Source organism: Leptosomus discolor, chromosome 6 (genome assembly GCF_034619465.1).
Source record: "Leptosomus discolor isolate bLepDis1 chromosome 6, bLepDis1.hap2, whole genome shotgun sequence".
Classification (NCBI taxonomy): Eukaryota; Metazoa; Chordata; class Aves; order Leptosomiformes; family Leptosomidae; genus Leptosomus; species Leptosomus discolor.
The window spans coordinates 4,681,451-4,825,629 of record NC_141396.1 but is presented as its reverse complement, the minus strand read 5'-3'; the positions used below and the strand labels follow the sequence as shown (position 1 = coordinate 4,825,629).

Genomic DNA, 144,179 nt, shown 5'->3' with positions numbered 1-144,179 from the left:
TTACACAAGTCATTACTCATGTTATCTGTGCTACACATATATGGTGAAATCCTGATGGCTGGAGTCCATGAGACTTTACCATCGATCCAGCAGAATGATGATTTCATGAGTCGTTATCTTACTCACACAGACGAGGATAACACTTTGGTTTTTCCAGTGTGACACTTGACTTTCAAATAATCAGGCTAAAGATGCTGCTGTTACTAAAATTTCGTTTAATTGACAATAAAGCCAAAGAACTCAGTTCTATAGTTCGTGGAGGTATTACAAACTCTCCAAAGAGCCATGAAGTAAAAAGTAAAGGTTGATGGAGGCAAGAGGAAACACCCATTGGCTGTCTGCAGGCACACTGACTTCCAAGGGGAAATTGGTTGTCTTTGAACTGGCTAAGACACAGATAAAGGAGAAACAATCTCTTCCATGTGTCAATAGTCCCATTATTAAAGCCCTGTAAAGCTTGTACACTGCTGATCAAAGGAGGAAGGTGAGACAATAGGAGAAGAAAAGTGCAGTGAAAGCATGAAACTGAGATTCCCCAATTCTGACAGAGAAAAATCGGAGAGCTACACACTTCAGTACAAAGGAAATGCATCAGATCTCAAATGCATTTTCAAGTTAGATTTTCAAGTAGTTTTTTCAGTGGTGTAAAGCCCTATACATCAGTTTCTTATGAAATGAGTGGCTTAGGTGTTAGGTCATCAGAATAGCCTCCTATCTGAGAATATTTAGGACACAACTTTGAAAATTTCATTAATCCCAAGCAGCTATTTCATTGTCTTTAGTGGGACATCATGCCAAGAAAGAGAAATCTTCCGTCCACGTCATTTTTGAAATTGAAATGTCAACATGAAGATTTAATCAGCTTCATGCCTTTGTCCATTGCCAAACATAGACAAAAACGTAATAAAAATTACTGCATGGAGAGTAATAAATTGATCTTTTATCTAAAGGAGTTTCATGTTGTTGCAATATCCCTCCTGTTTGGTACGATACTAGTACAGGTCATAGCTTTGTCAGAGTAAACTGATACGCATGTGGTGTGTAGGACACAAATCCATTAGCTACAGGCTGTTGTAAAAGAATGGCAAGAGATTTCTTCTAAAACTGGTTGTTTGTCGATAAAATTAATCATTTGATTAAGACAAGGCCTTTAGGCTCAGGATCAGGTGTACAAACACCCTGCCCTTGTCCCCCTGAGTTTATGGGACAAAGCAAAGGAGAGATTTGGTGAACCGATGTCCCTGTGGTCACATAGGCCTCAGGCCTCTTGGTTACCTCAGGTCTACCCGCTGGGCCATGCTGCTTCAGTCACCTCTGTGTTTAATATACATAAAATACAGCAGATTTTCTGTGGTTTTCTGTGCTTGATAATGGAGGAAGTGTCAAAGGCCTAATGATCTTCTAAACCTAGACCTAGTACTGTCAGAGTTCACTGGTTGAATTTCTATTTATTAGTAGTGCTTATTACCAATTCATAATGTAATGTCATTGAAATACGACAAACCAAACTTGCAGTCCCTGCTATTAGGGACTGACAGACAATGTATTCATTTCCTCTACAGTGATAAAGTATGCACAGCATATTCTTTCCTCTTGACTTGTATAAGATGAAGCTATTTGATGGGTCCATCATGCTCTCTCAGGTATGCATGATAAATAAACCCAGAAGCATTCAGTAAATATCCTCAGTCCTGAAATCTAGAAAGCTTTTTCACTTGATTGTAGATTTAAGGCCTTTTTAGCTGCTACATTTTTCCCGTAAACACTGGGAGTTTAGCCTTACTGATAACAATGTTTTCTTTACCCGAGAAACTTGTACAACACAGAGTGGCTTAATAGCAGGAGAGGAGAGGAGAGGAGAGGAGAGGAGAGGAGAGGAGAGGAGAGGAGAGGAGAGGAGAGGAGAGGAGAGGAGAGGAGAGGAGAGGAGAGGAGAGGAGAGGAGAGGAGAGGAGAGGAGAGGAGAGGAGAGGAGAGGAGAGGAGAGGAGAGGAGAGGAGAGGAGAGGAGAGGAGAGGAGAGGGAGGAGAGGAGAGGAGAGGAGAGAGAGGAGAGGAGAGAGAGGAGAGGAGAGGAGAGGAGAGGAGAGGAGAGGAGAGGAGAGGAGAGGAGAGGAGAGGAGAGGAGAGGAGAGGAGAGGAGAGGAGAGGAGAGGAGAGGAGAGGAGAGAAGAGAAGAGAAGAGAAGAGAAGAGAAGAGAAGAGAAGAGAAGAGAAGAGAAGAGAAGAGAAGAGAAGAGAAGAGAAGAGAAGAGAAGAGAAGAGAAGAGAAGAGAAGAGAAGAGAACGAGAAGAGAAGAGAAGAGAAGAGAAGAGAAGAGAAGAGAAGAGAAGAGAAGAGAAGAGAAGAGAAGAGAAGAGAAGAGAAGAGAAGAGAAGAGAAGAGAAGAGAAGAGAAGAGAAGAGAAGAGAAGAGAAGGCAAAGCAATCAGTAAACTAGCATAGGACTAGGAATGCTTCATTCATTTAGGCCAACAATTACTGAAGTACATGCCAAACTTGCTGTTTAATTTAGCTTTCTTACACTGATATGAATGATAGTAGCTCCCTACCAAACCCTGGGAGAGAAAGGGCTAGATGGAGGAAGGGGAGATTTTGAATCTTGGAAGAAGGAGCTCAGACACCATGCACAGGATACAGTGGGTATCCTCTTGACCATCCTGCAGTTATCCACTCCTTTATGCTTCTCCACTCCACAGTAAAGAGATCCAGTAGGGTCAGTCCATAGTCCTGCTGGCCTCTCCTGCCCTTCAAGATATTTCCTGCACAAGATCAGCTCCACATTGCCCCCCCTCACTACATGCCCACTGCAGTGTCTATCTCACGCCACCTCCAAATATGACCTTTCAAATTCCATCACTGCTTCACTGAACCATCTCCTTCTGCATCCCATTATCTCACACCAATCCATTACTTTGGGAGAATACTCCTTTCTCGACTGTAATCCCAATCCTTTATCTCCAGATGCAGATTTCCTCCTTCCCTGTCACCCAGGCTTGACACTGATGCCGGACCCACTGTCACAACGGGGAATTACTCATGAGCAGAACTTTTGAATCCAGGAGGCACTGCAGCTCTCTAAGGGGAAAACAGCATGCTGCCTCAGGAAACCGTCCTGACAAACCCATAGCCTCGTGTGTTGCAACGCAAGATAAATAACTCAATTACTCAGTGCCTGTGCTGCTGGGCCTTGAACGATTTGTGTAGCTGGAGGCCTTGCACGATTGATTTGAGCCAAGGAAGAGGCTGAGCATTGGAAGGAGGAGTCAGGTATCACCTTGATGTGAAGTGTGCATGAGATTCCACTCTACCACTGTCCCAGAATACCTGCCTCCCATGTATTACCAGATTTTCCCCTCCTTTTTCCCTGTCCTTCCTAGTCTACCAGCAAGTCTTGCCACTTTTTTTCTTCTCCATGCTTCCCAACTCTCACATGGCTTCTCCCTGGGGTCCTGTGGCTGTCTTTGCTTGCTGAGCTTTAAGCTGGCGTCATGGTAGGTGCTGTAACATGGACACCCTGCTCAGGCCATTGGTGCTAGGACAGCTTTCTCAGCCAGGGCTGTTGCTTCCTATCCAACAGGGAAACTTGCTGAGGTTCTGGTGCCACGCGGTAGCAGCAAGATCTGCATCTTCTCTCTCACCTTCTTAGCCTACCTCTCCTAAGAGGGTAAAGACCCCTCTTACTCAGAGAAGGTGTTGCCTTTAGGCTTTTCTCATGTGGCTTTGGATCACTGCCACTCAGGAGAGACCAGACACTGAAGTCCTGCTCCTCATCCACCCAGCGTGAGGACATGTACTTGTGTTCTGGAGAGAGGGAGCTTGCAGAGTTCACAGCTAGACCTGGGCTCTGCACCCTGAGCCGCTCCTCCTCTGCTGGTGCATGTGTGAAGGACCTGCGCACACAGCTAAACCGTCCCGGAGATGTCTTTGACGACAGTCTTCTGTCTCTATTAGCCCTTTAAAACTTGGTTTAAAAAAACCAAAATGAAATAAAAGCGGAAGAGAAGGGGTCTTCCTATAACATGCAAAGCCCTGACACTGTGCAAGGCGGCAGCTCTGCCACTGAGCAGATGAGCCTGAGTGTCTGCGATGAATAGCTGCTGTAAATCGAGCATGCACGGCTCTGGCAAGGGGAAAAATCCGCCTGAGCATCTAGCTCTCGCACACGTGCAGAGGCACTTACTAAGCCACGATAACTGTGCTGCAGGATATCTTTTACCTTCTTACTGTGCAGGGATTAAGGCTTGGCTTCCTTGATGAGAGAGTTGTCCTGATTGCTCTCAAACTCTCAGCATTCCCAATTAAAACTGTTTTAAAGAGACAGCAAAGGCATTCAGAAAACAGTTCCTGCTCCGTCCTTTAAAACAAACTTAATTTTAACACTTAATTGTGAGCGATACACACTCATTCCTATCTCCTTTGCCAAGCTGCTCCTTGGTTTTGATCTCACAGGGTGCTCACCCTCACAGGGAGGGAGGCTTTGATTAGGAAGAAGCAAAGGCTGTTGAGGGTAGAAAGCATGACTAAATAGCGAGACGGGCAGCACGTTGCTGTCTCTGCTGCTCACCTGCTCTATGACCTTGGGCATGTGACAGTGGCATTTGGGGCTTTGGTTTCCCTGCTTTTAGAGGAAGAGGGGAGGCAATCTTTTTCCTCCTAGGCATTGTGCTCGGAGACACAGGACTGCAAAGTGCTAAACTAGAGCAGTAAGACCATTCCAGTAGCCTAACGACAGCTCCAGAGAAGTAGCAGAATGCATCCATTTTTCCCCATCTTTTTAAGCACAGTTAATGAAGAGAAAAGAAAGCCCCTGCCCTGGCTGAGAGCAAGCAGCAACTGTGAAAGTGATGCACCGAAATGTAGGAAACACACCGGAGTGCAGGAATTCGGTTACATGGCTGTTTGCAAATTAATGGCTAAATCAATTAAATGAAAGCACGGGATTTCTCTTGAGGAAAGTCTAGTCACAATCGCAAGGAGAAGGGGAGGGGTTGTGGAGTGGGGATGACATAATCACGTTTGCGAATCACCAGCAGTGTGCATGCTTTAATCCATTAATGGGGTTTTTATCTGTGATCATAAAAAGCAGGTTACATTCAGCCTGGAAGGGAGTGAGGGTTGGAGGAGAGGGGAGGGGAGAGAAAGAGAAAAAGAGAGAGAGAGAGAGAGACAGAAAGCAAGAGAGAAAGGGAACAGAATTCACTCGGTAAATTGCTTGCAAGCTTGGGGCTGATAATTAGGGATCTCAGGAGAGCAGTTTCTCAGAATAACCTGCTCTCCTTCGAATGGACCGAATGGAGATAGTGGTTCAGTCCTGCTGATATTTTTTAAGCCCTCCTCGCAGTTTGATGGGCATTCCCAGTGCTTTTGTGCACGTCTCGGAAAGCGTTGACGTGGAAAGGAGCAGCGAGGAGGGGGAGGTTGGAGAAAAAAACTGCAGCTCTTCTAAAAATACGGAGGGCATGCAAGAGTGCGAGCAGGCTGGGGAGGAGGGCGAGGTGAGCGCGGCTCGCACCATGTTCCCCGGGTGCCGGCGCAGCGCAGTTTCGGAGATGTCCCTCCTGTGACTGGACGCACCATGAGCATCTGGGAGGTGATCCTGGCTTTCGTGGTGGTGGTGCTGATGCTCGTGGCCCTGCTGGCCAACGTGCTGGTGCTGATGTGCTTCCTGTACAGCGCTGACATCCGCAAGCAGGTCCCGGGATTGTTCATCCTCAACCTCACCTTCTGCAACCTGTTGATGACTGTTTCGAACATGCCCCTGACCTTGGCTGGGATCATTTACAAGAGTCAACCAGGAGGAGATCAGATCTGCCACATTGTGGGCTTCCTGGAGACTTTTCTCACCACGAACTCCATGTTGAGCATGGCAGCTTTGAGCATTGACAGGTGGATTGCTGTGGTCTTCCCTCTAAGTTATCACTCCAAAATGAGGTACAGAGATGCCGCGCTCATACTGAGCTACACGTGGTTACACTCGGTGTCGTTCCCGATAGTGGCAGCTTCTCTCTCCTGGGTGGGTTTCCATCACCTCTATGCCTCCTGCACCCTGTACAACAAGAGACCAGAGGATAGGACACAATTTGTGATTTTCACTGGTGTCTTTCACACCCTCAGCTTCCTCCTCTCCCTTATAGTCCTGTGTTTCACATACCTAAAAGTGCTGAAGGTGGCACGGTTTCACTGTAAGCGGATTGATGTGATCACTATGCAGACCCTGGTGCTCCTGGTGGACATCCATCCCAGGTAAGGTGCCTGTGTGTTCAGCAAGGGAAACTATTCACCGCAGAGGAAGCAAGGATTGGGTTCAGTGTTATGTTAAATACAGTCTGATCCGTATCACAGCAGGGGATGGGGAGGGGGAGGAAAAGAGCATCCTTCTTGCCATTTTTTATTCTGCATGTTTCTTTTTACCTGTGTTTATTTTTCCGGTTGCAGAAGCAACACTTTCTATGCTTAAGGGCTTGTTTTGGGAGGGAGAGCAAAGAAACAGGCAGTTTTGGCTGAGCATGTGCTTCCCTTTGAAACAGTGATCAGATCACTGCCCTTTGTCTCCGAAGGTGGATTTAGTGGTGGATAAATCTGCATTTTTGGCACTGTCAGCCCAAAACATAGCTGGCTCCCTGAGAGGGAGCAGGCAGAGGCTGCACATGTCCCTTCGGTTGGAGTTCAGAAGGGAAGCTGGGTGCTGAGTGCTGCTCCTTCACCCGGCAGTTTCCCGATTGCTGTGCTCTCTCTGTAACTTCTTTATCTTTCCTGCAGGCAAAATTGTAAGGGAATAACATCTGCAAAATGCATACGCTTGAATGCCTATACTTAAATCCAAGTGAGAGAGACTTCAGTAGCAATGTTAATATGACAAGCAAGGAATGTATAAAGTTAATTTCAAATGAGAGTGTTTAAGAAAGCCCCTTGTGTCTAGACACAGGAGGACAAAAGTCTCCGGGGGCTGGGAGGATAATGGGCTTGAAGGCAAGCACCAAATGGGTATGAATGCGTGCTGGGGTGCTGTGCAAGAGAGTCACATCAGGGATTACTCACAAAGTATACATTTTATGCAGATAGGCTATATCTGCATCTGGAAGGGATGCAGATTTGGCTGGAGGAGGAGGGAGGGTGGGAAAGACAGCTTTCACTGGATCAGTGGTAAAGCTGAAGGAGAGAAAGCCTTGCTGGATGGAAGTCCAAGGGTGGTGCTGGGCAGGCAGAGACCCTGGAGAGGACCTGGGGATGGTGCCCGGTGCGCAGAGGAGGAGGAAGTCAGTGTGTGCTGTGAGTCCGCAATGGCTCTGCCCCTGAGAAGCAGAGAGGATGAAACAGAGCAGACCAAAGCAGGCATAGCTGGAAGGTTGTGGGACCAGGCTGGTGAAAAGGGAACAGCAGGACAAACCAGAGTGATCTGCCCGGGAAATGGGGATTTGAAAAATGAACCTGCACAGCTGGGACAGGATGGAGCGGGACAGGATGGGTGATGGATCAGCATGTCCTGGCTGAGAGCTGAGAGGCTCTGATGAGCTGGGGTGGATGGGGCTAAATCCCAGCTGTGACTGGGATGGGGTGGCAGAATCCACGACTGAGCCCTGCAAAGGGGAAACCAGGGGCGCCAGTCGCAGTGTGGAAAGAAATCAGCCTGGTTTGCTCAGAGGAACTAGTTTGTCTCAGGGCTTAGCATGGCTGGAGTGGGTGACTGGAAAGGGAATGGTCTGATGTACTTGCCTGGAAAAAAGGCTGAAAATGGTTTGGCGAGGTAGGGTGAGGGAGCAGCTGTGAGGGATGTGTGTGCTGCTTGGGAGACAGTCAGAGATGGGATCTTAAGGTTCAGAATGTCTCTGTCAGAGACTGAAGGGAAGGGAAATGTCTTTCAGAAAAATGCTGGCAGCTGGCAGTGCGGGGATGTGTCTGATACAGGGGAAGAAGTCTGCCTGGAAGAGTGGAAAGCCAAGAGCAGCCAAGGAGGGCAGTGCCACGCCAGACGTCCCACCTGACCCCCCCCCGCCCCCAACTGTCGTTTGCTCTGCAAGCTGGAGGGGAACATCAGCTCTCTCCATTTGCAGCCAGCCAGGAGCAGAGCTGCAGGGCTGAAAGCACATGTGGCTGTCCTCAAAAAAAAAGGTCATATTTTGGGGATTCCTAAGCCTAAGGCAAATAATTCTGAAAGAATCAGGGCAGGACAGCACGCTGTTAGAGGAACAGAAACATTTGCTCAAAATTCTCCAGTTAAGCTGTTTGATCTGTCTCTTGACCAAGAATGCAGAGCAGAACTTCGGGCAAGTCTGTTACTGTTCTCGAGATGCACGTGTTTAAATCTTCCCTTATCCCTGAAGTCACACAGAGTGAAAACCACCCTTCTGCCCTACATGCTGTCTGGTTGCTAAACCGTGCCTCGACTGGTCTTAGTTCCTGCACACACTATGAGATGCTGTGGTTACTCCCACTGTCCTAGTGCCATAAACCCACTGCTATTTGAAATAGCAGTCATTATGCCTAATATCTAAGGTATGCCTGGACTGCACAGCAAAGTTTAGAAAATGGGCAGAAATCTCAATGGTATTTCTCCTCCTCTGCATTTTTTCTGGTCTAGGTTAGTTTGAGGGTGTTCCTGCATTTTGTAATCATCTCACTGAAGGATGGATTCAATGGGGCCATGGGAATGATACCTCCTTTCTTCAGAGGAGACAGAGTTGTACAGGCACTTTTCTGCAAGTAACCTTTATTACTAACTCTTATTTATCTCTCTCATCAGGATATTCTAATGCCTCTCTCTAAGGAAGGAGAGTTTTAGCTTCTTTTCTAGACTACAGAAATGGTGGCAAATTTGACCTATGGTGGTGCTGTCGCAAATGGTGACAGCTACCACTGCTGAAAGGGTTAGACCTTGGATTGCCTTCCCTACCGGGAGAGCTACGCAAAGGCTGCAGGTCTCCTGGAGCAGTCAGTAACACTCATAAAGCTCTGACATAACAAAGGCATCGTTTGAATTATGTAAGTGGTCTATGTACAGGCAATTTCAGTGTTTACTGTAGTACCTAACAGCATAGACATGGATGCTGGGAGAAGGCACATGACAGAACAAAGTTTGTAATCCCACCTTAGACTACCCTGACTTCTCTGGCTCTTTGCACAATGTAGTTTCAATTCTGAGAAATGTGTACGGACAATTTTCTGCTTCCTATGACTCAGAATCCACCCGCAAGGGGATCTAGCGACAGGCGTTATGACAGATGGCTTTATTACCTGTGACTTGGGAAGACACGAGTGATCTTCTGAGGATCATTCAAGATGAGTACAAAGGAAACCTCTAAATACCACACAAAATCGTGTGAACGTTTAGGGCACATGTCCTTTCAAGTTAGCTTAGGCATTTTTACCGGATACTGCTCTTTCTTGACTTTGTTCTTAAGACCAAGGTATCTTAGATATTGTGAGAGGTTTGGGCAAGACACTTAAGTGCTTAACCCATCTAAACCCATCTATTTCTTCACTCAAATTATCTATACTATCTATTTGGTGTATCCAGCTCTACACATCTTAAGGTCCAGTATCTCATAAACTTTGTTTAAAATACCAAACCTTCAAAGGGATATACCTCAGATTTTCCAGGATGTTAAAATCTTTAAATGAAAGCTTAGTCAATAATCCGGTTCTGTTACTAGTGTCACTACTGGAACTTGCACATATGTTCTTATCTTAGTGCATAAAAGTATGTGCAAAAGCAAAATACTCATCTGTGTACATTGTCTGTATGAAGGAAGGAGATAAAATACCTTCTTCTGTGATATGGTATTTATTAGCTACATCTGGAAAGGCTGAAAAAGAAGAAATTGGTTGAAGTCTATCAGGACTTCCCAAGTCATCTGTGAGCTCCAGGAGTCAAAGACAGCTTTGTATGTGCCAATAAGGAAAAGATGTAACTGGGGAAATTGTTAGAGACAAAAAATGCACCACTCTCTACATCCTAATTGGACCTACTTTGGAAATTTCTTTTCCTATATCACCATGTGCCTGGGATACTATGAATTTAATAAAGCAGGTCTTAAGTGAGGCTATCAAACTTCTGAGGTCATCTGTCTGCACCTAAAAATACTCCAAGTTCTGCAGCTCTTGCAGAACTGAAAGCACATAGGTTTCCTCAAAAAGGTGGATATTTTTTTTCCTTCTCAGCTGTCACGTCTCACTGCAAGTAACTCAAACACAGACCATGTAATACTTTTAGATGTGTTCTCATTCTACTCAAGCATATTCCTTAAGAGTGAGACGATTTGTTTTTTCAAGCAGAAAAACCTTTTGCTCCAGTATTTTGTTAATTTTGTAACTGCTCTGGGGACTGGCAGTGTAAGACCATATATATATAAAGCGGATCAAAGGAACCATGTTTTCTTTAACACAACCAAAATATAACATGAGAACTCACTGCCACAGGGATCATCGAAGCACACTGAGATCCTCAGGACATAACACGTGTTTAGATGATGATCAAACATTTGCAAGTACAGCAAACAACGTAAGAGTATGGCCATAAACCTCGTGGCTATTAACATAGGTGAGTGTGGCACCTAACAGTGAGTCATTAATTACAAACTTACAGTGTAAACAGAGACACCAATGCCAAGCAGTTTCAAAATGCAACACATGGGCCAGAGCATTCAGTTTGCCCAAGACTTGTGATGGTGTTACCACGAGACCCGTGTAATGAGTCAAAATGTAGGAGCGCTGCTATGCCGAGAGGGATTTCAGGAGTGCAGTCTGGCTTTGGTTTGCTCCTTCCCAAAGCGACTAGTTCAGGTACAGATGGCTCTGGGAGATACAAACGGTGCTGCCCACCCAACCTACCTGCCTGGAGAAGACAGTAGCTCATCCACTTCCCTCAAAGTGAACAGCGAGTGCAGGAGTTAGACAAGCAAGTAGAGGAGGAGGATGGGTTTTCACGTTATTACTCTTTTGGCATGCAAATGTGCTGATTTCAAAGGAGATATCCTGAAGTGGAAGCCTGGTCTCAGCCCTGTGCTCCCATCGTCTTTCTGGCACACCAAAGGTCTTAGTAGCTTTCTGGTGGCCTGCTGAGACCACCACTGGGAAACTCAGAAGAGAAACTCTTGTCCTAAAATGCCACATGCAGGAAAAAAACACGGGGTGTGACTAATTCGTATCTGTTTAGTCGGGAACAAGGCTGGTTTGAGGCGTGGAGTCAGAACACCACAGCGCTGTGGGTTTGCTGTGTAATTCCTGGCTTTGCAAAACGTTCAGCATGGCTGCTGTGCAGAGCTGCACAAGCTGCTCTCGGATTTATGGCCACACTGTTCACAGCTTTGGGATACAGTGATTGCTCCAACGTTGGGCTGAATTTCAGAGCGTGTTTTTTCTTGTTGTGATTTTATTGTGTTTTATTGCTTATCTTGCTGGGAAGTTTCTCCTATCTAAGGTAGTCGTGTTGGAATAGCTGTTTCTAGGGAAGTAGCCTGATGCCTTCCCCACTCTGGATATTTTCCACATCTCTGAGTATCATGAGGCAAACTCTGTCCTGCAAATATAGCTTACAGTGATTCAAAAAGGATCTGCAAGGCTGAATTCCACCAATTTGACTGTTTATAAATGGATATAATGGGGATGTGTGCAAATAAATATATAATCATGTATTTCTCAGTCACTGTTTTTGGAGGGAAAGATGATTGTACAATGCATTAATACTTGGTATTGTCCCATATAAGCCAATACCAGGTGCACTGCATTTATGTGAATACAACACTTGCTGGAATGATTGATTTCCATCATTCCATAAGTAAAGCCATTAAAATCTGCTACCTGATATTATGATTCATGTTCTTGTTTGTGTTGAATGTCACACAGTGTAAGAGAGCGTTGTCTAGAAGAACAAAAGAGACGGAGGCAGCGAGCAACAAAGAAAATAAGTACCTTTATTGGTACTTTTATACTTTGTTTTGCACCTTATGTAATTACAAGGTAAGTGTGAATCTACATACTGGAAAAGACTACTGAGATGCACTCTTAAGTCAGAGAAGTAGGGCACTCTGAACCAGAAAATGATTCATGTTTCGTGTGAAAATTCTGTGCAACCTTTCCACTCTTATGACAGAGATTGCATTTACTGAGCTGACAAAACTATATAAAATGTCACAGCATTGTGTCTCCGATACAACCCTGATGCAGTCTGTGGGTCAAACTCTGTTCACTCAGCCCAGTCGAGATGTCGGTCTCATGGGAGTGATTTCGGAAGTCAGTCCACAGGAATTTGCAGCCCTTTTTCAGGTCTAGTAGTCACCTACTCCTCAGATTGCCTTGCCGGTTCTGGGGATGATCTGCAGGGGAAGACACTTGTCTGAATAGGTCAGGCTGTAAAAATCCGGTTAACAAGATCCAAGTGAGGTGAGAACATTGTCCACAGACTTGAACAATAGTTTTGTCTGTCTGGGTAGAGTTTATTAGTCATAAACATCAAATATCAAAGCTGTTCTGGCTCATAGCTAAAAAAAATTCTTGTGATTTATGGTCAGATATCTATCTGCTAGCTTATCTTTCAAAATTGTTCCTGTGGGAAATACAAAATTACTCCTGTGAAACAAAAAAAATATCAAAAAGTGAGTATATCCAGAAAAGTGTTATCTAGTTGTTGAAGGAAATTTACAGCTTGCATCCCGTATTAAAATACTCTGGAAAAACTAAAATACTGCTATGCAGAACAAAGAAAGAAAGAAAGAAAAAAAATTAAGTATCTTCTATGTCAATACTATCAAATAGAAATTATTGGTGCTGACTTCAGTCAAACTCAGATCCATTATAAAAAATCATTGAAAAATCTGAGTTAAGCTCAGTTTGGGCATGTCACCAACCCCACGTTTTTCCAATTCAGTATGACATCCTAAATTTCTATTTCTGACAAAACAATTCACAAGGTCTTATATTCTCTTAGCAAAACCAGAAACCTGCATGTCACATTGATTTTATGTTCATGATAATAATAGCCAATTGATTCATGCTATAAGATATTGGAGTATTTGCCTCATTGCAAATGGTTAAATTTAATTTCATGTTGGGTCTCTGACCTTAACGAAAATCGTCGCAGTCACAGAATAGCTTATGGCTCCGTCCCAAGCGACGCCGAGTGCTCTAACCAGGACTGTCAGAAGTATTTTTATGCTTCTCCATAGACATCTCAGCCCAGCATTCAGACACCACCTCCCCACCTCTCTTAACTCTGTGGTGTCCTATAAGCCCTAAGATACAGAAGAGGGCTTTAAGAAGTCCTGATCCTCCTCTCTCTAGTCCATACAAGGATCACGTAAATGTTTTCTTGAGTTTTCAGTCTGTTAAGGACTAGTAGCTTTGCCACAGAGAGTGACTATAAGAAGAGTCAAGACGTGGGGCCTTGAATGCATGAAGAATGCATGAAGGGTTGGGCGTTGGCCAGGCGTGCCGGGGGGGTAAAGGCTATCACTTGCCTGGCTGTTTCGGTTCTGACAGGTCTAGGGGGACTGCAGGGAATTCTCTGTCTAGCTACTTGAGAGACCTTGCTGGAGACCACACCTCATGGATGGGTGTTTGAGGACGTGCATTACTGTGCTTCCCTATGCCTCACACACATGGCTGAGGGTGTTGAAGTCAAGGGGATTAGGATGCTTTTGAGGTTACTCATGCAAGCAGGTATTATTTTCTGGACTATGTCCTGTGCTTTGCAGTCATAAGATAGAGACAACCAATCACTTTTCAAGGCAGTGAACAGAAGACAGCCCATGAGGTGTATTGCTCAGCCTCTCATGTGGACAGCCAGCTCTAATCAGCAATATGCTTAAATTAAAAATGCTTTTAAGTACTTCATGAATTGAGGCCTGAAAGCAGCAGATCACAAGGTTTTACTACAAGATATTTCTGCTTCCGCACTAAAAACAAGTAGCTGTCTCTAGCAGTTCCATGAACCACTGAAGGATTTGTGTCTATAACCCCAGCCAGATAAATTCTTCTCTGTGTAAACCAGAGTTTTTCAGATTACATTAACTTAAAAACGAGATTAGGCACCTCTTTTATCAAGTAAACACCCTTCTAATTAGTTCAGTGGCTGACCTTAAGTAGCATATCAGCAGAATCTGATTCTTTTTGATTCAGTGTTTCCACTGTGCCAGTATGACAGATGTACTACCCCATATTATATATCATTAGGCATAGCTTATTTCTTGGTTTGTAAAAATTCTATTAGTACACATCTTTTCTTTTGCTATATTTATCATTATGCGATTAAGTAACATTGTTCAAAATCTATTTCTCCTAGGCGCTTTTTCATAAGAAAAATTAAAATAAGTCATACCAATTTCTAGTATTAATTTCCAACTCCAGGCATTTCATACTGAAATACAGGACTTTTCTCATGTAAGTTAATAAGTGCTGTCCATGTGTGAGGAAATCGGCTTTAAATTAAAAATCCTGAAGTAATATCAGAGAGAAGTTCACAGCCCCAAGCCCTCAGGTTACAGAAGGGGATGGTGGAACAAGCAGGAGAAGATTAAAGTTCCCTTGTATCATCTCTGGGGGACAAGGGGTAGGCAAACTGTGTTTTTAAACTGGGTACTGACCTCTGCATGCAGATCCTGCTTGGGTAGACAAGCAAGTTCGGAATTCCTATGCAAGTTATGTTCTTGCCTGTCTGTGAGTATAAGTGCATGGTTTCCCTATGCAATTTTAGGTTGACATATTAGAAGAAAGTGGCCTTCTAGTCTTTGTCAAAGCCTCAGCTGATGAGAAGTAGAGATATTTTCCTCCTGGATAGAAAAACCTTTTGGTACAAGCTGGACGGTGCTCCTTGCTATCACCATATCTCTGTGCTGACAGGTGGTTCCTGCAGCTCTGGGGAACTGCAACGGCTAGAAGTAATGATTTGGAAGATTTGGTACAAGAGATTTGCAAGATTAGCTACAAGAGTCCAAAAGTTTCTTTCCTTGCAGATGCTGGCCAGTTGTAATTACATGCACCACTTAAGAGGCAAAACTGGCTAAGGGTAAATCATCTAACGGTCTCTGCAATATCATTTTTGTTCCAGGAAAAAATCATTAAAAAAGGGCTTTTCCACTAGCAAGACAGCATACAAAAGATTGAGTCTACCAAGCAAGCAAGTGAAAACAAAGTAAAATCGACGTCAACAGAAAACTGATGGTCAGCTTAGGTTTAATTCTGATACTACGGGAATTGTGTGGGGAAAAAAAAAGACGGAATTAGGCACAAATAGAAATGTTAGGAGTGTAACCTTAAAAAGCTCATCCAAATTCTTGGGGAAAGGACTGAACTTATTCTTGTGAGAACTTCATCACCTACCAGCTCCAAAATGCAGTGCCAGTTTTGTTTCACTCCTGAAATAGCAAGAGGTTTTAGCTTCAGAGCCTGGTCTCTTCAGCATTTTATCCATAACTCAGTTAAGTTCTCAGGTTTAAGCAATGCACAACAGATATGTTGCCATTGTAGTAGCCTCCAGCTGGACATACACACGTTCAGTAAAATATTTTACTAAAGTGGTAAGCTGCACATGGATATAAAGGGTTTTCAGAGTGTATTATCTACATAAAAGATCAAGGTCTTGATCTTCAACATAGCGTTCTCATTTGTTCACTGAAAGCGAAATAAAATAATTGGAGAGTCTTTTGACATGACACACACTGCAGAATTATACATTTCTAAAATACTAACAAAGTATCATTGCAAAACAGCTTATAGCTTTGAAATAAAAAGGTATTGAATACTAGAGAGTAGAAGAGTGGCTTATGAAAGCAAGGTAGAGAATTATGTAGTTGATAATGTAGAATTTAATTTACATGTAGTGCTGAAATATTAGTGCTCCTTCACTCAAAATGTCGTCTTTTTGGCCGAAAATTTTCATGCAAATTGAAGCTATGCATATCATTTCCCTCATAAATGAGAAACAAAACCCTCTTTCAAAGACCATAGAAGTGTGTGGTACGCCTTGAAAGACTGACATTTAATTGTTTGTGCATGAAATTAAATGGCATAGCTTAGGGTTTATCTGCATTTCTGTTTTTGCTGCTTGATATCTGCAAGTGTAATTTACTATAAAAAATAATACACAAGAATAGCGATCTGTGTAAGTATCAAGGACACTTAGGGAACATAATCAAAGGAAATATTTTAAATTCTGTCAATAAAAGTGGAGGCTTTTAGATGATCAGTCAATGAAGGTAAAATTAGCAAGTCTAGACTTGTAACCCTAAAGTGTCTGTTTCATATGCTTTAAATGGAGATTGCTAACATCTCATAGAACTAACTGACAGAGACTCAGTCACAGATCTGTCATATTTTGGTCAGTCAAGGCATCCACTGAATTCAAGTAAACTTAATCAAATTCACATCTGTAAAGCATTTGGTAAATCAGCCAAATGAAATTCAACATGATAAAATACAAAATGCAAAGAAGGCATCAAATATGTGAAGTACAGAATAACAAGGATGGCTCATGGTAGATTACAAAGTAAACAGGACTCAACGGGTGATTACTTTCCAAATACTCAATTCTCATTTTTGAGCATATTAACATAGGTGTCGTAAGCTACATTTTATTAAACAAGAGAGATTTACAATTTATTCAACAAACACCAAATGAGACCTCCCAACAGCTTGAGTAGATGATAACGTCAGGTTATGTTTGAGTTTGGATCATACTTTGTAAGAAAGACATCAACAATAAGTTACAAGGAAAGGTTGAAAGAACAGCATTTGTTGAGTTGAAATGAAAGGAGAGAGAAATGGGACAGATAGTGATTTTTCAGTATCTCAGAGTTGCTTACAGTGATCAGCCAAGTGGCACCAGTGGAGCAATTCCTAAGTATTTTATGTAACACAGCCTGGTCGCCTCAAATGTCTCACACGTCTGTGAGCCCAAAGAGTATTCTGGCTGCTGTCACCACCCCTAAAAACGTCATTGCACACAATGGAAGCAATACACAAAGTCGTCAAATTGCTAGCGCAAAGCACTCAAAACTAGTCTCAGTATTGCAATCACCAACATCATGACAGCGGCTGAAGGCCCAGCACTGGCTGCAGAGCCGAGGTGCAGCCCAGCACACACACTCAGGAAGAAACAGAGTTTTTGCCATGGAGTTTGCAGTCTAGGCAAACCAGTATGGAGAGAGAAGACAGAAGCTCATAGTCAGCGGTGTAACAAATTAGGGCTCCTTAGTCCCACTTTTGTGCTCAAATGACTGGACCATGCCTTCTCCCAGCACTATTTTCAACAACACAATGTCGTGTAAGTTTATGGAATGAGAATAAAATGACGGAGGAAAAAATTCTTCATCTCTAAACTGCTTGAAGTACCAATACTCTTGTCACTGCTGCTGCAGGAACCATACTTTGTAGTGCTCCTTGGAAATGGTGCATTGTCTGATGAAACATCAGCAGTTGAAGTATTTCCCAGTCAGGTTTAGGAGCACATTCTGCTGAAGGCTGTTTCAGCAAAGATCTTATTTGCTGTCACGTAGTGAAGCTCTCTAGCAGCACATACAGCTGTTTCTCCTCTAGAAAGATCAATAGTTTCTCAAGAGCTTGACAGAACTGTCCTTTGGTGTTGTTTAAAGACATGTGGAAAGAAAACTTTATGGAGTTATCAATATTTCAGTGTTGAAAACACACTGTCTCAGTACAAATGAACTATCTGCTAGCATAGGTGTGAGAAATATATAAAGCTTTTCCCTTTCCCTATCGAGTTAAAAGCTTTGCCTTGCTAAATTTGTTGCAAATGGATATGTTTGGCCTCTAAACTGACCAGTTCTTAAATTCAAGATATACCATGCCATCTCTTAATGATGAATTTTCCTTCCTTATGTGCTTCTCCTATGACCCAGACAAACTGTTTAAAGGCATAGAACTCTCCCCCTAGGAGCTGGATGGGCTAAGAAAGCTTGATAGCACCAGCGAAGTGGTTTCTCAGATCCTCCAGAGGGGGCCTAGACCCCTGAGTCCAGACTAGATGTTGTATTTTTAGGTAGCTAATGGTAGGGGAATGTGATTCCCAGGAGATAAAGCAATAACACTTTGTGTCCCGATCTCAAACTTTAGTGCTCAAAGTATGGGTTTGCATCAATATTTCAAAAATTATGTTGGGCTATGCAGAAATAATAATTGTGGCTAAATTTGCTGCACATGATGGATTCAATGTTGACAGTAAATGTGAAAGTCATCAGGAAACATACCTGGGGAGATTATACCCCTTTCATTCCCTCTAGAGCTATTCTACTTGTGTGATAAACTTCAGCTGCCAGAAACATGATCTTACGACACGTACTACTAGAGAAATGCACAAACCAAAAGCACTAAATGAAGAAAAATTTGAAGTGAGATGTTACTGTCTAACAAGAGAACTCATTAGGACTGAAAACCCTAGAGTCCTCAGAGAAAGTAACAAACATTGTCCAGGTGTGTAAGTTTTGGCACAGAGACTAAGAGCGTAATGGTTGAGGATGGGGTATGTGGGGAAATTATTCTGTGAGTGGAATGCTGTATGGTAGTTTTTATCAGCAGCAAAATTTCTGTGAAGTGTTGATCTGCTTACTGTGGAGTATTTATGATCCCAAACACAGTAAAAATAGGGCTAGGTTACAATACTCTAGAGAGAGAGGTGCCCCTTTATCAGGTATCTTGATGGCCTGGGTGAGCCAGATAAGTTGAAAATCCAGCTCTATATCAAGAGATTTGGACTCAGTTTTTAGTCTCCAAAAGGTATATTCCAATAACAAATATAAAGGCTCTTTTGAACATTGCCTCATATCCTGCTGGAGCTATTCCATTTTGCACTAAATTCTTCAGCATTTATTGATGTGAATGATCAAGAGAGCCTTTTAGGAGACAACACATCCAGGGTCCACTTTCAGCCTCAGTAACTGTACAGCTAAATGTACAGAGTCAAGAATGTCTTGAAGTTTGGGGGTCAAGACACTCAGATAGGAGCTGTGTAGTCCCATCCTTGGGAAACAGACCTCGAGTTTACCTTTGCAGTCCCAGAAATGTATAAGGGGAGCACTACCTTCACATTTTCATGAGTATGGCTTTCTTTTCTTTTGTTTTCTTGCAACTGCCCAAGAATAAATTGGGGGTTTGGGGGGGTCATGGGCTTACAGTTGTGCTGTTCTCCATGTTTTTATTATGAATATTCACTCTTTCAACCTTCCTCTTCCCACAGACTCGTTGAGTTATCCTCTGTGGTCCACATCAGTTCCCACTGGGGAATCATTTCCAAGTGCTTAGCTTACAGCAAAGTTGTTTCAGACCCTTTTGTGTACTCTTTGTTACGGCATCAGTACAAGAAGACATGGAAAGACATCATAAACAAGATCCTCAAAAGAAGCTCCATCAATTCCTCTGCCCTCACAAGCGAATCACATAATCGGAATATATTGCAGCTGAACGAATGAGGAGCCTGGTATGGGACTTACAAGACACATAAAATGATATATGGGAAACAAAAGTAACTGGCCTCTCCCTATCTTCAGCTGTCAAGGTTTCGGGAGGCAGTCACGGACAGGTTGAAGCCCAGCCTGTGTCCCTCCAGTAGCCCACATAACACCTAAGGGAGACAGGCTGCTTTGTACCTCCTGCCTCCGACTGAAAGCGTGCTGTCGATCTGTGGTCCTGCAGGCTTCCCAAATACAAATCTCCCATTGATTTCCATCAGCAGTTACACACACATATAGGGTAAAAAGCTAGTCGTCAGCAGAAGGACTCATGACAGTAATGGGAGCAAACCAGTGCCATCATAAGATTATTCTAAAAAGCTGCACAGGGATTTTTGTGCTGTATTTTTCACTGGCTACAGGTGACGCTCCCTCTGATGGAGCTGCCAACCTGGCTTTACAAAAGCCACCCCAACCTAGTTGCTTGAGTAGGTCCTAAATAGAAAAACTCTTAATAGGAAAAGCTTAATAGAAAAATCTTTACCTAAATACTCATACAGTGCCCAACAGAGCTTTCAGCCTCTTCTGATATATATCTTTTGAACAATCCTGTAGAACTGAAGGAAGAGAAAGATCATTTTTGCAGTATGCAAAAGATTCTGCCATGTTTTCTCTGAGTTTTTAAAGTAACTTCCACAGAATCCCATTAGTTTTCTCCCCATTAAATTTTAAAAAATAAAAATGGTAGACAGGGTGGAAAGGTTAGGATACCTCCTGCCTACCTTCCAGTATATCTGAGCTATAAAGATGTGGATTTTGGCCAAAGCTGAAGAATTGAGCCCTGTGCCCAGGGGAAAAAAAACCCAACTCTTTTTCTGAGCTGTTATTAATCATGCTTTTTTCCTACAGATATGTTACTTAAAGGGAAGATTGGACTAAAGCTGAGTTTAAAAGTATAATTTCCAAAGCAAGTGTAGCAAAAATAACAGACCTCCTCCCCACCATGAAAGTGCAGCATATAATCTGAGCATGCAAATCTCAGGAGGTTTCAGTACAGACATTTATAGCTCTAGATTGCAGCTACGTATAGTAACATTATTAACATTTACCATGCATTCTGTTCAGGATGCAGCTAATTTAGGCCTAAATACCAGTAAAATTTTCAAAACCAGGACAATCCTACATGTCACACTCCCTCAGACACCACCACAGCATCTTAGTTTTTGTAAACATTATTTAGTTCATTGTAAGTATAACTACACTGGTAGAGGGCTTCACAAGTGTCACGTAGACTCGTGATGCTGAAGCCATCCTCCAGACTCATGAAGAAATATTTTCCTGGGTAATTTTCAGTGACATCTCTCTCAATTCAGTGAAAACACTACGAAATGAGACAGTTTTTCAAGTGTTTTCTTATTAATTAATCTGTAGAATATCATGAGCAATAATTAATCAGTTGTCATTTCTGTTATGATTTTTTAGGAATAATCCATTTCTAAAACAACTTGCATCAAGAAAATGTATCGTCCTCACAATATCTTAAAGTTATTTCCAGGTAAAGAACTATTGGTTTCACATGCTTCACACTTACACTTTGATTGGCAAAACACTTACTACTGGTTCTGACCTTAATTCTGCACACATTTTTCTCCAGAAGCTGACTTAAGATTCACAAGACAATAGCAAATTAACATCAGAAATTAAATTAATTTTTGCTGGGTAGGTCAAGAAAGCTTTTGTCCAGTGGCCGTAGAGTACACAGTTTCTTTTAGGGGGTGGTAAATGGCAAATACATGCCCAGATTTTGAATAGTCCTCGTTAATTAGGCTTCATGCATGCCACACCAGCTTAAATAACAGCTGACATAGCTGGCTATATTACCACCTACCCTCGCTCATATTCTATCAATGCCATCTTGAGAAAATATGTTCAGGATCATATTGAGAAAATAAGGCCCTGAGTGCTAAAAATGTGGGATTACTTTTTAGTTGCCACCTCCTGTGTCCCCTTTATAGCACTGCAGAATCCCTGACAGCAACGATTAACGAGCTAAATTAGTGTATTCCCTGTCACTTATGTTAAATGATCAATTCCGTCCATTTTGCAAACTTTAGCATGCTCCATTTCTCAAGCTCTACCACGAGTATTATTAGTCTTTGGCAGAACAGAAATTACGGCAATTATAATTTCCTTCACACCTTGCAAAAAGCACCCACTGCTGGGGTTTCTGTCCAGTGCTTCAAAGCCCAGACAGGTGACCCAGTGAGGGCCTTCACCCCAAAGTCAGGGAACGTGGGATAATAAATACCTCAGGTGTCGGTCTGGAAAGCCTTGCCTTAGCCCTTGCTCTGGCATGGTGCTACAGCTTCAAGGAACCATGTTAATCTACAAATTTACATTGTTGCCTGCTTTATAAATGGAATATTTAGTATAATGAAGATCAACTACCATGTAAATAAAAATTTTCAGCTTAAATATATTAGTTTTAGTTATTAAAACCCCCATAATTACAATAAAATAGACATACAAATACAGTCACAGAATTTAAGTAAGTTTTTAAAACAGTGTCCGCAAAATTAGCCCTTAGCCAGATTAAATAGTCTACCTCATCTTAATTATTTTGCTCCTTAGGCTTAACATAGTTTTCTCAGGTGCAACAGATAAAACCACCCAGTTCAATACTTGTTTCATAAGAAATTTAAGTTATTTTGATGACTTGATTGTACCAGAATACAGGATATTAGAAAGTTGATTATTAGTGATTTTAAAAAGATAAAAAGCTCTATATCAGATTGTTATATGTTTTACTAAGACCACTTTTACTTAAGTAAATTGCAACAGGATGGTTGTTAAAGTCCACACCTGTTGTCAACTTATATGTGGGGCTGCTGCCAAAGACAATGGGAGGTTTGTATGTCGATAAACCTAGCCCCAGAAGGATTTCAAATTTTAAATCAATTATTTAAATAGTGCAAGATGATTTTTTTTTTTAAAAAAAAGTACATTTAGGATGGCTAGTAAAAGACGAAGAAGAATACAGCATTGGACTTGTCTCATTATATTTGTGTATCACAGTCAGTCACTGGTTGATTTACATGTCACCATGAGCAATAAATCTTTCCCCTTGTATGTGTTTAAAAATTTGTCTTTCTTTCATGGTGCCTTTCTTCTAGAATTAATCTTATAACTGAGAATAAATATAATTTCCCCTTACTTACATCAGCTCTCCGACACTTTGTCATATCTCTACCATCTGAAGCAAGCGAGAGTTGTAAATGCTGGTGCTTGACGAACTGACTCTGTACACAAAATAAAAGTAATACCCTAACATTTCCTGATGACATGTTATAAGATACTAGAAATACAATACTGTGGCTCGTTAAGTGCTAGATATTCAGCTGAATTCTTATAGGCAACTGGCAAAATTTTCTAAAATGTATGTCTAAGTGATGAATGTAGATACAACTATCTGTCTGCTGCGTATTATATGTACTATACAACACTGACTCGAGTGAGTTAGAATAATGATGGTAAATGTAATGCACGTTATCTCTGATCGTGAAGCGGAACTGTTCTCTTGTCTAACACAAATGCTCGTGTGTGAGTGGGGGGATTTTCCATTTGTTATTTAAATATTTTTGAAAAAGTTTGTGAAGTATGGCTACAACATGTGCCCAAAATATGGAACTGCATGTGCAAAAATTGTGCAGCTGCTTAGGCAATGTGCAGTTTTCTGTTTGTTGGTATCTGCAATCCATATGCAAGATCTAGTTCTCACATGCATGTTCAGTTAATGTTTTCTTCACATCTTGTAAGTTTGGCAGGCAGAACATTGGCAGACGATTAAGAGAATTTAGTCCCCTATGTCACTTTGCGGATTCTGAGCTTTTTCCTCCGTTCATTTTAGTTATTTGTATAATCTCAGAGCCCTGTGAACTAGGATCCTGTTTTATGTTGTGGTTTCAAGCCAGTTTGAATGTGAAGGTCTGGGTAATTGTATTTGGCAAAAACTATGAGACCGATAAGGGTTTCTTGAATAAATAACGAGTACCAGGTCCTCTCCCGACATAAATCAACATAATAGTTTGTTGTTTCATCTGAGGATTGGGTCCCATTAGATAACCACAACCAGATTTTATAGATCTGTCTTCTAAATGTGTAGGGCCCTGTTTTCATAGTATTTACAAATGGAAAGATGTAAAGAGGTTTCAGGGAGTTCCTCACGTGCATAAATGCCCGCTTGCAGTGTCAGGCAACAGCATGCGTCTTATCTAAATAAGTTCTATCCCTGTTTTCACTCTTTGAGTGAAGACCCCAACAACCTCTTTTCAGTGGTCCTTAATCAGACTTTTTATAACCTCCCTTACTTCTGAAAAAAATCAAAATTAGATATTAAAAATGTTCCAAACAAATCTTTATGAAACCTGATGACTGAAACCACGCACATCACAGCATCGCAGACCAGCTGAGGTTGGAAGGGACATCTTGTCCAGCCCCCAAAAGGCACATCTCTGCCTCTTGCTGTAGTTTACCGTCTCGATTTTGCCAATGCATCTGTTCACTCTGCAGCAGCGCTGGGAAATGATCTTAGTCTGCTTCAGGTCAACAATGAAATCTTCCTGGAATTAATTTTTTTTTTTAAGTGATTTTGGGAAAACATCTTAGACTTAACTTCAAAAGAAGCTACATCAGAACAGCTTTAGAGGTTACAAAACTGGGGCAAATACAGATGTGAATGGGAGGCTGAGGGTCTGGAAGGCTGGGAACTATAAACTGACTTCGTTGCCGTTGCAATGATATGAGCTACCCTGTCTGCAGTGGGCCTTTCCTGGTGGCCTATTTTCACACTGAGAGCTCTCCAGGTCTCTCAGCCATCCACTTACCCCAAAGAGGAATGTAAGATCTTTGTCAAAGCCCAGTAGCTGCTGTAGAGTGGGCTGAGGCTACAAGAGCAGCACAGCCTCCATAGGAGGATCCTTGTTGTGTTGTGAAGACTAATGGTTTTCAGATGGGCTACGTGGAAAGTACTCACGTTGTTTGAATGACCAGAAACCACCTACACCTGGATGAAACTTACCTTAGGAACAAGCCTAATTCCTAAAGCCCAGGAAGTTTAGGTAGTTTGCAGAAAGTAATATTTTTCTGGACCTATATGCCTAAGGTTTCATAGATCCCTTACCCTCTTACACCTACATGAAGAAGGCTCTGAGTATCTTGTCCTATACATTTTTACATGTGCAGTGAAGACCTTTGAAACAACCCCTTGGAAATTGCTTTTCTCTGCTATTAGAGCTGTCTTCTTCCCACGTTAAACGAAGCCTAAAAGCAAAGCCAGAGACTTCACACCTATGTCAGCTCATCATTACTTGACCCCCAAAATCAATAAATTTCAGGACCTCACATTCATCGCAGAAAGCTCCATTAGATCCTGATCCTCTGGTCACTGTGTGTTTGTTTCAGCAGGTAGCTCTGGGTAGTTAGGGCTAAGCATAGGCTTATGTGTCTGCAGAATCAGGGATTACATCTTTGTAACCTACCCCATCCTGAATAAGTGAGAACAATAACATTTTAGCCTTAAATCTAATTATTTTAATTAGCTTTTTATGCTTTCAGCGTTCAGTACATCAAAAATCTCTGATGGGTGAAGGTTCTTTATGAAAACCACCCTGCTTGAGAAGGCAACTGTCCCTGTTGGGGGGGTATAAAAGTTTACATGGAGAAAAGAGCTGCTGCAGTCTATGTAAAATGTCTACTTCTTACCTGTAGTCCTGGTGTGTATCATGTAAATACGTATTTAGGATTGTTGGTTTTTAAGAAAATAATGCTGGTCTAATGAACTAGAGAGCTTGCTATAGTTTATCATATATGTCTATATTTATAAGAAAGATGGTTAGTCCTATAGACTGAAGTGCACTTCTGGAAAGTGAGTGTCGAGAAGCAAATGCATCAGGTGTATGACAGCATGTATGTGCGGTGATTGTGTAGGAAGAAGGAAGATGTAAAAATCTACAAAGATGTATTAGGAAAAGGATCTCCATTTGGAGTTATTACTGAATACCAAGAAACTGTTTTCTAGTCACTGTAGTTAAACAATTAGAGCTTTAAAGCAAACCTTTTCTAAAAATCATACAAATTGCAAAAAAAATTGAAAGCCTCCATCCTCCAGGGTTTTGGATCCAGCAAGAGTTCCTAAGGAAAAAGCAGTGCTTTTGAATGAAATGCCAGTGCATCCTGGTGAGATAGTAGTGGGAATGCGACATGGCCCAGGGTGCAAAGCTGGCTGTAGCCTTCCTCTTGCTGACCATCACAGGCAGTCCTATTTAGTCATATTGCACTTACCCTACCTTGAGCTCTTGAACAAAAATTTTTAAAAGCCCTCTTGGATATCAGTGTTTTACACTACCTTCTGACTATGAAATCCTTATGCAAGGACAGGTAATTTCCACTCCTCCCGCTTTGCTAATGTGATCAATGAACTAAGGAGAAAAAAATAAAATAAAAAAAGAAATCTCATTAATTGATTGAGTTTTGCTGGGAAAAAAAATGTCAGTAAAATAATCAGTGCCCTTAGTGTCGCATAGCAAACGTGACAAGGCTGGGGACAAGTTCTCCATGCTCTGCCATCCAGCCCAGCCTCGTTCAAATAAAATAAAGCTACCTGCATCAGCTGGAGTACAGAATGGGTCTTTCTAGAAAAGAAACCACAGGGCTCCCCTGATAAGATCTTTGAAATACCATTATCACAGATTGCCTTTGAAAATAAAAATAGATAACTAAAAGGTGCCTTGATTTACCTTTATTTATACACAGGGCATTTTTCTAAAGCTTAGATTTTTTTCACAGTGTTTTTATTTTCTTAAGATCATTTGAGGATAAAAAATGCCATATATTTGGCAATCACCAATTCCATTCTGAATTCTTGCAGGAATGTAATATATTACCAGTCTTCCCAGATACAGTTGGGTATAAACATTTTCCCCTAGATTCGATTATTAGATGATTATTATTTGCTTTAAAAAAAATGTTAGGGGCTGGTTTTACAAATCCTTGCTGTAAGGACGGTGGGGTTGCTTGGATGAGTAAAGACCATTCATATAATGAGAGCTATAAAAAGTCTGACCTGTGTATTTAAACTTTTTTGTTTTGCAAATAACGAAAATAGATGGTTTCCTATTTTTAAAAGCACCTAGCCAGTCTGAAGAAAGATAGTTCTGAAATAACATTAATAATATCTGCTGTAGATAGGGCATGTTTTGATTATATTATTATAAACATAGCATTATAATTTATTGCATTTTTCTTTTTTGTATAAGGGGATGTAATTGCAAAGGCTATTTATTTAGGAAAAACCAGCAATACAAATAAAACCTTTCTAAATTGCACGGATAAAGAGATGCAAAGACCAATTTGTATTGACAACGTGCTCAAGAGCGCCATGGGTTAACGTGAACTTTAGGGTCCCAGGTATGCTAAACTGAAATAGCCTCCCAACAGATTTCAGAAAAACAGATTCATTCATGTGAAGGCTGATACATAAAATTCAACTCTATTAGCACCTGCAGTTTAAAGGAATACAATACAATAAATTTCAGTCCTGACTTCAAATTGTTGAGTAATGGGGCCTGTGCTGTCTATTCTGTTTACAACGGCTTGTGCTTTGTGAATACATATCAGATGTTGTAATATATTTTTATTACATAGTTAACTGTTAATACAAAGTGACATATATAAATAAATACTATATATGTATATTGTGATTTTGTTACATTTACTGTTAATGAAATGTGATTATGATAAATGGCTTGGTGTGAGCTATTTTTTCATATAAAAGTTAACGTTTCAAAAAGTCTGTGTCAATTCATTGTTGCAAAAGTCAAGCCTAGAATGTCATTGCAACGATGTGGCAGGATCAGTCCTGTTCATTTTTGGGAAACACCTACAAAGCAATAGACTATCACTTCACTGCAATACGAGCAATACAAGTGAAATAATTGGAGAATCTCAATACATAATGTCTATGTCTAGTCTTCGCACATATATCTAGTCTTAATACAAGTGGTCCTACTTAAATTTAGCTGTTCTTTGACATCATGAGCAGGTTTCACAGTTGGTGTGAAACCAAGGTTGGGAGGGAGGTGATAGCACGGGGCTGCTCCCTCTTCCTGAGCATCCTTGCCCACCTGGAGCTCCCACAGAAAGGTCTCCAGAGGTTTCAGACTCACCCTGAACACCACCCAAGAGGTACACGCTGCAGAGGGAATAGCTGGTAGTCCTCACAGAGCAGAAGTCTTTTATTGTCTTTGTAAAGTCCAATTTTTTTGTCCCCAAATGTGTTCTTCTACTTACTCACAGGGTTTAATCATTAACCGTGCATTAATAACAACATCTTAATATCAATACTCAGATGTGGGTAAGCACTTATTGCAATCAACAGTATCTCCAGTCTTCTCCCTGTGATCTTTGGACAGAGATTTGAGTTGAAGATTAAATTCCACTCCAGTGCACAGATTAGGCCTCTTAAGAGCTCTTTTGCTTCCCTTACAGGTGTTAAATCTCTGCTGTAGAAAAGCAGAAGAGCTCAGAATTCTCAGACATCGAATAATTTCTGATTTAACCAACATGATTACTTTGTGCTATGTCTTTGGTTCCCATTATTTCCCCCCTCTATTTTGAACTGCTGAGCAAATAAGTTTGTTCTCTATAATGCTCTGTGCTTGCTCTCCCTTCTTGTCACACACACACAGAGATAGTCTCCACAAATTAACACCATGCTCTCAGAAAGGCTGGCAGGGCTGGACAAGGCAAATAATTTATTCACGTTCAGCTCGTAGCTGCTTTTAATTAGTGCTGAGGGCAACACACAGATCAGACTCTAAATGCAAAGCTCTCACTGTTGTCTTTGGAAGAAGAAGCTGGAGACGTATTGGCTCTGCAAACCCTCAATGCCATGATAGTGTCCTCTCTCAAAGGGGAAGGCGTTTCCCATCATCACAGATCTGTCCTGGGCTCCAGGCTCAAAGAAGCACTCAAAGGAAACCTGCTAACACAATGTGCAAGATCCTGGGAGGCTGTTTCCTCTGAATCTGTGGGAGGTTTTATTTTGCTCTGGTCTCCATTACAATTGTTTCTTTTCATCCCTTAGGAAGGACCTAAATATTGCCTTTCACATTACAAAGGCTGATGCAAAGGAATATTAATTCCTGGAATGCTTTTCCTGGAGATTCAGCAAAGACAGAGTAATTATCCTGGAAAATGCAAGGAAATGTAATTTCAAAGTAGTTCTCATCCCCGCAGTTATAAAACTTTCTTTTGCCAACATCATGCTAGAACCCAGACAGAAGCTTCATGCCAAGTTTCTGCTACCCAGACTTCTCAAAGGAAACAAGCTGTAATGCCAGCAGCACAGTGGACATGTGTCCAGCCTGACAAGACACCTCAAACGATAAAACTATTTATAAATTCTTTTGTATTTAGTAGCACATACAAGTAGAAAAGGGGCCCAGCCAAAGCTGTAGGAATCCCAACACAAAATAAGGAGATTTATGTTGGTTCCTCAAGCTATAGTCCATCCCTTGAGTCAGTCTGGTGGACACACACCAGAGCAATAGGTGAGAAGGCAAATCTCAGCACATCACCAGGTGGCGAAAAGGCCTCTGAAGGGGAAAGTCTGCGAGCTATTTGGTCGTTTATGGTCCATTAGATAACTACAAGCTGACCTAAATTGACATTATATCCCTGTGTGTGAATGTGCGGACCATTTTCCAATGGCTGAGCACTGACACGCCACACAAACAATGCAGAAATACCCATATCAGTGCTATTTACTCAAATTATTTGTGTTGGTGTCCCTCCCAGAGTGTTCCCAATGCATTGGACAGAAAGACTCTAACAAAAGGTAAAATTAAAGAAAGCAAACCAACACGATTAGCTGGCAGTAAATAAGCAGCTATTCATGTTTAGTGTTGTATCAACAGGAAGAAAAAGCATTACCAAGGCAGAGAAGATTAAACAGCTACTCTTCAACATAGGAAAAGTGCTTTTGAAAGGAGGTGTAGCTCAGGAGATGCTTTTCTAATTAAGCAAGAGAAAAGAGCAAGCAGCAACTCCCGCTATTCCTGCCTTGCCTGTACTCAGGCTAGCACAGGTATAGCACTGGAGACTCTTGCTCTGAGCTCAGCTCTCAGCTCACCACTGAAATAAGGAAGCACTTGGGGATTTTTTTTTTTTTTTTCCAAATTAAACTCTCTAAATTCAGATCATTGCAGCACAGCATTTTCCAGGTAATTACTTTATTAATCTTTAAGCCCCGTAGTTGTATATGCATATAGCAAATCATTATATTTGATAATTAGGACCAATTAACTTCAATGTTAGTTTTGAACATGCACAGAGGCTCCAGCTGAAGGAAAGACTAGGAACAAACACTGCACATCGTCCTAAGTTTAAGCAGTCGAAAAGATTCAGCTTTCCAGTTGAGGCTGGACATAGCTAATGCCATTTGCCTTTGGGTTTCGGTAAGGAGTTTTACCACTTTAAATTGCAAATATTTATTTTCAGATTTCTTTTTAGCATTTCCTGAAAGCACTTTAGAGGACCTGTTTCCCAGATGACAAGTGGTGCTCTGACGTCTTTCCTGATGGTTCCATCATTCCATCTGACGATAATTAATACTGCACTTCTGCTGTCCAGGTATCACTTTTAATTCCCATTTTAATAACTGTAGCTACATAATATTTTCCTATATCTGCCTGTATGTGATGTCACTTTTCCTTTCATTAGTTCTGTAAGCTTCATAAACTGTAAAATAAAATTATTTTATATCTTTTTTACAGAGCAGTAATTCCTGTTGCTATGTATTAAATATTCTGACTTTCATGACATATGGGAAGAAATAATGTCAGCTCTACATATTCTGTTCTAACTCTGTTTCTAAAGTTGTGTCCTTGAACCTAACACTCCCAAAATCTTAAATTTACCATTTATCCAAATTGACAATCACAAGATTTCACTAACGTCTTGGGGTAAACCTCCGACTCTGCTAGTGTTTGAGGAAAAGACCAACTGGGGCAGGATCCTGCCAAAAATATTTGTCTTATCATTCCTACTTCTTCCTATTGTAAACCCTCCACTCCCCACAGGCAAACTGTCAAAATCAAACTGTTTCATTCAAAAGCAGGTTTCTCTGGGATCCTTCCAACTTCATGTTGCTCATGAAAAGAAACATGATGTGAAAAGCCAGCCCATCAAAGCAATAGCCTCCGAACTTGATCACGTTGCATTAGTTACCACCTTTTAGACAAACCATACTTAAAGTCTAGCATTTCAGAAAGTGAACCTGCATTTTCTCCTTCAAGGGCTGTCAGGCACCCTCAATGTTCCCATACTCACCGCTCACACTGGGTCCCAGGGCCTGTACAGGACAGAGTGCCCAGGTAAGAACCTTGCATTCGGGATGCCCACGCACATCTGGGCTCCAGGTCAGGCTTCCCTTGGCACCTCTGTTTTGCACGGAACCTTTCTCCACATTATTGCCTATGTCACCAAGTCCTCGAGCCACCACTCCAAAGTCTTCATTGTTCAAATGAACACAAGAAAGGCCGAAGTACGTTAAATGCGTTTTCATTTTCTTATTCAGTGTAAGAGTTTCCAATAAACATAAACATTTCAGATACCTTTAGGAAGTCCAACGTCTTGATAATTTAGGGGTTCAATTTTCCTTCTACCTTTAGGAAACACTATTTCTCAATAAATTAATGTAATCTGGTCTGCTGACCATGCATTTGCATGAGAGCCTTCACTGCTATTTAGGCAAGTCTAAATTATAGGCTGGTTTTCAGCAGCGAGCTTTGCTTCTCTGGCTTTGCCTCTGCCAGGGAGATTTTCATGCCAGCTGATATGGTGATCTGTCTTGCCTGGTGCCTAGGACTGCTTTTCCAGTCAGTGGAGATAAGCATTTCCAGAGGGTAATTCAGAAACCTCGTGTTGGACACAGTAAGATACCAAATTAAGCTGACATGGCCTGATGTTGAAATATCTAGTCTTTTTTCCAAAAAATTTGCTGAAAATTTTTAATCTGAAATTTGTTTATAATCACTAAAATCCTACCATACAAGCCCTGTACACTTTTTTTTTTAACTTCTATTATAACTATTACTAATATCAATCAGCTAAAATTCTTACAGATCTATAAAGTAGTATTTAAAATAAAACATTACAGCAAATGATAACAGAAAATTCTTAAGGGACAGCCTGAAGGGACATGATTAACAGGGTATTGTAGAGACTTTCTACCAAGTCCAGGGGGTCTTGGAGTAAAGTTCCAGGTCTGAGACTGAAAGAGTTTGACTTTCAAATTCCCTATTTAGAATCAAGAAAGCATAAACGCTAGATTTACCACCATGGCTAATCTGTCATGTGTACACTAACAGAATCACTTCCAGCTGCAATGCTTTGAACAGGAGCATAATAAAATTGTTAAAGAAAATGTTATAATGAATCAGACATCTGGGGATCCCTGTCCCCAGGTAGGCTGTTATCATAGAATCATTCAGGTTGGAAAAGACCTTTGAATCATCAAGTCCAACCATCAACCCTACTCTACCAAGCACACCCCTAAACCCTATCTCCAAGCACCACATCTAAACGACCTTTAAACACATTAAGGGATGGTGACTCAACCACCTCCCTGGGCAGCCTATTCCAATGTCTGACAACCCCCTGAAATTGGGATTTCAGTGAAAAAATTATCACTTATTCAGCTCCAGCATAGGATAGCCTCACCTGTTTTTTAAAACCCACAGTGACAGTTCCACAAATCCTTTGTTCTCTCCAGATTATTTCAAAGTTTTATTGTTCATATAGTTAGGTACGTAACTCTCTAATATCTAACTTACTGCTGCAAACCTTGATGCAAACTGTATAGCTCTTAATCTCTTTCATTCAGATGCAGTTACAGGACAAAGCTCTCTTTACAAGAAACTAAAATTATAAAAGACACTTTCAGAAAAAAATTGTTCCCCAGCCTTTTCCTCCTACAAATCCCCTTTGAAGTGCATAAACACTTGCACAATAAGACTCTCCATGCAGATGGATGGGATACCAGCACAGTTCACCTGCATTATTTCCAAACTCCTGAGTCAACATTAACAGTGTCAAACAATATTTTTTAAAAGACTTCAGGACATTAAGAAATTGAAAAAACACCCCAGCAACCAAATCCCCACATTTTCAAAACTTTGATTACTAAAAATTTAATAAAAATCTTAGCTATTCCCCACTCAATGCCCTATAAATGAAAGTTTTTGATGGTATTTTATATATAAATTATACGTAACCTACCACATTGTCTACGCTTAGCCTGTACTTGGGGCTAAACTGTAACAGTCACTCTATCACCTGACGACCCCTCACCAGCCAAGAAGGGGAAGCAGGAAAAAAGGAGAGCAGACCCATGGGTAGAAGGGAAATAGATTTAATGGAAGCACCACCAATACCAAGAGGGAGATACAGAGTTGTACTCAGCCAAATGAATATCTAGTCATTATAATCAACTGGAGAGCAACCCCAGGAGAAGACATAGAAGAAGTAAGAAAAACCTCAGCAGAAACTGCCTCTCCTCAGCAAACCTTCCCCCTTTATAACACCCATGACATTACGGGATGGGCTACCCCTGCAGCTCACTCAGGTCAGCTGCCCTGGCTGACTGGAACTGCTAACGGCCTGCCAACATGGCTGGGCTGGGATTCTGTCCCAGCCAAACCAGGACAAACATTTATATCTAAACCTTGATGGGATACTAACAGGGACAGCACTGGCAGGTTCCTCCTTGCCTCTCTCCATGCTGGAATGCTTCCAGCACATCCCACCACAAAGTACCCACTGCCAAAATGAGGTAGACAGGGAACATAGAAGCTAAATATCCCACTTGATACCAGCTGAGATCTCCTCTGCCATTCGAGGCAGCTAGGACCAGCATTCACATCCTTTAAACTGTGCCAGCTACCAGGGCTGGCAGGCAGGTCCTGAAACACTGCGGTATATTTTTAAAATCAATATCCTTTTCAATTCTCTGAACACCGTGTTGCTCTTAGGTGAATACTCTTGTCTCAGTAAAATGAACATATCCTAAAGGGATATCTCCACCTACCCTCCATGTGTTTTTAGAACATCTACATCCCCCTTCATTTTATAAGATATATGAGTAACATCTCCAAGCCTTCAACTGAAAACCATCTCCAAGATTTCATAGAATCACAGAAGGATTTGGGTTGGAACGGACTTTAAAGACCATCCAGTCCCAACCCCCCTGCTATGGGCAGGGACACCTTCCACCAGACCAGGTTGCTCCAAGCCCCATCCAGCCTGGCCTTGAGCACCGCCAGGGAAGGGGCAGCCACAGCTTCTCTGGGCAACCTGTCCCAATGTCTCACATCTTCACAGTGAAGAATTTCTCCCTTACATCTGATTTAAATCTGCCCTGTTTCAGTTTGAAACCGTTACCGCTCATCCTACCACTGTGCTCCCTGACCAAGAGTCCCTCCCCACCTCTCCTGCAGCCCCCTTTCAGCACTGGAAGGTTGCTAGAAGGTCTCCTCAGAGGCTTCTCTTCTCCAGGATGAACAAGCCCAACTCTCTCAGCCTGTCCTCACAGGGTAGCCACTCCAGCCCCAAATCATCTTTATGGCCCTCCTCTGGACTAGCTCCAACAGGTCCATGTCCTTCTTATGTTGGGGGCCCCAGAGCTGAATGCAGTACTCCAGTTTCACCAGAGCAGAGTAAAGGGGGAGAATCCCCTCCCTCGACCTGCTGGCCACGCTGCTCTGGATGCAGCCCAGGATGCCACTGGCTTTGTGAGCTGCGAGTGCGCATTGTTGGGTCATGGTGAGCTTCTCATCCACCAGCACCAAGTCCTTCTCCCCAGGGCTGCTCTCAATCTGCTCATCGCCCAGGCTGTGTCTGTGCTTGGGATTGCCCCGACCCAGGTACAGGACCTTGCACTTGGCCTTGTTGAACTTCACGAGGTTTGCAGGGTTCACCTCTGCAGCCTGTCCAGGTCCCTCTAGACAGCATCCCTTCCCTCCAGCTTGTCAACTGCATCACATAGCTTGGTGTCATCAGCAAACTTCCTGAGGGTGCACTCGATCCCACTGTCCATGTCACCAACAAAGATTTAAAACAGCACCAGTCCCAATACCGACCCCTGAGGAATGCCACTCATCACTGGTCTCCACTCGGACTTCAAGCTGCTAACCACAACTCTTCCATCCCAAAGTCCTACAGGAGCCATTTGCCTGCCAGGCTCTACTTCTACAACCCTTTAGGGGGAATGTTGACAAGGCTCCTTCTCCCCCAGGCCAGCCCTGCATGCTATTGTGCCCAGGACAGAGCTTTTCTTGAATCACCCTCTAAGGAGCCATTTCTCTACATTTAATTGAAATCCAGCCAATTCCTGATCTTAGGGAAGCACAGCTCTCATGCTGGTTTTGCTTGTCAGATCAGCCTCTCAGCAGTTTCAGATGCTAAAAATTCCAGGGTATTCTAAAGATCAAAATATAAACACAAAAAGCAGGTACTTTTTAAAAATATTTAAATGCTGACAGTTACTCCAATCAGTATCATGAGGTGTTTTGCTAGAAAGGGATCCACCTGATTCAGAGAGAGAGGATGCCACAAAAGTCAACATTCAACCTTATGAAAATGCCAACAGCAAAGTAAGCCAGCAGCTAACAGCAAACCTGGCGGTACTCTGAGGCTCAGCCTTGACCCGAGCTGAGTCTTTTCTGAACTTGGACAGAAGAGCAGGAGCTGAGGTGGCACTTTACTGCGCAGATTGTTTACAACGGTTTATACTTTCTCAGGGTTGCAAATTCTTGTTTTACCACTATATAAAAAAAATAGTTCATTTAAAGTTTTTAATGCATACAAAGGCACAGTATGTTAATTTTTACAAGGTTGCTCTTTCCTTCCATTTTTTCTGATATAAAGATTGCTTTCAGCGCTTTGTCACCTGTCCTCATTTAATCTATTTCAAAAATATCTGTGGAGCACGAAACATTGCCATTGATCTCATTAAGTGTCTTCTAATAATTGCAGGTTTTTAGAAAGCTAATGACAAAAACTGACTGAAATTAAGCTCATAATGAAAAAGAACAAGAAAAAAAAAAGAGTAGGAGTATGGTAATTACATGCTTACGACCGTGACAGTAGGCAAAAGAAAACAGAGCAGCAGATGGTATCTAAATCTAAAGGAAAATGTAAATGGTGGTGAACTCAGACGGTTCCCTAAATACTGGTGTATGTAGCAGCAGGTAGATGTTTCACCTAAAGAAGTGTTGCCTGACAATTCACGGACATATATCCTACAGAGGAGGGACATACCAACCTTCTTAGATGAGAAATCACTTTATCAGTTTCTATATATTGCAGGGCCTTTGCTTCACTTTCCTGGCCATGTCTACAATTTTGTGGTATGTGAATAAGTGCAACGGAAAAAATCAGGTCTCCTGATTTCCCACGTCTGTGCCTGCAATAGAATATGAAAGGCCAAGAGGGCCCGGGCAGGAGGTCCAGCCAGCAAAGTGCTGACTTACGAAAGAGGTTTTTTAAGGCAGGGTAGAAAGCAGGGCATGTGTGCAGTCCGAATGTTCCATCAGCGAAAGCTTGTGTGTCAGGTCTGATAAACTGCTGGCTGAAGCACCGGGCAGCTGCCTAAAAGCCTCTTTCCAGCTATGAATTATTGGGTGTGTATAAACACAGTTAATAAGTTCCTTGGGCCTTGGTTTGCTCGTGTTGTTATAATTCTGGAACCAGCAATGTATGACCACTCTGTGGAGCCAGGCAGTGTTTGTCTAAATATATTTTTACTCATGGTTTGTTCCTTCTTTGCAATTCAAAAGAAAGAAGAGGAAGATATCTCTGTGCATTTTTCATATTTATATACACATATATTCGTATCACATATAAATATGTAAGTATTTTACAGCTGTGTTGCTCGAAAGGAATACTATGAAGGCAATAAAATCTATTATCTGTTAAGTCAATTATTTTTATAAAAAATATTAGTATTTTGAAATTATAATTATTTCCACTTGTCCGATGTCAAGAGGACCCAAAGAATATTGCTGCCTACCAACAAACAATGAATATACATAGGCAGTGAGATCATCATCGCAGAAGAACCTCTGAATACTCTTGTTTTGAAACTTCTGAAACTGATTGTTCCCTCCTCTATGTTTCGGCCATTGCACAGGCTTCTTCCAGGGACTGAGGCATATTCTTGCCTATGGTAAGACTGAGTAGATTAGATTTGAGTTGATTAGGTGGCAAAGATACTACCTGTGCCTAAGTCTATTTTTTCTTCCTCCGTAACCCAAATTCCATGCGTGTTCCAAATCTCCACCAATTTTAAAGAGTTTCCTGAGGGAGGCAAGCGTCCAGTGTGGCCCACGTGGCTTCCCAGTCTCGTGCTCCTTGCTTGACTCACCCTCACCCACCCATGAGCTTCCACACCACAGCCTGAACCGGTTCCATCCTTTTATGTTTTGTATTATGCTCAAGATCTTCCTTACATTGTCCCAGGCTGCTTTAAAACATTTTTTCTCTTTCCCCTTTCTATCTCAGTTCCTACCGGCCCGTGCCATGACCCACAGATGGGCTGATGAGTTATTGCTTGTTATTCTGTATATTTTGCTTCTTTTAATAGATGCAGGTGCACATGCTGCTGAAATGTTTTTCCCCCGGAGCCCACAGTTCTTAATCATCCCATTAAAGTGATTGTGTATTTGCCATAATTTTCACATTCAAATTATCTGCTTTAACTGCACATGCAGAGCTGTTCAAATTATTTGTTGTGAGCAGCTGATTGAATTTAGCTCTGCTTGTTGTTTACAAATTGTCCCTCGCCTGTTCACAGTTTTAGGGAGCTGCTGAGTCACTAAAGTTGTTAGAGAGATTTCAGATATTTTGGGCTGGGGAGCTACAAGCGCTGTTGCTGACAGCGAGCTGATCTGAGCATACGGTTTCTGAAGTGCCATGGGGCACCTTGCAGACCAGCACCACTTTGGTGGCACACCTGGTCTTCGGAGTTTGTCTCATCATTAATGCATGAGTGCACAGAGTCTTCCTACAGCAGCAGCATAACAAAAATAGCCTCAGTGCTAACTTGGCAGCAGCAGCCTCTATGGATAGAGAACCGAAGCATTAAGCCATCAAAAGAGATACATGTCCTGACTTCTCTTTATGTAGAACTGTACATTTGTGTCCTTCCATGCTACATTCTTCAGTCTTCTGGTCCAACTGGCTGATGTGCATAAAATAGAGGAGCTTCCAGGCAACCATTTAGCGTCACTTAATGTGGTGTAACTGCTTGCTTTAAATAACTTGCTTGCCTGGACAGAGTGTGTATATGTGTTCCTTGCTCCTGCCTGGATGACAACCTCATATATCTTCTGGTATTTCTTAAAAAACAGTAATAAGAAAAACTTATTAGCTACCACACTGACCACAAAGTCCTCTCCTGCTCTCTTGTCTGTTTTTTAAATTGTTTAACATGTTTTTATGTCAGGAGTTTCAAGAAATCTGGGGGGTTTTGCCTTGCAGAAAGAAATGTGTTTGCACATGGAGTATTTGAAGGCCTCTATAAATTTCAGAAGACTTCTATTTAAGAATGCTTCTCGTGAACTTCTACTCAAGCAACACAGTACAGTTCTAGAATTAGTCTCTTAGCTTTTCCAACACGCATTTATTTACAACATGCAGATATGTGCATTGTCACAGGCAATTTATCTTTCAGCAATTTGAAAATTGTGCCTTTGCCTTTGGAACAACACATCACTGAACTGAACACTACCGAACGCTGCTGTGAATACTGCTGCCACCATCCCCTCCCCTCCCACTTTGCGTTCACAAGAAAAAACTATTATAGAGACAAGCACTGGCAATGCTCCTTGGTATATTTGTACATGAAGCACTGTTTGTCTGAACACAGGAGGAATGAAATACACAAACATCATTGCCTTGCTGCCAAGTCTCTTCTCTCTCACCTCCTCTCCCTCTGGGATGTTTTACGTGATCGTACTGTCAGTGAGTTTCTTTCAGGTTTTCTGTTATTTTCTTGCCCCTTACAGTCTCTCAGAGCCATCTATACTGCCACAAACAAGTTATCAGCTTCTGAGAGAGGGCTAGTTGATAAAGGGAGGCAATTACAGCCGAATTTCAGGGAGTTTTCTGTGCAATCCATGATAAATGTACAACGCTGGATGGACCAGTTAACCACATCAGTTCCTACGTCTCCTCACTGTGACACCTATCTCTGTCGGGACTGTCGCTGTTCTCCACTTCTCACTTTTGTCAGCAGAACAAAATTACAAGATCTTTTTTTCACCAAAACAGGGTGATTTTCAGCAGTGACTGGGACTATGGGTCTGTCTCTGGGAGGCTAATGTTTATTGATTAAGATATTGTGCATAGAACTTAGAGAGGGAAGAAGGGGCAAAGGCAATAGGGTACCGTGTGTACCATGATTAAAGTACAGAAATTTTTCTTACAAGGCCGATGTTATTGTTAAACACAAGATTCTTATAAGAAAAGCAATCCTAGGAAGCAACAAGTGAAAACCAGAATATCTTCATCATAGTACTATGTCTTTCAAGGTCTTAAAATTTCCAGTCTGGCTTACGCAGTCATGCGTGCAGTTTAGAAATAATGAAATTAACAGAAAAAAATAATTTGGGGCATTGGTATTTGGCCGTAGTTTCTCCAGATGCTAGCAAAATTCTCATCTTGGGCTTCCTTCAACCCTGCAGGCTTTCAAAAAAGCAAATGCTGAGATTCATCTGTGGAGATCTGTATAAACACAAGTGTTGGCGGCATTTTACCAGAACTCAAATGACATATTTTTATTAGTATTTTGTTTCCAGCAACATCCACAATGTGCTGGACCTTTTGTAAATATTCAAGTGGCGATGGGTCACAAATTTTGATGTAGAAATTCATCATACTTTCACAGCAGGAATCAGATAAAATTTAACTCTTGGCAAATCACGACCACTGTCTGAGTTACTGATAAGGAACTCTATCAAATGCAGTGACAAAGTGGCTGGGGAATTTTATCTTGATGTCAGTAGGTTTGGTACGGCTTTCACAGATGAGCATTTGTTCTTATTTCCTCTCTAAAGCCTCTTTATAACCTGACTCATATAAAAACATACCCAAGTTTCTAAATATTTCAAGGTAGCATTTGCAGATACATAAGGCACAGGAGACTGGGGTTTTCATCAGCAGGGTGTTTTGGTGTGGGTTTTTTTATTTTCTTTTTCCCCTCCTTTCATCTTTTTTGGAGGGTGGGAGGGATGTTAAAACCACTGGTTTACATCTTGAGTTCTTAGGCTGCAGCTTCGTCACTGCAACAAATTCAAAGAGATATAATGAGGAAAGCTGATAAATACTACAGACTCCTACACTCTGCTCTGATCGTTACTTTAATAAGGCTACATTCGTACAGTTTGGTTTTTCTAATGTCAAACAATTGGCAGCTCTGCAGTGCTGATGCTCCCTGAGGGCTGCCTGTCCTTGTAATTGCTTCTGTCTACTGAAAGTAAACATATGAAGTGTATACAACATGCCCACACAAGGCACATAAACACACACATCGCTATTGTTGTGGGTCACAGAGACTCATTTCTACTCTATCATTTTTAACATCCTTATTTGCTTCTTCCTTCCCCTCCAGAGTCTATTTTTTTTACTTCTAATAGCAGACATTTATTTTATTTTAAATTGGGAATGGATAATTTCAACATCCTCAGCAGTTCATGATACTTCTGTAATATCTTTTTAGAAACTCAACACCTCTCTCCAGACTCTCTGTTGTGAGACAGTGATAATTAGGAGCTGTGCCTGGTATGGGCCAAATACTCTGGACAACAGGAGGCGAACAGAGCCCTGGCTTGGCTTATTTCACACATGCCTCAGTGACTGTCCATCCTCCTGCCATGAAAAGGGTATAACACCATTTCCTCCTTTACATCAAACATTAAATTTGTGTCAAATCACAAACTCATGGAAGGAATGCCACTTGGATCATCCCGTTTCCTACCCTGAGTTCTAACCAGCTCTCTTCCAGTTCCCTTGGTGCGAAAAACAGCCAGTCTTCTCCTTAGTGCCAGATCCCAAAATTGAGAATAACTGTCTGTTATTTGAAAAACTAGTTATCAACATCTGGGGAAAAATAATATACCAGCATCTGTTTCTGGACTTTCTGGCTTGGACTGTAAATCTTGAAATGTCACCACTTAGGCTGTTCTTTGTTAGTCATCTCACTGACTCCTTCAAAAACAAGGACTATTTGAAAATTCAGGAAAAGGCAAGTTTGGGGAAGATCATTCAGGACAAATACAGGAGTAGAAGATTTCAACCTGAATCCTTTTCCATGCTTCAGTTTTTCTCTGAAAAAGTGGTTTTCACCCATCCCAATCTCAAGTTTTTTGTTTTCACTTCACAAACACTAGACCAAAGAAGTTAAAAAGTTCCCTGCAAATGGATTTTGTGCAGATCTAGCCCATAGTATTTCTTCTCAACCAGCACTAATGGTACATTTTCAAACATGGGGAAAGTTTGCTTTTTGTTGTGGTCCTCAGAGTAAGTACCAGTAAACCCCCAACCAAGTGGCCAGGTGAAGCCCTGTCATTCTCAAGCACTTATTACATTTGATTTTCAGTCTGCTAACAGCAAATCAAGGAATTAATAATACATCTAAAGAATGTGATAATCTGAAAAGTACTCTCTGGAGACTCATACTGCTTTAAGAATGATAGATTGCTTCTGAAGCCGAGATGGAAGCTCATCAGTTAATTTGTAGGAACGCTTTCATTAGCAAGAAACTGCTTCTATAATGGTGGACTTTCTCCAAATCATATATGTTCTGCACACCACTTAAGGCTGAAGGTGACATGGTTATTGACAATATAGCACCATCAGTACTGAAATTTACAGTGACTCAGTCATTAAACTGATCCTTGATGACCTTCTTAGGGCAAAAGTAGTATAAATGTGTTTCTGGTGGAGCTGTTGAGTTGATGATCTTGGTCCTTCTGTGCAACCATAGGAGGGTGAATTGTTACCAGAAACCATTATGTTCATTACAGTGACTCTAGACGCTGTTCATTAGCCAAATATAGGAAAACAAACTTTTGCGTTTAGGCAGGTAGAGGGTAGATCATAGAAACAGAGTCTGTTTTTCCATTCACTTTCCACTCCTTTCCAGATTATACTGTAAAGCTACCAGTTCTGCTTGTAAGAGTCTGACCCAGCCTTGGAGTCACGAGGAGCTGATTAGTGGGCTGGGTTAGAGCTGTGGCATGCCACTGGGAGACAACCAAATGGAGGATTCCATTCACCTGTGAGTTGGAGGGCTCACAAAACTGTAATAAATAGGACTGCGATTTTAACACCCTTTACATTGGACCCATGTAATGTGATCCAGATCCTTGTGGGAGGAAATAGATCTCAAATTTAAATCCCCCTGGTCTATTCAAGTGAGATTGTGCGGCCATTGATCCTTATTAACCCAGGTATTGAATTTCTGTCACATCTAAACCACAAAAAGTAATTCTATTTTTCATATTTTTACTTGCTGACAATAAGGCTGGCTGAATTTCATTAGATCTTTAAATGATGGTTTACTCTGAACGCTCTTTTTTGTTGCTCTTGGGATAGCACAGAGTTAATGAGAATGATTGTGCTGTTGACATAAGTGGTGTATTGAATTCTGGAAAGCAGCTGCTGCAAATTAAGTGAGAGTTAATGGCTAGAATAGTTAAAATATCGTGTGGCTGATATTACTTCATATAATAACAGGTGGGAATTGCTACTGACTGATTTCTTTAAACAAGATCAGTATTTCAGAGGATACAGTACAGATCTGGAGCAGAAAAGAATTCAAAAGAAACGAGAAAGCTTTCTGTTCATAATTGTCATTTGGTATTACTATTCATAAATATTATTTCAAACATGCAGAGGAGGTGTTTTGCTTGCTCATTTTGCTTGCAAAAAGTGTTGTTTTGGGATTTTTTTATTGCATCTTATTCCCATGGAACAGTCATTCTGTATATATATTTTTTATCACAAGCCTGGTTGAGCGCCCTCCATATGGGCACTTACAAAGCTGCCATGCTTGAAGATACATCCTGGGTCTCTCTATATCTCTTTAGAGCTGTATATGTCCTATTCCATATACCTTTTTCTGGCCTTGAAGCCCACTATGCACACTGATGCTTTACCCTCTGTGACAGTATCTCTCAGCTGCTTTCATCGCCAGTCTACACTGGACATTGCAATTCCTCAGTATGGAGTGAAGGGGAGGATGATTTATTATTTAAGCTGCTGGGGACAAATACTTATTTTCACACGGAATTCACAGGTGTTGCAAGACAGCTTTAAATACATCAATAAATTCTTTGTAAAATCTTGCAGAAATTATAAAATCTGAATACAAAGGATTCCTTAGAGAGCTATCATTTCATCTTATTTTTTTCAACATTTGCTGTTCATCAGTCTTCAGCTTTTTCTTTACCTATTATTAGGAAAATACAGCTTTCTAAACTTCCCATACCTTCTCTTTGAGTAGCATTAAGCTAAACCAGTACACATTTGCAGAGCAGTGCAATGTTCCTTTGTAGTATTTTTCTGAAAAAACCCTACTTTCAGAAGTGCTGATGTACCTCTAGAGCCCAAGTGTTACCTCCAGGTGCGATGCTGGCACTCCAGCCATGCTCCGCTGACCTTCACGGATGAAGGTTGGACCTTCATCTGGGAGTCTGACTAACAGGGAGAGGTAAGTGCTTGAAAGGTCTCTGAAGATCAGTTTAGTAAAGAGTCAAGCAAAGCTGCCTGAGCAGAAAAATGTGTGGGATATTGTTTAATCCAGCCTGTACAAACTGCCAGACACAGGGGAGGGGAAGATGGATTTAACCTCTCTGAGCCTGGCACTGTAGCAGATGACTAAAAGCACTCATATAACTGAAAAGGCAGACTAAGTACGTAAACATGCAGCTATACAGTACCTTTATATTCACTGCCTAAACTTTTCTCATAGGCTTTCCAAACATCCCATTCTTGACATTTTGTACTGATAAATGTATTCATTTCAGGTAGTTATGAGTTGAAATATTGTACCAAAAACTGTCCAGTCAACACAGCCCCTCTGAAAATTATGAAAGGTGCAAAAAATGCCCTTTTTCTACCTAATGAGCAAGGAACGGACAATGAGCATCAGAGCACTGTTTAAAATTTTCCTGCGAAGCAGTAATCCAAATCTCCATAAAAATAAAATTGAGTAACTTGTCAGGTCTTATAAGAGGACAGAGTAGCCACCACAACAACTGATCAATAAAGTGTCCTGAAAATCTGAATGTGAGCTTGGTGGGTTTGTAAGTCTCACCTAGATATGAACTGGCTGTGCACGCTGTAAAATGGCGATTATATCAGTGGAAGATGGCAGAAATGGTTCTTTAGTGACTTACTGTTCCAGGCACAAGAGTGCATACACCCTGATGGCTTCATTGAACATAAACTTTGCTGCTAAAAATTCGTATTATAGTGTGACAGTGAAATACAAAAATGTCATCTCAAACTAAATGACCTTCAAAAAGAAATTAAAGACTAGTAAGCACATTAGACTAATTGTATAGGTGTGATTTAAACATGGAAAATTAAGGAAATACCAGAATAAAGACCTACAACTTCAATAATGTGATCACCTGAAGCCCAAAAGCATTCATAGCCATTTATTAAGGCCTGGAAAGGCCTGAGAAAACTGCTTGCCACTACGATAGCACAAAGAAGCACAGGCAAAAGCGGTGCTAAAATTACCCATGAAATCAAGTATAAAAATCACTGACCCTCTCTCCATGTGTGCAACTGCTCCAGTAAGAAAGGAAAAAGACGGTTGGAAAGTTGCATCCTCTTAGTGAGTATGAAATAGAGCTTTGGGCTCCTGCTGGAGAGCTGGTAGGTGCACGCAGAGCTGTTTGTCCTGCCGTGTCTCCACGCCGGCGTAGCAGCGTACTGTAGCAGGAGGTGAGGATGGTACCACAATTTATATATGACTTGTATGTGCTTTTACGCTTCCTCCCTCAGGCTTGTGGCTGCAATCTAACTAAATTCACACAGAGAGCGATTGCAAAGATAGATGGTAAAGAGGCGGTTTTCCTCCAAACTCAGGCATTTTCAGACCTATCATAGCAAATACATTATATGCCAATTAAAGGTTAACTAGTGAAAGTTGTTGGTGTGAAACCACTTGTACTCTATTTCAGGTTAACTCATCTCCATTCCAGTGTTTCTCAAAAAGGTCAAACACCTACCACAGCATGATAAAAGAGGCAAGTAAATCTGGCTGCATAACTCCACGACTGACTGCCGAAATCCACACTTTGGGAAGATGTCCCAAATTCACTGAAAATAATGAGCTGAAGTTAGAGGAAAAAACCCACGACTATATATGGATAAAAGAAGGGAAAGTAGCTGGTGACAGAAGCTGAAAATATGTGACAGGCTTAAAATATCTGACGAAATATTGCATTTCTTCACCAGCATAGTCAATATCTTCATTTACATTCATTTTTATCAGTGTGTTTTACCCACGCAAAGCTCAATCTCCTGGTAAAAGTGATACTCAGGTACTCGTAACAGTCTCCTCGTGCCAGCAGATTGAATTTGGGTTAGAGATTACCAAGATTCACTACACTTATACGAACATGTGTAAGCAGATGCAGTTTTAGTAGGTACAATTTTACTGGCTTCAGCATTCCCAGAATGATTTGAGGATACTGAGATTTGTCTTTGAGAGGCTAGCGTAGCTGTAGTTGTTAAGATGGATGAGAAAAACTGAGATATGGGGTGATAAAAATTATGATAATTAAACAGATAAGCTGGATATCTTGCCATGGATAGTCAGGGAGAAGCCAACCAGCTCCCACTATATTTTATGACTGTCACGGCTCTGCATGGAAGCAGATGACTGATGGCTGGTATTATCAAGGAGAGTGGACTATGTGCTGTTTTAACCTTTTATTTGTTTAACCTTTACAGTGTGAGTGAGATTGTGCAGCTGCATTTCTTATTACTTGGAAGGAACTGTATTTTTTTCTTTTATATCAGGGATGATCAAAGTTTAGCAAAGTCCTCATGTAAGTAGCTGTTAAAATGGATCTTGTAAAAGGATTGTATCCATCCTCAAGTTTTATTTCCTGTCGTTTCTGCAGGGTTGCCTATTTTCCTGCAACAGTAAAAGGAAAAGAGAATAAAAGCACAGAATCTAGAAAAAATTACCTGTTCTAAAGACATGGTATCTGGATTTATTGGTTTGTGATTTGGATCTATCTAAAGGTTAAATACAGTGTTATGTATTTCAAAGCAAATGAACATTTCAACTCCTGAGTACATAACTATAGCAGTAAATGGGGCACACATCAGTTCAGTATTATCATATTCAGGGCAGGCATAAGCATCTTACCTCAGCCCAAGTATTCACACATCCGAAGTTCTTAGTAAAATTCCTTTGAACTTGAGTGTTTTCTGGTGTAAAGGTGCTGGACAATCAAAAAATAATTGCACAGACAAGCACACTTGACAACTATTAGGCCATTTATTTAGCAATGGACTGAAATGGAATATGGTCACCTGCATTAGTCACAGTTCTGCTGTGCCCAAGTATGTGTAAGCACTAGTCACGGCCAGTAAAGAGCACCAAGGCCACTGTCTTCAGCATCTAATGCTACTGAGGTCTTCAGCAATCAGTGTCCATCTAATTTTAGCTTACAGACATTGAAGAATTTCCCATCAAATCCACTTCTTGCTACCACATAAAAAACAACTTCTCGTTGAGATAACCTCATACCTGAGAACAAAGCATAGGGACCTCTAGGCTTGTAAAATAAGTCTCAAACCAGCCTGAGACTTTATTTCAAGGCAGAAAGAACGGACCTGCCAGGACTAAGATAGTGGTTTCCACCTTCAATCTGATTACCAGAGTGATTTAAATTTGGCTGGTTAGTTCCTCGTTTGCCTGTGCATGCCAGCCACCCTCAGCGAGATGACTGGGTAGCCTTTGCGGGACTCCAGAGAGAAGCCACCTAAGAAACTCCATTAGTTGACAACACAAAAAATCATGTATGGCCCTGATCTATTGTGATGGTAACAAAACCTACATATGCCAATGCAATGAACAAGCCAAATTAAACTGCTAACAAATTGTCTGCTGTCATTATTCCATATTCCAAAACGATTTCACATTGCTACCTGCACAGAGACAGCATTAATCCCTTCTCAGCTGCCAAAAAAATCCTTCTTTAAAAGCTGCTGTTATATTTGCTGTACAAAATCAGATGGCATGTAGAATGTTGTAAGGGTGGTGAATACAGCGAAATAAGTAAAATATAATTCCAAATGTTAATGTAATTGTTGGTTTATTTGTTTACCTCTATTACTTAAGACGATACCGACTGGGAGCTGGAGTTCCGTAATTTCAGTTATAGAATATTATGTGTGCACTCTTCTACTTTCTTTGAGTCCTTGCTCCCAAATACATTGCTGTTACTTAATGGTATCTGCAGAACAAGCATGGACTGGAATTGTCCAAGAAATTTAAGAATATAACTATTTATTATGCAAGGGTTGATGATTATATTATTCATTCAGCACTCTTTTGCCTTGTATAGTTTTCCAAGATTCATTGACAAGAAAAAAAGAGATTAAATACAGATGGTACATGGTATTTTTACAGTATGTTTTCTACTTGCACTTTATTTTTCCTCAATTTTGAATGATACTTTGGTAAAAGTCTTTTCCAAGAACCATATCAAATAGGCAAAAACTGTAATAGCAATTAAAATGTTTTAAACAAAGTTGTATTTGGAAGTGCATGCCGCGGTCTTTCTACCAAGCATAGTAGATGTTTATTTAGCCACAAACTTTTGACTGGCTAAAATCATACAGCTGGCCCTTCATTTGATATAGTTAAGGTCGTAACACTGAAGTGAATGGAACAAAGTTGATTTTCACCAGCTGATACTTTGTCCAGTGTTTATTTAGCTCATTCTTTCCTAGATCTGATCTGCATCTTTCCTGAATCTCAATCCTATCCTGCTGTACAATTTTGCTACTTAAAAGACAATAATAAAGCAAAAATTCTGCTCCCATAGAGTCGTAAGGCCAGAAAAGCAGCAGCAGCTGCAGTGGCAAGATGAGCAGACCATGTAGAGGAATATAAAATCCCTTGCATGGTATAGAAGATAGTGGCACAAGGTGTGCATGAGCACAAAAGGCACTTAGAGGCAGGCCAAAAATCAAGGAAAACGATGATGGTGGTTTTGTGAACTAAGCACATATCAGTGAACAAGCCTCTCCTCTCAAACACAGGATACGACTGGCTGTATCCACAAGAAAAGCATGGTTTCAAGTCGTTCTCCCAAGTTAGAGAAGGAGTGCCATGCCACAGTGCTGAAGTGGTCCTTATCCCATGCTCTTTTCGTTAGGTTTAGTTCATGGAGTCAAAACACAGCCTTAAAAAGCTGGAGGAGAAAACACTCCTGGCATTAAATTCTGGAATCACAAAACATTCTTAAATATAAACAACCCAAGCAGGAAAGCTAAGGTGGGTTATTTGCTTCAGGGTTTTTCCCCAAATATTGTGGTGCTCCTCAAAAGGTGGACTTTCAGGGAAAGGAGGACTGAAATTTCGACAAAAAATTTAATGGTATTTGACAGAAGTTGTCCCCTCTCAGCTTTCCTCCCATAGAGAATAAAGCGTAAAGAGTGTCAAAACCTTTTTGAATTGCAAAAATATACCAATCTTATACTTTAGAAACAACATTTTTCAGCTTTCCATTCAAAAAACACTTCTTTATAAATTTATTTGGTTTTTTTTTTCTATTTTTAAAGAAAACAGATTTACAAAGGATTAAACAACCCAAGAAGCAAAAAATTTCATTCCAGGTTAACATCTTTCCACATTCTTCCTGCCTCTCCCCACTACCCGGGGCTTATTTTAGTTCAACTTGAATCTTGTTTCTGGTTTTTCGCCAAACTGAAAAAAAAAACACCCACTATTCATCCAGCTCCACTAACGGAAAGGCCTCGTGCAGAGAAATAGGTATGAAGAGATGGGCTACGTAACTCTCACTACGACTACAGCCAGGCTGATAGAAGCAGAGCTCGTGGACGCCGCGGGCTGCCGGGCTGAGGTCTATCGCTGCTGCGGCCACTGCCGAGCCCTCTGCCTGAGCCGCCGGACGGACAGGCTGATCGGCTGCTTCCCGAACTTCTTCATGATCTCCTTGATTCTCGCCAGGTTGGTTTTGGAGATGGTGAAGTCGCACTGGGTAGCTCCCATGTCGTAGCCGACTTCGCAGGTCTTGGTGGCGGTGGTGTAGCCCTCCGCTTTCACGCCCACCATGTATTCCCCCGGGTTGAGAAGACGCCAGTAATCACCATCAGCTCCTGGTAGGAAAAGAGATGTTTTTTCAGGCCAGTGGCCATTTTTCCTTGAGGAAGGTGTTTATGAGAATACAGAAGTGCCTGCACACGGATAAGACGACACCACAGGCAGCAACCCTGCATCCTCACACCAGGACGGTGTCAGTGAGGCTGCTCCCCATCACACATACCCCTCCCTGTCCTGCCAACCCTATGGGAAAACACACATAAAACATATTTTCCAAATGATGAAAAAAGGACAACGGGCTTTAATCTGGCTTAAGATTTTTTGTCAGTCAAAGCCAGGAAGATCCTGAGGCAAAGGGTCCCCTTGTAACAGTTGGTGATTTCTGAAGGGCATGAAAGACCTTCCCCAAATTAATTCTAACTAATGAATGAAGAGGAGCCCCGGTGGGGTAACCACATCTCACTCATGATCCTGGGCAGACAGCCTGGACACACATGTTTTGGTGCCATTTAGTATGCAGAGCGAGTGAACGCATAATGTTGGCTCACTTAGAGATCTAAGTAAATAACCTCTTCTATAAAATCTTACGCTGAGTTTTATTACGTTAATTTTCCTACAAAGTATAATTCATCAGGGTATTTAACCACCTGCTTACCTGCAAATGCATGAAGAGAGCTCCTGTAATCAACCACACTACTCACGCACAAAGCAGGATGTATTTTAACACCTCGTTGAATCAGGACTTTCTGTTTTCTTCTTTTTTCCCAATAAATGACCTCAGACTACACGTACATACATACAGATGGTTTTAGACTTCTTTTAAAGAACTATTTAACTAACAAGTATGCTGAGCTATGGACCGGAAAAGGTGAAACACTAATATCTAAAATTAGTTTTGCACTCTGTCCCAGGAAAACTCACTGTGGAATGGAAGTGCATACTCAAATATGCAGTTCTATATATAAATAGAAACGCAACATCTCTTGTATGAGGAGGGGTTGGGGTTTTTTTGCACTGATGGGAACTGACAGCCTTACTATCACTAGCCTTGGGTTGCTTGCAATGCAGCATGTTGCAAAAACTAAAGATGATTTGTATAAGAATATTATATTTAGGAAAAGATCAGGTTAGCTAGGCTCTGTTTAAAGAAATAGAATTTTAATATAGTTATTGGTAAGGTAAAAAACATATTTGCAAACAGCAAGTGTTAGCAAAACACCTGATAGTGCCATCTCTGAGTGCGAGTGTGAAATCGGGTGCAAGAAGTGCACCCCATCAGGTTAGTTCTTGCAAAGCAGCATGCTTGGGTTTTTCTTTCAGCCACTTTGACCCTGCTTGGATCAAGGTCCAGATTTTCTGTTTCTCGGGACTCAGGCATTATTAGGAAGGGCTCTCTGAGAAGCTCTTTATTCAGTTCTCCCTTACTATTGGGTCCGTTGGCACCTTAACCAAAAGACAAAACATAAAGCTGTCCGAGGGTCTTGAATTTATCCCTAAGGGCTCAGTTTTAGCTGTAAATGCTCTGGCGATACTACAGGGCTGGCAAAAGGCTACAGATCACCCCATGTGTGGCTGTGAACGCATCCCTGCTCAGCCCCTGGAGTTCAAAGCTGACCCACATTTTTCTGACACATTTAACAGGCAGGTCACCACAACCCCATGCAAGGCCAGAAAAAAAATCTACACATTCACACAGCACCAGGAAATTATTACAAAGCTGGATATTAAGCTGTTAGCAGGATGCACTTTACCTCCTTTCCATTTACAAGTAAGTAGACATTAGTATTTCTGTCAGCTGTCATTGCCCAGAATTTAATACCAGACTAAAAGGTTTTTTTTTTTCGAAAATCAGATTAAATTCAGTAGGTAAAAAATTTCAGAGCAGATGGCAAGAAAAACACAATTAAAAATACAGATAAATGTAGTAAATAATAGGTTTGCTGAAAGAATAGTCTCCAGTGGGAGCAGGCTGAAGGCAGACTACATCTATCTCCACCTATTGGGTCTGGAAAAGAATTGCCATGTCTACTTAGATAAAATAACAATGCATGAAATTATGAAGATGATATTATTATAAATTAAATGTGTCAGATGACTCCATAAACACTTCAATTAAGACAGACACATTTTGAGCCTGGTAGGACAGATCTTTGTTACAACTAAGTGTCATATTTATACAAAAGTACCAAATTTTACTAATTTAAGTACGTTATAAAAATCAATCCTAATTCTGTTACCTACAAAAGACTCTCCAGGAGAGCTAGCCATAGTGCTACACACCAAAACTCAGCTTTTCTTCACTGAACAGGAAGCCAGGAATGAGTCTGGAGAGTTATAATACCAGAATTATGCTTAGCTTAGACTAGTGTTATTAAATGTTCCTAAATGCTACTTCAAAATCTTTGGGTTTCGTTACATAATGTATACTGAAACAATATGCAACTTACTAAAATATTTATAAAAGTTTCACTGAACATTGTATGAAATCAGTTATGCTTTATTTCAAAAATCTCACAGAAATGTGCATCTGTCTTCGAATTTTGGGCGTGATACAGAAGTCTTTCAACAGAAACTGAATATTTCTTTATCAAGATTTGCTTTGAGATTCCCAAAACGTGCAACTAGAGGAAGCGACCCACAAAAGTGCCTTTGCACCATGGGGAAAACCAGTGTGCAGTTCATGCAGTTGATGAACTCTTTTCCAAAGGCTATCTCACATAGAGCACAGTCCACATCTAACCGTAACGACATGTAATCACTCAGGCTTAATCAATAGCTACATCTGCATCTAAAGAAAATGGAATCATTTTCCACAAAGCCTTTACTCTCAGAATCAATGACTTCAATTAGCCTATTAATATTATTAGCTTAGTGTCAGCAGCCCTCTCTTCCCAAAAGATGTATTATACGTTCAAGAGAAAGTAAAACAAAAAAAATGGTTTCCATGCACTTTTTTTTTTTTGTCCACAGGAAGCAGAAGAGAATTTTTTTCAAAACAAGTAAATGTTATTAGAGGGCCTTTACAGACAACTTTTATCTGGCTCTGCAGGGTTGTCGACCACATTATTGAATCAAAGAAACAGTGGATACCTTACAGCTTAGCTCACTTAGAACAAAACTTACATGAATAGAGATAGCGGCCATAATTCTTCTCCTGCTTGGCCTATTTTTATATCAAGGCAACTCAGAGGTTTAATGGATACATTTTTCTTTTTAAAAGGTATAACTGAAAGAGGACTGATGGCAATTTGCCTTCTTTCTCTGGAGTTATACATGTCATTTTAGCTTTTTGGCTCCAACATAAATTCTCTAGTTTCAAAGACTAATGAGACGTACATTGTTATCTGTACAATATCAAACAAAATAGAACTTTTATGATCCCATCTACAAAGTGATTCCCAAACAGACTGTCAGCTTAAACGTCTCATTAAAAAGAAGAATGAAAAAGAATTAAATAAGTACTTCTATTTTTACTAACAAGTGCAGATGGCCTTGAGCCATGGAAGCTCAGCTCTAAGTCTAGATGTAAATAGCTGCAAGATTTCCCAAGTGTTATAAGGTGGATTCTGGGATCTTGCGCATTTATTACACATGCCATTGGGACTCCTTTCCATATGCATGTTTGCTGCCTTTAAACTGTTGATTTTTCTTTCATGTGGCAATCCCGTGTACCGAGAGCTGGAGATTAATCACCTGTTGCATTTACTCAGCCTTGACCGGAGCAATATATTAATTCTGTTAACAGAGTAATACCACCTACAGTTTATGACAGTCTTTCAAGACTGCCAAGACTCCCAAGACAAGAAAAAACAACTGATTACTTTAACTCCTGCTATCATTTCCCAGCGGTCGCATTTGAAATATTTAAGGCGGAATCATTATTGCCTAATTAAATATCTGTCATTCAATGTTTACTTTTACAGCGCAGACACAGTAGCACTGAAATAAAATTGATCGTATACTAAGTTAGATATTCCAAGATTTATTATGGGCTCAGATAATCTACTGTAACAAACATTAAAGATTTGGAAGTCTCTTACATAAAGCTCTATGGTATTACATAGCCTGAAATCAGTTTATGCGTTAAAGCGTGCCATACTGTACGTGAAAGCGGCAGCAAATGAAAGACCCAGACTGCCAGTCAGGACGTAAAAAACCCATAAAATTAGTGTTCCTGTTTCTAATGTTAAACCAGATCTAGAGTACGCAACAATTTGATTTGTCTGATTATGCACCATGATGCTACTTTGCCGTGAACATTCAACAGAAACCTTGTTAGTCTCTTGCCAGCAGCACTTTGAGTTCAGTCACTAAAGACTCCTGCTGACATATTGTTTTGCTATTTCTTTCTGCATGCTCCTCTCCTTAACTGTATCCCCTCTGTAGTTTGTGTGTCTTAAATCATGATACAATACCTACACAAACACAATGGATGATATGCTGCCTGCTACCTGTGAAGAATAATTTTCAGGTATTACTATTAATCTTGTAACTGCCTAGCGCCTATTTAAAGCACTTCTTTATTTAGTGCCATAACTACTTTCCAGGCCATTAAATAGGCTTAGAGTTTACTCTGAGTATGCACATACCCATGCCTGGGTACAGATCAAGACTGTGCTAACAAGGCAAATAGCCATTTATGTGTTTTTTTTGAAACTATACCTGTTGAAAAGTAATTCTCTGGGCTGAGATTCACCTGTGCAAAGCAGAATTTCTACTGGGCCCCATAAAACGATCTTTTATAAAGCTGTGGTGTTTTGCAGGAGACTCTTCAGGTTTGGAAACTCCCCTTTTCCTGCAACAGCTGTTTCTCCTCTGGTCACAGTTCTAAATCACATCTCCAATACGTTCACAATCCTATAACTGTTAACAGCCAAACACTCTGCCAAACAAGGCATTACCTACACCCTTGTTTTCCAGTGCTATAATTATTCTGGGTTAGATTTACACTACCTTTGCATGAGAAAAGGAGCAGCAAGAGTTCTTTAGACACAGCCTTACTCAGCCTATTGATTTGGGGCAAATAAAAGGCTCTTTGCTGAACACCTTAAAAGAGGTGGAAAGAGGAAGAGAGGTGGAAAGAGGAAGAGAGGTAGAGAGGAAAGCCATAGCTCTGTACTTGTCTACGCAGCCGCACCATGGAAAGAAGTGACTCCCTCCTCATGTGCCACTCCTGCAACACTCTCCTTGGACCGTGTACTATCTCTTGGCTTTTCCCAGAAAAGTGTTCAAAGTTGCAATGAGGTTCTGTATTTTGTTTTTAAACCACAGATCTGTCCATCTGCGCTCGTGTTTTTGGCTTTTTACCTGTGCGAATGTCATGGTTAACACCTTCCACTGAAATAACAGCATTTGGGATTCCCTTTCCATGCACGTCTCTCACTATGCCTTTGATGCCCCGATGGACCTATCAAGAGAATAAACAAACAAATAAATATTGCACAGCGATGAGCAGCACTATCACAAGGAAGACACAACAAATAATTAATTCCATACGTGAATTATATGTATTATGTTCCTGCTTTATTATTCACACAATTTTGAAATATCATTATTAACCCAGTATCAGCCTTCCAGGCCTTAGCTACTTGTGAGTCAGCTTAGAAATTCTGTTCGGATTCCTGAGGCCTCAAATTCAAGAGACAGATAAAACAAGCAGATAAAGCACCAGACGTAAGGGTTTTTTTCCTGGCAGTCCTTTCTAGCAAGCTCTGCGCTCACATCAGATTTTAACAAGATTCATTATTTTATTCAACTAAGTCAAAACAGTCTGGCTGAAGTGATACGCCAGCATTGCTTGTAGGTAAGGTTTCTATCACAAATACCAATAATCACATTATTAGTCATGCAAGAAAAATATCAGAAACCTCGAACTGCCTTTCAATCTGACTCATCACGTTACTCAGAAGTTACGCTTCTGTCAAATACCTGTTCCATAAAAACAATCAGGGACTCGCGGTTGTTTTCCCATTCTTCGGGCAACTCACTCTCATGAGGATACTTGTCACAGCCAACATAGATGGATAGCTCAAAGCAGTTTGTGTGCAGATAACTGAAGTCATTTATGCCTGTCAATAGGGAATAAAAACGAAATTATTTTATATCCTCTTTTAATCTATTGATCCGATCTGATTATTTTATGCAAAGTAATACATTTAAACACAAGCTGGGTGTTTATCCAGCTGGCTTAGTCTGCAGACCTGGCAGGGCAAAAGTTTTTCAGAAATCTTCTGTAGCAAAGCACCAGAGTAACCTCAGAGCTATACACCTAACAAAACAAGATTTTCTGAAGACAGTGTCCCAACAACATGTTCAAAATGGAGGATACGAGATTGCACAGTGATATTACGGGCCATTGTGTCAGCCCAGCACCACGCCCCCAAACCCTTTGCTGCTTTTTGCATCTTCCACTATCACTAAACTTAAAGGAAACAGAGATTGGGCAGAAAAAAACCCCAACCAAACAGATTAAAGTCATTCTTAAAGTCATTCAATTAAATTTTCTATGTTACTAATGGAGAAGATGGGGACACAACCAGGAAGATGTCAGGAAAGGTCTTTTTCTCTCCTCACAAGCATAAAGCTTGTGCTTTGTTTTTAAGAAAGCATTAAGCTTCACTAATCCTGGACACTTTCCCATGGACTAGCTCTCAGTTATGATTGCCCTGGCTAGAAATGGGATGGTCTGCGTTAGCTTGCATGGATGTGCAGCCATTAACTGAATTTATACAACCCTAAATGTCAGGACACAGTGATTGTGAAGTAGAAGTGATTTATCAGAGGAGTTGATGAAACAATTTCTCAAACTAAATGTTTTCCCACGTGAATAATCTAAATGATCAGAAAGCCTGAAAAATCAAGGTAGTAGTAGTTCTTCAAAGTTACATGTGGTGTCTGTTAGCACATAAGGAATGAGTTGAACTGTTCTTTTTTCTCCCTATTATGGCTTTGCAGAGGTCTGGAATCTGCACCGTTGCTCTGCAATAGGGATTTCCATTAGAAATATGTCCTAATGAAAACGCAGGAACCTCAGTACCTCTGACCTTGGTGGAGCTGCAGTTTAAGCCTACATTACAGAGAGCACTGTGACCTTTGCAGAGGTCCTGAGCACTAAGGAAGTCTGTATTTAGGTACAGATCTCAAACCTCTACATCCTGAAGGTTTCTCTCCCATTTCTCACAATTAATTTTCCTTTGGGAAATCTCATTTATCAGTTCTCACAATCACGGAGGTAACATGATACAGCACATGAACACTAGAGGAAGAAATGATGTGAGCTTCATTTCTTATTCCACCTGCATTTCTAATAAAAATTATTAAAAAAAATGTTTATTAATGATCATTAATCGTCGTATTTTAAATAGCAAAGATTAGCAGGAAATGCATTCACAAAGTGCTTCTGATTGAAAAGAGTTTAAAAAAACCCCCTTAATCGTACCCAATTACCATAGAGCAGTAGTCAAGTATTTAACGAGCCCTTAGTGCCTTCTGGATGCAGAGCGGGAGGATTATATGATACAGATGTTAAGCTTTTCACTTTTGTTGATGGAGAAAGCCTAAATATCAGACAGTGGCATATGCTACTCTGCATAAATGTGCTTCCCATCCTTTTGAGAAACAGCCACAATTATTTCCCCCTCACATACTGTATCGCGTCCTGATTAATCTGTTGTGAAATGTTTTGCAATACACAGTAATTGCTCAGTTTTAATACGTGTATTTAAGAAAATGGCTTAACGTTGCCAAGAGCAACTCGCTGTGTAGTGTCTGAACACGCAAATCCAGCCTTGGAAACACTGGAAATAAAATGAAATTCATCTGTTCTTCGTCTTTGTGGTGTTCACCCAATGCAGAAACTTTGTATGTAAATTGCTGAAGAAGTTGCATTCATTGCAGTCCAAAATACGTGCAGGAAAGAACATGGCTGGGTTTCAAGGGCATACAGAGGTGTTTGATATCTGTGCAAGGTATCTGCGGTACACACACTTCTCTAGAGACTCTATGGTGCCAAAAAAGAATTAGAAAAGTCCTTTATAACTTTCCCAAGGCATGAGCAGTGAAAAGTTTGTATGCATGACCACTGCAAGGCCAGGCAGCAGGTGGATGAGGAGAGAGCTTCAAGTTGTACAGCAAAGAGATGCCACCCACACCAAAGGACAGCTGGGGCAGCTTTCTGCAAGTGATACATCAGTGTGTCACCTTCAGGTCAGACGTTAAGCAAGCTGGGGTTTAGGAGAAGAAAGTGCTACATGTTGATCTAAAAGGTAAAGAAATAGAAGAAGTGCAGTGAGCTATGCAACTCGATCTGTACAGTCATGGAATTACAGAGTGAAAAAATATAGGAGAAATTTGTCTGCAAATCTGGAATCATATCTGGACAACCCTTTACAAAGGTGCCATTGCTAACTATCAGCTGCAATACATATATATGTATGCATATATATACACCTGCAACAGAAAACATTCTCTTCCATTTGTCTAAATAGAGGAGAAATCTAAAACCACCCTGCAGGATGGAGGCTGAGCTCAAATGGAAACCACATCTTTTGAGGTTTAATCTGGAGTCCAAGGCGTAAAGAATTGAAAGTAAAAGCAATATTCCAGCATTTTTTGCAAAGACAATCTTGGAAGTCTTACTTAATGTAAGAGAACAAGATGTAAAGTGTAATGAGAAACATCATAAAGCAATAAAACAAAACAGATGAACGAAATCCAATATGCAATTGTTACTAGAAATCAAGATACTATTCAGCATCTATATTGTACACCATTACTTAATATAACTTAGTGTGACAGCTGTTAGTGACATGGCCAGTGTCATCTTTTCTGGGTCGATTCATAATCATGTTTCTTATTGCACTTAGGAAAATTAAACTCATAAATTAGAAAATTAAGCAGTCAAGCTAGCATTTAGAGGGTTTTTTTTTAGAATTTGCAGAAATGGATAGAAATGTATTGTCAGGCATTTGCCTTGTGATCTGAGAGTTCAATCTTTCCCCCTGAATTCACCCAGCACTTTTCAAGCTCCTGAAAAAATATTTGAAAAGAAAAGGTAATTCTTGGCTCTAGCCTCTGAAGCCTGGCCAGCATTAACTTTACATGGGCCAATGTAAAAACCATAAAGGTCACGTCCAAAATTTACAAATGTTTATGCAGTGAAACTACCTGCAAGTTACGAACACGAGCCAGCTCCAATAAAACATGGTCTGCACAGCCGCTCGCTTGCATCTGTTTGCCATTACTTCTGCAGTGGCTCCTATTGTCATTCAAGTGATGGCAGATGCACAGCTCAGTTCTTAATTTCATAGAATATGTTATTTAACTGATGTGCTTATAAAAAAGATTTTGAGCAGAATTTTGATGAATCAGTCTGATTCCGAGTCTGCTTGAAGCGTACACCCATAGAGATAACCGTGCCTACTGCTGTTAAAAATGTGCTTCTAATTAGGCTTTCCTGGAAATCAATACTCTGTCTGCACTAAAGCACAGGGCTTCCCCTTCGTGCTCCTTAACAGGGCGACAGGCTTGGGCATATGGTGAGCAATGCAGTCTGTAATCCTTTCTGGCAGCAGAAATGCCTATGGAGCCCATGCAAAATTTAAGTGCAAGGATGTCCAGGTCTTTTAAAGATAGGACGGTAGCAGGCAAGCAGCAGCTTTTGTGGCATGTTTTTACAGCTCAAAGTGAACGTGAGAGGGGGCTGATCTACGATGGAGTTCAGCAAGCAGGAGGCTGAAATCACGATTTTCTTAACAAGGCCCACTGGAATCTCTCCCTGGAGTCGCTGCTTCAGCTCTGACACTGGTTACCTGTGATGTTCGGCAGCAGTTTCCTGCTGACACCCAGTGAGATGGCAAAGGCTTACAAGTTCCCCCCTGCTAGCAGGTTTGGACGGGGTTGGTTTTCTCCTGAGAAACCATCTTGAATGTACCAAATCCATAAAACTAATATATTTCACAGGCACTTTTCGAAACCTCAGTAGTAAATGAAAATATTCACCAGGTAATAGAATCGCAGGATGGTTTGGGTTGGAAGGGACCTTAAAGACCATCTAGTCCCAACCCCCTTGCCATGGGCAGCGACATCTCCCACCAGACCAGGTTATTCCAAGCCCCATCCAGCCTGGCCTTGAACACTGCCAGGGAGGGGGCAGCCACAGCTTCTCTGGGAGACCTGTGCCAGTGTCTCACCGCCCTCACAGTGAAGAATTTCTTCCCAATATCTAATCTAAATCTCTCCTCTTTCAGTTTGCAACTGTTACCCCTCATCCTGTTGCTGCCCTCCCTGATCAGAGTCCCTCCCCACCTCTCCTGCAGCCCCCTTTCAGCACTGGAAGGCCGCTAGAAGGTCTCCCCGGAGCCTTCTTGTCTCCAGGCTGAACAAGCCCAACTCTCTCAGCCTGTCCTCACAGGGGAGCTGCTCCAGCCCCCTGAGCATCTTCGTGTCCCTCCTCTGGACCTGCTAGAGCAGGTCCATGTCTTTCTTACACTGAGGGGCCCAGAGCTGGAGGCAGCCCTGCAGGGAGGGTCTCACCAGGGCAGAGCAGAGGGGCAGAATCCCCTCCCTCGACCTGCTCTGGATGCAGCCCAGGATGCAACTGGCTTTCTGGGCTGTGAGCGGACATTCCTGGGTCATGGTGAGCTCCTCACCAATGAACACCCCCAAGTCCTTCTCCGCCCAGCCGGTATTTGTTCTTGGGATTGCCTTGACCCAGGTACAGGACCTTGCACTTGGCCTTGTTGAACCCCATGAGGTTTGCAGGGGCCCACCTCTGCAGCCTGTCAAGGTCCCTCTGGGTGGCCTCCCTTCCCTCCAGCACGTCCACTGCACCTCACAGCTTGGTGTCGTTGACAAACCGGCTGAGGGTGCACTCAATCCCACCGTCCATGTCTCCATTAGTGACACACTCACCTTCAGTCCTCTGATACTTGATGAAATGCAGTGAATAGACTTTCAGAAGGGGAAATGTTCCTCTTAGGGCACAACGTACAGCAGCCAGTGATGGCATCATAGCTAGCAAGGTAAAGCTAATCGCAGTTTCTACAGACACTTACTTCCAGCCACGGTATGCCAGGAGGCTCCATTAACCGTGCCATCCTCCTTTTGGAAATCCTCTGTGTGGCATGCTCTCCTTCTCGCATCTGTCATCAGCCGGTGCGTGGACGCGTAGGAATATGCCAGCCAGCGAAAGACGTGGTCATCTGGGGTAGGTGTGTAATCCTGGGTTTTCCACATAGATCGCACCATATCATAGGGGTACGCCACCACCAGCTCTCCTCCCTGCAGATTGCCCCCCAGCACAAAAGGGATTTTTTCCATCCATGCTATTATCGCCCGTGTCTCAACGGCCACCTGGGGAAAAAAAATAAGAAACAGCAGCTTTGATGCAACCTGTGAAATTCAATAATCTTGTTTCAAAGGTAGAGCAGATGCAGGAGTCCTGCTGTGAGTTTCTTAACGTGGTGTGAGTAGCCAGCACAAGAAATGTGGCCAAGGAGAAGGGCTTCTTTAAATTTCAGTGCTTGCCAGCTGTCCTCAGGAGGTTACTGGCAACCCATAAACCCTAACAAAACCTTAATGTCAATAATTGATGCAGCAGGATCGTCTATGGAGAGTCAAGCCAAGAGCAGCAACCATCAGAGATGCCAGACCATGACAATGCTCCGTGTGCCATCAGCTGAAACGAGTTTTTGAAACTGTTTTAAACACAAAAGTATCTAAAGCCCACGGAACTGCCACCGTTATGTGCCTTCCCTTCAAACTGGGAGAATCTCAACCACTATAAATAGTTGCCATTATGTTTAAAAGGCCATGCAAAAATAAGTTAAATTTTTGGCACTACAATCCAATAAATGACTTTAGCATAAGCTGCTGCGTTGGTTTTGCATATGCCTCAGCATTTGCTGTGTTGTTTCAGATAAGAATATATTTCAAATAGGAACAAATAACGAAACCCCAGGAGAAATCTGTATGGTGACTGAGTTTGCAAAGTGTTCATCTGCATTGCGGAACTAGGGAGAAGTCTGATTCACAGGGCTGAGCCCTGCAGTGCCTTTCTGTTTTTCTACCTGTTGCTGCCCATCGAGTCCTTTGGATTCTTACAATACCTGAGGGAAAAGAGGATCCTCCAGGAAGCAGTTCCCTTCCCAAGGGCTGCCTCTAAAATACAGGGGTGAACGGCACTTTTGTGGTGTGTTTTTACTCCCATTGACTAACAAGGAAGCCTGGACAAGTAGCTTACATCAGGTATGCAACTTCACCCACAAATTACTAATTTCTTAAGAAATATAAAGCTCGCTCTTTCAGCATGCCCCAGCCTTTGGGTTCCCCCCTCTCTGGCCTTACTCACGGTGGCATTTTCGGACAGGTACCAGTCGGGGATTGGGATGTGATGGTTTGGAACTTTTCTTTTACTTTTCTTCTGATCTTCTGACTCCCAAAGCAAAGAGTTTAAATCAGGAAAATTATTGTTGATGTCAATGCCGTCCTGAGTCCATCGTCCTAAAGACCAGCCCCCTAATTCTGAACCCTTAAATTTAAAAAAAAAAAAAAAGAAAAAAAAGGAAGAAGAAAGATAAATGTTCATTCAGGCTATGACAACCTGTGACCGCCTCAGCAAAGTGTTTGGGGACATGTCAGAGCTAATTCTATACAGACAAATGGAAGGATGAATTTTTTAATTAACTGAAACAAATAATTGGCTTTTTTTTTTGTTCTTTTTGTATGAAACCTTGAATGAGGCGAAGTAAAACCCATGAAAAATTACTTGGGGTTACCCAAAATATTCTGGTTTGTTTTCAAGGTTTCTATTTAAGATTGATTTTTCAATAGGGATGGCATATATTCCCTTCCATGGCTGTAAGTGTGATTTTGTACTCCAGACTTCTACAGACTGCCCTGGAAGATTTTCCAGTGCATTTGACCAGTCCCTACGATTTTTCCTCCTGTTGTCTGTCTTCTTCCAGACTGAATTATTACGATGCCCAACACATTGAGCTCTCCTTAAAGACGCACTATTAAATTTCAGCTGCAGAGGAACACAAATTTTCATGTCTTTAGCTTGGTTTCTCATGAGAAACAGACTGCATGAATTTTCCATTTTCCATAATGGTGTTCCCATTGATCTACACACTTCAGTATGGTTTGTTCTGGCAGACTTTGTGACCCTCCCTCCTTTCCATACACATCTTCCTGTTAGCCAATGTCACACAGAATACAGTTTCTTTCTTTCAGCTTTTTTTTTTCTGAGCAAAATGGTTTGGTGGTTTATGTTTGCTTTCATGTGGGTTTTTTTTTTTTTTTTGATTGTTTGGAAAATAGGATCATTGAAAAAAAATAATGACAACAGCAGCCTGTTTCACTCATCTAATAGAAACAAAATAATTCCTTGATATGTTCTTAATCATATTACCGCTTTATATGCCTTGTCATATCCATCCGGGTTGACTGAAGGCAGGAGGTGGATTCTGGTATCCTCAATGAGATGTACAATGCGTGGGTTCCCAGCCAGGTACTCCTGGCACATAAACTGCATTAACAAAAGGATTAGCTCACGTCCAAGGACTTCATTCCCATGTGCTCCTGCAATGTACCGAAATTCTGGTTCACCTGTTGAAAAGACATGGAACAGAAGTGTAGTCAGAGCAGCAAATCAAGCATCTAACCAAATTGCACTGATGTCAATCAGCAACATTTCACTTAAGGACAATTGGAGAAATACCTTAACTGAACAAATGATAGATGAAAATGAACTTTAGAGAAACAAGTACTTTCTGTTCCTATTTTAGAACAGGCTTATGTACCAGTGATACCTAAAGCCACTGTATAAAACCTCCAAACCCATTTTCCATTAAACAGATCTTTAATTATACCCACAATTTCAGCGTGTTACGGGTAGATTTTAAAAGTTCTGATAGTCTAAAAATAACATGAAGAACACATTGCTAGCTGTTCTTTGGGGCAGATGTTAAGGCTCTTAAAAGATAACCGTCAGCAACTGTACATAACTGATCTCTGACTTCACGCACTCCTTTTCCTTCGCTAATCAAAAAACAGGTTCACATATTTTTCAAGGTTATACTGAATGCCACAATACTTGCACTCAATTACAAAATGCTGGATGAATAGGAATAGTGCCAGCTATTAAAAAAAGCCCCATAATTTAGTCGTCTTTTGTACAAATAACACCTACAAACATCAATAGGCCAGCCCCTAAAGGGCCAAGCTAGGGCTTGTGTCTGGATCCACCCTCCCAGTTTGTCTGGACCATGATACACTCCTTGCATGTTTTCTGCAAGACTCTCAAATGTAGAGAAGTGGACAGGCAGATTAGATTAATTATTCTGGTGTTAATACCCGAGATTCAGACCGCAGTCTAAGATCAGCCACAAGTCCACTGAGAGATTACACCTATTGTGCTCCATTCCTTATGGCAAGGTGGAGAGATGTCTTAGGAGCACATCACAGCACTCTTCCTTGGGTAGGATGGACACATATCAGGGTGTTTATGGACATGGCAAAGCACAAGATACCTTTATGCCAACAACTGCTCCAGGCGCTCTTACAGTGAGATCTTTATTTTTCTCCACAGAAGGACAAAAGACTGAATGAGTTTCTGTTCTGAAGAATTATATCACTGTAGGAAATTGTACCCCAACACTCACCAGTGAAAGATGATTTGACCTGACCTTGCCTGCAATGCATTCACCCCACATAAAAAAGGTAAATTTCTATCCAAATCTACATGAATTCCCACAACTAAGATCCATTCCCCTGTACTAAAATTAATTTTGTTATTGTAAAGAATAAAACTTATTATCATTAAAGAATTTAATCCCACATTCAAAATGCCTTCTATTTGTGCTTTCCCTCCTCGTCCAAATTTAGAAATACAGCGCTGAAGTTCCTCCCACATACATTTGAAATCTTTGCTGCTGTGAATACAACGCCATCAGTGATAATTACTGCAGATACAGAGAAAGAGGAGGGAAAAAAAAAGGCAAATCCCAACACCCTTCAACAGAATTAGTTAGACTAAATCCTAACCAACTTCGTGTTCTCCTGGGTTGTCAGAAATCTCGACAGCGTACAGCTTTAGTCCTTGGTTGCTTTTTCCGATATTGTAAATTCTTGTGATATTGGGGCACATTTTATTCACAGTTTTCATCAACTGCCAACAAAAAAAAAGACATATATTTAGACAATGCAGCATCAAAATAGATCCATTTTTAATTATTTCATTCCAAATTGGTAATGACAAAACCTCTTCATTTTCTTTTCTGATTATTTCTTAGTTGTAAAAGCTTTATGTTTAGTTCATGAATTTATGGCTCTGCTATCACACAGCAAGCTGGAACAAGCTGAATAATGTCTGCTGAAACAGTACAGCACAGGTGAGGTTCAAAATCTTTCTTAGCATGGCATGTATTTGTAGTATTATCGGAAAATTAAGGAATCAAGGGGGAAGTCCAATAGGAATAAAACCAGCAAAAAATACTAGAATACTATCAAGAGGTAGTAAACCACATTTTTAATACATTATGCAAGGGAGAGTGATTAGTCACCTTAACACTTCTTTCTACACACTTTGTGATTTACTCCAGCTAAGTGACTTGAGGTGACCCAGGGCATTAGTGGCACTGCAATGCATATACCTTACAGATTGCCACAGACACACTCTGCCCAGCAAAGCAGACTTCTCTCTCCTTTGCCCTATGCAGCAGCAACTTAATTCAGAACAAACAGAGAGAGAAGGATATAATCCATTTAAACACGATTTTCCCAGTGAATTCTGATTACACCTGCCTCTGCCGAGGTTGAAACCAAGCCCGCCCTTCTTGTATTACAATGGGAAATCTCATATGGGAAAATCATTAGTTAAGGCAGCATTGGTGTGGGCAAAACAGTGAATATATATCATATGGATGACTCCATAAACAAAGCAGGATATACTCCTTCAGTAAATAAGAGATTCCTCAGAATTAGCTTACTAAGTTTCGGCAGAAAGTAGATCTAATCACGGAAATGCCAAGAGCCCATCTGCAGACATTGTTCCCATCAAAATCTACTCTGTTCACTGTTTCTGCAGATACTGAATGACATAGCCAAAATATAATGAAATAGCCTTAGTGCTTACTAAGGTCCATACGAAAGGTATAGTTCTGTTGAAACCAACGGAGTTACAGAGATGTCATCCAGTTAAGTATACCTGCACTCTAAACTGTCCCACAAACAAATACTTTACTTCAGATGAATGTTAAAATTTACAAACAAGACTGTAAATCTACATGTTAATAACAAGAAGTTATCAGAAATTATTTTAAATGACACAATGGCAGGGGGTTGGAACTAGGTGATCTTTAAGGTCCCTTCCAACCCAAACCATTCTATGATTCATTCTATGATTCTAATTTGTCTGTCTCAATTTTTTTTCGACTGGAAGACATTAAAGAAAGAATAAGGTCTTTACTGTAAATTGGAACCCTAGTGACTATTAATTAGACAATCTTTTCATAAACAAGGGTGCATACATTATTGAAGAAATATTGTAACATAACAAAACTCTTTCCTCACGTAGTGTTAATTTAGAAACAATATTGGATGTTCACGAGGCTGATGATTTAAAAAATGCAATAATTAGATGTGTCCGATTCCCATGCCACCATTTAGCAAATCTAAGTAGAAACACAATTCACATTGGGAAGAACATCATTAAAATTCCTCTCATAAAAGGCTTCACTTCTATTTATAATCATGTTGCAAAGAGACTGAAAAGATGCTATTTTTGTACGTTTGTTCATCTCACACATTGGTTTTATACATATGAGAAACAATTGCTTCTGCAAATCAGCACTTGCCTGAAAAATACAGTCAGTTATGCTCTTTCAGTGTATTGTCTAGCTTCATATCTACTTTTTTTCACCACTTTCATCATCATCATCGGTGTGCTGGTATTATGGGTACCCAGCTATTCCCATGGAACTCTTTTAATGTTCTGTTCATACCTCCCAAGTGGGTATGTCACCGTTTGTTGTCCCAGTTGAAACACAGAGGTGAGGCCAGAGGGCACTTTTACATCTGTGTTTGATTTAAATGAGTCAGTTACTGACTTTTTGAGACAGACTGCCCTAAATCTTCACGGTCAACCTGCTCATTATGAACCAAAGTACTATCAACGGATATGGAGCTATGCACCTCTTGCTAGAGCCTCACAGACCAAAAGTTATCCAAGGTCTGCTCTGTGGGGATAATTAGTTTATGTCCTACTGACAAGAGGATGAAACGGATTATTATTGGATCAGATACCACATTTTTCTCCAACAGAGATAAATATTATTTTTTTTCACTCTGCCAGTGGGTACAGATATTGCATTAAAAGGTCTATTTTACCAGGATAATAACAGCTTTCTGTAATGTATAAATAACATTACTGTCTCAGACCTGTGTTTACTAATTCCTCTCCTTACACCCTCTTCAAACTGCAGGAAACTCCCCCCTGGCTGATATCTCGCCGCACCCATGCAGCTCTGCAAGATGTGAAATAGGGAAGATGAGCCTGTCCTCTCAGAGCTGTCTCTGAGATCCAGCTGCAGAGCAGAAGCTTTCCCAACGTGCCTGGCACTTCAGTCCACACAGGATACCCAGAACATCGATTTAGGAAAGTGGTTAAAAGGATGTTAAATGTTCATTAGTACTGAGAAACATGCCTAGAACCAAGTTCAAAGTATATTATAATCAGTGAAAATATTTGTATTAGCCTCAGTAAACTCCTCATCATCTCTTTAATTGCAAGCATGTGATTACTTTCTGAGGCGAACAAAGAACCTTTCCTGAATTAGGGCCTCTGTAGTAGACTTCACTGTGGCTCTTTTGATAACAGTATGGATATAGTAATGTATTTAAATGTTTATATGTAAATACAATACTGAAAATGAATGTATTCCATATTTGCTTTTCTCATACCCATTTCCTACAAACAGCACAATAGGTCACCTGAAATGTCACAGTGTTTTCTCTGCGCTTTGTACAAACTGTCAAAGACAATTGATGATAACAGTCAGGCAGGGCTTTATTAACAGCCAGCAGGACTGTAAAACACTTTCACAATCACGCTCACTAACAGTTCGTATTTGACAGTTCCTATTTGTTTGTCACTACCAATTATTTACCCTATTAGCACCCTGGAAAAAGACTGCATGCAGTCTTTGAAGAAGCCCCACAAAACTGGTCTTTGAAGGTCCAGTTCCTCCATTTTGCAGAAAAGGTGTATTAAATGTAGGTCTAAGTGCCATCTACATGTAGAGGAGGCAAAAGCACTCCCAGGCAATGCCTTTCAGGTTAGGACTGTTCTTTATCCTCTGTGGAGATCATAGAAACATTTAGGTTGGAAAAGACCCTTGAGATCATAGAGTCCAATATTAAGCTAACACTACCAAGATCTCTGTATTTCTTGTCCCACTGTGAACCAAACCAGAAACTCCTTCCTTCTTGAGCTTGGTGGCTATCAGATAGAGGCTGTCATCCTGCATTGCATGCAACCTAGGATGTTTGCTGTGTATCACTCTAGGCTTCTACGTTTGGTTGTTTCACCCTCAAATAAACCTCTTCAATTGGTAATGTATACAGTGCTCTTCAATGTTCTGTATTATCGTGACATCACATCCATAAACACAGCTGACCACAAAGAGCAACAAGACTTCAGGGGTGCTTGGAATCTTGCTTGTCACATCCAGTTAAATGGATTTCAAGATTAACAGTCCTGTTTCCTAAGAAAGATATGATCTGGGTTTGTTATTTCAAAGACAAGGTTGTACTGAAATGTCCATCCCGAACTATGTCTGGGGATAGTTATCAACCATTTTTACAAGTTCCTATACAGCATGAATACTTCATGTAAATATTTTGGACTGTAAGACAATCCTGAGTTCTGCATACAACATACCAAGTGTTACCATCGACTGAAAGAAGAATCTTGAATGCTCTTTGAAAAGGAAAAAAATGGTACTATGAATTTCGTCTTCCTAAACAGAGAGGTTTATTAAAATAATCTGACACAATGAGAAAATCCTTCCCTCTCACAAATACTCGACATATTGCTATGTAATGTAATGCATCAAAACCTAGCCCAGGGCTTACCCTCTCCTCCTCCTTCAGTGTTTATGAAAAATAACTTCAAAGAACAGCGTTTTTCTAACATGGTTGGGAGAGAAGTAGCTAACAAAGCTGACAATAATGCACAATATTTAAAAAAAAACCCTTAATTTGGCTCTGGATATTGAAGTTGTTGTTCCATTTCACACTCAGGAAAAAAAATAGTTTTGGGGATCTAAGACTTACTGTAACTCAACCTGCAATCTTCTGCCTACCAGCTGCAGAATCCACTTAGAATCCAATGAGGTCTAAATAAATTAATTATTTTGATAAAGAGAAAACCAGAAATTAGGAGAGCACGGTCAAAGACAGTTCACAACTGGCCAGCTCTCAGCCACAGTAAAAAATTTTCTACTTGTATGACAAGTGGAAAAACATTCTGTTTTAAAGCTGCAGGTTTTTTTTTTTTTCCCCAAGATATTTCTAAGCTGACCAACCTGCCTTTCTGCAATGAGAATATAAAATACACTTTATTTTATTGTTTTTGACAGTAATTATGCCAATTGAGTTTCTACTTGTCTAATCTTTGTGCTAAGAAATATAGGCCGCGAAATCTCTACCGAAATAAATGTGTGACTCAGTACACAATTGCTCAATAAAAATGAATGGTGATTCATGCAGTATAAATACACTGAAAATTCAGCACACAGCAAATGATTCACGCACTTCAAGTCCAAACATATTATCTTTATAGCTGAAGAGGAAGCAGGCAGAAATATTTCTTTAGGACAACCCACACCTATGCCTGTGGTGATATGAAGCAAGATTAAAAACAATAACAAAAACAACTACAAGGTTGCCTATTTGAAGTTAAAGCAAGAAGATTAATAAGGCTGGTAGACTGAAAATTATACTAACGGGATTTTTGTAATAGTGGCTTTTTGGTGAGTTTTTGCTAATACTCACAACTGTGAATACAGAATTGGACTCTTTATAGTTTATTTTGATCATCCCAAACAACTGAAATCTAGGAGAATTCTGATGGCTAAATGTGAAAGGAGAAACCACTGTAACATTCACCGCTCAAATACACACGGAAGGAAAATGATGGCACATTATGTGTAAATACTCCCTCTGTCATGTAGTGTCACCTGTTTAAGGTTAGATGATGTACAGAGTAAGACTTTGGGATTTTAATAGATGGCTGTTTTTAATAGATTAAAAAAAAATGAAATAGATTGCAGACATCATTTAGTAATATTTTTAATAGGTAGAATTTGGATTCCGTAAGAGCTCAAAAGCCTGCACCCATCAACCTTCCATTCAGAAGGTCACACACCAGCCTCTTCTCCTACCTGCCTCATTTCCTTGTAGTTGTGATGCTTAAAGTCCAGATTATCTGTGGTTGTCATTTCATTTCTTCTGTGATAATAATTATTTGGGTCTGAGAAAAGAAATAAAATAATTTTCATTAATTTTTACGAATTTCAAACATAAACATGCTTAGCATATAATGCATGCAAGGAACGTGGAAATCTGAATTCCACTGTCCTATATGTATTTAAAACAGGTTTTCAAAAGCATAACTCAAAGAAACAACAAATCTGAAATATTTCTAATTACTGTACAAACAACTCATATAGATCCAAACAGAAGCAAGGAGGCAGCAGGCATCGGCTTGCTTGGCAGCTACTCTGCATGAAAAACCAAACTTCAACAGAAAAGCAGAAAGACATCCTTAGGTTACAGAGGAGGGCAAAGACCCTGGAAAAGGATGAGTCAGTTGCAAGATAAAGGAGTGAAAAAAACTTATATCAGAGGAAAAAGCCCCAGCAATTGTTTCATTAATTTACTATCTTTTAGTTTTCTTGATGAGTATTTTCAGAGTCTATGCACTGCTTGCAAAATACAGAAAGGATCTACTGTGCATATTAAACATTCCTGATTATTTTGCTAAACGTTTTTTTGTGGAAGTCGGAGGTCTTTGTTACTTTAAAATTAGCATATTCATTTCTATATGGGTATAACTTACAGTTCGTGTGGTTTGAGGGAAAATACGTGGAGAGAACAAAAATCTTTGTTTCCTTGACTTTCCAGGCCATTCACCTGGAAAAAACCTCAGCTTTATATTTCTTGATATATATGCTCCTTACCTAATCTATTATGATTTATTTTTGGAGACAAACAAGTCTATTTGGAAAACATCGGATACATTCCTTAATTTGCCATAACTGAGAAGTTTGGAATTTTGAGTAATTGTTTGTCAAACCAGTGGTTTGTCGGGCTTTTATGAAAAAATTTTTCCCTTCGTACAAAATTATCTTCATTTCGTTTAAAATTATTGGAAAAGAAAGCCAAATATGAAAGCATAAATATCACCCTGTCTTACTGTGACACAGCCAAAAGACAATGTACCTAGAGAAGAAAAATTATTTTTTTAAACAATATCACCTATCAGTTGTGGTTTGGGGGTTGGAGGGAGACCGTAATTATTAGTTGGAATAATACGTAGGTACTATCCTGCAACAACAGACACTTAATGAAATTATAGAAAATTCATAACACTTGACAGGACCTTATAACTTAACATTTGTAAGCTTCATAATTTTGATATTAAAACCTTAAAATTCTCAAATTTGTTCTTCCCATAAAATTCTATTTTTTCTTTTCTTATGTGGAAGGAAAGAAAAATTTCAACTATTGAATTTATTTATGAAATAAAACCTGCAAGTTCCATTAAGCTTCACTGTAACATCGCCCATGTTCTGTAGCACTTATTTACTCTTCATTTACATGTTTCTCTCCACTTCCATTCCCTAATCTACAGCAGAAACACTGGAAGGTCAGTTGAACACTGCCTTACAAATATGACTGAAAACCGTCAAAAAACCATCTTGCCTCAACGAAATCTGGTTGTTCAATGCAGTCTGTGCTTTCCAGTGAGAACTTACTCTATAATAAGATCACCTGGAAATGGATTCGACTTAGAGCCTCATCACATAAGGAAAGATTTCTTTGCTTGTTGGAAAAAAATATTTTGAAGAATCAAGAGGGTTAAGTTTCACATAATTCAGCTGCATTTTTAGGTCTTCTTTCCAACGTAACTGCAGGTTAAACTGATGCAAGTCCACTGACAAAAATGATGCTGCACTAACCCTGCAGATGACTCTGGAATGCCAGACCCTTAAAAGGCAACTCATGTTAATTCATAGAAATTATTCATTAATATATTGACGGCTGAGAAATGGAAATCATAAAAAACCTACTTCTCGAAAAAGACAAAGTATTTAATGCCACACAGAATATCCTCAGCATTGTAAAAATATCCCTCTGCTGTAAAAATATAAAACTAAATGTCATAAAACTACCAGGATGTTGAAGGCTTTCTCTATCACCACAAGCCAAAATATACAGCAACAGATATTTTTTCCTAATACTTTAATCCCATTCCTTTCAACGTCTGGCGCTTTTTCCATACATCAAACATCAATATCATGGGAATGACTGTGAATGCTGTAGAGGTGGTGGAAACTTAAAAAAAATTGTATAGCGAGAATGATCGTATCTCTGGTCCTTCCTCAAAAGCAGTGCACAATTCGACAGCTGCCTAGAGAATTAACACTCCTATTTCGCCAGGGTCTACTGTGAGTCTGCTTGGAAAATCAAAAGCTAAAATACAGAAAGGCATACAAGTCTTGTGCACATCTGGTTAGATCCACTTTGGCAAAAATTACTTTCTTTAATAAAACAGAGTGTAAGAGACTAAGAAACTCAAACCACAGAAGAATTAGAGTTGAAATGCGCTCGTTTATTCATGGCACTACCTCAGACAGTCTTTCTTTCTTCCAAGGAGAAAAGATCCTGCAGAAGTATGACACTCCCATTTATACAGAGGAATATATTAGTTTATTCTGCCAGTAATCTATCTTTATATTACCAGTAGATTTCATTAAGTTTGCAGGTGAAAGTAGCTTGTTAACTTCATACTTCTCCTCTTTGTAAAGACAGACAAATGACTAGGAAGCTCTAAAATGTCCAACCACTTTCCAGCATGAGAGCTCTGAGGACTGCCCATAAAAAGTACCGGAGAGGACAGATTGCTCAGCCGTTTGACAGATAAGTGGGATTTTCTGTTATATTACAGCTCTACACAGCTCCTTAAGCAGTAGAGCCCTGATGCATTTCCAGTTACTATGCTGACAATAATGTGTGTTGGTCTTGTTTTCCTCCTTTAGATTTCAGTGTTCTTTACTGGAAAGGTATGAAGTGAGCTTTGCAATGACCCGAAGATGGAATCAACACAAAAAAAAAATGTAATCAAAATACTCCAAATCGACAAGAACATGAAGTCATTCCAAGTGATTTAGAGAAGTTTTCAATAAAAAGAATAGTCTGGTCTAAATCCTTTAGACTGTCTTAAAAACCTCAACGTGCCATTTTGAAAATGACTGAGTTTTTTCATTTCGGTGTAATATAAGTGAATTTGACTTGTCTTCACAAAATTGAACATGTCACAGACAGCGCACATGTAATCTTGAAAAAAATCCACTGGCAGACATATCAGGTGATTGCAAGTTTTTTTCCACATGGTCTGTTTCATGACAGTCATGAGCATTAACATCACACATTAAATCAACGGTGAAATAATGTTCTGCAACTACATATGGATTCTTTTCTAACTTCAACTAATTTCCAGTAAAGTGTAATAAACTATAATAACGTGTGAAAAAAACAACCTGCAGTAGTTGCTTTTAAAGGTTTTCTACCCACATTTGATGTTTCTAATTATTTCCTCCAGTGTGATCTTATTAATAACAGTGATTCTGACGATCGGTAATACTTCTCTGGAATAGTATACACTTCATTGTACAAATAAAATATGAAAGAAAAACTTTTAATGACACCCACTGCAATGCTGGCAGATGTTACACATCTGTCTTCATGAGTATGGAGAAACATAGTAAATTGGCCTTTCCCAGGAGGGTTATTGAATTTGGTGTCATTTTTATTCCGTCTTTGCTCAAGCAAACTTCAAAAAAGTTTTAAATTGGCCAAGATTAAGTTTAGCTTTGCAATGTTAAAAGCAGAACGCAAGGACAGACTGTCTAAGCCAAAAATTTACTCTCACAAGTAGTTCGCTGAATTTAGTACTGCTGTATACACGATCACCTATAATGGAAGATTCTTGTAGAAAGTCACAGTTCTGTACAAAATGAGCACATTTCTAGACTTAACCAGGTAGCCTGGCAGTAAGAGACAAGCAATGAAAATCAGACTGAATGATGCATCCACTGCAAAACACAGTACTCCATTACAGAGTAGTTAAAGCTCATTTTCTATCTTGGGTTGAAAGTGATGGCATAATCACGACACCAATGATAGTTTTCTATATAAGAATTATTAAAAATTAAATTTCATCACAAATTTATTCCATTAAAATAATTGCCTATTGCCTTGAATACTCTACAGTATAAATAAATGCATGAAGAGCTCAGCTAATTTTCTCTCTCCTGTCTCTGGGTACTTTTGATCATATGCAGTTTCTTTTTGCTTTTCCTTAGGTTTGAGAAAGAACAGGCAAGGAAAGTACATCCATCCCTCTGAGGCAATTGCGAAAGATTGTGCTTGTCAGTCGACAGCTATGTAAATACCAACATTTTTGGAAACTGGAGAAGGAATTAAGTGCTGGTGCTTTTGTCCTCTTTTTCCCCAGTGAGAAATGGCAGCACTGATCCTCTGCTATAGGTAGGATTTTCTGGCATCTTTCCTCCACAGCGGAATGTTTTTCCCTTGGTGAAACAGCAAATCACTCCTGTTGCCTGGAAGACGGTACTGACACAGCTGGATAAAACAGCTTTCTTTGTACAGCTACTGTAACAGTTTAGAAAAAGTTGTTTGTCAAAACTAGCCTACAATACAACAAAAGTGTATGTTATGAATAACAAACAAGCATTTCACTGATAATAATTACAATCATCTTATATAATACTGATTAGATAATCAGTAACTTCTCTGTTGTAATTATCTAAATAGGGTTTTCTCACAATTTGTCCAACTTTTAGTGCACCTAGCGTATGCAGCAGTTTTGATTAACACAGTCCTACCCACAGCAATGGGTCCTAGCTGTCTTTAGCCATTGCCATCACATTCTGCCGGTGCTAACAGGCTTTCTTAGAATATTAACATCTTATTCAGGTTTCTTCTTCATCTGGTATTCCTTTCTTACCCTCCCTTGTGAGCCTACGTGATGGAAAGCTGATACAGAGTACAGACTGAATGCAAATCGCTTAATTTATTCAAGGATTAATAAAGACATAAAACCTAACACTACAAGTTTAAAAGACATGAAAAGAAATTCAGTCATGAAAAATGACTCCTTCTCTTTCAGACCCACTTTTTTCTTGGGATATTTTGCAGTGCCCCATCTGCCCGTGCTTTGCCATTGCCTTAGGAGGACACGGTGCAGGGGAGCTCTAAAACATGACAGAGCTGCTCCTCCTGACATCTTGATTTCCTGCATATTCACTCTCAAGGTGCAAATACAATAAAAATACTCCAGGTATTCAAGGAAACTGAGCATCACATAACGTTTTTCATGGGTCTTTGGAAAGGATAGAGGTGCGTGAACTGGCAGAGCTCCACCTCCTGATTTTGATGACTTTAGGACACTCAGTTTTATGGAGGAATCCTCTGTCAGAAAAGAACCCTTGATTTCCAGTTGCACAGTCAATGCAGTGTTTGGCAGTGCTATCAAAGAGGCTGGACCCATGGCCAAGCCAGTCAGTTGCCTGACTTGGAACAAATAAGATGACACCGATGAAGGGTGAAGAAGTCCAGCTACAGGGAACTGCAAAAAATAACTTATGCCCTACAGGAAGAAAACGTGCATGGAAAGGCCTCTGCAACCTGGGGAACAGCTTTGTTTTGAGTGCCTTGCGTGCGATGAACAAAATGAGCTAGAAGAAAGAAATGTCAGTTCTTTCTGAGCCAAAAAGACGGGTCAGCAGCTTATCAAAACCTATTAGTTCTTTCAGTCCAATTACATTTTGAATAAACACACCCCATTCCCATTGTGTTTCTCAATGAATGATTCTGGTATTTTCTTTCAGGAATAAACTGAATCAGCCACCGCAGGCAATTAACTCAATAAATGACTACCAGGAAGAAGCACTGGTGCTGTTTCCATGCTAATCCAAGACCTGCAACAAGCTGTAAAAACATTTATTGCAACAGTGGTGGAAGCGTGGCTGTGTTCTTAGCTCGATAGCACCTTCACCCACTGATACAGCCCCGTGAAGCTGAAGGGTGACAAATGCTGACACTGCAAAGCAGAATTGGGCCCCATTTGGGTGTATACCCAATAAGAGTCTAGTGTAAAGACCTGCTGCACTTAATAAAAAACCACCTTTCCAAATATTGACATTTTTGCACTTTCCTCTTTAAGTACAGTTTTACAGACTAGAAAAGGATTGTGAGAATTTCCCTAGAAATTGGTCTCCAAAATGGCTTGATTGTCATCTCTGTTATTCCCTGGAGACCGCCATGTGTGTCCTGTATGCCAGTAAAGTCATAGTTATGAAGAAAGCTACAGCCTCACACCCAGTGTTGTAGAGAATGGATCCTCTGCAAAACCATGCAGGAATCTGGGAGCGATCACTGCTCTCTGACAGCCCGCTTGTTCATTCAAGACCTGAGGGCAAATACTGGCTCTGGAATTGCCGCTCCCAGGTAAAAGGTACAATGGGAAACAAGCAACCCACAGAGATGGAGTTTTCAAAATCTATGGTTGAAATAAATAAAAATCCTACTGAAAACATGAATATTCATGTCATCATGGTCACTGCCATGAATCTATTTGTTACCCCCAGAAAAGCAGTTGTCTGAGCACAGCAAACTTTCACTGCTTCATGGTAATACACCTACACTCTATGTTTTATGGCATTGCTTGCCCCATACTTCTCTTTATCATTGAATTACCCCTTCCATGCCCCAGATTGTTTTTTTTTTCCATGAGTATTTATACATCTAAACGACAAAAATCAGGCTACCTCTGCTTGGCATGTGAAGACCCTACATCAACAGTGGAATTGGAGGCCGCAATTCTCTGTACAGCAGCAGGAACAGTTAAAGCAGTAATGATAGGCTCTGGAAAGGCAGTTCTCTTTCTGGCTCTAGTATTCCTGAAAATACTATTCATAGCCCCCTGCAAAAAAAAGACAGAGCTATCCCCAAGGTGCCAGAATTTAAGATCAAAGGAAAAAAAAAACCCAAACAGATGAATGATGTGGAATGAGTAGTAGGCAACTTAGAAAAGGTTTGAACAAATATTTTTTCAAATATTTATATATATACATACATATGTAGACACAAATCCACCATAAGACTATTTACAATATGCTTAATAGAAGCATGGCTTTGCCATAAATTGCAGTATTGAATGTCCTTTTTTTTTTTTAAGTGGCCTTGTATAAGGTTTCCCTTTGTATAGACTGTTTAGCAAAGATCTACTTGTATTTTGCACTTGTGTGATAAGAGAAACAGCTAACACCTGAAGCTCATGCCAAACATCAGGTTGTGTCTTTTCCAGTCTTTACCAAGGACAGGACCATTTACCTTCATCTGAGAATTTCCAGTCATCGTGCTGGATTCAATAACATTTGAAATTTGCTAAAAATTCTTTACATCCCCAGCTCTCCTCCCTCCCCCTACAAGATAAGCACCAGTTCAGTCACAGCATTTGCCTTCACATTAATTCAGAGAAATCCTGCGGCCTGTAAAATGAAATAAAAATTCTAAAAAAATATTTAAAACTCAGACTACATAATTATAATGGTTCTTTCTTGTCTTAGAAGCTTAAGACTTCTGCAAGCACCTGTTCTGATACATAATTCTATTGACTCCCCAGTACACGTGCACTCAGTAAGATTAATTGCACTGCACTTCATCCCAAACAACAGAGAAAATCTTGTTAGACCATCCATGCAATTTTGTTTTATTAATAAAGCCACTTATAGATACTACACAGTTGCATTTGAAGAGTTATCCTGATACTGTCCATGTATGTGGACAGGTATTTTTGTTTCTTTTTGCGTAACTCTGCTCATTAAAGACAGGTAGTGTATCAAAAGCAAAGGTATCCAAAGCAAATAGAATTTCTGAGTCTTGGCTCAGGCAGACACGTCAACATCAACTGAGAAAGACTCTTACCTGGCAAAGGACACCCTAAGATTTCCAGTCTCATACAGATGCTACCTTCTTCGAACCAGGACCGGGGGTTTATACGGATATAGCGTGCAACCAGTGGCACCGGCAACATATTGAGAACTGGGATCTCTTTCTCACTGTTTCCTTCAAAAATCTATGTAGGCCAAACATACGGATATGGCAAGATCAGTTCTTCAAAAAGTCTTTTAGCACTTTCGGTAATAGAAACAAATAAAGTCACCTGGTTGATGGTGGCTCAGGCCAAAACTGGTCTTCAAAGAGCACAATCCCCCCACGCGCCTCACAGAGGGACAAAGGAGCCAGAGCTCCACACCCTCTCTCCAATAAAAAACGCATCTTATGGGCGTGAGATGTCCCCAGGAACCAGCAGACTGATGCTAATAGCCCTTGTGCAGGCCATGCAACAAGAAACATATCTTACGATGGGCAAGACCTCTGCCATGGTGGCATTCACATCCATAGGCAGACACAGGCAGACTTGTCGCATAGGGTATTCTGGGTTCCGCTCTATATGATGTGATTTGCTCTTAAATTTAGTAGGACCACTGAGAGATGTTGCCCTGTAGTCTTATACTGACTAATCTGGCAAATGAAAGCCCTGTGTGGACAGCCCCCACTTTCCCACCTCTGCTTTTCTTCATAAAACGTCTGTTTTGTGATACTCACCACATCTCCAGATTCATTTCTGACAGCAGTCCATGCATGACTGTCATTGCTCACCAGTACTCTGTAAGAGGTCACCCAGTTACTCCTTGAAAAAGACAAAGAGTATCTAAGTTATTTTTTCGTAACTTAGAATGACTGCAGATTGTGTTTAATGTAATAAAGCTTGTAAGACTGCTAGCAATGGAAATCCCAGTTGGCAAAGTCATGTCAACACTTGGCTGAAAAAGTGACATGCAAAACTAGATTGAACAGATAATTATAAAAGCCTAGCACATGGAAGCGAAAAACCAAGATAATATTTGGGGATTCCAGGAAGTGAGGGATTACTGCTCTGCTTCCTTTTTATATGCAGATTTTGGGATGTATGGCTTATGTAGAACAGATGCATCCAGTGTCTGAAAATCTTATATTTTCAGCTACAGAACATGTATTATTCCTGCTGTTATTATCAGACAGGATGGAAAAGAGTAATAAATCCTCTAGGATGAAAAGTCCATGAATTTCAACCAGCAAAATTTCCATTTCTTCCAAGAGCGACTGGAGCCTGCAGTCATTGTTGTATTTGTTAGCAATAGATAGGAACAAAGAGACAATTCGGTTTCTGCACAGCAGAGTCCAATTGATCACATCATTAGTGCACTGCTACAACATCTAGATCAATCTTCAGTAGGCTGATCTTTCTGGTGGCCTGTTATTGGATTTGCAGCAAAACCCCCTTTAATAGAAAAAAGCAAAATCTTCATTCGTACTTAAGTTGTGCCTTGTCTGTATTCAGCTAGAGTAGTATGAGGAGAAATAAAATGCTCCTTCCCATATTCTGAGAGGAGTTAAAACTACGTGGCTTTTACACAGTGTCTGGGCATTCCCCGTGGTAATATGTATACGGCCATGGAGAAGGTAATGCCCTGACTTTCCTCTGACTTTTCTCTCATATTTCTTGGTCTGAAAGGGCAGCAGTAATTTTTTTTTTTCCTAACACCTTCCTGGTTTCAACAGGCAGTGACTTGGAGGAGAGTTGTGGCTTGGAGGTATCTTTGTACTGCAAAGTCAGTCCAGGATGATTAAAGTCTATTTTCATGTATATAAACTGATCGTGCGTAACCAGCAATCCTCTAGAGCAGTCATTCTTGAACACAGGTTCTTAGCTTCTGCACAGTCAGATCGCTGGGAGTGAAACCAGGGTAAGGAAAGTTCTTGGGACTAGAAAGAAGGGGGCAATTTAGGCAGTTACGGGAGAAACAGCAGAGTATATGGATTGGAGATAAGGGAGTACCTGGAAGCACAGACACACCTAAGAAAATCTTCCCCTGGTACTGCACCCACACCAATCCAACTCAGTTTGCTTTTCTTTTAAAATCAACAAATAATATTAGCGAACTGCCTACGAACACACACACACTGACTCCATCGTGCTTATGTTTAAAGGGACAAACTAGCTGTTATGTGCTCACTAAGTCAGGCTTCTAGTGAAGACCAAAAAAGGGGCAGGGGTGGAACAAAAGCAAATTCATCAGCCACAGATCAGCACAAGTTCACCCAGCTTTGCCTCGTACAAAACAGTGACCTTCAAACAATTCCTGAGTCAATGCATGGCAGCAGAAAGTTTATAACTTTAGATTTCCATCTGCTATTTCATTTTCTGAGTAACACTGGTTCCACTTACACAAAAGGTTCAAACTGATGTCCAGACTTACAATGACATCTAAACCCAAAGATTAGGCAACTGTTTAGCAGGACTTCGAAGAGCACTTCTGTGTGTAGTATACTAATACCACGTAAATTTGAGAAAATGACTGAACAATCCCAGCTGTTTTTACATGCTAAACCAGCCCTTTGCAAATCTTTCACCAGCCTTCTTCAATGAATAGATTTTGCCATTCATGTTATTTTAGACAGAAAAATCTTGACTGTTGCCAAGCAGACTGAACTACTGTTGTATTGAAAACTTTAATACATCTATGACTTGTAGCGCACACACTACTTCAACATTTGCTAAACAACTTTAACAAGTTAGCAGCACTCTGAAAATACTAATTGTCTGCCTGTCAGTGGAAGATCTGGGGCAGGGGATTTTCTAGAGATCGTGAAGTGCCATGCTGGCATCTCAAGTCTTTGTAGCTGTAAAGTGATGTACAAGATAAGACAGTGACTTCAGTGTGCTATAAAAGTTTCCACTAACTCTTGTAAAGAACTTTACTTTCTTCCCTCAGCTTCTTTGTGATCATAAGTTGAAGGAAGTAGATTTCCTTCTAGCAAAGATGGAAATTAGGAATTTTGGAAATAGCCAACATCAAAAATCCAGGAGGAGGAAAAATAGCTTTTTCTGATTGAAAAAAAAAAAAAAAAAAAAAGCCAAAACCGAAACCAAAACCAAGCTTGAGAGCAAAACTCATGGTTTCGAAAGTGGGATGTGATGGTGGTAGTGCAAATACTCAGTGCACATAAAATGGTGTTGGGGATTTTTTTGTTTTGTTGGGGGTTTTTTTTGTTTGTTTTTAACATTCTTGGCCATTTTTCAAAATCAGGGTAAATGACCAAATGAGGCAATGTCACAAACCAAATAACGTTGCTTCTGCAGTATTACAGAACATTTTTCACTTCAACTGTACAAATGAGATTACAAGGGCAAATGCAATACTTCTATATTCATTACTCTATACTTGGAAAAGAAATTCAAACAGAATATCACAGTCACATAAAACAAGACAAGAGTAAACATTCTTTATAATTGAGAATTTCGTAAGAAAATTATGGCACTTATAGAAAGTTTTTAAAAGAATCAGCTCATTTTACTGGCATGAGAAAGTATTGCTCTTACACTAATATTTCCAAGCTAGGACATTTATTTAGATACTTTAATTTTCTCACTCCTTACAGTTACTAAAGTTCAAACTTCTCCCAAAGGAAAATATATACTAATCAGTCATACTTTTCCATCATGAGTGGCAACAAGTAACACGCTTTTCAGAGGCAGTCTGCCAATTAAAACACAAATGGGGCTACATCCAGTCTTGTGCACTTGCAGTAGGGAAGGACTACAGAGGGTCACAGGACAAGATAATATATTAGATCACACACCACACCCTGCTAACTGCGTGTGCTTGTAAGGAATAAGCATCCACTTTGCGTTTGTTGAGATGCTAAATAAAACCATCACGGGTGACCAGATCCTTCTCCCACTGGCCCTAAATGCAAAACCATCTTTAGGGGCTTAAATTCTTCACCCTTTCTTCCAACGCCATAAGAAAAACAGCTTCTGTCAGCATTAAGAAAGCTGATGTAAATTCAGATTCCCCTCAGAAATGGCATCTATTGCCTTAAAGTCACATTCTCTGTGCTGGGGAAGGGGAACTCTGCTTGTATTCATGTGTTCAGAGTATCTGGAGAACTAGCAGAAGCCAATGCATAGGGCTTCTTACCAGGCAGACAAATATCTTTAAATTCTATATGTTTCTACAGATACAGACCAGCAGAAGAGCATTCACATACTAAAGCTTCTCAAAACTTGCAGATTTTCTACGCAGGCGCAGCATAGAAGGCTTGATGGAAGCAGATGGGTGTCTGCACATGCTCGAATCAACAGCCAGTCTGTTTACAGTAAGCACAGCGCTTCCTAGAATTGAAGAGTTTAATACATACATGGTGCTCAGTTTGTTCATGTAGACACAGAAATCTAAAGATTTTGGGAAAATTCACCACAGAAACAGGACAGCTAAAGCAAAGTCTTGGCCTAGAAGTAGTACTGGGAAATGTCGTCTGTGCCGTTACCTGATGATGAGAAGATCCATCTCATTGGGTTTGAGATATGCAGACATTAATTTCTGCAGCACATCACATCAAATCTTTTCAGGGCCCTCAACATTGAACAATAAAGCTATCTAAGGAAAGCTGAAAGAAAGCTTGAAAGCTTTCCCTTATTCAGGATGTCCCTACTACTCTTTTAGAGAAGCTCTTCTGAATTCACTGTATAAAATCTCCCTGGCTGCACTATTATATTCCTCAGAAAAAATACAGATATTTGTTGGGTTTAGAGAGTCATGGAGACATCATTCAGGGACAGTCCTATGCCAGCATTCAGAAAAGAGTGTGTTAATTATCGTGCTCTTTCTTGGCAGGAAGCTAGGCAATACAGAAGTTATTGCGTGACAGTGCCTTCAGAAGCATTTGAGGTTACCTCTAGTTCATCACGCGCTAGCACAAAGCACTGCTTACATGACTGCCTCACAGATTTCGTCAATGCTAGAAAAGGATCCCAAGATACAGATTTGACAGGAATCATTTCGATTCAGGCACTTCCCATTAATAATCCTTTTTAAAATTTGTGCCAGCCTTATCTCTTCAGGAGAAACCTATCTGAAAAATCTCAGTATCTATTGCCAACATTAATCAATTCATTTCACAGAAAGTGAATGCAAAGATCAAAATATCATTCAAATTCACTTAACGTGATGGATTTTTTAATTATTATTACTGAGGGTTTTTTTGTCTGTAATGCATTAGCTTTAGACAAGCCTTATTTGAACATCTTCAATGTCAAATTCAGTTTCTTGTGATGCATGGAAATGTCCAGCTTGCTCATTTCCATCTAAAAAAAAGATAAGGTGAGGGATTAAGTGACTTGCCCAAGGACAAAGAAGAAACCTGAATCAAAGTGGAGAATTAAAAGCAGATCTCCTACAGCCTTGGCAGGTTCTTCTCCAGAGAATCAGCTTTTCCTTATCCAACGACATCATCAGGCTACTGAGCATAGGGAAAGACATCAAAACAGCACCAGAACAACAGAATGTCTTTCTGCCTTGCCTTCCCCAATATAATTCGTTTACTTTTCTTTACGTGTATCACGCACACAGATGAACCCCAACTCAGCACCACTCACAGCGAGTGCTAAACGAGAAGCAGTGAAGGGCTGCCAGGCTGTTGGCTGCCCAGCCTCCAGCAGGCGAGCACATCAGCTGAGACTTCTGACTATTTGGGAATGGTTTTATTGTGTTTGTAAGATTTTATGTAAGATTTTAAGGCCAATCTTCTCAATAATGAAAAACTGAAGCAACAAGTGAAATAAATCTGATACTCTTATCCTAGTCTCTAAGGATGCTTTTCCATAGCACTTAAATACCATGATTTGAGATAGATTGGCAAACAAGAGGAAGGCTGGCAGGTGCTGGCCAGCAGAAGCTCAAGCCCACAGTAGCAGAGTTGCTGGGGATGAGACTAGCAAACATTGGCAGAGTTCTCATTAGCATTATCTGCAACAGACCCGGCTCCAGCTAACTATATTATTTTTCTGCTGTCACGATAATCTGATTTATCTGCATTACAAAACCCTAAAATTAATAGAAAATAGAATCAGACAGACACATAGATGTGTATTCTCCAGTAAGATATAAATTGACAAGCCAAAATACTTGAAATAGCAGCATCTCTATACCAAAGAAACACTAGGCAAACCATAGATTAAACTGTACTCATGCAATAAAGTCAGCATGCTGGCAATTAAATGGCTTTCTCCTTGTGAAAGTAATTTGTAGTCTCACACAATTAAATGTAAAACAATTACTATTAATATTCTATAACAACATTTATGTTGATAAAATTTTAAATCACCCACTGCCTAACAGTTTCAAGAGCAAACCAAGTCAAAAAATGCTCAGGCTAACCACAGGTAGCCCAGCAAGTTTTACAAACTAATTAAAATGAATATGATTTAAGAGATGGAGCTTGAGTAGCAAGCAAGGGTATTTTTTTTAATAATTGAAATCTTTGAATGTTTAATTTTTAACATTGCTTCTAGCTGACTTAAATGAATATACTGCTGTGAAATCTGGCTCTTTGGAGGCCCTGTGAAGAAAAGCTCAGGGCCAGAATTTCACTTGCTCAGAATGAATTAGTCAGATTTTTTCAAAGCTCTCTTCTCAGCGGGGAGGAGTTGGGGTTGCAAATGCATTTCTCCCCTAATAGCTGCCACTCACACCCAAGTTTTGACAAGATTTTAATCCCTGACCTTCTGACCTTTCTAGAAAATTCAGTGCCAGCTGTGGGTGCTTCCTTTTGCTGTTGTATATTCACATAGTAACACCTGACGGTGTCAGGCCTCCTGTGTGAGGTCAAAGATTTGATGGTCTTTACACCTGCCATTTCAGGCACTGTGCAAAGGGCACTGCATGTGTTTGAAATTCTTCCTGGACCTGACTTCGCTCTTTTGTATCTTCTATATCTGTTAAACTCAGTCAAGCTGTGATTCCTTTTCTTCTAAACCTCCTTTTGAGATGTTTTTAATTTTCCATTCTTGTTTGTGCCTATCGCACCTTTGCAAATCAGTCACGTATTTGAAGAGAAAAATCTGGACTATATAGGCACTGCCTCACTGTGTCTTTTCATCACCTTCCCGTGAATGTTAAAGTAATGGAAAATGAAAAGCTCTGACAGTAACCAGGAAAATACTGCCATTTGTGTGCAGAGCTGTGAGCACATTCAAAGTAATGCTGAAGGGGCTCACATCTACCAAATGCTCGCAAAGATGTGGCCAAGTGCCGCTCGGTGCGTGCAGGAGGGATGCTGGCTTGGGAAGGCTGCGCAGGGCATGGGTGGAGGTGAAAGGAGCAGCTGCCTGATGTCCCCTAGGTAACCCCTCACACAATCATTCTCGTTGCAACGAGTCATAATGCACATGAAAAATATACAAATCAAGGCTGTGATTAATAAGCATGAGTAATCTCTTGCAGCAGATGCCTGTATTCGTTTGATGTGTCCTTTTCCTAAAGGCTTCAGCTCATATGATGAAAAACTGCCCGTTGCAGTCCCTTCCATGGAGGTTAAAATGCTTTCCTTCCTCTTCTGAGCATCCCCAGTGAGCCTCACTGTGCAAAGCAGGTTGTCTCCACACAACACCCCCCTTTCACAGTTCAGACGAGGCAGGAGCCCTCCTCATGGGGACAGCAGTGACCTGCTCCCTCCCAGCGCTGCACAGTGAGTCACCAAGTCTTCAGCAAAAGTGCCATAACTGGAGCAAGAGCACAGACACATCATACCCGCCACAGAACATCATCAGTTTTGACGTTTTTGTCCAACAAACTTGTGAAAATATAAATACATTTCTCTGTGTGCTGTCAGAACTCCACCTACACAGGATCATCTGAGCTGGTCACACACACCCAGCTCCCCAACACCAGGAGCGGATGGTGAGTGCTCATCGGCAGTGACGAATGCGGTACCAAAATCCTGTGTAGGGCACAAGAATCGAGGTGAAAGATTAACATGGCGCAGGGATGGAAGGAATCAGATGGAGAGCACTCAAGGCTGAAGCTGCCAAAGGCTGACTCTCAGTGCTGCCACAACTGAACACCTGTGAGATGGCTCCACCGAGCCAGAGCTAACAGAAAATATAACTTATTAAGAAAACCAATCATAAATACTAGTATAATATGTAACTAGTGACATTAATATATCAAGGGAGCTTTTTCTACACTGAATTCAAGTTGTTTTATAAATCCTATCACTATACTTGATGCGTGTTCAGTGGATTTGGAACAATTCACCCTACGAGAGTCTGACTTCAGGGAAGTTGTCATAGTCTCTGCAGTCCTGTCACCCAGTCAGGGCAAATAATAGTTTACACTGACTTAATGCACTGTAACAATTCAAGTCAGTACACAGCAGCTGCTTATTTTATGACATGATCTGGATAAAACTTCAAGACATATTCATTGAATTTGCTGAAGTTTCATCAGGGTGTGTTTTCACAGCCTCTGCATGGGGACAGGAGGTACCGTTTTAAAAGTCAGTGCCAAGTATGTCTGTTGTCCTTGTGAGCTGGACAGGATTTAGTTTATTGTACTATGCCTTCAAAAGCAGCATTGGGCTGTTGTATTTTCCCTCTTCTTCACGTGCACAGTGCAAAATTCTGTTTTCACAAATATCTGTAGAAACAACTCAAATACTTATGAGTAACCGCTACTCTGTCCCCAGTGCTAATGCAGTTACACTGAAAGGATTAACACTGTTCTTTATAATCTTATTATTGGAATACCAAAGATGCTGATGTGATTACTCTCTTCATGAAGCCAATCTGACTGCTGAGATCACTGTCTTAATACCATGAATGGCTGACAAATGGGAAGGAAACAAAGATTTTTACCCTCTTGCAAGCTAGGAAGTTTACCACCTTGCAATCCTCACATAGTGGCTGTCCATAAAAGCAAATCTCAGCTCCTGAGATCCACCAGCAAGTATAGCAATAAATTAAAATTTGGAGCAACACATTCATTTTGTGACTAAAGAGCAAGCAGAATATTATACTGCCAAAATTAGAAGCAAGTAAACTACACTGACCTAAATTTATCCTCAACTGTATCTCTGGAAGGTACCCAGCTTGCTACAGACCTACAATTCTCCAAGGACAGTTTGTCAAAAGGGATGCTGGGGGATCATGAAGGGCTACACTGCACGCAGAGAAGGCTGAGGATGAGGGTGTACTATAAAAAAATTGCAAAATTATTCCCCTATTCAATTAGAAATATCTTGTCTTTATCGGAAGCATGATCAGACACAAAATCAAATCTTCTGGATATTTATTATTTGCTGTCCCTACAGAGTAGTACAAGGAGATCCAACAAGTGACACTGTAGGGAGTGTATAACGGTGTCTACTTCAGCTTCTAGTTAAAACTTGGCTTCAACAGTGGAGAACAGGAGCGACCAGTTTAAAAGTGTGTCAGTTTAGAAGAAAGCAAAGTCATTGTAATTATTCATTCCAGCCAGCGACACCACTGATTTGTCATTTGCTCCCACCAACTAACTTTTTAAGCACTGTGCAGGTTTGCAAGGCATATGGACTAACCTCTACCCAAACCAGATGTTGAAAATTGCCCCGTCCCGTCCCTTTTTTTTTTTTACTTAAAGACAAATATCTTGCATAAAAGTAAAAAAATCTTCAATATTTTCATGAGGCTGAAAGTTCTTAAAGAAAAAATACTTGGAAGTAAGTCTATTCTGATTTTTTCTAAAAAATCCAGAGTTTCACTTTGGAATTTGAGCATTATGCAGATATTTCATCTATGTTTTCTTATCGCTGTCATTTTGCTATTTCGTGACATGGAGTGATAGGGCATAATTTAACATGGTTGAACAGTTAATTTTGAAAAAACGCATCAAACCACAAATACATCTTCCTCACTGAAACATTGCATCCTCTTCTAAAAATCAAAACATCCTCTGGGTTGAAACAGTCTGAAGCTTTGTACTACAGTCAGTACACACCGACTCTATTTAGACATGTGGGTTTTCTCTTGATACAAGAGGTGGTGCTGAATTATCAAAAGATCCTTTGGGTTCTGGGAAACATGTTTCCTATGTTGTTTAGATTTTTGCCAAACTGCTAACAGTGATTAATATTTTCTTTCCCTCTGTCAAGGGAGTGCATATTTTAAACTATCACATCATTGCTTTAAATACACGGCACAATTCCACAATGATGCTTCCAGTGTCCCACTCAACAGCCTTGAACAGTTGTTTAAAGACACTTGGTTCATAAAATTGAAAGATGTATTGGCAGCAGTATAAAGAATTACGTACTGTATTTCTCCTCCAAATATGCAGCCATAAATCCTCTTGTAATCCAGCTCTGCCACCATCCACCTCTCAGTGGAGGATGCCACATGCCTTTCTAAAAGGTCACACCACTCACACAACTTTCTTTAGCCTGAAAAGTCAAACAAAACAACTCTGAGAAGAGAAGTCTCTGATGTCCATCTATCAACTACTAGATAATTATAGTGAAACAGTGTGGTTATTGCCCAGTCATCTCCAGATGTCTCAGTTCCTGTAAAGGAACCAATATTCTGCCCACTTTCAAGGTGTTAGCTTTTATTCATATCCACCAACACTTGTAGCGCTTTTGGATGCCTTCAGTATAAAAATCAAAAAGAATTCCTGGTTCTTGCAGCGGGGCATCACTTTATCTGTGAAATTCAACATTTGGAGATTTTCTGGGTAATCTAAGCAGAGTTTGCCATTTACAGTGGCAAGAGTGCTTTGCCATGATTTCAGGTTTCTGAGGAATCACTCAGGTGCCTGAACAGCAACAGCCTTTGAGTCCACGTGGTTGCTTTGACTGGTAAAAGGAAGGACTCCTCAGATTCAGGAGTTTTTGTTCAAAGCCTGGTTTTGCTTGTTTCAGGAGGAAAAAAGAAAAGCAGAAAGATTTGATTTCATATGACTATCACGGAATTCATAGCCAGGCAACTTGAGCACAAAACTAGACTCAAAGTGTTTTTTCTCAAAAAGGAAATGATTAAACAATTCAAGTATTCATTACTAACCAAGCATGGTTTCCTTCTTTCTCTAGTCAGGTCATGTTTTCAAGAGCTGTTTCTGAACCTTGGCCTCTTCCTTCTCAAGGCTCTCATGTGTCAAGCACAAAAGCCCTGGACAGGCGAGCAGAGGCACAGCCGGCAGGGGAAGACAGACAAGAAATAGCAACTTTCCAAGTGAGATGGGGAGAGGAACACCTGAGGTGAAGCCAGTCATGCCAGCATACAGAAAGTGGCAACCCCACACATTTTTGTGTTCTTTGCATTGCTTCAATCATAACCTTCAATTCATCATTGCCTACAAAGCTCCAGAATACCATTAAGCAAGGCTGGATGTGAACAGACCCTCCCTGTGTGGAGTGGGCCATCAGCAAAACCAGACTACAGTTGGCAGTGCTGCTATAAGGGAGTAAATGATTGTTTCCACCACCAGTATACTAGCTCTGGCTACAGCATCAGACATGTAAGCAGAATCAAAGGCCAGACTGCTAATAACTCAAGTGTTGCAGCCCTGCAGTGAAGGGCAAGGTTATTTGAAGCAGGATTCAGCAGGGTGTCCTTGCCTGCCCTTTTTTGTCATTTCACACATCCTCATTAAGTCAGCAGCAGGGAACTAAAGGCACCAGGACAGGTACAAATCTGATCTAGGCAGAAGCTCAGAGAGGACTTTCAGATCAGTAAATTTTTCTGCTTTGTTAAAATTTCTTGTTCAATACAAAGAGGAAAGAGGAAAAAGTTGCTTTTCTGATTCTTTACCACTATCACATAATAGCGTTGGTGAACTTAGCATATAAAAAAAATAAATCAAGACACTAGGATGTATAATGTTGGGAAAATCTCCAAGGCTTAAATAAAAATCTTACCTCGGCTCTCAAGCTTGGCAAGCTTTTGCTTCTAATAGAACACAGATCAAAGGGGTGTTTTTTGGCTCTCCTACGTGAAGTAAGCTTATTCTCCAACATATGTTTCTATTAGTTATGAAAGCACTATATTCTTGTCTCATAAATTCATAAAGTTGGGAAGGTGCCTCAGGTAGCAGAATGGAATCTTTTTTTTACAGACTTTCATATCATCAATAGTCCTTTTTGATACCACCCCAGTCAGTAGTTAAGTGTAAGAGAAGGAAGCTAACAAATCTCCTTCGCTTCTAGTGCCCTTTATAGCAAAACAGTCACAAAACCTGCCCACACCAGTAAAAGTCCTACCAGCCTGTTTCTCCCAGGCTGGCTTACAAAAGGCAATTCACTGCACACAACCCTTGTGACTACAGTGAGGTCATTGTCTCTTGAGTTTGCCACAAGTACCAAAGCTTCCACCTGTGCCTCTGAATCCTACCCAAAGGCAAATTCTGCTTCAACCTCAGGGTCTGTACTGTTGTCTGAATTCAATTTCCCTTTGGGTAGGTCTTCTCCACACTAAGATTTCGTTTTTCCCTTCTTCTCACTTTCTTGACTGCTAGAGGAACTGAGGTAAAAGTCATACTGAGAAGATCATCTTTCAGATGCAACATGATTAACTCAGAAAGGAGCATCTGCCATCTTCCTAGGTATGATGTTCCCAGGTGCTGAGACTCTGGAAACCCCAGGACATCACTCTTGGCCCAGATGAGAGCTGCATACGTCAGCCTAAACTCTTTTGAAAGCGTGAACATCTACTTTGGTACCTCAGGGAGTATCAAGTTATTTTTAAAATCTAAGGACTTACACATGCAGAAGCGGAGCGCAAACATCAGCTACACTGATTTCATCTGTTCAATCTAATGAGGGAACAGACAAAATGAGGTGGACTCCAGGGAAGCCAGTCCCACAGCCAAGGCTGTATCAAGAGCCACCAAGTGAGATGGAGGCCATCACACCCTGACGAGAAAAGCCAACTCCAGAGCAGTCTCTTGTGTGCAAGCCAGAGGTAGGGAAGGAGGTCACCCCTTCCTGGGACTATTTCTCCCCACTCCCCTGGCCCCTCCATGGGGCAGAGCTCAGTCTTACAGAATGTGCTTTCTAGGAGATATTAGCCTGCCTCACTGTGCAGCTGGTCCAGTTGAAACCATCTTCGCTCCTACGAGGCAGAAATGTGCCTGTTTCTCTGCAAATCTGAGTAGCAATCCAGGAGGAGCCTGGACCTGCTCTCCCAGCACCAACCCTGCTCTTGCTGCAGACCCTCAGGGTTCTGCCCACCAGATCTCATGGCGGAGGAGAGGAAAAAGCAAGTAATTTAAAAACCAAACAAAAAACAATGACTGTGAATGCCAACTATAAATAGAGTGTCGAGTCCTCTTGTAAACTTGCAATAGAGCTGAACTAAAAATATCAATACGACAAGACGAAGCAGTGCAGCACTGGTGTTGATAGGAACAGCAATGTCAAGAGTATGAATATAGAAAAGAATAAGACTTTGCTACAGTAATTATCTACCTAACACAGAACAATGTGGAATAAATATAGAAACCTTATTGCCAAAAAAGCTCCTACTCCCACAGCAACATTAAAAGAAATGAAAAAAATAAACCCACAAAATTAAACTACAGAAAGAAAAAAAGACTGTTTGTCTTTTTTCTTAGATATAGTGGCATTTTTCTGGCTTGCCTTTTGTTATACGACACATTTTCTTAAGTGAGAGATCTGTCCAGAATGGATCTAAGGCTGTGCATCTCCCGCATACTTGGTCAAAAGTTCTAGCAGCGCAAATGGGATTATTTGCTCACATAACGCAGTGAGACCCAACAAGAAATTAAGAGACTGAACGAACACTGTAAAGTTCAGGAAAAAAAGAAATAAACCATCACCTCCAGTTCCTGCTTATGCCAGCTGATTGCTGTGTTGTTCGTATGCAATTCTCACCAGAGTCACACCGTAATCTGGAGCAATGTGGGCACCTGCACTCAGAAGCAGGTCACAAATGAGTAAATGCACACAAGTCTGTGCAAACCAGCTGTTTCCCAGTGCCAGATACTCGTTCTGTAACGCAAGCAGCAACCAGAAAGCTCACGAGTGCTTTCAGCGTTGGAATTGGGCAGCACTATCAGATCAAAGCTGGCGTACACGTGGCTGGATTGCCTCCTTGACTAACGCAGCAAGGCAGTTGCCTTGTTTCTGGCAAGCATTCCTTCTGAGGAGCTTTTTAGCAAGCAGACTCAAACTGCAAGGAGTCTTCCTAGCATCCACAAACGCAGCACACCATGCCTGCTACCAAACACAGCAGTCCTGGTCAACACATATTGTGTGGGTTTTGGTGATATAATAAATTCTTCTTTAGAATAAAAAAGTACAGATATAAAATTTGTTTTAACCGCTCATTTAAAAATCATGTTGTTTTAGAATTTTACCAATTATTTGATGATTGCCTACGTATGAATCTCAAAGATCACTGATTATTCTTATAAATGACAAACTAATCAAGTTCAACCTCCTAATTCTTTTCCAATATTTAACACAAGCAAGTTTGACAAGTTGAGAATAAAGGTATATATTCTGAGGGAATTGTGGTGCTTCCTTTGCCAGATGTAGATAATGACTACAGAATTTTGCTACCTTTACACTTGTATTTCATGTCATATAAAAGCCTTGTTCCTCCATTCAATTACTTGATGTCACTCAGCATTTCCATTATTTCTTTTTTTTTTTTTCCTTGGAGAACCAAAACACAACACAACATGAATCCCTTGGTCTGAAAGGCCAGAATATCATAGAGAAAAGTAAGCATCTACTTACGACCAGAGAGAGTTTCTTCCTTGTGTGATGACTCCAGTGAATTTTGTTAGCCTTCGAGCATCTACTTCAATCCACTGATATGGGTCATTTCTTCCTGCACACCAAGCACCATCATAAAAATCATTTTCGTTAACTCCTGCCTGAAAAGAAGGCAAAACTCTCTTCATAAATCATAACCAAGAAACCAAAGGTCTTTCGTGGGAAAAAGAAAAGGAAACATGAAGTCATTATCCATTCCACTTACTCCTTTGGCTCTATTTTAAGACCCATGAGACTGTCATTCTGAACAGCTATATGGAGTGACAAAAACATGTTCTTACTTAAAGCAGGGAAGGAAATTCTGCAAAGTCCCTTTAAAAGCTAAGAACCATTATATATAAACTTAAGTTAGAAAACATAAACAGAGCTTCAGGTCAGTCCACCTGTCTGTGCTGTGGCCTGATGGAGCCTTTATCTAGAACAAATTATCCACATTGTCTTCAGAGTTATGAAGGTCCTAAAAAGCCAGCTCCAACCCGTGTAAATAATGGTCAGTGCTGGAGCAATCTCCTTCCCCCTGGAAGCAGCAAAGGACAGTGCAAGGCATGTGGAAACAGTAATATTAGTTCCACCAATTTTCAGTCCCAGAATTGTTAATTTTCTTCACTAGGGTATCAAAGGTTAAAAATTCAGGAATGCCCAACTGTATTCCAACTTGTGTACCAATCTATATCCCAATTTGTGCTGGCAAAACCGCCACAACCAACCTTCTCCATATTTTCAAAGAAATAGCTATAACGTATTTTGAGTAAGCTGTATTCCAAATACGTCTGAAATAGTATTTAAAGAAACATAGAATCTGAGGTCTTTAGACATTTATCTTATTACTAAAGGCCAGGAAATGTTTGGCACCAAGCTGGCTACTGCCATAGAGAGCACAGCTTTTCCGTATGGTCCTCTGAGGCTACATGTATTTTTATGATATTTCGTCTGTGTTTAATGCAGATTTATGATTGCCATCCACGCAATTCCAAGAATGGATATCCTTGAATATTTCCCAAATGTAAATGAAAAGTCTGGAAAACTTTGTAAGTTTATTTTAGAGACAGTTCTTAAAGCTCTGGTATACAGCTACTGTCTGTTCAGTGGTATATATTCAGTTGCTGTGTGTGTATATACGTAAAACATAAATGAAGTATCCCAGAGCACAACTGTCAATTAAATTTCGTGAATTATCCCTCAGCTTCCCACTGAGCAGTATTAGAAGATATTACAGTCAGTGCTGGGTTACAACGACAGAGATTGACAGTTCTGTTGACCTCCATTTTTACAGACCATCTCTACCAAAATAGGCATTGGGCTGGTCTAAGCCAAAGAGAGGATGCAGTTGTTAATCCCTTTTCCCAATGTGAGTCTGGTGGCACCTGAAGGAAACACTGGAAAACATGGACACAGATTCAATGCCTAAAATGGCTCGTTTTCTCAGGTATTCAAATCTGAGATAGGGCTGCTTAAAAATTACTTTTTTTCCTGCATCTATCAAAATTACATTAAGCCCCCGATTTCTATGTATTAACTCTGATATTTTAAAGGGAAGTTTGTAGAAAAGTCAAAGTACAAGATACAGAGAAAATCCTCTATTAACAATGGAAGATAAATTCTTCAAGAAGAACTGAACAACAGGAAAACATGAGAATATAAACACAATCACTGACCTAAGTTTGAACCTTTTTTCAAGAAAAAGTTTCAATGCATTTCCAAATAAGATGGAATTTAAAGTAGCCTCAGGGTTTAAAACCAATGCTTGCCAGGAAGTGTTAAGATCTACAGAGCACCTTGAACCAGCATCATGCTAATCCCTTTCACACTGATGAAATTCCGCCCATTTCTGCAGACCAAGTACCCCTATCTCTCATTGCTTCATCTGGGATCCTTGGTCCTCGTTCAGGCTGAGGATATTTCCCATTGGTGTGATGCTCATCTGAGTGTGAACCTCTCCTTTATATTACAGTTTGAAGAGCGAAGTAGAAGAGAGAAAGAAGGGCTTATTTGCAAAAACCCCCCTGAATTACATAGTCAAGTCTCCATGGTTTCAACTGGACTGAAATAAAGCTAAGCATATGTTTAAGTTTTATATCAAATATGGAGAGTCTAAAGGACATGCTTACAGATATACGCAGCTTAAAATCCTATGGCCTTAAATAGGGGCAAAGAGAGCATTAAAAAAAGAAACAAAACTGCTGCTACCTCTTCCAAAGCTGCTACTTCTTCCTGCTCTCTTATTTCCTGACATCAACTTCTCCGAAGCTAAAAGAATATTTTTACTAGGTAAAAAGAAGCAGGTATCTGTGTATGACTAGCACAGAGTACTACTTCAAAAAGAAGAGTTTAATCAATGAGAAGCTCTTGTTAGAGATATTTCTGAAGGAAAAGAATCCCAATAAATTTATGTTAAAACTTTTATTTTCAAGCTTCAAGCCTGTATTTCTTTCTTAAGGTGTCTCAAGTTCTGAATCTGCCCGATGGCCACTTCAAAATATTGTTTCGATAAAAAAACCCCACACACCTTACAAACTTAATCAAATACGTAGTAGTTAAAATTGCTATAAAATTTCTTTGGAAAAACTATCATTCCTGAAAGATAAGAACAATTATCGTCAAATATTAGATCAAAGAATACAGATCAAGATACATCTCTGCTGTAAGACGTTTACATGAATTTAAACATTGCATATCGCATTAACAGAGATAATGGATCCAAGTTATGACATGCATAACTTTAAGCTATACATTTTAAACACATTATCTTCGTAAGTAGGAGAGTGAAGGAGCTAATGAAAACTGGAAGTAAGGACTAGGTCTTAAGCAACCCCTTTTTTTCCTTCACCGAATGGCCAAGAATAACTCAAAGTCTAACCCAGCTTACATTTCACTTGCAGCCAAATGCAAAAACATTTCTCAATATTCAGTATCTTATGAAAAACTACCTTTTTGATCTAGGAAAAGGGACTTTTTTTCTGTCACTCCTGAAAAAGTTATCTATGGATGTGAATGTTGAAAATTGTAATTCGAACAAAACAAATCAACTGCTTATTAGGTACCCAGAAGCTACCTTGATGAAGGGAAATCAGAAGGTTACAATTCCTTGACAAATGATATGACTTGTGATTTGAATTCATGTTTCTCTTCTGAATTAGATGTGCAAGACAGAATAAACACTTGCTCACATTACCACTGTTCCAAAAGCCTTATTCTGTACTAAAGGAGAAAAATATTGCTGCCTAAATGTATTCAAATGAGGAAATAAATTTCAGTCTTCTGCCACAAGTCATCTGAAGCGGCAGTAAAAATATATCTAATATCAAACCACTTCTGCTTAAATTCTCTGTTCCCAGCAGGGTGATCACAAACATTATTTTACCATAGGAATTTTGGGAGGAGCAAGGGGGGGGAAAGGCATTACTCATCACAGGTATTTATAGCAGTCACTGCCAGTAGAGAACAGAAGAATTCAAGCGCAGAGGCTGAAAGCAGAGCTTCAATAATTTTTTCTTTTACTTGTGTTTTGGTGATGGAACTTTTCAAAAATAACTAGTGAAACAAATAACTGGGAAAAAAAAAACCCACAAAGCAATACATCCTCCTTATTTGCGTACACATTATTGCATTACTTGGTTAATCTTCAGTGTTGTTTGGATTTCTCCAACCAGGAAAATGAGGAAGGGGAAGTAATGTAATCTGACTAATTACTTCAGGCTTTGACCACTGCTAATTATCGTACAAGCGACAAATAGTAATGACTTTTATCCCTGAAGGCAGAGCGCCTCAATTAATATTATTTTATGCTGTGATTTTGCCTGATATGTTAAATTATGACTGGTTGTGCCACTGCCGCAGTTGCAAGCTAGATCCCTGATATATGGGGCTCTAGTAACATTGCTCCTGCCCTCAGGAGTTCCCAGCTTAATCACCATGTTCGTACAGGACAGGGAGAAAAATCAGGTCCCACAGTGCAAGGTCACAAGAGAAGCAGATCCTAGAAGGTCTTATCCAGTTGTCCTAAGCCTGTCCTTCTTCAGAATAAAGCATATTCCGCCTGATTAATTTCATACGCTTCAAATAACCTAAACAGAAAAAAAAAAACAACCCCTCAGCAGCCTTTGAAAAACCATTATTCTGCAAATTCCCTGTGAATCGAGGTAGTGCCAGTTACCTGGGGTGAGCCCTAAGCTTCTCAGCTGACTTTGCATCAGATGATGAGAATGAGCAGAGAGTGGATCTAGTCCTGTTTCGGGGAGGAACACACAATCGTCACATGAATCCTGTGACAGCTCTGTGGTGACCATGCCACAAGGGCGTCAAGCTGCTCATCACCACACATACAGCATAATGCTCCGGTGGAACATCAGCAGCACATTGGCCTCTCAGAGTCGGACTGACTTGGGCCAAGTGTTTTTCTTCATGCACAGTGCCAAACAGCATGAAAACACAGCTGCTCAAATACCAGTGCCTTTTACCTTTCCCCAGCATGCCTCAGCCTGCTCTTTTGAGCAGCAGACAGAAATCACCAGGGACCTCATTACCCAGCTGACACCTCAGTCCCCTGTAGTACCTGTTCTTGGTTATGAGCATATATCTCTTAAATACTATGGAAATCCAGAAGTCTTGATGCAAAGTCACATTAAGCACTGAAACCCAAATGACAGGGAAGAGACCTACAAATTCTAAGTGGCTTTCAAATATTTTTAAGTGCTGTTAATTTTAAACTAATCCTAAAGGAAACAGTATCTAACGAAAAATAAATGCGAGCCCATACTTTTAACACCGCCAGCTGTAGTGGTAACTGTAAGTGGTCAAGGGGTTTAGGGAATTACTGTATCTATAGTATACAGCCAAACTTTCAGCAAGGGTAAAAGCTTTTCAGTTGAGAAGAGGTGAAGATGTAGTGGAGAAAAAGGGCTTCATTTAAGCAAGAAAAAGAAAGTCACAGAAGTCACTTTGCCGTAAGCCAGGTGGTGTTGGGTTGTTTGTGTATGACCCTCCCACAGTCCTGGTATCAGGTAAGTCCCTATACCAGAAAAGAGTAAAACCAGCTTTTATATAATAAGGAGAATCAATCCATGCAGAATTCGCACAGCTCAGGAAAACAAACCCACAAAAACCTGTATCAAGCAGAAGCGTGACAACGTGAAGCCTTTGTTCAAAGGGAAAAAAAAGGCACCATCATTTGAATGCAGAAGAGTAAAAACCCGGTTTGCACAAGACAGAAGGTCCTTTCACCCCAGGCTCCGTGGGGCACTTCAGGGAGAGCCCAACAGCCTCCACGCTGCAGAGGTGAGGAGCTTATTCCCACAATAAACGCAAAAGAAACAGCTGCCACAGAACTGGCAGAAGCATTACTGTCGTAACTGGTAGGGCCCAGGCATGGTTGCTACCCAGCAGATGAAGGTGGGATGGGAGAAGTGCAGGCTCTGAGGTCCTAGGAGACAGGACACCAAAAGGAACACTCGTGGTCTAACCCAAGCCCCAGGAGCTTTCAGGGAAGGGAGAGCAGAGTGGCACCTCGCTTCTGCTTGCTTCCCAGCAAAAGGCTGTCCCTTTGGCTGCTGCTGGAGGCTCTGGGCTGTATTTAGAGGAAACATCATCCATAGGTAAGACTTACACTTCTCTATTCATTTTAATGCAGTGTTAGTGGTGATGACTGGACACTGGACTAGATGGACTCCTGGTCATTCAATGACCAGAATGGTCATTCTTGTGTTTAAATAAATCAGAATTTAACACCAGCATGAAAAATGAGGACCCACAACCAACAGAGAATTCAGAGGTTTGCATCACAGTCTTCGGTCTTATGCCACTATATAAACAAAACATTAAACGTTTCTATAGAAGCCACCTGAATACCACCTGCACACCATTTTTGGGTTCATGAAGGGTTTTTTCCTAGCAGAGAACATGAAGCAAAGAAGCAAACTACCCCACTCAGCTCTCAGAAAAAATGAAATATGAAGGCTGCAGCTGAGACCCCACATTGCACCCAACCTGCTGCACCTGCACACTGGCTTGGAAAGGAAGAGCCAGTTCCCACCTCTCTGCTGGTCTCCTACCATTCACCTCCAGCTGGGTCTGTTGTTCATGTGGCTGCATACCAAAGGGGTTTACTGAGCTTTCTGACCAGCATTAATTCATTAAAACAAATAAGTGGGAAGAGGACAGTTTTTTTCCCCTGTGAAGAAGCTCACAGAGATGTTTGTGCAGAGACTCTAGAAGAAGCTGAAGCAAAGGGGGGGCAGTTGCATGGTTGGGTTTTAACCAAGAGTAGTCCCTCCTTCCAGCAGCTGCCCACCATTACACTGCAGTGGGCACCATGTGAAATTGCACTGCTGATTAGAGCTCACCCTTCCTAGTCCCAGTCTTGGTTGATTAACTAGCAAATCCCTTCAGGTGGAGAAAAAAAAAAAATAATGGAGGGTCTAATAATAAAAGGGAACTAATAAATTAAATAAACTTTAGATATTTTTCACTGTTGGTTTGGTGCTAGTACCCTGTTTTTGCCTCTGAGTTTTAAATTTACTTTATTAAGCAAATGTAACATTTTTACACTGGAAAAGATCGTAATCCAGAAAACAGTGCTAATGAAGTGGAAAACAGAAACACGAGAAATGGGAAAATAGGATTTGGTCCTGCAAAGCACCTAAACAAACCTTCGATATTAAATAAAAGAAGCTAAACAGGATTGTATGTTAGTGACTTCTGAATTGAAGCATTTTTTTGGTAGAATAGTCGTTGCCTCTGAAAAACAGCCTTAGGGCAAGCGCTTCACTTGAAACCACACTTTCAATTAACTGTTGTCATTAACTACAGACAAACAACAAAAAAAAGCAACTCGCTGCGTGAGCTTCCTTCCAGGCTGATTGTTAAAGGAGCTGGGACCATGTCCTGCAGCTGGGAAGAGAGCAGTTCTGGGCTGCCTCCTCCTTTGCTTGCTCATAGAGGTCTTTGGATTCGAATCCTCAGCACACTAAGTTTGGATTATTTTCTTACTAAGCCCCATGAATCTAAAGGTTATCCATCACCCTTATTCACTTCTATAATTCCAGTGTTTCCCCTTCATTTGAATTACATGAGCTGACAAAGTAGTCAGAACCGATAACCATCCATTGGTTCTCTTTATACAACAGTACAACCTTAAGCTATTCTCCCACTTAGGAGAAAAATGGATGTTACCTGAATATTAAGCCTTCCTCTGTGGGCCCCAAGGCCATACCGCTTTGCTGTAGAGGCATGGAGCTGGAAGTCAGTAATTTTTAATGTCTCTAGACCAAGTGGAGGACAATCTATAAAACAAAAGATTGATTAAAATTCAATTAAAAAATAATAATAAAAAAAAAGAAGCGCCACACAAAACAAACAAGTGTTCAAAGTTTCTGAATTTCAATTGTGCCAAACTGGCTGGGGTCCTCAGCTGGTATAAATGAGCACAGCACCGCTGAAGTCAATGAGAAATGGCAGCTCTCACAAAATCAATGAAGCAATGCTGATTTACACCAGCTGAGGATCTGGCTTTTTGAGGGTCTTAAATAGTTCTTATTGCTTGCTATAGGCTTCAGTTTTCCGTGGATATGCATAGTATTTCCTGTCAAGTGCTTTTCAGTACAAAATGCCAGTAAAATGGCCTTTTATTTGTCTCTCTTTTTGGCATTTTCTTTTTCATCTCTTGTTTTGATTCTTTTTTTTTTTTTTCCCCTGTACTCATTCCAAGCTACTGTATGAAGTTATGTTTCTAATTAAGATCTGTTCTGGAAACTTCAATCACAGTCCCTCACGTTGCACAATAGCATCTGTTACAGAGGTCTGGGAGGCCGGAGAGCAGAGTTTTGCAGAAGTAATGACTAAGCACAAAGAGGGCAATTTTGAAACAAGGGACCGTCTCTCTAAGCTCCAAATTGTGCAAAGCCTTGAAGAAAGAAAAGCAGATGCCACTACTTTAGCAGCAACGCAGCAAACTGGAGCCTGGAACTCTGGCTTTGGAAGATAAGATGTTGGAAAGAAACTAATTCGTGATTATCAGAAACACATTCTGCTCTAAAATGACCCCCGCTACCACAGTGTTTAAGTCCCTTACGATGCTTAGCACATTTATCTTCAAAACACCATGGCGAGGTGGGGAAGACCGACTTTCAGTGTTTCATAGGAGGTGAACAAAAGCACAGAGAGACACTGTGGGAGCAGCTTAATTGTACAACAGAGCACAATTTCAAGACCCTGAAGCCAGCGCCGGCTGGAATTGGAAAGTCTGTGTGGGGCAGAGGTGGAAAGTAGTGTCATACTTATTACTTAGATCAGGTACTTGTCAGGTTAGACCAGGTTTTGCACTGCTGTGGCCTTTATCACTTCTGGGTTTGGAGAGAGGCCAGATTCTTTTTCTGCAGTCAAGTGTAACTTGCACAACAGGCTGTGACAGAGCCAGGACCTGAGCACCAGCCATGGAGCCCAGGCCACATTTCCAATCCCCAGGATACCCCTCCAGTCCCGAAACCACCCCTTCTCACCGCCTGCCTGAGCAGCTGGGATTGAGATCTCACTTGTCCCGCAGTTGCTGGAGATTTGTCAAAGAGCTTACTCCCATAGTCTATACCTGCATTCCACTTACATATATATTTTTAACCATTTACCAAAATGTCATGAGGGTATGTACCTGAGAATAATCTCATCTTGGTCATGTCTATCTTTCAGGTGTAGTTTTTCATTACTATGCACAAACTGGCAAAACCTACGAGATATCCCATGCTCCTCCTTAGCTCATAACAACCTAAAATCCATCAGGAGAAACATTACATGCTGTCAGTTCACACTAGTATTTCTTTGTTCATCCTTGGGAAAGTTCTCACACAAATCCAGGGCCAAATGTCTCCATCAGAGGCAATAAAGACAAATGCTAAATATTAATGTATCTTTTAAAGTACTAACAGTGATCTCAGTCTTACACGAGACAAAATGTAGACAGTTCCTCATTTCAAAGAGCTTTCAATCTAATTATCCAAAACATAGAAGAGACAGGATGTATAAGGAAAGCCAGAGGAAGGAATAGCTCAGAGGATTTTTGTTTCATTTGCTGATTGTTTTAATTGCATTTCCTTATAAAGTGTTTCATCTTTCATCGTACTCTGACTGGAAGAAGTCTCAGGCTCTGGCATTTCTCTACTGTGAGTAAATTATATAGCTGGGAACTGCCTGCCTTTCTAACAAGTTCAGTCCTCAAGACAGGTTTGGAAATCAATCTCATGGTATAATCCTGCAAATGCTTCTGCACTTTGTTGTATTTTGCTCTGTGAAGAGGCTTGCTGTTCCCAGGCATTAAAAGCTACCCAGAAGTACCTGTGACAGGTCTGAGCTGAAAATAAAAGCAAGCCGTTTTCTACAACCTCAGTTAGTAAGTTATGTCTTAATTCAATGTTTATACCACCCCCAACAAGGCTAAGGTGTAATCTACAGGTACTGCTAGGAGTTAATAAAAAAAGCAGAAAATTTCCCACAAAGTGAACAGCCAGCTCCATCAGCAATGGATCCGCTGAAGCTCGATCTCTTCCAGACTGCGTTTCACAGCCCATTCTCCACTACCAAACAGGAGCAAGGATTTATGGAGCTGCTCGGGGGGAGGCAGCACATCGCTGCTCTGTGGGACGCGCAGCCACGCGACCCGCAGGCCCTCTCCTCACCATTGCTGTCTTCTGTGCAGAAGTCTATTTTCATGAAACCTGTAGGAAATGCAGTATTTTTGGGCCTGGCAGCTGCCTGTCAGATCTGGCTGAAGTTACCTGGAGTGACATACACCTGCCAGTCTATGTTTGAGAAGTGGGTTTGGTTTTATGCAGCCTGGACTGTTATTAATTTACTATAAAACTGCAAGATTCTTGAGTTGCCTGTGGATTTCAGGGAGGGTTTCTTAGACTGCAAGATGGGTATTTACAGGCTGAAAAAATTGCCTGCATATATTTGTGTGTATTATCTCTGTTTCTACAGAAACTGAAGCCTAATAAGGCTCAAAGATGTTCAGATAGATCTCAGTCAAACATGCCTGACTGCTCTTTATTTTTCAAGGATGAATTATTTGTATTGTCTGTGTACGCATCAGATTAACAGGCCAATATTATGAAATGCTCAATTTAACAGGAGTTTTCAATGAAAGAAAGATTAGGCTCTAAGAGCGGGCAGGAGCTCTCTACGATACGCAGTATAGATATCCTTGATGGAAACTGTGCAATACGTTGTTAACAATACGCCGTCCTTTCTCAATGTGCTCAAGACTCACTTTATTTCAAGTGGAATCATAAGGATCTTTACCATCAATCCAACAGTATCCAGGAACTTATTTTTTACTGTTATTTATACAAATTAGTAGAACACCTAACTTGCTTTCTCTGTAAGAGAACTAGATTTAAGCTGTGACTTCACTAACTTGCCAAATCACATAAAGATTTTTTTACTTTTAACTTGGTAAGAAGAATCAAGTATTTTGCTGCAATACTTGACTGAAAATGAATGAAAAGCATTCTTTTCACAGTTGGCCACTCTTTCTCCAGTGATCATGCCAAACCAGGAACTGAGCAGCAGGATTCTCCATAAAAGACCATTGACCTTTAGATGCTTCCATCTGTGCAGCTCAGCACAGGGACGATATTCTTGGAGTCATCAAGCCTATTGTTTGCAGTAGCTTTGATGTATGGATTTTGTGCTGTTTTCCACAGGAGAAGACCTTTGATTTTACTTTTAAATGAAAGTATGCCTTCTATTTATGGTCATAATATTTGACTATTAAGACTGTAAGAATATTAATTTTTCCACATGCATATGAATTCCAGCATCAACAAAAGGATGAAAAGAGGAGCGTTTTAGACCAAAACATCAATTTGTAATGTACAGAAACGATGGGAGCAAATATTTCATTAGGGCCTCATCGGATTGACTCCAAGTTACTCATTATAATACAACACAATCCACCCAAAGTTGCCATTCCACTACTGAAAAACCAAAATAATCCTGAGTCATACTGTGAATTCAATTTTAGATAAATTATTTTGTTGGGGTGTGTGTCCCCTGCTTCTTAAAGCTACTAGAGATAACCAGGACAACCTGTTTTTGAAAAATATACAGGAAAAGAAACCGATTTATGGCATTCATAAAGACTGTACTTTTAAAAGTATTACTTTAATACATTTTATTTCACTTTAAGAAATCTTCGATGTAACAATGAAAACTGCCATGCTTTCAATTGGGCTGTCTTAATGATTTTGTATTCTCCATGCTAGTTTGAAAAACACTTGCAGAAGCTACAGAAATTGGGTAGCATGAAAAAATGGAGCAGTTCATACCTTATAGATTCGGCTGGAAATGACCTAGTTATTTGGCCATTTCTTTAACTAGTTGAAAAAGTAATCATTACAAAATACGTGAAATTCACATATGGCTTTGAAAGGCATTTAAATCCACATACTACGTACTTCACAACTTACTAACAAAATGCAGCTAGAGCATTTATGTTTTAGAGCAGAGGAAAAGGAAGCCTTAAGCTTGCAGGTGTAGGGAAGTGGCTGAGTTACGGACGTTTTTCTCTTCCTGGCCCATATCCACCCATGATTTCATTTGTGATTTGCAACCATGAATAGGTATCCACCTTAGAATAAGCCTTTAATAAGATGTCTGGATCAAATTAATTAATTCCAAGACCTAAAAAGAGACAGTGCCTGGATTCAGACTTAATAACATTGCATGTTGAGCAGTGTTTTTGTGATGTTTCCATTTCGAAATAGCTTTCCTATTAGCTCTGTTGAATGGCTGTGTCTCAGGGTCCATTATTTTCAATTATGCTTCTACTAACCAGACAGATGACTGTCTCCCAGCGAAGGGCAGCAAGGCGTTTCTGATACTTTGGCACTGTCAGCAGTCACCGGTCCCTTGAAGCCAGGAGGGGGAAACACTGGAGAATTTCTTCAGTCACAGCCTCACCTCTTGAAATCCAAATTTACCAGCTATAATTTAGGGTTTGCCTACACTGCGAGCACTACCAGAAGGAGCTACTAAGCTCCCTTCCCAAGCCAGCATCAACTCAACTTGCACTCTCAGCATGGCTCTGTGCAAGGATATTAGCCCAGGTTTGAAAGCAGTTTCAGCCTCGTGTTGGCTGTGCCCTGCTGATGTTGCACCTTCCACTGAAACGCTGGTCAAAAAGCCCACCTTCTGCAGAGCCAGCTTGGTTGTCTTTACACCTGCAGTACAATTACAGCTGCTCTGCTGCAACATTAGCTGTTCTTAATGGTAAAACTGTATTAGCAGGCATTCTTAGAAACATATTTATTCTGTAAGCAGAAGATATATGTATGAGCCAGGCAAGGAAAACACTTCTGTTCATCTTTATTGACTAAATTATTCATTTATTTTACTTTTTCTGGTCTAAATAAAGATCGCCAGATAAGCACAGATTGTCTTTATAGCTCTTGTATCTAATAAGGATGCATTTAGGAAATCATTCTGTACTGTTCTTTAGGAGGCACAGCAGACACAGGATTTTTTTTTTAAAGAATATTTTCCATCCATTTAGGAATATGTTCAGTTTTTCAAATGGAAAGGAAAAAAAAAGAAGCATCATGTTTCCTCTTCACTTACATTTTTAAGAGCCATACTTATAATCCTTCTCAATTCCCGCAAGTCTGGGCTTGTTTAACTCCCATGCAGAGCGATACTCAGATCTAGAAATGGAGAACTATCAGCCTTGTGCAGCCTGACAGTCTCCTTGACATTTGGAGGCAGAATGCACTGTGACTGTGTATTTTTTATGATTCCAAATGTGTTTAAGGTCCAGGAGCTTTGCCATTTTTAAACAGGTAAGAATCCCCTTGCGCTTCAAAACATTTGTTTGGAGAGAAAGGATGTTACATTACAGAGACACAGAAGTTCAGAGGAAACAAGAGGAGGTCAAGGCAGCGCTGGAGGTGAGTTAGCACAGAATTTTCTCTATGCAAAGAATGGTTTTACTGCCAGGATTTTTTGTTGTTGCTGTTGATAGCTTTACATTCGGGGCTTAAGCTTGCGTGGCCAAGGCCAACAGAAGAACATCACTATGATGTACGTGAAGACCTCATCACCGTTCCAGTGTAGTTGATCTCTTTAAGTCACGCATTTTCCTTCAAAACATGCACTGCCAGTATGATTTTCAGTAACAAGGCACATCCCAAGTTATCACTGCATTCAGCAGCAACAATGGACACTGAAGTATCTTTAAAAATTATGCTGGTCAGTTTAGAGGGTCGAAACCACATTGCACATCTTGGCCTTAATGTGGCCAGAGTTTGCCCAAGCCAGGGGATGACAGCGACCAGCTAGCATCTGCAGCAACAGAAACAATCTGCCTCTGTTGGAAGGGAAGCAGGTATGGTGCCAGCATGACATGCTCTAGGATGTTACTTCTATTTCTAGTAACAACCTATCACTGTAATTAATATGAGTTTCTTCTTTCTGTAAACCCGTCTGCCTATCAGACTTGGCTATAGACTCGTCCCGTCTCTGGAGACCTTGTTCTTTGGGAACTCAACACATATCTTGCCAGCACAGTATCACCAAGTATCTCATGGAAATATCCCATGTAATAAGACAGATTTAGTTTTTGGTTTTGACTCCCTGTTTCTTGTTCTGGGCCATCCCAGGGTAGATGCAGAATTTAGGCCTTGTTTAAGCAAAACACTTGAACATATATTTAGTGAGGAAGGTGCAAATCTGTGAAGCTATAATATGGGTAAATTAAGCAGGCAATTAAGCTTATATTTTGGGGGATGGAGAGTTTAATGCTTATTTTACTAACCATACTATTCTTAGATCTTTATGGTCTTCGACAAAAATTCTTAATGAGGTCAATATAATAAATTTTGCCCTAAGAGCTAACTTTAGAGCTTTTCCTACGAAAACTGTGGCTGATAATTCATCTTCCAACAGCAGAAAATTTTAATGGGAACTCCGGCAGTCTAATTCCTATGTCTCAAGTAATACCTAGGTCACAGGTATGCAAATTTTTTTAACATTGTTATGCACCTGAAAGGTGAAATAACAGTAAAAGCACATTTCTGCTAACCTGCTACTTGGTGAAAATACCTTTTAATTGCTTTTCTGTGATGGACAGCCTTTGTGGGGACTGAATTAAACAGAACAAGGTTTTCAGTTTTCTAAATAATTTCTTATATTTACAGTCTTAGGACAGTTGTGGGGGGAATGTGGTCTAGCTAATTTTACTGTTTTGACGATGTGATCGTGGAAGTGTGAAATTTCCACAGATGTTCATGAATCACACTCTATACTTGGTATGGCCCAGCTCTGGAAACGGGTCCATGGAGTTCAGTTTGAGCAGTTTTCTGACTTTGTTCACATCCAAAGTGTTGCCAGCAACACCTATTAGTCTCTTTTCTGGCCTGAATTCAGGCCACCAGCCCCCGCAGTACAGCAGATGAAGGCTCTTCAGGCACACATCATTCGTTTTCATTTGCTATTTCTTATAAACCCATTCCCACGGCACTAAAAGAATAAAGCAAACAATGTGCACTTACAAGAAATCCCCCATATAGAAGTTAAAATACTGAATTATAGTCCCAGATCAGAGATCAAATAAAGCATTAAATAGATGCTAAAATTTTCTTTCCTAAGACAACATTAATTGTTCTCTAATGTTGCATCAAAGCTGTATATTTACCTAGGACAAGCAACAAATACTGCACAGGGGTCCTTCTCTCAGAAGGAAAGGGCAATATTTATCTCACAACACTGCAACATACGCTTATCCTTATGGTTGCTCTTGAAGATTAAAAAAACCCAAAACCCACAAACACTTTTGGTTAGAAGCCACAAACCCCAAGTCTGTTAGAGGTCTGACCCAAAAACCCCAAGTCTGTTAGAGGTCTGACCCAAAGCCTCTTTAACTGAGGAGCATTTTCATGGGCTCTACGTGAGCGTAAACCCTGAGTGAGGCTCCCACAAATGTTACCCATCTGATATCTCAGAGCTGCTTTTGATGATCAGATACGACCCTTCTCTGCAACCATCTTCTCCAGGGCCTGCCTCTGGGCCAAGGAGTGATGTTTCAGCAGCCTCTTAGCCTGTGGTGCTTTTTAAACCTTGAGCTTGCTCACTAGGCATGGCTTTGTTTTCCAGGTAAACACCCTCATTTCCCTGCTAGGAGTCTCACCAGAAGATTTGCTGCAATGGGTTTCATGTGTGCCACGCTAGCCATGCCTCAAAACCTGACCCAGCTCTTTAGGAGAGGAGGTAATTACAGAGAGGTTGCAAACAGCTCCTGCCTGACGGCACTATGCCAGGTCTAGACAGGGAAGGTGTTCACTGGAGAGAGAGGCAGCAGACAAGTGTTAAAACCCTGAGACAGTTTCAAGGCCACCAAAGATGTGTCCTCACCATATCTGATACCAGTGACACCCAGAGCCCTCCCGTGTGAGGACGCCGAACACTTCCATGCTTTCTTTACACCACCTAAAGGCTGTGCATCAGCTGGCAGGATTGGGAACAACGGTTACTTGAAGCGTTGCAGGCTACAGGCTCCATGTAAGGATAAATGTGTCTCTTCTTCTTCCAAGGTTGTGTGAAAGTTCACCAATTAAAGGCAAATAAAGAATAAATTAAGAATTATCTTAATCCTTTAGGTCAGGTCTGACCTGAAACCAAACATTTCTGAGATTCAGAAAGTATGCTTTTTTTTTTCCTTTCATTACTTTTCACATTTTTGCTCCCTTGCAAGCCCAGGTTGTGGCTGGTTCTAGATGAAACAAAAGAGCACATTTAGCAGGAAGAGCTGCTATTAATCCTGGCACAGCTGGAAGCAAGAATTTCCGGAAAGCCTGGAAGTTTTCTGGCCAAGCTTTCAGCCTCAAGAGACTCATCTAAACTCCAGATGATACCGTACACATTCCCTGGGCTGCCTACCTCTGCCATCGTACAGCCTGCCTAGGGGACGGTTTGATTTATGACATGGACAATGCAGGAACCTGATTCCACATGCACAAAGTCAGCATGCTTGGGCACCAGAAGCATTTCCCATTTTTCCTCCTGTCTCTGTTTCTTGCTCCCTGTGGTCCTTCTGCTCAGGGGGAAGAAGCAACCATACCCATACATGCCTGCAGGCCAGTTGGAGAGGTGGGTAGGTATGGAAACACTGTCCGTAGTTCTTGAGGGTCTCAAACTGGCTTCATCTCTCTTTCCCCACATCTCTTTAGGAGAAGAGAAAGACAGAGGAAAGGGAGGTGCAGGCAGGCACCCCAGAGTTTCTCCCTCACTGCCCACGGGAACACCACCTTGCTGACCTGACTTGGGAAAGGCTGAGGGTGGGAATCATATTGCGAACCTGGTCAGGGCGTCCAGACCGTTAACAAAAGGAACGTACAAGGACAAGCTGCATTCAGTGAGGACCATCAGCATACGGAGGCATATGGTCTGTCGGCATAAAGCCCCAGGAAAGGTTCCCAGATGCTCGTGATAGAAGTTACCCTCTCATTTGTATCCAAACCTGACAAGTCTTCCACTTTCTCTACAAAAGAATATGTGTTTTAGTTGCTTCAAAAAAAGATGTATTATTACCTTTAATGGTAAAAAAAATTACAGCCTGAAAAATATGATATAAATTCTTAACTTTTTATCATGAGCTTTGACTAAGGCTGAATTCTGTGCTGTTAATTTTAAAATGTCTCCTCTGATGTTTTACTGAACAGGATGAAGACCTTCTCTAATTCCAGCTAAAGCCACAAAACTGAGTACAGCCACCAAAAATGAGAACCATCCTTTTCTTTCAGAGCCAAACAAATAGACTTAGCCAAACAACGGAGGAAAAAACTGAGACAGACCACTCACACAATGGCTGGGTATAGGACTAAAATTACCATTAAAAATGAATATCTGTCCAATGTCTTCATGCCAGAAATAGCTTAAAATATCAGATCACTGAGGTATACTGCAAGACCAAAGATTCTACAGTAAGAACATTAATTGCAGCCATTAAAAATAAACATTGAAACTTGGAATACCATTAACAAGTACAAAATCAAGACAGAAAACAGCTACTATCTTAAGATACAACCCTGGCTTAATAAATAGCCATCTTAGAAGTGCTTGAGTTTAACCACTTTAACAATTCCATTTCAGTATATTTTACCCAAAATAGTACAACTGCATAAAACCAGTTGCATGAATATAAAACTGGCTTATGGTGCAATTATTTTCCTCCCCCCTCTACAAAAGCTGTAGTAGCAACTTTATTCAGAAGTAAATATATCCATAGTTAGGTATAGCACATTCACTATGCTGTTGTACAGAGTGGCAGCATAATCAGGAAATTCCTTAAACATAAATAACCTGGAAAATATCCATACCTTCGGGCTCTGGAAATATACATCTACCAAGCATTCTGCCAGCTTTAAGGATTTTGGAACAGAGCCATGCTTCTGGGGCACAACAGGGATCCCAGGGGGCACAAGGGAAGTATCCAAGTGGGAGGACATAGGGAAGGGGCTGTACGTGCTCCAGCATGAGGATCAGAATCGCACACCTGGGGCTGTAGCAGACCTAGTGGTGAAATACACGTCAACAGCTTCAGCAGTTCTCTAAAAATACCTAATTTCACTCAAATAGGTGTCACGACTATGGTATCACCCGGTTTTCACCCTCTCACTCTCCCTAGCACATGCATGAAGCCCACACACACAGAGCAGGAAAATCTTGAGAGATTGTAAAGGAGGTCTCATTAGTAGTGACGAGCCATTAAATTTTATTGCCACCACTATGGTTACCTCCACTCCCAAGTACTACATTTACACTTGAGAAAGACTGAAATCAGCCACTTCCTGGTCAGTGCTACTTAATGTTATTCATCTTTTATGAAGTTAATAGACCAAACTATATTTCTTTTACTTTTCTATAAGACGGAAAACATGCTGAAAATGATACTAAAACGGATGCATTTGCTCCCTTTGATGATGCAATCCAAAACTTAATGCCAGTAAATCAAGGATGAAGATAGAATCATTTTGCTATTCAGTTTTAGTTTTCATAGTAGGCTGTTTTCTACCAGTTTGTCTTCGCTCTTGATGGGAGCCAGCAAACTTCAGAGCCAGCATGACGAAGTGGTGTGAGCTATGCCTTTAGGCAGCAGACAGTCATTAGTCAGCTGTGAGCTGAAATGTCATCTTTCATTTTTTCACGATTAAAACTAAAAATACGCATTTACCAACAGAATGTAGACCAGCAGTGGCCTGTATCTGCAGTGAGACCTAGGTGGGTAGCACAGGATCGTCTTTCTGAGCATCGTTCTTCCTCTGCTGGTTTGTGAAAAGCTAATCCTTGTCCATTTTAAATCTTCACAAAGAATATGCTGCTAATCAGAAGTGACATTAAAATTGGCCTTCTATACGTGTAGACAAACACACAGTTACAATCACACCCCTACGCACGATCAAGAAGACCCTCAAAAGCAAGCTGACCACTTCAGCAGAGATAGCCAAGCCAACCATCATACCCCAGCACCTAACTGTGCTTATACCCCTTGCAATTAATATTTCTCCTCCTCTAGCAGCAGTAATTGTGCTGCCCACTACGAGGAAGCATCACTGAGGGGCTGGGAGCGACTGCTCAAGCCTCAGAGCTGATTTGTGAGTTGTCACAAATAAATAAATAAGTCGTCTCAGTTGCTGCCTAGCTCTCCTCCAGGTTGCACATCTGGGCTAAATACTCGACCTATATAGAGAGCCTGTGACAGGAAATACCTAAAATCGATCCAACTTGCTTTTAAAACCCTTCATGAAGTGTAATTCTGAGCTTTACGGAGACCTGGTGTGTCTGCTCTAGCAGTGAGCTTAAACATTTATATGTGTTTTTTTTTCTAACACATCTTCTGTTATTATTTCATATGAAATAATAATAAGAATGAATAAAAACAAACACTTCTCATAAAGCATAGAAGTCACTGTAGTGCCTGGAGCTGTTGCTCAGTGATTTCAGAAGTTTTGTGGTTACAATTAACCTGAAGTCAAACTTTGTGCTCCTTCCCAAACCTGAAAAAGGAATCAGTTTGTACTTTCTAGAGCACAGTAAAAGAAAAAATAAGTTTAGTTGGCTTGTTCGGTTTTCACTTCACTATTCTTTTTGATGGACTCTTTTTTAATTGCATGGTTGATTCAAGCGCAGCTCTAAAACAGTACTAAAAAGTCAGAAGTGGCTAATACACTCAAAGTCCCAAACAGTGGAAAACTGTTTAAGTAAGGCGATAAAAAGTTGGCAAAGTGCACACAGAAAATAGCCAGAGGTTCTCTGTATATACCCAGAAGTCCTGAAAAGCAAAAGATTTAGGAACCCATATAACAGAGCTTTCTACTTTCCTTTAAAGCACCCTATGTCCAAGCTGTTGCACCCTTGAGAAACACCCTGAAAGCAGAGTATTTAAGAGTTCCAAGCAACAGGAAGTAAAACTTTAAGAAACAATTAAATCTCTAAGATTTGAGAAAATTAAATCCAGGCCTGGATTGAAATGTGACTAGCCTCATTTTAAAAAATAAAATAAAGGATGCAAGGAGGGGTGCAGGAGGGTTTGCTTCCCCTGGGAACAGTTCTATGACTGGCTTTTGGGCTCACTGTGGGGACACAAACCCCGGGGCAGCACAGGAAAACGCAACATTAATGAAGAAATCTGAGGACAGAGTCCAGCTTGCAAAGGCAATTAATTATTCCTTAAAATAGTTTCTCAGAAAGGCATGATTTTGAAGGAGCTCAGGAAAGGCCACGCACGCTCTGCAGTCAGGCTTTCCCTTTCCCACGTTGAACCAGCTGTGCTTCCCATGCGCTTTTGCTCATCTTCCTGAAGGACTTCAGCTTCCAGATGACTTTTTACCTTTCTCATGCCTGCTGTGAAGGTGGTGCTTTGCATGTACAATAATCCCTCCATTTCACTTCTTCCTCTCTACCTGCCCTCAAACTAGTCATTGAAGAGTCAATTTAGGGAACTGAAGAAAAAAAAAAATTAAAAAGAAATGCCTCAAGCACACACAAAAAAATAATTAAAAAAAAAATGCCTCAAGCCCAGGCAAGTACCAGAGTTCTGTGGTTTTAAAAGCTCAATTAATTATCTTTTAAATTTTTAGCACTCAGCATTTTCACAAGCCTCTGAGCTTGTTGCCTGCAGAAAGAGAAACGCTAAAAATACCATGAGAAAGACAAGGCTCTCGATATTTCTGAACAGATCAGAGGGAAGAGCTGGAGGTTCAGCAGGGAAGCTGTTACGAAGCTCTGGCTCCATGCTACAGAGTGAAGGAGCTGAAACAGTTCAAGCAAGGTTCAGACAAATATCTCAGAGGGCGGGCACCTCTCCAACCCAAATGACAGAGTGATCAGAGGTCCTGCCTCCCTATTCCAGCTTCCTACGGTCTTGCAGCTTTATGCAGCCCGCAAAAGATTCCCAAAATTCATTCTGTCTAAACAACTATTCTGCTTTGTTTAACAATTCAGCCCTGGTCCAGCAAAGGCTCATAATCACAGGCTAAACATTTAGCACGTAGGAGGCTTCCTCGATTCAAAGCTAAGTGTGTCAGATGTTTCAAATGATATGAAATGTGAGTTGTTAGTGAGTTTAAATCCACATGCATGCATGTCTGCTTGCTCAAGGCTGGAAGCCCAAAGGTCCAAACTGAGGACAATGTGTTTACCAACCTGTGGACCCAACAAGGACTGCTCAGAGAAGCATTCAAATAAATCCTAATTCGTTCTACTTGCCCAGTGAGGTTTGACATCCTCTCCCTGGAGAAAAGTCTCATGCTAGCCATAACCCATGTTGTCACCCAGAGAGTCCTGGTCTCCACTGCAAAACATGAATGTGCTAATGTGAAAAGTGCAGGCTGTGATTTGGGACTTCTCATTAACTCCACGGCTGGCTTGGAAAGCCCGTCCTCCTTCCCACCCACAGGAGCTGGAAGTATTTACTAAGCGTAGGTATTCTGCACTTGAAAAGCTGTAAAACAGAGAAAGCTTCGAGGTAAGCTTCCCTGGGCATAACCCACCCCCATTTTTCAACTTGGTAACTGGGAAGAAAAAAACCTGATTCAGAATTAATGAACAGAAATATGGGACAGTTTTGCAGAGGAGTAGTTCTGTGCTATTTTCCCTCCACTTTTTCAAAGAGCTCTGTGGCTTTTTAGCTGCATAACTCCATACTAGCATTTTTTTACCATATTTTGAAAAGCTTCCTCTTCTATTCCTCTTGTAAGAGTGTGGAGGCTCTATAGGTATGATTGCCATTTCACTAGCATTCATGCATCAAAAACCCAAGCACATATTTTCTGTTTGCATATTAGCAATGTCAAACAATTCAGATGTGTCTGCAATATTTTGTATTCCACTTGCCACTAGCCTTCATCATGATTTGGACTGTTTAGAAAGTAGACCTACAAGACATTCCCCCCCCTTCCTCTTCTTTTAATAGTTTAAAATAACACTGAATGTTTTCAGCTGCTGGTCGAGATCTCTGCTCGTTGTTTACTGTCGACTTGAACTATTGTTTGCAAACAGACATCACTCTTTTTTTGGTAGAAGTGTTTTCAGATCCTAAGCAACAAGCAGTAGTTTTGCAGAAAGAATGGATCACGAGTAAACTACTCCTCATACATTCTTCTCTTTTTAAATAAATAATTCAGTCATTCAGGCAGAAGATAGATGTTTTACCTTGTGATTTCAGTGACCAGGTACCTCAACCCTCTTTCCTCCTGGGCTGCAAGTTTAACAACTGAGTAATTTATCAATTTTCTTCTCTGAGCTTCAGGCATCCCACCCATCTCTGGGCCTCTGCAATACTTGGGTTCAAAAGCATTTTCAAAGGTCTTTGGAAGAAGACTTACAGCTTTCTGCCTCTATGTATGATCCCCCAAACATCTGTTCCAATACAAGATGGAAATAAGATTTTTTGGGACCTGTTTTTTGTCACTTACATGTATCTAATGGCAGGCCTAATGCAAAGGAACTGGACCAGAAGTGAGACATTCATATGAGGAGCCTGCAAGAGTTTTGGACTGCAGTCCTCTGCTGGGATCCGAAAGCATCCAAAGGAGCCTGAGGAAAAAAATACCTGCCAAAGGGACTGTAAGATATTTTTCTCTGTCTTAGCTGGGGCGTGTACTGGACCTTGGCTGTGATTGTCCCCAGCTACTCCTCTTCTCCTCAGCCCTCACCAGCAGCATAAGAGCTATTGCCTCACCTCAGGGAAAGCCTCCTGCTCTAGGGACATGCATTGAAGTCTAGGACATGGCCTCCTGCTGTTGGGTCACCTGCATCCAGGAGCAGATCTGAGTCCAGATTTACCATGGGAAACTCCAGCCTTCCCTCCAGCCATGTATATGAGCCATATATAACCAAGACATACTTTTGGCAGAGTTCTTGATGGAATTTTTGCTTGGAATTTAGAGTGTGTAACGAAAGTACAGTTTAAATACTCTGTGGGATAAAACTGGGTCTATCCTTTAGTGTACGGTATTTACCATCCAGCTTGTGATGGCAAATATAGTTCTAACTGTTTCTGAAATGTTTTCTGTAACTTGTCAGTACATAAGCAATTAAGGGGAAAAAGAGAAAAATAATTCTGTCAAAGGCTGAAGTTTTAAGTTCTACTTTTAGGCAATCACATTTGAAAGGCTGTTTGGCTGAAATTGAAGTTTCTGTTCTAAATCGGTGAAAAATCTTTGGGAGGGTTGAAATCTTATCCCAGCCTCAGACATCCTCTGTCATGTGTACGGGGCAAACTCATTCCACTATTAAAAATTATCTTGGGGAAAGAAAGAGTGTGTTAAAGGCAAATCTGACATAATGGGTGGTTGTAATGGTGGTGGTAGGGAGTGCTTACATCCAGATTTGAGATCAGCTCTTCTAAGACACTTTGAACTTTTCCCTTCATTTGACAGATGTTTTAGGAGGACCCTGAAAGCAGAGAGGAGCCATAAACCTGTCACCATAAAACACTGTATGTCTGAAGAGGAGAACATAAAAATACTCTAATTTCTGGGAAAGAATGAGAAAGATGGTTTTCAGTTGCTCCCGTTGCAAACAACACCGTCTCCCAGCACACCACAATGATTAATGCACTTGGGTGGTTTACAGTAAATCTTGGATGTGTTAGAAGAAGGGGATACTTGGCCTTGCTCTGTGCTCTCTTGTCAAACATAACTCCCCTTGAAATGGGTGACTGTTTTGCTTTCTAAAGTTCATACAAGGAAACAGGCAAAAGGCAAATCTGGGGACAAAGGACACCGCAGACCTCCTGAACAGGTGAACACTGCAACTAGTGTAGTGTCTAATTCTGGATGGTGAAGATCTGTCTGCCATGCACTAGAGTTCAAAACCGAGCATTTGTCCATCCTTGTCTCCTGAACGGATCAGTATATCCAACATAGAAAGCTCTGGGAGAAACACAACCACCAGACAAGGCAATGGAATGCCTTGTTACTGAAATGCCAGCATATTACAAGTCATTCATTATTTGAATTCATTCCTGGTTTTTAATGTTATTCTCTGCTCAGTGAGCTGGCTTCCCCAGAAGGGAAGTATTTTATGCCCAAAAGAGGCCTTAGATATCTATCAACCTTCTCACCAGACTATCCTTTGCAATTTAAGATAAATGGTTCCCTTTATCTGAATTCAAAAGATTACCCAGAAGGCTAAAGCACACTCATGGCTGTCGTGAATGCACGTCTCCCAGGGAAAGCTGCTGAACCTCAAGCTACTGAAGCACACAAGTGCTGTCGGCCCACGCTGCAGGAGATACTCCTCTTTTCATAAAGCTCAGAAGGAGATAAATCCCCATTGGAGAACAAAGATGAACATGATTCTCCAGCCTAAGGGCTAGGGGATGAGAAATCCTGCCCTGACGATTATTTTGGAATTTTGGAATTTGTATTAGCTCTCAATGAATGAAATAGAGAAGTATCAACCACAGCTTCCATCACCATCACCAAATTGGTCACTACCTGTGGCTATATTTCTAAGGACGGGAGCTTCTCTCTCAGATTGCAATCTGTTGTTGAGCAGAAGACCATACCTCTTTCAAAACTCCCGTATTTTTAGATGTTTATAACCATAAAAATGGATATCATCCTTTAATATCAACTTCATGAAGATCTAAGTTACGTTGTTAGTTGAGCGTTGTTAGGCAAACTTGGAATCATGTTGATTATAGGAGAGCAACACTATTACCAGGCACATATCTCACATAACTCACAAGAAGCCCAAGGCTGATGTATAGTCATACAGGAAATCTGTCAGGCAATTCATTAAAAAAAAAAAAAAACAAACAAAAAAAAACAAACAAAAAAATCGCAAAAAACCCAGATCTATAGATCTGTAAGTGATTAACAAAAAAAAAAAAAAAAAATTCCATTAATCATTTTCACTATTTACTTTGAAAATAGTGTTTTCTATGTCAGTAGCTAGAAACTACAGAGTAGATACACTGTGTAGCAAAAAAGAAGTAAAAATACATACAAGCTGCCAGTGCATGAACTATATCCAAGTTCTGTATACAACAACTTTTATTACATTACTTATTTGGACTGTTGGATTCAGCAGAACTTTTGCAAATACAGCATCTTGCTAATGCTTGTGTGAAAGCAGGAGCAGAACTATATTATTTACTATTATTTACAGACCTGTATATTTAAAAAATTCCCATACTGTAAATAACCACAAGTAAACAGAAGATTAATCCTCTCTCTGGGTGCTTTCACTACTAAATCAGATACTCAACTTCACTGATGAGCAATAACCACTGGAAGTCACTATGCTTCCCCGAAGCTTGCCAGCTTTTTTGTGATTTCCTGCAATATCAAAGCCGAGCGGACACGCTACGACACAGCCCCACACAGACCATGCAGTGCAGGTCAGGGGCTTACTGGTGCTGGAATAGGAAATCATTCACTCTTCCTAATCCAAGAGTAAAATGCATTTCTCCAGCTCTGACATAGTAGTAGTATCTCATAGAACTTTTTACAAGACATTCTTGTAAAATATACTTTACAGTGTATTGGGTCTGATTCCCATTTATTAGGCAGCTCCTTTAAACAACCCTCCAGAATCAGGAAGTCACTTTAAAGCCTCTTTTTTTCTTTTTTTTTTTTGAGAAAAAATATGTAGATCACTGTGTAAATAAGTAATGAACCTCTTACCTTTCCTTGTCTCCATTTAACTTACAGAAACAGGGTACGAATTCTTACTTGCCAATGACAGTATGTTACCCACCAGAAGGGAAGTATTTTATGTCCAAAAGAGGCCTTAGATATCTATTAACCGTCCCACCAGACTATCCTTTGTAATTTAGGTCAAACAGGGCTAGAGAGATTAACAGCATACCCCAGTACTCTAAAGATGCTATAAATGATCCACACATGCATCCTCTGATGTCTTCATGGGTTCTCTGACTCTCAGAGTCACCATCTGGCATCTCTTCATTCCCCTTCTTGTTTTTCTCACCTTTTTTTGTTGCCATTTTTAGCTATGGGTGGAAAAGAGAAACAGTTTTCCTTTTACACCTGTCAAATCGATTTAGCACTGCCTGGTGACTGCATGAAGAATAAAACACCTTGCTCCTCTCTGATGGTGCTCTATCCCTTCCAGCACGCAGCACACACCCAGAGTACCCTGTTCTTCCCCACACTGAGATGATAAAACCACAGGGGAACGGAGTCATAAATGTTTCTTCTGCTGTGTTACAAGGAAATTAGCAATGTGTTTGCATCAGAAGTAGCGAATTAACATTGCAGTGTATTTTACTAACGGTTTAGTGTAGGTGTTTTTCATCACTTGATCTGATATGTAAAAACCCCTCCAAACACCTTTTGAAGTCAACAGAAACAGCCAGAGAAAGGCTTCCGGAGGAGCAAGGCCAGCCCCTGAAAAAGGTAGATATGCTCAGTGATCAGCACCGTCTGTGGCTCAGAAAAAGAAGTCCCCATCAGGAAAATAGTCAGACAGATGTGTTAGAGACCCATCTTGGGGCTGGCCACAGTGCCCCCTAAACACCCTTATTCCATTGTCCATGCACTTTATTCTTGTCTGGGCATGGATAGTGTGTTCAGGCAGGTTACTGAGAAGTAACTTCTACATTGGAGATGTAACTGCACAGACATGATGGCCGTGATCATCCTTGAATGAAATCCCACTCAAAAATGAAGGAAACTCGAATGCTCTCTTTCATTCATGGCCTATTGAATTAAACAGGACCAAAGTATCCATTAAGGTAGCTCCCAGGGACAGAAAGATTAAGGTAATTGTTTCTAGCATGAGTGATTATTGCTATCACCTCTGTTCTCTTCCAGCGAATGTTTGTTTGAGCTGAGTAAAGGCTATGGGGTGTTTTGCATGTGTAATCACTGGATTTTAAAAGGCAAATAATTTTGACTACGTCAGAGCTTTGCTTGTTCCCATTTTCCTTGAGTACCCAAACCCCTCAGTTTAAGGTACATATTTATGTTCCTTTCAAAAAGCCTTGGTTTATAAAACAAGCGGTACCACAAGGCACAACCTCACCAGAGGCCAGACAAGAAGACCAGATCTAATGCATCCTTTGCATAGCAACAATACAGGCACAAGCAACCACTGTGTGTGAACACGACGATCAAATCTCAACTCTGTACCCAGACAACAAATCTTTTGACAGTCTGCAGTTTACATAGACGATGAATTCAGCAAGACACAAAAATCCCAGAAAGAAAAGGCTCGGATGTCGAAAATTCAAGAAATTATTTCTTCTGTGCCATACCTTCCACTTCCACTACTTCATCTTTTTGACAAGTTCTAAGTTCACATAGCTGACAGAAGTCTTCGTTCCAAAACTAAAATAAATAAGTGAAATTTCACTGTGAACCATCAGATTGACCTGTCTAGCCAGCTCACTGAGCAGAGAATAACATTAAAAACCAGGAATGAATTCAAATAATGAATGACTTGTAATATGCTGGCATTTCAGTAACAAGCCTAGACTCAGGTTCATACTATTGAAATCTATTCAGTGAAACCATCCCTTTTTTAAAGAGGTATTTTTCTCCCCTTAAAAATTAGCTTGAATTCAGAGAAGGCTGCTAGGAGAATTATTGTAGAAAACGGTTTTCTCTAGCATAATCAAATGTGTTTATTCTGATTTTTTTTTTTTTTTTTCTGATGTTACATTATTCATTGAAGCCATGGGTAAGGAAAGATACTAATCAAAAAGCTTTGGCCAAGTTTGAGGGCATTGCTCATTATTCATTCTTAGTCAGCCTTTGTCCTCTTTCGTTGTGACATTCTTAAATGGAATGGCTATGTTACGTTTCATTATTCTACATATTTGTAGAAGTGCTGAGGAGAAAATAGAAGCTTGTTGATGAAAGAAAGCTCATTAAAAGTCAGATGTTTTCATCTTTGCTTGTCACATCTGGCAATTAGGATGTGATACAGGTCATATTAAAATTCATGGGATATGCACCTAGGGCAAATGACTTAATTCTTAAAAGTTGCTAGAATAAGAAGTTTAAGCAAAAGCGTTAAAATTACACTCTACACTCTAGGTTACAGGAGTGATCCACTTTCTCTGGGCTTCTCAGGAATGGAAACTAGCTACAAGGTTCAAGAGAGAGCATACCAACGAGCTAGAAAACAGCAGTGTCTTGTAATTACCTAGCACATGGGTAATTCTGTGCTTATTTCTTCTCGGTTCCTAGATGAGTCATTTATCACTGATTAGCCTCCACTTAAATACCAGCCTATGTACACAGTCATCCCTCAGCCATCATTTTACTTTCTGATTCAGTTCCCTAACCCAAAAGCCTGGTTTCTGTTTCCCCCCTGAATCTCTTTTATATTTCCAGCTCCTGCCCCATTTCCCTTCACACCTTCCCTCTAAGCTCCCTGACACGCTACTGAAAGCGACTGCTGGCTCTGCTCCCTGCCAGACCCACGCCACTCACCCGCCCTGTCTGGCTTTCGGCCCTTGCGTTCCACTCAAAGGCACCTTGCCAATGTTTCTATCGGCTTCTTCCTAGCCAGAGTGCTGAGGCATTACCACATCTCCAAACAGCCGTCAAAGTTCCACACGCTGGACTTCAAATGTCTTTGGAAAACTTTGACTTTGATGGCACTCTTTGCTCCTAGACTTCATCCTAACTCTCTAGGGATGCCTTCAGCCTGCCTGTTTTCAGTCTCCTCCCTTTCCACCTTTGCTCTAGCTAATCCCATCCAAACCCACGATTTTGGCAAGCAATGCTGTCACAGGCTACCTTTCCCTTCTATGTTTCCTTCTGTTCTAGCTGGAAACCTGGTGTATCTTGGTGACCTCTTTGTATTTCAGCTATCAGTTCAATGCCTTACTCTCTTGTATCTTCTTCCTTGTGAACAAATTCACCATTCAAATGCTGGTAACTCCATAAACTTGTCTTGTCTTTTAACTCACACCCTCTTCACGTCTTCATCTTGCACCAATATCTTTCCAGTTTTTCCTGAACAACATCTCTATGATTCAGCTTTTCCTCCTCATTCACTCATTGATGTCTCTCCAAGACTTCATTATCTCATATCTTGATAAATGCCTCAATTAATGTACTATCAGTCTATTTTTATACATTCAAATTCTTTCTCCAAGATAATTTTTGTGGTTGCTTGTATTGGCCATTTTATTCTCTTCGTAACCTTCCCCAACTGACTCCTCTTTAGACACGTGGTCCAATGAGATTCTGACCCATCTAAGAGATTCCTGTGCACTACATAAATTAAAAAAAAAAACAAAACAAAACCACAAGCCAGAAACCTTAAGAATTACATTGTTGAAAAGGTGGCAACATTACACAAAAATAAACAAATATGGGGAAAGTAAATAGTGATGCATCCGAAGTTTCATCAAGCCTGAGGTAAACAACAGGTAAGACAATCATGATTACTACACACAGAGATATGTTGGATCGTATAGAGATCAAGCACTGGAAGATCTGTGAAATACAGAATAAATGTGCACTAAAACCCATTCTGACCGCTGCCGCATAAATAAACACCACTCCTTTGTTTTCTAAAGGCAGTCAGAATTGAGGTATGGCCAAAACAAGAACTACTATAACAAGTATAAGCTGTATAAATCAAATTAAAATGATTACAGATTTAATTGTGGCAGATTTGAGCGTAATAGGATTGACAGCGGAAACTGTTCAGTCATGACCCAGAGTGGTGTGCAATACTAAGCAGTGTTCGTGGGGGCCTCAGCCCCATAAAACTTTCGGTGATGAATTTTTGCCTGTATGCAGACCCCCAAACCATCTGTAGGGATCTGCCCCACAGATGGCAGCTGAGAAGGCATATATTAAGCTCTATTAAAGGCCTCATAAAAGAAAAACATTGACGCTAACAAGACTCTTTCCACTGATTTCAATGGGCTTTGGATAGAGGCCTAAACAAACAAGGATGGAATTAAAAAATGGAAATATGTATATACAGAAACCTGTCAATCCAACTGTTTACCTTCCAAGGATGACCTAGTACCACTTAATTTCTGAGTCGTTTAAAGGGCAAGGAGGCAGACTGGTATTTTTAACTGTTATTTGAATCGAGTATTTGCAAATATTGATTTTAAGAATATTTTTTTTTTCAAAAAGACACTGCAACCCTATTGGCATCAATAGGATTTCTTTCTACATTTATATTTCACAAACTGAAAATATCTATGTTCTCACCACCTTCAGGAACTGTCTTAAATAAGTTGAGTCTGGGTCATCTGTTGTGTGCCCTGTCCTTCAGACTGCTATGTTTGATTTCAACTTTGATTCAAAGCTGGGGCTGATCAGTACCAGCTGCTCAGCCAAAGGGTAGATCACACGTTCCCGACCCTCTGCTTTCTTCATCCCAGCTCCCAGCCAGACTATTGTTTGTTACAACTAATTAATCCCGCATGCCCCGGCTGCCAGGGAGCCTCACAAAAAGCAGATTTTTGTATTTACTGCATGTCCAATCAATTAATTCCCGTTCCGGACATACGTGTAAACAGCTAAACGTATACCTATGTACACAACACACATATTTACACAGCCAGATTTATAGTTACTCTTCACGGATATCAGTTTGGCAACTGCTATTATTATTTCTAGCTGTCAACAGGCCAAATGCGAGAAACTATAGGTAAGTATTATTATTCAGGCACCTCTGTGAGGGGCTTGATTTTCAGATCTTCATTTCAAACCAAGCCCTGGTGACATGGTGACATTGGAGGCACTGCACCAGCAGGACCTGGCCCTTGCTTGCCTTTGGGAGAGGAGAAAGGAGAAATTTCAAATAGTATAGCCCGAACTTTTAACTCTGTCTGCAGTTAAAATTGCCTGACACCTCCTGCTAAAAACCTCCTGTTTTCACTTACATCTTTAACAAACAGTAACCATTCTCTTTGCTGTGTGTTTGCCTCAGGGCTTATTATGGCTATTTCAGTTAAAATTGTTCAACTGCTCCTTAGGAAATTTCCCATATTAAAGTCTAACAGCCGGTTCATTGAGTTGGTGTCAAGTCTCTATCTCCTGGAGCAAGGAGCAAGATTTTGGTGGAGGGGCTCAGTTGTTTGCTGTACCTTTGGCAATTTTTCTTTAAAGCTCATAGGCTTTAAAACCTCTTATTGCACAAGGCTGGTGAAAGCTCGGAGCTTCGTGGTTCAGCTGTGTCAAAAGAGCGCAAGGCTGCTGTGGAAGGAGGACTGAGCTGTTTTCAGCTGCTTTTGGTGGCACTCATGACCTTGTCCTGTGCTCCCTTTGACTTTGTGCTTGGCCATGCTGAGGAAGAGGAGGAGGCTGAGGAAGGACCTCGCCTGACTGCAGAAATAAAACAACTCCCTGGACTCAGAGAGTTGGGTAGGGTGGAAACTAAAAGGCAGTAAATTAGCAAGATGAAACTTGCACAAGTCAATTAGTGGGCACACAATGGAGTGTTTTCTGGGGAAGGCTTGAAGGTGACTTTTTTTCCCTTTCTAATTCCACAACTACCCATATAGAAAAATGACTAATTCCATTTGTAAAATCAAACATTCTTAGGAAACGACCAAATTCAGGCTACCTGTAAGACCTCGGCGTGCTCCCCTAACAGGTCATCAGTGTAATATAGTTTGAATTTTGTACTGCTGCGTCTACACTGCATAAACCAAACCAAGTTTGGAAGGGATGAGTGTTCCACAAAGATGGAGGTGGTTATTGGTACAGCTGCTGCCTTCGGTGCACCTGTAAGGTGCTCAGTGCAGCGAGTGGGGAACAAGGACGACACCTGTCTGCAAAGATAAGCGAACACTGCCCTCACAGACTGGATGCCATCCTCATCGCTGCCATGGTGCGCCATGTTTGGTGAAGTATGTGTGATGGCATGGTGCTGGGGAAATTGGGAAAAAGCCAACGGGGGAGGTGAAAGCAGAGCTGAACTGCAGAACATCCTGCTACAGGCTGGAGATCTATATTGTCCCCAGCACGCTGAAGAAGAAAATGCCTGGTGCTTACTTAGGTAGCTTTAAAATCCATGTGTTGGCCATGGTTAGATAATAAATTTAGCAAGCCAGTCCTTGAGATGGTCCAGGCAGTATTGTCTACTTGGGAAGCTGCTGCCTAGCTGCTGGTCCCTGAGGGACCCATGTCTCTGCTCCCCCAGACAAGGTGTACTTGCTGTCATCCTTGGCTTCTGCCTTGAGTTACACAGGCAATCCAAACTGCCCCACAAACACTTTTCCAGGTTTCAGAAATGGCATTTTTTTAATCATTATTAATTATTATAAAAGCTCATATCTTTGTTAATCAAAGGTTAATTAATTTCTGTTACTGTCAACATTAAAACGAGAATACTTTGTTTACTATCTGCTAGATGTAACTGGGAAAAGTTAACATCACTCTACAAGCCTTGATGCTCCTTTTTGCTGTACTGCATGTATTAATGGCTCTAAATTGCAAACTTTGTGCCATATTCTCTAGCTGTTAACATCAAAAGTTTCCTTCTGAAGTAAAGGGGAGTTCAGCTGTAGGGGAGTGAGATTTGGCTGCAGATTTTACAACTCTAAAGTTCACGGGCCAAACTCACTCCCGTGACCCAAACCATTAAAGTACACACTATATATTCAGGAAACGTAGAAAGAAATTACTCTTCTTTCAGAGTGGTGCAGTTAGCTCTTACTGGGAACAACCAGTTGGTAACAGCTGATCAAATTTCTGCAGACTTTAATAATTGGATATTTTCATCCAATCAAATGCAGAAAAGAGAAATTGGGACTAAGGGTGGCCTTTTTATTATAAGGCATTTTTGTTACTGTTTAGTTTCTTTATTTTACAGGTCAACAATTAAATTGAGCTTGTTACGGCTTAGCCTTTTACAGGAAGATCTTTGTTTACATGTCTTCCTCTGGAGGGCTTTAAAGTGAAATCTCAAAGAAATTCACAGGTTTATAAGTACTATTAATTCAGGAACCTCTCTTAGATTAAAATGAGAAGGGATGAAGTAAGGTGTCACCATATACAATCAGCTTTTACTATGGAATCTGTCTCACTTCTTTTGCTTATAGACCAGCAGCTTTAACAGCAAGCCAGTTGTCACGTGTAATTAAGAAGGAAAAGTCCATATACTAGTTAGAGTGCAGCATAGTTTATACATTACCCCTCTGAAAACTCTTTACGTGATGAGGAAAGGGTTAAAAAGCCTATAAAAGTTCTGTAGATCTGTTCTGTGGGATTTTAAAAATTAACATGTTGTCACCACCATCACCACGAGCACATTCATTGTTTTTATTGCCAAGACTGGCATTAACTGGATATTCATTAATGTTAAAAGTCATAGTCAGCATGAGATTCGGCAGACTTCAAGCTCTGGAGGAGGAGGTGGAAAGTTACCTGGTGGAGTTTCAAGAATGGATTTTCCTTTTTTGTTGCTTTTCTTCGGTTTTAACTCTTTCCTGGTCGGTTTGAACCCGGGGTGCTCCTCTGTTTCTGCAGCACGGATAGGTCCTTCCTCTCCAGGTTGCTCCGTGAAAGGAAAAAACTCTTCACCGGGGTATGGAAAGGAATAATAATGATCCCTGTTGCTTATCTCCTGCAGGTAATAATCCTGATCGTCCATGGGTACAGCCTGGGACACATCCCCCAGCAATGCCAGCCCAAAGGCGCAGAGAGCGAGGCAGAGTTGAGAAGAACACGAGCCTTTCTTGCTAAGGGCAATCATTACCGTTTGCTTTTGCAGAAAGCTCCGCAGCAAGTCCCAGGACTTTATTTGGAAACAGGGGAAAGAGAGAACCTTGGCAGCTGGCAAAACCCCCCTCCCCTTCCCCAGGAGACGCAGAGGGCTAAAGGAGCCTGCCTGCGAAAAGCGCCTCCGCTTTGGGCTGGTTTTGCAAAAGTTGCGAAGGAGTGCAGCGGGACGGAGGGCTGCGGAGGGAGGGGGCCGGACGGGGATGCATGTGATCATCGGGCTCACCAGCCAGACAGACAGACAAGCGCTCTGCTCCGCCGGCGTTTGGCAGGTGGGATCTCCAGCGCAGTTAGCTTGCTGCTTCTCCTCTCCCGCCTTTCGTGTTTTTGTTGTCGCTGCTGCTGCTTTCTTCCAAAACCAGAGTTACGAGACGGTTTCAGCTAAATCCCCTTTAGTCTCCCCGCACGCAGCTGATCCAAGAGAGCACTTATTCAAAGAAAAGTAAACTTGGCAGCCAGCCTCTGCCTCCCAGCCTGTGTACAAAAGTGTTTGCCTCCCCCAGGAGATGCTGTGCAGACGGGGCTGAGCACACAGAGCCGGGGGGGAACCCTGCCTGCGGCTGGCAGGGTCCATCTGCCTGTGCTTTGACCCTGGGCATACATGAAGACACATGTGACGTGGGTATGTGGCAAATAATCCTTGTTCCATATACGTTGCGCTATGTTCCCCTTCACTGTACTTTTTTTTCTTTTTAGCTTTTACAAATGTAGGATCCCTCTCCAGCACCGATCTCAGCCTCCCTTGTTTATATTAGTTTATCAAATCACAGAATCACGGAATAGTTTGGGTTGGAAGGGACATTTAAAGGTCCAACTCTCCCTGCATTTAGCAGGGACATACATAGTTTTTTATATATATATAAGTTATACATAGTTTATATATCACATATTATTTTATATATATATTAGTTATACAAAAATATTAGTGTTTAAATATAAATAACTATGTATTACTTATGTACAACTAATATAACTCAACACATAGCATGTGCATATTTATAAGACATTTCTCCTTGGGTATATGGGAGCTCCCTGGACTCAGCCCAGCTGAAAATCAGGAAAGACCTGTTTCATCAGCGGCCCACTTTATCACTCTTTTTGGAATGATCCTGACTTTTGTTCTCTCTGAAACATCTTCTAAACAGATTAGGATGTATTGTGCCTGAAGCTGCACACATGCAACCCAGTGTTGTTAACGGAATCAATTTGTCTGAGGATAAAATCTTATCTTTCATCTTTTTCATACTTCTAAAATAACCTTCAGTGCTGAAGGAAACATGCAGCAGTTGGCTTGCATGAAATATGAATCCTTACTCCTGTGTTGAAAATACCAGCTTATATTTTCATCTTGTGTATTGCGTTTCTTGCCATTGTCCACTCATCTAAGATAAAGTATTACATCTGTTACCTGACTCTTTATTCTGCTTTTGCAATCATATTTCATGTGTGTTTCTCATAACTTTAATACCATAATAAGCATAATTTCATGTCTCAGTACCTGTGTCTTTTGGTATATTTTCTTTCCAGAGTGTGGGTGATCCAGTCCCATATATTTATTGATCATCCTTGCTTTCTTAGTCATTATCCCAAAAGCAATTTCGTGGTTATATTGTCTCTGCTGTCCTTCCTTTTCAACAAACAAAAACATGTTTTCACTAGCAATTCTATTTTCATCCTTCAGTTTTACATTTTTTAAAGTCTGAAAACTATGTCTTTTTCTATTTTAAATACATGAATTTTCGTTTTCTAAAACTAGAATAAAATATACATTGCTTTTTATTGCTTTACTGAATTATATATTTTTTAAAAGTTCATTTGATGAAGAACTGCTTCCCATCAAACTTTTTAGCTAGTTTTATCTGGAATAGATGGCTTTGTCACCTTTGGCACAGGGTGTGCAGTGACTGGGTGCAGTGTGGGAGCTAAAACCCACTGGATATGGTGTGTGACACAGACTGCTTGTTCTCTGTATTCAGTGGCAGGCTGAATATCCTGGATATCCCGTCTTAGTGATTTCACAGATGTTCTTACTTTGTTTTCCCTTTCCACAGTATCCAATCCTCTCCTCCCTCGGTCCTAACTTCTGAAGGCAGAGCACAAGCAGCAGAAAATATGTACAATTTTGTTACCACTTGCGGCACAGTCACTTTTCTGCAAATATTGTGGACATTCACATACTTAGAGAAGTAGCAGAAAAAATAGACTTTTCCATGACATCATTAATGACCTATTTTTTTGGTAACTAAAGGGGCTTTATCTACAAATTATTATTTAACTCATTGCAGTGGTTGAAGAAAGATACATAGAAACAGAAGAGGATTTACATTTCCAAGCACAACATGAAGTATTTTCATAAAATAGAGTCAAGAGTACATTAATTAGAGACCTGAGGAATGTGATTTGGGGGGAATTTTACATTATTTGCTTTTGGCAACTTTGCATGTGTACATTTCAATAATGTATGTAAATATCATGTCTTTTCTCTCCCATACAGTACCTCTTCTATAAAGAGACAACTGTGTGGGCTTTTTGTTTTAATTTATCCTATATATTATATAGTGTGTCATATTGGATTTGGACCTCTTCAATAGGTGAGTATGCATAGTAGCTATGTATAAGTAGATGCATGACTATAGCTGCATATAGTACAGCAGCAAAAAATCTCCTGTTAATATCAGGTGCTTAGTTATTTATAATAGGCGTAAAAAATACATTTAAGTGATACAAATATCCACCCAAATGTTACCCAGATCACCCATCACAGCACCTTATTATTCATGTATCCAACAACTCATTGCTCTATGCTCATGTTGTTTAAGTGAGGTGTGGTGGTAAAATTAGGGGCCAAATCTTGTGCCAGCAACGTTTCATCTCATTCTTTCATCTCGCCCCTAATAATTTCTGAATTTGCTGGCAGATTACAAGCAAATGCATCAAAGCAGTGAAGATCACTGTGAATTTTCCATGAGTTGTGTTAGCTGAGAGTCCCAGCAAGGGCCTCCTCACCAACTGACCTGAGGTGAAAGGCCACCACATGAGCTTGCACGTTGCTGGAAACAGGAGAAGCCATGCCCAAGCGTGCCTCTGGGGACACCCAAGCCAGAAGACAACCTTGGTGAGCAGTTTGCAGTCAGCCACAAGGATGTACCCAGCAGGACAGAGTGAGGAACTCAAGGAGCAGAAGGTTTGCTTGCACGCCTCCAACTCCTGCAGGTAAGCACTTTGCAGAACCTGAAGCAGTGACCTCCCCCTCCTTCACCTCCAGCAGTCACCACAAATAACTCTCTCTTTTCACTCCATGTCTACTTACCTTAAGAGAGATTTGTTCACCCAAACATATCTACCCATATCTATTCTTGGGTCTCAACCTGTGTCAATAGCCAGCTCCCCTACGTTTTTTTCTCTTGAATTTCAATACTTTCTGTGGGTGTGGGTATGGATGCACTGCTGCTGTTCCTTCCAGACACACCTCTGGTTTTGGGGTGTACATGCATCCAAGCCAGTTGGAACCAGACAAAAGTCTGTCTCTAGGCAGAATTTTGGTCTTCCTCACCATAAGACATTTTTACAATCTTTTTCTTTCTGTCAGCATCCCAGCAATATACAACTTACAGGAAAGGAGATGTTTTTTTCTTCTTAGACTGGTACGGGAGTATTAAGCTCACTGAAAGCTCAGAAGTTTTTGGCCTAAGAGCAGTTCCTTGGTTTTGCCTGTGAAATATACCAACAGCTTTTAAAAACTTGCAGTCGATGGGGAAGGAGATAAAGCAAACTAATATTTTTGTAGAACAACTGTAACTAACGTTATCCTCCCCTCCTGGACTGGTGCCAGTGATAATGTGCAAGTCATTCTACACTTTGCTTTAAATCTTTGTCCTGCTGAAGTGAAACAGGACATGGTATTATCTGCAAACGAGCAGGGCTTTCCCCTTCTGTTCCCAAGAAGTATTTATTTGAAAGATGGTGGTTTACCCTTGAAGCTGAGTTAACACTTCTCAAGCCCTGTGTTTTGAGCAAGTTTCAACACCACCCCTGGAAAAAAGAGGAACTCTCAGCTTCCCCTCACCCCTAGGCCCAGGCAAAAAGTTATCTTTAGCCTGGCCAGTCCCTGCATCACCTCCAAGCTGGAGATGCTCAGGTGCCAGCACCAGGAGGGCACTCCTGAGCCACCCTTTCCTGCCTGCCTTATGCCTTGAGATGGTGTCACCCAGCTCTTATTTCACATATACCATATTGATAATATATGGCTTTAGTGGAACTAGTGGTTTGTGTTTGGGAGAGCTGGACTCTTCCTCTCCCATTTTTGCAACCACGTTTCTCCCTCTCTGGTTGTCAACAACCGTAACTTCATGAAGTTCAGGTTCAGGAAGGCATTTTTACTGAAGAGAGGTAGAGTTGTGTGTGTAAACACTGTCCTGGTTCAAGATCTTCTTTTGTATTTATACTACACGATCAATGATCGCACGTTTATGCTTAATTCAACTTCAAACTGCTTGGTGACTCCTGCAACTTCTCCTTTGGAATATGTGCATCATTTTTTAATTGGAGAAAAGGTTTGTGGTTGGAAAGAAAACACGAAGAAACAGGCATCCCTCTTTCGTTGCCATTCCCCAGTAACATTCTGAGGTAGCACATAAGGTTTCTATATGCCTTGGCAACAAAACAACACTAAAAATAACTTTTCTTCTGAACACCAGTAAAGTTTCTGTGCCTTTGTACTTCAGGTCTGTAGTAAATCACGGAGTACAGAATGGAGCAAGAAAATAGAATTACACTTTTTAAACAGTCATTTTCTTTTCCACATAAAGCATTTACCCCTGCTGTCAACAAGGTCAAACTGTCTCAGAGGAAATGGAAACCTAAAACTGACATTGGGAAATACAAAGTAAAGTGCATTTAGCATTTATGTGTCTCTTAGATGCCCATTTCTTACATGTGTAGCAGAGAGAGATACTAGCTAGCTGTCCTTCTGCTCACCTGCCTACACTGCGCACATCCCTGGGGTATCCAGGCATTTAAAAGCCTGTTTGCACTTGTTGATAAGGCAGATCCTTGAAAGAGTGGCTCTTACTGCAAAAATGACGGGGAAAAAAACCAAGCTCTCATATGAGTATGGAGACATTTCACTCATTTTTAAGAGTCATTTTACTTTAAAGGGAATGTCATTATTTTACCAGGTGAGGGATGCCAAAACCTTGTGGGATATTAACATTTGACTCTGAGCATATCAAATTATGATGCAAAATACGAGTGAGCCTGACGAACAGCCAGTTATGCCCCTCTCCCTCATAAGCAGGCTGCTGTTTCCTTTAGGTAAACAGATTTAAAATAAACAAATGACATTAATGAAGGCAATTAGTTTCTTTAGCAATCACTTATTTTGACTGGTCAGAAATGCAGCATGCATCCTGACTGGGGAAATTAGCCCAGTGTATTCTCACTAACTTTTCTCATAAGAACAACATGACCTTCAGATAATAATTCAGCATATTGCCTCTGTGCTTGTGTCTGAAGAAGGAGCTCGAATTGCCATGGAAACACAAGTTCCTTGTTCTCTTATACTTCCCTGTGCTATGATATCATTTTCACTATATGAACCCTTTTCTTAGCAAGAAGAGGAATTGTGGGATTTTCGTGTTTTGAGCAGCCCAAAGTCATCCTCTGAAGTGATGGCTCTGTTCATGGCAGAAATGTTTTGAATATGGAGCAGAGTCGGCACCCATTGTCATTATTACTTAGGGATATTTAGAGCAAATAGATCTGCATCAGTCCATTTCTGCTGGAGAAATGAAAAACCTCTATGTACTCTTTTCCACAGATGTCTTTATTTTTTCCTTTCATGCTGAACAGATGAGAAGAAACAGTATTTTAAGAAAGACAATGTTAACCAGTGACATAAACAAAGCCAAAAAGAATTTCTGGTATTTTTGCAAAGAATGCAAGAGTTCTTTTTTTTTTTTTGTGTTGGGAACGACATTTCTTCATGCCCCAAAATGCCTGTAGATTTTATGTTGACAACACATTGCCCTGGCATTTGGCAGCCACTGCTGGATCAAAGCCAGTAGAATTTTCACTAGGAAAGGGGCTGCTTAAAAGATCTGTAATGCTAGCAGCACAAAAAGGAGAAGTAATAATATGTTTTTCGAACACTATTTCCTTTTGGTTGATTTATCAGCGTTTGAAAGACTGTAGGTCTGCATTAGTCAATGGTTTAGAGTTTTTTGCGTTGTTCAAAAATGGGCAAATTTTATGTGCATTTTGTTTTAACTATAAGACTGAGCCAGCGCTGAGACAACAGAGATGACTGAATGACAGCAGTTTTACGGAACGGTTGGAGAAAACGGGACAAAATGCCCCCACTGTGCACACAGCCAGGCTGCGGGTGATGTGCGGCTGGAAGGTCCTTTTCGGTTTACTTGTATGAAAACAGCCACTTCCAGCAAATTCCCATGGACATCACCTACCTGCCAATATTTGAATTTCAAAAAGTAATGACTCTCACATTTCAGTCTGGTATTTCCTGGACCAAAACTGCTGTACATGTGCCATGCGGAGTGTGAGCAGTATGTTTAACACATCCTAGGCAGCAGCAGGGAATTGCAATGCAGAGTTTGTCTGAAACCTACTCAAAGGCCATTCTTCCTGGGATTTCTTCAATATCCAGAAGCCCGAGAATTCATGGACAAAAGTCCAGTGGTAACTGAGGCTGAGACATAAATGCAATAGTCTTTGTCATGCCAAATGCAACAGAGCTGACAAATGAAAGGTCATCGGAGAGTAGCCCTTGAAATTTCTGTACTTAAGGATTTTGTTTTAAAGACACAACAGCAAGGAGTTATTCCTTTCAGATACAAATATATTCGTGGCTGTGATTCATTTGGGCAAATAAATACATAGTGCCACACTTCTGTATGATAACTATGTCTCTGCATAACTTATGTTCCAATCCAAACAGATTCAATATAATTTAATGATGTTTCATTATTTATAGCTAATGTGTTTGTTTGAAGGTGGGAAGAGCTGATTTTGTTTACTTTTGTGATCATACATTTTTGACGATATGCTGGAGGTACCTTCCATAATGTATTCACTTATGAAAACACTGAAAATGCAAGACTTTATGGGAAAGAAAAGCTCTGAAATGAGTTTTCACCTGTCATACAGAAGGTGTCAAAGATTCGTGTCAGACTTACATTACCGGATATGTCAATATAATTTCACAGCTGGGTAATAAACTTGTTTGAACTTGACTTATAGCCATTAAAAAAGGGCTTGTGCAGGCATGTTGGATAAAGCTGTTTGAAAGGTGAAGTGATAGGATCTAAAGATGCAGAGAATCTTTAAGGCTATGCAGATATTTACTAATATGTGGCATAACATAAATTATAAAGTTCCAGAGAGGGGAATCACACATGCCCAATGGTTTGAGTTTGAAATGCCCTAATATATTTTTCCACTTAGATCTTTGTCACTAACTCTGCCAAGGAAACAGGATGGTGAAAATTGCCTTGCATTTTTAAATCTATCTGCCTAAGCATTTAGTTTCCAAAAATCACAGAATAGCTTAGGTTGAAAGGGACATTTGGGAGACCAGCATCTTCCTTTTTAATCCCCTTTGTATGCTTAAACTAGAAGGTCTCTAAGACAGAGTTGATTTCTCACATTGTGGTTGAATACCCCACTCATTAATGGGATCAACACGGTTAGAAATATTATTGACTTTGACGGAGTTATGTCACAAAGAGTATCATTAACATTTGGGTTACTGAATTTGAGTTGTGAAAATATTGAACCTAAATACACCCCAGAGTTCAGTTCAGATTGGTTTTGCTTGCTTCATACTGGCTATGGCAAACACAGTCCAAGTAAAATACCTCAGCTTCATTTGAGGCCAGATAAGCTTGTCAGCTGAGTAGGGAGTAATTTCCAGAAGCATCCATCAGGACTTAAAGGGCTTATCTCAGGAATAATGATAATAACAATAGTAATAGTATTTTTTAAAGGAAATCACTTGTGACTAATGGCAAGAAGAACTGCTGTCTCCTTTGCAACACTATCCAGACAAGTGAGTTTCTTGTTTCTTTTTTTACTGCTATAACTGGATTTATAACAAATCAAAATTCCCCTGGCATTTTCAGGGATGTTGTTATGTGTTGTTATTGTTTATGACCTTCTCTTCCTCTCCTTGCCCGTGCCTTGGGATGGGCCTCCTCCTCTTTGGCCGTGATGTTGCATGGCATTGACCACAGCACAATGGGGGAGAGGCTGAGCCCAGAGGGCTGGCAGAGCAACGACCATGTTGCTTCTCCAGGTGGTGAGGTGTTATACAGTCAAGCAGGCTCCCCGATACTTCAACGTCACTTTCTCAGATTTCAGAACAAACATTGCTACCAAGACTTTCACACTTGGGCTTGCGTTCTGCTTCATCGCTCCTCTCTGCTTCTCGGTGGCCACAGTCTCAGGGCTCCATTTCATGGGGAATCTCAGAAGATTTGCGGCGGTTTTGGAATGAGGCCAGCAGACCTCCTGCAAGGCCGGCAACCCAGGGAATGGGGCATCTTCAGACCTGAGCCTTGAGGCTGCCCTCTTATTTATGTAGGCATAACACCGCGCCGTAGGTATCTTTCCCATCTGGTTACACAGGTGATTTGAGGCCGTGTTAAACATGATGTTTTTTCTGAACATAAACAAGCATTTTCAAATGCATTCATCATCCGTATTTTACTCACTTTGGACAAAATTCTGGCATAAACTCACAAGAGGCTCCAGATCATTTGCAGGGAACATTACTGAAGGCCTCTCTGCCAGCAAATGAAAAAAGAAAACTTAGCTCCTCTCTCTCTCCAGAGAGCTCCATCATGCACTCACATATTTTGATTATTTAATGCTGAGTGGCAGCTTTAGGTTTTAAGGGTACTTTACATGTATTTTAAATGAGATTAGAGTCATATGAGGTCATGATGTTTTCTAAATTGTAGAAGTCGCTTGCAAACACTCATCTGAAAACTGTGATTATATTAAAAATGTCACACCCTTCCTATACATCTAGATTATCTCCAACAAATTCAAACTGCCAAGGGTGTTACAGAAACGTCATTTATTCCATCCTTACTCCCTCAAGCCCCGTGGAAGATAATTTATTTTGTAGGGTCTTTGGAAACGCCTGTCCCATTGTGTTGCCCTGTCACCAAGCTGTCTGGCCGCTCATCTTCCCAGATGTCTGTCCATCTGCAGTGCCCTCGCCGCTAGTGATGCTGGAATCCCTGATGGATTTCATTTGAACTGAACGGAAAAATCAAGATGGCAAATAAATTCCCTTCACATAGTATGAAAATTGGCTGAACGGTGGAAACCCAGCCAAGTAAGTAACCCCAGAGATGGAAAACTGCACTGTGAATTTAACAATTTTCTGTTCTGCTGAGCTAGCTGATTTCTCAACATAAAGATAACTTCAGACCAACCCAAGCACATGAATCCTCTTGCCAACATGGCAATTTGGGCGTGTGGAAGAGAGCCAAAGGTACTTAATCAGGACAGGGGAACAGTAGATACGAATTAAAACTGAACTCACTGTGCTAAGCAGCCCTAGGCATCAAGTCATTAGAGAAGAACCATATAGGGGACATAGAATGGAGATCCAGAAGAAATGATGCTCAGTGTCCTTTCTGCCTGCACATGCTACCTGTGCCTCAAATCCCCCCAGGACACTTGCTGCAGGCTTAGGGGGTTTTTTCTTGTTTCTACATCAGCCTCACTTTTCCCAAAGGCTGCAATGCTTTTCCAGTCTGTCTGCTCCTGGACAAAATATTGTGTCACAGGTCTCCCCTGGGGGAAAATGCACCATCTGGAGAAGGGAGGTACTGCTGCTCTTTTCATGCAAGAGCCAGCGATGGTCCAAAGCTGCCATTTCTGCACCAACATTTCTGGTGTGTGATTTCCTCACTCCTCACAAGGCTAACAGGCAGGGGAGGAGGGTAGACTGCCAAAAGCTCTTTCTGAGGGAACTTCCAGACATGTAGGCAGCACAATCACCAAAAGGAAGGGAGTTTTATAGGCATGTTTGATTTAAATCACATATATTCATCTTAAGCATAGAGGAAAAAGGAAACTTCACTCACAATACCTGTCCTACCAACGAAGTTACCATATGTGGAATTCAGGACACAGCTAAGAACTTTGAGGCTTTTTAACAGCTGTGAGTATGCGTCATAACTGGTTTCATAAACTACTCTGAAGACAGTCTTTGGCAGCAAATCATCTTCCCTGAATTTTTACAACGAACTGAGCTGTCAGCCACTTCTTTGTTTAATCCCAGAGTGGCGGTGATTTTGGTCCTTGATCTAGCAGACACTTTGTTTGGAGCCCTTGGTGAGTACTGTTTGAGCAGGGTGGGAAAGTCCTTGCCTGTCCTGAGCTGCTTGGTGGTCTGTGAACACGCACAAAGGGCTCTGAGCCATGAGAAGGAGCAGAATGCTCAGGCAGACATGAGGCTCATCAGTGGTCATCTCCCTTACATGCCCCTACACCTCCTCGCATGTCCCAGAAATTCACTGCAGGGAAATGTTGCTTATTTAAGACACTCAAGAACCCTCTCAGACAAATTGAGGGTTTCCCAGTGTCATATTTTTCTGTGTGTAATGCTCTATATCATGAGCCTTCCCATATCCACAAACACCAACTGCCTCCAGGGCTGCACGGGGAACTGTGTCTAAGCAGCCTGAGGGCCAGCACAGCAGGGAAGAAGGGTGTGATGTGCCTAGAAAGTTTTCTTCTGCTGTAGCAGATGTATCTTCACCTCAGTAGTGGAAAATTAGCTTCAAAAGTTCAGGTCAGCTAGAGGATCACTTACGACTACTTCCTACATGATTCACTTCTAACTGTGATCCATCATATATACCAGTCTAATGGATTACAGTGCAGCATCTTTGGCTCCATCTTCCTTTATCTTGGAAAATCTGCGTAACGGTAGTAAGTGTATTTTTCGATGAATACTGTGTACGAAAAGGCCAACCTTGTAATTGCAATGGAAAATATTTTTTTCTTCTTATTTCGCTCAATCCTGTGTAAATTCCTCCTGCCTACTTGTCTAAGACGGTCATGAAAGAAAAAATACTTAAAAGGCAATGTTGTAAATGCCCTGAAAAACACCAGAAGTTTGAAACAAAACGGTAGGATAGAGAAAGGCGAAGCAGACACAGTAAATTCCAGACAGACAGCCAAATTCCACAGATAATCATTAATCTGGAAAAAAATCCTTGCAATTTCTAAGATTATTGGAAGCGGGTGTGGGTTGCTATTGATTCAAACTTTCTAGTATTTAAATACTTACTCCTGCATGAATAGCATTGCCATCGCTGGTCTACCGCAGCGACAGCAGGAGAGGTGAACCCCGCGCGAAGGTTGGGATGCAAACCGCAACCTCATCCTGCCCGTGACCTGCCAGGAAGGCAAAGTCCGCTGGCTGCAAACCTTGCGCAAACCTCACTCCCAGCTCTAATTTACAACCATTTTCTTTTCAAAAAGCCCTAATGAGACGGTGTTTACAGAGCCCTGCTTGTGCGTGTCAGCGGTGCCGGGGAGCCCGGCGGCCGGTGGTGCAGCCCTGCCCGGCGGGCAGCCCCGCGGTGCCGAGGCGTGCAGCCAGCTCCAGGCTCCATCAGGCCAAAAAGACTTTCTTCAGGCCACATCAATTAATGATCCCCTGGATTTCGGTCTCAATTCCCTTTCACACAACCCGATTATTTCATAGTTTTATCCTTAATGCCCGTGCCATCATTTCACGTGGCTCCTTACTCCATTTATTACAGTGTCGGTGTTCTCAGCACCTCAAATTTTTCCAGTAGATGCTTTTGCTAAGAAAATAGGATGAAATCAGAAGGTTTTATTATCGTCCCAAGAGCAATCTATTGAGGTAACACTGCCTTTACAGACAGACATTTCTGCTTGGTCTGTCAGTCTCTTTCATTTCCCTGTCAGAAAATAAACATCTGCACTATAAAGGTCTAAAATGGGGCAGTTGTGATTCTGGTCTCTTCGGAGTGGGCTGTAATTGTGCTTCTATAAATAAGATATCAAAAGCTATTAATTCTGGAGAATCAGCAGTGCATGTTCATCTTTAAACAGATAAGCAGCGATGCTGCACTCTTTCAAAATCAGATTTAGGACTCAGGAGAGAGGAAAACTACTTTTTTTTCTCTAAGTTTCTCCCTTTCCCCCAGGCACAGAAGCACTCCTTACATATTTTCCCTTTGTCCAGCTTCTTTGCAGTAGCAACAACACGTGGTCCAGCCATGAGTGCAGCAAGCTGAGGAACAGCAGAGCTGAGTGTTGCTTTCAACTCTGGCACTGACTTGCTGTGCGAACCTGACCATGTCGTTTAAACTTTCTGTAACTGACTTTCTCTGCTTATTCTCCTTGGAAAAAGTGCCTTTTTATGCCACTGATAAGACCTATGAGCAGTATTCACTTGTAATTTCATGTGCATTTGTATACCGAACAGAGGTTCAATATTACCAGATAATTTTGCTTTTCAAAATTTATCTTAGGAACATGAATTAATAGGATGGCTACGAATGGTAGTCCACCACCCTAACAAGGAGAAGGCAGGAAAAATCATGGCATATGTTCAAATAGTGTCACCTGATTGCAGCCTGTTCTCCAAATTATTTCTTGAAGAACATACAACTTGTAAACTACCACCAGTTTTACAGACATCCTCTTTATAAAAGGGATTGTATGAGTCTGCCTCCTGTTAATATGACTTTTGAGGTCTCATCTCTGTGCGAATTTCCTAGCTAAAAGGGTGATAAAGCATTATCATGCTTTTCCTTTGCCAGAAAAGAAAAAAAGAACAGGTAAGTTGCCACGTATGTTAATATTTGATTTGCATAAATGGCATTTTCCAAAGTAAATGAGGCAAAACTGAATGTTTATACTTTTCACTGAAATTAGGATATTTCCCCAATGGAGAAATATGGCATGCAAATTTTTGAGTTATACTCAAAATATAACTTTCTGCATAGAGCGAGTGTGTTATGTGCTTATGGTTTTATAGAAAGGTATAGGATTATTTGGTGTTTTTTTGAAGTTGTTGAAGGGTAGTGTTCTTAAATGTTTAGCTAAATGATGGTGGCTATATTTTTTATATATGCACATTTATAATTGTAATGGATATTTTATGCCCTATATATAATGACATACTAATACGGACTATTAGGAAACACATCCACACTAAACAGTGTGGATGAAGCTGGGAGCACAGAGGTGGACTGTGTTTGCCAGCAAATCACATTACCTAGGCTGCTGTCGAAAGACACGCTCTTTGATAGACCTCAGGAGACGGAAGGGGTGGATATAACAGATAAAGGGAAGAGAAAGGAAAAGTTAGTTTTCTGAAAGCTCCGCGGTTCCTGAATTTAGGGTTACTATGACAAGAGGACCATGTTTGTGTAAATTGAACTCCTCATAGGTAGTTGGCTTTGTCAGTGCTGATTTCTCAGAGGTACTGGCCATGAATAGTTGTCATTTTAGATGTAAGATAGATTGCTAAGCCTTTGCTCAGCGTCAGGAAGAGGTGTTGCAGGGAGAGCCACTGGCTGCCTGAGCCTGATGGCCAGTGTGCCCTGGGCAGCACAGCCCCGGTCTGCTGGGAGAGGCTCTGCCGGCGGGATGCGGAACAGGCTGACCTCCTTTGCAAGTGCTGCTAATGAGGGTTTAAAAACGAGGTCAGGGATTTGGTTTTGTCCAGAAAAACATGCAGCTGATAATGATGTGTAACTTCTCCATTCTCCACGCTTATCATTAATTCAGGCTAATTCTGAAGAGTAGGCTCATGATCTGGATGGTAAAAATTGTTATAATTGGATATTTAACTCCCTTTACAGAAGCTCAGAGGAGCTGCATGTTCTTGGACAAAAGCAACAGAAACTCTTAAAAATGGCTGTTGACATTCTCAAAGGCTGATGTCATCCTGCAATTTTTTCTTATTTATTAATAAGGGTGATATGTGTGTGTGCCTACAGTATTAATTAACTCTTCCTTCTGTGTGGCTCCGGATAGTTAATGATTAATACTTCTATCACACCACAGTGGTCAGAATGGATTAGCTCAAATTGCTACTGTTCCATCTCTAAATAAATGCAGATCATAATACCAAATAAACAGCAGCAACAGCCAAGCCAGCCTTTAAGTATTACATGCAAACAAGCTCAACACAAATAGTGATGCTAGGTCACTAGTAGGAGGGTGTGAGTGACCCTCTCTGTATGGGTAGATGACGTTTCAGGGGGTTTCTTGCTTCTTGATTGTATTGATATTTGTTCTAAAAAATAATGCCTTCTGTCCAGACCTGGTTTGAGTCCCCAGATCCCCCCAGCATGTGTCCTGTGACAAGCCCAGGGCTGATGGATTAATTTAAACTGTAAATGGAATTTTTAGAAGATGTCCAGAAAATGCTACCGTATCCCCCAGACGGGCAGTGAATCAGCCCAGTGAACAGCCTAGAAACAGTTTTCATGTGCGAATAGCTGCAGGAGCGTGAAACCCCGTCTGCTTTTGATGGCTTCCCCGAGGCTGCTGTCTATCCATCATGATGCCAAGTTTTCCCCAGGACCTCAGTGAGTCCTTTGGGGTAAATGTGCTGTGGAGAGCCCCTGTCAGTTATTTCAGACCGCTTCACTATCTCTGACTGTTTCAAGAGCAATTAATGGTGGCAGCTCAGGGTTTGTGTTGCTAAACACCAGGCTTCCATCATTTCCCTCGTATTGCTGGAATAGTGAGTTGTGATATACTCTTTCCTTTTTTTTTTTTTATTCCCTCTTCTGGGAGTTCACCACGTGGACATCAGGGGTTGGAAGCTCCCCAGGTTGGAAGCTCCCCAGCTCCTCGCTGATTTTCCCTGCAGTCCATGGGCATCACTGAGCAGAGCTGCATGTAGGCAGACACCAAGAAGTAGCTGCGTTCCAAGATCAGGCCAAATATCTGTCTGAAAATCAGAACAGAAACTATGACAGTTTACATTATGTGATAACCCATTGCAATAGAAAATACAATTCATAACATTTTATGGTGAGCGAGCTACTTATGGTGTATCTCCCCCCATAAATTCTCTATTGTCTGTTTACAAGTCAGTTCAAGCTATGGGCTGTTCCTTACCCAGAGCATCAGTATGCTGTATTTCACAAAATTAAGAATGTGGGAAAGGAAATCAGTAGTTGCTTTAAATCTCTGCAGCCTCCAAATTCTCTGTCAAAATCCAATGAGACAGGCCAACTGGAACAAAAGTTATTAGGGAAAACATTCTCACAGTATGGATATAAAAGCCTACTTAATTAACAAAAGAGGCTGATTAGAGAATCAAACTGGGATTTGGTAACAACACCCAGAGCACTAATAAAATTAATCACATGTGCACAATTAACATGCTGTGAAGATCTGGGCCAATAGATTATAACTTTGGAGTCTCCTCTGAACGTCAGGAGAAGGTGTGGAAGGTCTTGTGACCTCACCATTGTTCAGATCAACTGTTGGATGTCAATACAGGAGCCACTATAAAGTAAGATCCATGGAGACTTCTGCACTGGCACTGGTGACAGCGACTGATCCAAGGTCAGCTTGCATGGCTCGAGGGAGCCTATTTACTTTCAGCTTCTTGAACATTTCCTTGAAATTATCTCAAATGTGATGGATCGATTTAAATGAGATTGTACATCAATGCCCACTATAATTAATAATAAAAGCAGTTGCAAGGACCATACATGTTTATTTGCCCAGCCTGCAGCATGGCTCATGCTGAGGTCCATCAGTGCTGCCACAGCTATGTACACCGGGCATGTTGGTTTGAACTGAACACACAAGACTGAAGCACATGTAGGTATAAGTTGCTGTAAATCTGGTGCAGAGAAAATCAGTATTTCATTCTGGCTGCCTAGGTTTTCTGGAATAGGTGACCCAGTCCTGGCTTCCACTAAGTGAATTTATTTTCCGAGCTGTCAGAAGAATGAAAGCCTGTCCTTAACGATGTGTCTGCAGCCAACTTGCCCTGTCCACTCCTCCTTTCTGTTCCTTGATGTGCCCCTTAATGCTTGTGGTGGGCAGAGGGATGTAACTGGCTGTGACACTCCTTGTGTCTGTCAGAAAGGGTCCTTGTTTCTTCCTTGCAAGCTTCACCATGGATTGCTCTGCATGATTCAGCCCCAGAGCAGGATGGAGTGTTCAGCTGGGCGACACAGGGGAAAGCCCAAGGGGATCCAGGTCTAACCATCAGAGTGAGGGTAGCAGCAGCCAGAATAGAAATAACTCTTCTAGCTAACATTCAAAGAACGTAAACCTGGAGTTTCAACCAGCAAATTCCTTTCACTTTGCAGAAGCAGAGCTTTTGTTAAAGGTGTCCCACACTTTTAATGACAGCCATGCTTTTACAAGAGCCATGAAAATAAATTGGAAAGCTTCAGCCTTTGGACTGTTGCTAGTCTTGATGGCACTTGCAGGCACTATCATCTTATGCTTTTTAAACTTCATGTCTTCCCTCCACTCTGGATGAAGTGGTTACACTATGACATACAGTCCAAAACAATACCAAACCTACCACAGAAAGATGCCTTCTCTGTAAGAGTGAACAGTGCCACGTAAGCATCTTGCGGCTGCCTGGTTCGTGCTAAAGGCAACATCTCAACTTGAGCCATTTTTCTCAACATTGTTTTGAAGAATAACTATTTTAAGGTGAAATCTGAGACTTAAAAATTTTGAGAAAGGGAGACAGGGAAGAAAATATTTTTGAATTTCACTACGATTGAAATGCCAGTGTTTGTAATGCCAAGCCATGCAACTGCTGGCAATTTTAGAAACGTTTCAGAACAGACCTACAAGAAGGACACCAGCATAAGAAATATTGCCTTCCAAAAACTAAAACCCCTCTGTTTTTCTGCACTATGCAGCTGAACACTGGACTAGAAATCCCCTGGGTGGAAGTAGGTTTCCAACAGCAGAGGGCTCTTTCGTCTCAGTAAATGATGGAATTGTCAGCTGTAGTCGCTGAAACCGACCGATAAAACAAATAAAAAGCAGAACACAAATGAGCTGCAAATTTTTAACAGCAAGGCTAAACTTTATTGGAAGAACTTAACTTGTGACAGATGTGATAGAGAAGTGAGAATGTCTTTAAAAGTTATGAAGTTTGGTGTAGAAATTACCTAATAAATCTCCCTTTCTAGCCTGTATAGTAGATCAAGATGGTTAACCATAAAAAACCATCCCAAATTTACAGCTCCTCATTCCTTTATGGAAAATGTAATGAGCTGAGGATTGGGGGGTAACATGATTTTCATTTTTACGTTTTATATGTTGGTAATCTAGAGATTTGTTTTCATGGAAAAGTTGTCCACAGAATTTTCACATTTTTTTGGGTTTTAGTTATGCAGGTTCACCAGCCTGATACATCAACAAAGTGGAAATACCATCTGAGTCTTGAATTTAAGATTTGGAGAGAAATTGGGATAAAGTAGTTGAAATTGGCTAACATAGGGTTCTTGGACACTGGAAAATGATACTTCTTTCCCATAGGGGCATGAAGTGGACATTATAGACCAGTAATTTACCACAGAATGGTTTGGGTTGGAAGGACTTTAAAGATCATCTAGTTCCAACCCCCCTGCCATGGGCAGGGACACCTCCCATCAGACCAGGTTGCTCCAAGCCCCATCCAACCTGGCCTTGAATACTTCCAAGGAGTGTAACAACAAAGTTACCTAATCATACATTTTTTTATTCCTGAGGCCCCTTCATAGACTGAGGATCTTGGAAGAAAAGAGCAGAAATGAGAAGACGTGCATGCAGATGCAGAAAGTTTATACTCTTGCGGTGACTGAGTTCAACATGACCCAAAACCAAAAAGACTGGCATCGATACAACTTCTGTATTATTAGGCACATTTTATCTTCTCTCAGCAGGGCAAGCATTAGGAAAGTGCTCTGATATATGATCATCTAAACAATAAAACATAGTTCTACTTAACTGGAGACTCCATACCACTTCCAGATCAAAACTTGGTATTAATGTTTGATACTTAATGTCATGTCAAGAAGTTTCTCACTATGAAGTAAATAGCATGCATTTGGTGCATAAACCTTTTCTATGAATCCTGATAATTTTTTCTCAGTTCTGAATTTGTTAGTGATATTTATTGTAGAAAACATTGCCGTATCTCTCTGTACTGTGTGGAAATTGCGATTAATCTCTGCTTAATCTGAGTCTGTCAATTAGAGGTTACCTAAGCTCGGCATCATGCATAAACACACCAAAACGATACAATCATGTATAGAACCTATACCTGGGACTTCTTCATGGGACATAGAGAATGTTTGAATGTAAACTAAATACAGGCAGCTCTTTGAAATCCATAAATAAATACCCTATGTCAAACCTTTTCACATGCCCTTGTGTAAATTGTTGTTTTGTTTGCACTGTGTAACCAGATGTTGTTAGACAAAATATCTCCCATGCTGAGAGCTGGTATTAGAGGCTGCAAAGAGCACATGCCGTTAGCAAAAGAGACAGTGTTTTTGCTTTTTTTCCTTCTATGTACAACAGTTTATAATATTTTATCTCTTACTCAGAATGGATTCAGTCTTAATTTACACACTCCTGAAAGGAGCAGGCTATATTTATGCAATGCCTGGTGCCAGCATTTCCATTAGCCTTGAAGACTGCTGATTCTCCTCTTCATTTGAGCCACTGGGCTGTTCCCTTTCAAAGGCGAGAGCAAGTGAATGGCTGTCCTTCCCTCCCAGGCTACCCTGCCCAGGCAACAGGGTGCAACTGCTCATCTCAAAAGAATGAACAAGTTGTCAGCCTTAAGTTGGGTCACAAGCTTTGCCTTTGTTGCTGATTCTTTCAGTACAGGTTCTTGAGCTCGCTTTCTCTGCTTTCACACAAAGAAATAATATCAGAAAAACTGAACATTTGCCTTTCTGGGGTGTTTAATTGCAGATGACTTGACACCACACTTTGCACGTTCCCAATGTATTGCAGAGTTGCCGCCTGTGCGCCACATTCGCGGCCGGAGCTGATGAGCCAGGTAGCAGCTGAAGATCTACCCCGG

General features: G+C 40.8%; 2 protein-coding genes across 2 annotated transcripts; one reads left to right on the top strand and one right to left on the bottom strand.

Moving 5' to 3' along the window:
* The first annotated feature begins 5,577 nt into the window (after nucleotides 1-5,577).
* Nucleotides 5,578-19,417, top strand: GPR26 (G protein-coupled receptor 26). The gene is made up of 3 exons (XM_009961319.1): nucleotides 5,578-6,245; nucleotides 11,844-11,957; nucleotides 19,186-19,417. Exons 1-3 carry the CDS (start codon nucleotides 5,578-5,580, stop codon nucleotides 19,415-19,417), a joined length of 1,014 nt encoding a protein of 337 aa, XP_009959621.1.
* Nucleotides 19,418-48,638: 29,221 nt separating this feature from the next.
* CPXM2 (carboxypeptidase X, M14 family member 2) lies at nucleotides 48,639-125,069 on the bottom strand. Its single transcript, XM_086466511.1, has 13 exons — nucleotides 124,730-125,069; nucleotides 99,036-99,145; nucleotides 91,830-91,969; nucleotides 77,817-77,901; nucleotides 77,133-77,283; nucleotides 69,281-69,369; nucleotides 63,882-64,005; nucleotides 62,248-62,444; nucleotides 61,186-61,365; nucleotides 59,891-60,188; nucleotides 54,765-54,904; nucleotides 54,144-54,243; nucleotides 48,639-48,892 (listed from the first exon to the last, which is right to left on the bottom strand). Exons 1-13 carry the CDS (start codon nucleotides 125,055-125,057, stop codon nucleotides 48,639-48,641), a joined length of 2,196 nt encoding a protein of 731 aa, XP_086322637.1. The 5' UTR covers nucleotides 125,058-125,069.
* Nucleotides 125,070-144,179: the final 19,110 nt, after the last annotated feature.

What these genes read in the sequence shown, in the direction of transcription:
- GPR26 (XM_009961319.1), top strand. Translation starts at nt 5,578, where the DNA reads ATGAGCATCTGGGAGGTGATCCTGGCTTTCGTGGTGGTGGTGCTGATG. An exon ending in CTGGTGGACATCCATCCCAG is followed by an intron (nt 6,246 to 11,843) that starts GTAAGGTGCCTG and finishes AATGTCACACAG; the next exon opens with TGTAAGAGAGCGTTGTCTAG. An exon ending in GCACCTTATGTAATTACAAG is followed by an intron (nt 11,958 to 19,185) that starts GTAAGTGTGAAT and finishes CTCTTCCCACAG; the next exon opens with ACTCGTTGAGTTATCCTCTG.
- CPXM2 (XM_086466511.1), bottom strand. Translation starts at nt 125,057, where the DNA reads ATGATTGCCCTTAGCAAGAAAGGCTCGTGTTCTTCTCAACTCTGCCTC. An exon ending in CCCAGGAGAACACGAAGTTG is followed by an intron (nt 62,445 to 63,881) that starts GTTAGGATTTAG and finishes TCTTTTCAACAG; the next exon opens with GTGAACCAGAATTTCGGTAC. An exon ending in TAACCATGACATTCGCACAG is followed by an intron (nt 48,893 to 54,143) that starts GTAAAAAGCCAA and finishes TTTTCCTACCAG; the next exon opens with GAGCTGATGGTGATTACTGG.